The following is a 144,179-nucleotide window of genomic DNA, read 5'->3' as shown; positions in this document are numbered from 1 at the left end:
GTTATAAGCCTATATAAGGGCCTTAACCCACCCCTCTCTCATTCCATACGAATTCCCAAAACCCTAAGAGAGAGAAGAGAAAAAAGAGAAGGAAAGAGTGAGGAGGAGAGAGAGAGAGAGAGAGTGAGAGAACACTGTTGGGATTTGTTCCTACCACTCCATGTGTCGAATCATCCTACCCGTGTCGCTATACCGGTGATTTCAATTCCGTTCTTGGGTAAGGAATCCTAACCCTAATCTATGTTAGGTATCCAAATAGAGTAAATGGTGAAATAGCTAACCTATTTCATGTTATAGGTTACCGTTGTGCCATAGACAATGGCGTAGTGTTCGAATTAAGTTCGATACGAGTTTACCGATAGAAGGTGCGGACTATCAACGTTTAAGTTATGGTTTTCAAGGCTTTCAATGTCAGTTAATGATTTATGACTGACTTGATTGCTATCACATGTGCTTAGTCATGATGTTTTTTGTATATTACACATATATGTAAACTATGTTGATTTTAATGCATTCCATGTGTTTGTTGAAGTGTTTGAATGAATATGGAATTAGGATTTGTGCTTGCCATGATTATCGATTGAGAATATATGATTGTTGTACGTGTGATAAATCCTTTGTGAAAGGATTTGCTATAATACCTATTATAACTACTTTATTACATGTATGCTAATATTTGTAGTCTAAGTGTTTGATAAAATGCCAGAATGAGAAAATTCTTATTGAAATGTATTTAATTAGGGTGTTAAGATATGATTCTCAATTTCTTTATCTATAGTTATAATTTCCTTCATATAACCTATCTTACTACTACGTGCTTTATGGATGAAATGCTTATATATGACAACATGTATACTATGTGTTAGTTAAAATGCTCAAATGAGATTTATATTTGAATTGGTTGTCACATGCTGTTTGACTATCACATATGAATGTCTGTTGTGTTTAAATATAATTGGGACTACTGCGTAGTACAGGCAATCAGTAATGATTCCCACATTAGTGGTCGAGGTCGTTCTGCCACACAAAATACGTACGATGAATCCGAGTCATATGTTATTTGTCTACAGTGGTTAAGCTATGCAGAGTATTTACGCACTCCATATCGATTAATTTAACGTGCGCTCGTACCAGTCGAGCTTGTCAAGTAACCCAATTGGCCTAATATTGTTCACCATGTATGGACACTACTGCTTGAATCTAAGGTACCGCTTACCAGTGCAAAGCCCATTTAACCTTGGTACCATGATCCGCTAAGACTCATAAGCCAGGCATGGTGGTATGAGAAACCGTGGTCGAGCTGTCAACCTACGCTGGGGTGACAAGCCTCCCTGTAGTGTCCAGTGAGTAAACCAAACTCGTGGGCCGAATACGGTGGTATGGATCAGGTGTCGGCCTACGATCAGGTGACGAGCCTCTTGTAGATCTAGAGTTGCGTCACTGGGGCTACAGGGATATGGATTAGATGACATTACACTTTATCATTTTGTATATTTTGAAACTATATATGTAATTATTTAACCTAGCGACATGTTGATACTCTGGGGACTTACCACTTATATGCTTTAAATATCTATCACAGTCTTCCACTTGTATAATCTAATTGTCTCTGGAGTATGATATGCTGATTAAGTGTAATACCGTTCATGTTTACTGTGCTAATACAAAGAACATTTAATCATCATTATCTATGTTGCATAAGTGATGCGTTAGAACTCAGGAGCTGGGCTTCTGCTCGACCCCTGATTTTCAGGGCGTTACAAGTTAGTATCAGAGCATGATTTAGATTAAACTGGACCTGGGTTATGGACACACGATGCACACTGACGTACTTTGACTTAGGAGGGAGCGTTAAAATGTAGAAACAGTCGTAGGATTCCCAGTTTCACCAACAGGTAAAACTAGCCGTTGAAATCGGACCTGTGAGCATCTGTGATCATGTGAGATGGCCCCAGTTCTTTTCTAGACCGTCAATCGACGGGTTTAGATGATGATTTAACATATTCCATACTCAAATAACCCGAAAAATGTGAATGTGGCGAGACAGAACCTGAAATGACTCAAATAGACTCGGGACCAAAATGACACAAATCAGGGGGACCAAAGTGGACCCCGCACATTTTTGGCACCCTGGGGAGGATGTCATCGCCCCTAGGGTGATGCCATCACCCTAGGTCCAGTGGACCGCGATGGCATTGCCCTAACGGCAAGGCCTCGCGGTCCGGTTTGTCCGGGCCTATCGGGTCGGCCGATGTACATGCTAGTGAGGCCCACGAAATTGTGTGAGAACCCCTATATAACCCTCCATTTACTTCATTTCCTCCTCTTACACCCCTCTAAGCTTTCCAATCTCCCAAAAAATCCCATTTTTCCTCTGTCAAATCCTTCCTTCATTCTCATATCTTCGTCATTTTCTTCATTACATACCCACCTCCCACTATTCCTTTCAAACCCATCTCCTATCTCCTACATTTCCTTTCATTTGAGCATACAAACCCTCCTTTGTGTCTCAAAAATCTCAAAGTCCAACAACTCATCCTATCCCTCCATTTTATTTCACTCTCATAGCCCTTTTTGAGATTGTGGCGGTTATATTTTCACTTTCCACACTTCTTTCTCTCATGGGAAAGAAGAGAGCTTCCACGAATGAAGTCGGGCCTAGCCGCCCTACCCGCTCAAGGAAGCAGAAAGGCTTTGATTAGATTAGCTCACATGCGTTTCCTGTCATGATTCATGTAAAGTTATATCTCATGTATTGTGACAAATTTTGTTAAATGAAATACATGTAGCTCCTTTTACTATAAAATGCGTAGAATGCTTGAAAAATTGAGTGTTGTTATGCAAGATCTTACACATGTTGTACCCTATGTTGTGTATAGGGAATGCCTCCGAAAGTCACTCAGACTACAGCACGTCTTACACTTGGTGGATCGTTTGACGGGGCACCTCCCCTAATCAATAGTCACACGGACCCCAGTTTGGGCCCTGACAGTGACACTATGCCGGATTCTCAGCCAGCCACTGGCCCCACGAATGGGCCGTCACCTTTTGCACCACCGGTTCCCGAGCAAAATCGTGCGTCTACTTCGACGCCTCACGTACCTCAGGCGGCTCCTCCTCCTGATAGGTTGGAGCAGATGGTGCTCCTTATGCAGCAGCAGTAGCAGATATGGACCACCATCACAGGGACCCTTGCCCAGAATATGAGCACGGTTCCACCTGCACCACCTGTACACCCTGCTGGGAACATGGGTGCAAATGGCTTGTTTAAGTGATTTCAGCGCTTCCGACCTCCTACATTTACAAGTACTCACAGACCCGAGGAGGTGGAGTATTGGCTTGACCGCATCTCTAAGATGCTGAAGCCGCTACACTGCACTGAGGCAGAGCAGGTAGAGTTGGTCACCTACATGTTCGAGAAGGAGGCCAGTCTTTGGTGGGATAGCGTCCTACGGACAGTGTCTGCTGCCTACGTAAGGACATGGGAAGCCTTTGAGACTTGCTTCCATGAGAAGTACTTTCCCCTCACGTACCATAATGAGAAGGAGAGTGACTTCCTTTGCCTCCATCAGGGAGGAATGACCATGGCATAGTACGAAAATAGGTTCACAGAGCTAGCTAGATACGCTCCTTTGATCCTAACGAACGAGCCGATGAAGATGCGGCGATTTTCTGAGGGTTTACGACCCGAGATACGGGCTCACAAAATTCTTGATTGCCGAATCCAGCACCGATAGCCTCCGTAATGCCCCATTTTCGGATCCCGGCACTCACATGCCAGATTTCGATCCTGGGATCCTACAAGGAGGATTTTCAGTATGATTTTTTTTGTAATGAAGCATAACCACAAGTATAACCAAGTCACAAAACAACATCACCACATATCCACTATATCAAAAACTTCAAGTACAATGTAAAAAGGGAATATAGGGTGATCAAAAACTCCAAAAATGATTTGATGTGCGCTCCTGCCTCAGCGCTACTATGATCCAATGCCACCTGCACGCAACAGTCATGCATAAGCTTACAAAAGCTTAGGGGGTGGTATAAGTGTGTGCGCAAGGCAAGCGCCAAGTGTACAATATCAGAGTAATGCAGAAATATGCGGTAAGTCCATGAATGCTATCAGCTGTACGAAAGCTATGTGATGCAAGGCATGAATGCCATCGGCCATACCAAGGTCATGCGATGCGAGGCCTATATAGCCAAATGTCATATGCGAGATGCAAAGCAGCATGCCAGTACTCATCAAGTACACATATAAGTACAGTTCCTCTTTAGGATAACACCGGGGTCTAGTACACTTCACACAAACTGCCGCCTCCCTAACCGCACAGCTCAGCGAGTAAAAGAGACATCACTATCTGTCTGACCAGTAATCTGCCAATACCTACCCGGCTCATTGATAGCAGACTCATTTGCAAGCTGGTCAAACTCAGCCTAGCTTACTACCTCCTCACTCAGGTGGATAAGGCCACACCCCCTTCTAACCGACCATGACATAGTGGGAGACGTAGCCTACTGGTATTCGGCACTTGGGCGCTCGTGTATCCACTCGGTCTAGACGTTGGAGCACCTCCTGGTACCAAAAAGGTTCTGGGACTTTCACCCAAGGACATCCTAAGTGCCCACAGTGCTAGAACCAAGTATTTTCGGTATCTGATACGGCCATCCATGATGTGCCTGTGGAGCCATGACCCTGATATCGCTAGGGCGTACAATGATCAAGTCATACATATGCGAGATGCATGAGTCACACCGTTAAATCATGCAGCAATCCCTCACGTACCGCACGCTCATGTGGGGCACTCTGTCTCATAAGGAGTCCCATAAATGTCTCAGCCCAACGGCTTATGCTATGCTCAAACATTCCTCATATCAAGCATACATATGATGCGTATCGACATGAATCATGGAGCTATACCAAGCATGTTATAAAGTGATGAACTGTCCTTATAATAAAGATGGGCCTAGGTGGCCTACACAAAACAAGTACGGGCCTATCAATGGGCCCTAGAGAGAGTTATAATGCAGACATTTAACTAACATTATTCTTACAATGTGGACGTCAAACCATCATTGTTCCTAAGGCACAGCCCGTCATAAACATCATTATATATACCACGATGTAATCACACATTGCAATGGGCCTATATACATCTCTTTGGGCCTCGACCCATGGGCCTCAGATACATCCAATGGGCCGCATTAATGGGCCCTATGTACATTGCAATGGGCCATATCCCATGGGCCTTTGAATACATCATAATGGGCCCTTATATGGCAAATGGGCCACATCACATGGGCCATATGTATATCAAATGGGCCACACCAATTGGGCCCCATGCATAACAAATGGGCCATACCCAAGATAAGTGGTGATAATGATTTCCACCATTAAAATTCCCAAGGCCCACGATAACATTCATTTCCCATCCAATCTTATCATAAGGTCACAAAGGCCTGAAAGGCGTTTTAATGGTGGATGGTCAAACCCACTGATTTCTATAGTGTGGTCCGCCTAATCCTAGATCTGCCTTATTTTTAGTCTCAAGCCCTAAAATAAGCTTTCAAAATAGTTGGACAGATTGGATGCAACACATGCATCATGGTGGGTCCCACCGTCCACACCACTGAATGGTGGTGTGAATAAAACACATACATCATTGGGGGTCTCACCGTCCACACCACTGAACGGTGGTGTGAATAAAACACCTACATCATTGGTGGGTCCCACGTGGGGCCAACCATAATGTTTATATGCCATCCAATCCGTTGATAAGGTCACGTAAACCTAGATGAAGAGGGAAAACAAATTTCATGCTGATCCAAAACTTCTTGGACACCTAAAAGGGGTGCAATGGCAGACGTTTAATCCCATTATTTCCTGCCTTGTGGGCCACCTGAGCTTCAAATACAGCTGATTTTTGGAGGGGGCCCACCAAATGAACGGTGTGGATGATAAACACACATCATGGTGGGGCCCACGGCTAGGATGTGGGTCCTGCTGTCTGTCCGCCTACACGCCGCAGGCGCTGCCTGCACGCCCTCTGGCAGCAGCAGCGTCTGCTGCATTTTTTTTTTTGAAATCTTATTTTTTCACGGTTTTTCATGCGTGAGGCCCGCATCAGAAGAATCCACCCCACCCACTGGTTCCCATAGCTCAAGACAAGCTAAACAAGCACAATATTCAATATATTTTGGTGTGTGGAAACATCATGTGGATTTTAACTGTGAAAAACCACTGTTTTCTATGCTATGGCCCGCCAGAAAGTCGGATTGACCCCATTTTTCGGCTCAACGCATAAAATGGTCTGGGGAAAGGGATGGACGGTGTGGATTGAATTTATACATCAAGGTGGGGCCTACACAAGCGGTCCACCTAAATAGCTTTGAACCAAAGCCAATATTTGTATCTTCAATTAACGTCCAGCGTCCAGGGACGCTGGACGGTTTGGGCGTTCCAAGTATGAAAGGTGGGCCCTGCTCAAGTGGGCCACCAAATGATGGATGGTGTGGATATAACACATATATAAAGTGGGTCCTACCTACAAATGGCTTGGACCAAATACATGCTTCATGGTGGGGGGTCCATCGGGGTGGGCCACACAACTACATCATCACATAAAAAAGAAAAAGAGAGAGAGAGAGAGAGAGAGAGAAAGACACGTGTGATGGAGGGCTCCGCCACTATGAGCCCTCCCTTGCATTCAATCATACATCAAGTGGGTCATAATACATGTGGGCCCACCAAATCAAAGATCAACAGTGGAGATTCCTTCTCCACCCAAAATGGATGGTCTAGATGACCTCTTTTCATGTAAGAAAAAATAAACATCATGATGGAGTCCATGGAGAATGGCCCCATCATGGAATGATCATGGGAATCAAGGTGGGCCATCGGCCATATCTAGGGTCCAAAGTGAGATCCATACCATCAATCGGTAGGCCTCACTTGGCCCATCATCAAAACATGGAAATCTAGCCTATACAAGCACCCATTGGTCGATCTTCTTGGTCCATTGGAAAGTCGATCTCATTGTGTCTCACTTTGATGGTGGAAGATGAGAAATGAATGGCTAGGATGAAGATTTTTGGGAGAGGAAGTGGGCCACACAAAACACCTTTTCTCACACTTGGAAGAGCTTGGACGTGTATTTTTTTTTGTTGCTTGGAAATGTGTTTATGAAATGAGAGAGAGAGGGTTGTAAGGGAGAGAGGGTGATGGGTGATGGTGTGAGCTGAGTGATGGGTGAGGTGAGAGACTTGTTGACTTTTGGGTTTTGCTTGACTTGTGGAGAAAGAAAGCATGGGTTGCTCTTGTACATGACATGAGGTGATTGATTGATTGATTTGAGTGATTGATTGATGGGATATGATGTAGAGATTCTCTTGGGATTGCAAACGTGTGGCATTTTCTTCGAAATAAATGTCGGCCCACATCTCCCTACCAGGGTATCGGATCGGTATGTAAGACGCGGCATTGGAACGGTGGCGACGGTGCGGTCGCAATGGTATAAGTCACAGATTAAGCTGACTCAAATCTATGGGATACGACTTAGGGTCGCGCGTAAACATCGATTATAGGTCGCGGATTACCGGACTTCAACGGGAAGGAACACGGGAATCGACGGAACAGTACGGACTAGGATACGGGTCTTACAGTAGTACCCTATTCTCGGCTCCCAGCGCGCATATGCCAGATTTCGATCCTAGGATCCTACAAGGAGGATTTTTCAACATACATTTGTCTCAAAATAAGCATAACCACAAGTTTACCCAAATCTCAAAGGCAACATCATCATCACATATCCACTAATATAAACATTTGAATATAGTGCTGAAAGGAAAATGCATATATATCAAAAATCAAAGCTCCTGAAAACTGCTGCATGCTCTAAGCTCAACGCTGCTGCAACCTAATGCCACCTGCACACATTTATCGTGCATAAGCTTATAGAAAACTTAGAGGGTGGTGAAAGTATGTGCGATGCATGTGCCAAGTATCCAATACAATGTTATAATCATACGATATTAGAAATACAGGTAAGATCATGAATCATACGATATCAGAGTAAGCGGAATTATACTGGTAAGTCCATGAGTCATATAATATCAGAGTATGTAATGCAGATCATAATGAGCTAAATATCATATACTGCAGATGCATTGCAATATGCAAATCTTGACAAGTCTGTCTAAGCCATATAAGTGCAAAAACGTAGCAATCCAAAATGTCATATGCCGTGGATGACATGCAATATGCAATGTGAATGAAATGACCAAGCTAGAGTGAAGTCAGGATGATAGTACGTAGTATCGCAGGCTATGGGGTCCATCACAAGGAAATTCTATCCAAACCAGTCCCATACCTAAATTTGGATAGTCAAACACAATGTGGTAAACTCCTGATCTCAGGTTAGTCGCGCGCCCCAACCAAAATCTTAGCCATTGCAAAGGTACATGTAATAAATAGTTATGCACCACCAGCCCGCGTGGATAGTGAATGGATGAATGAATGAATATTCAACTCCTGCTCAGTAGCCTACCAGCACAGTAGCCTACCAACCACTAGTAGCTCGCCCAGTGTGGTAGCTCACCCAGGCCTCATCCCCGCCCACATCAGCGTCCGCCCACCTGCGCTCGCCCACATGTGCAACAGTGACGGGGTGTCATAATACATGTCAATCCTTATATCAAGTCCACATATCAGTACTGTTCCTCTCTGGAGAATCACCGGGGTCTGTTACACTCCACACTGACTGCCGCCTCCCTAGCCACACAGCCCAGCGAGTGGAAGAGACCACACTATCCGCCTGACCAGTAGTCTGCCAATACCTACCCAGCTTGTCGATAACGAACTCATTTCCGAGCTGGTCAAACTCAGCCTACCTTACAGCTCCCTCACTCAGGCGGATAAGGCTACACCCCCTCCCAACTGACCACGATACAGTGGGAGACGTGACCTACTGGTATTTGGCACTTGGGCACTCATGTTCCACTCGGTCTAGACGTTGGGGCGTCTCCTAGCCTTGGAGGTTTTAGGACTTTCACCCAAGGACATCTTAAGTGCCCACAGTGTTAGAACTAAGTATTTTCGGTGTCCCATCTAGCCATCCACGATATGTCTATGGAGGCCACGACCCTCATATCGCTAGGGCATACAATTATCATGTCACATATATGCGAGATGCATGAGTCATACCGTCCAGTCATGCAGTAATCATGCGCGTATCGCGCGCTCATGTGAGTAACTCTTATCAGTGATTCCCATGAATAGTCTGCCTAATAACATATGCTATGATCAATCACTACTCATATCAAGCATACATATGATGCGTATGGGCATGAATCATGGAGTTATACTAAACATGTTATAAGGTGTTGAACTATCCTCACAATGAAGATGGGCCTAGATGGCCTACACACAACAAGTATGTGCCTATCAATGGGCCCTAGGGAGAGTCATAATACAGACATTTAACCAACATTATTCTTACAATGTGGATGTCAAACCATCATTGCTCCTAAGGCATCGCCCGCCATAAACATCATTACATAAACCATGATGGAATCACACATTACAATGGACCATATATACATACCATTGGGCCTCGACCCACGGGCCTCAAATACATCAAATGGGCCGCATCACATGAGCCTCATATGTATCAAGGTGAGCCTCAACAACAGGCCTCATATATCACATCGGGCCTAATCAAATGGGCCGAATCAAATGGGCCAAGTTGAATGGGCCAAGTTAAATTCTGCTATTTTTAGAAATCAACGTAGAGTATTATAAAAATGAATCATATCAAAATATCAATTGGACCATACGACAACCAGCAATGGAGATAATAATTTTCACGGTTAAATAATTCACGGTGCCCACGATAAAGTTTATTTTCCAACCAATCTAATCATAAGGTCATAAAGACCTGGATTAAGAGGGGAAAACAAATATCATATTAGTCCAAACCCTGTAGTCTAAGGGTTCTTAATGGTGGACATTCAAACCCACTATTTTCTGTAATGTGGTCTACCTGATCCTAGATCTGTCTTATTTTTAGTCTCAAGCCTTAAGAAGAGCTTGGCAAATGGTTAGACGGTTTGGATGCAACACATGCATCATGGTGGGTCCCATAGGGATGGACAGCATAGATAAATGAAAGGAGTGAATACACTACATACATCAGTGGGTCCCACGTGGGGCCCACCATAATGTTTATTTTCCATCCAATATGTAAATAAGGTCACACAAACCTGGATAGAGAGGAAAAATAAATTTCATAATGATCCAACACTTCTGTGACAACCCAAAAGGGTTTCAATGACAGACGCTCAATTACACTGTTTTTGTTGTGTGGTCCACTTGATAGGCAGATCTACCTCATTTTATCTCAAGCCTTAAGGAAGCTCGCCAACTGGATGGACGGTTTGGATGTAACACAAACATTAAGGGAGGGATCCACTGGCCGTCCAGCGGATGGATGGCCCAACCCAAATGGCTGGACGACATTGATAAAACATATACATCAAGTGGGTGGGTCCCACCATCCAGTGGTGTGGACGGTGTGGATAAAACACATACACCATGGTGGGGCTAGCACTGGGACCCACGGTCCATGGCCGTTCATGCCACAGCAGCAGAGGACGTGCACGTCCTCTGGACGGTTAGCAGCAGTAGCTGAGGATGTGCCCGTCCTCTGGACGGTCAACAGCAGCAGCAAGCGCTGCTGCTCTCTCTCTCTCTCTCTTATTTGTTTTTTTGAAAACTGAATTTTCATGGTTTTTCGTACGTGGAGCCCGCATCGAGTGAATCCAGCCTAGCCATTGCACTCTATGGCTCAAGACAGTCCAAATGAGCCCAATATTCGATGTGTTTTAGTGCATAAAAACATCAGAGTGGGTCCTAACAACCTTTAACGGTCAATATCACTGCTTTCTATGGTATGACCCACTTGATTATCGGATTAACATCATTTTTCGACTCAACGCCTAAAATGAGCTGGGAAATGGAATGGACGGTGTGGATTAAACTTATACATCAAGGTGGGGCCTGTATGAGTGGCCCACCCAAATACCTTATATATATATATATATATATATATATATATATATATATATTATTTTATGTTGCTGGAAGTACACCTCATTGTCTATTCACACTCCACTAAAAACACATCTAGCGTCCAGGGACGCTAGACAGACGGTCTGAATATATATCAAGGTGGGTCCCACATGGTCGTGGCCCACTTGATTTGGGTAAATCTGATACTTGTGTTTTCCATCACCAATAGGTAGGGCCCACATGGTTTGGACGGTGTAGATCCAACACGTCCATCAAGTGGGTCCCATGAAGGTAGACAACATGGATACATTGCATACATCATGGGGCCAACAATCAAGGGAAAAGAGAGATAGAGAGAGAGAGAGATGTAATGATGGAGGGCTCTGCCACTATAAGTCCTCCCTTGCAATCAATCATACATCAAGTGAGTCCCAATACATGTGGGCCCACTAAATCCAAAAATCAACGGTGGATATTCCTTCTCCACCAAAGTGGAAGGTCTAGATGACCTCTATCCATGCAGGGAAAATAAACATCATGATGGGGTGCATGGAGAATGGCCCCATCATGGAATAATCATGAGAATCATGGTGGGTCATCGGCCACACCTAGGGTCCAAAGTGGGATCCATACCATCAATCGGTAGGCTCCACTTGGCCCATCATCAAAACATAAAAATCTAGGCTTATAAAACACCCACCGTTCGATCCTCTTGGACTTCTTCTCCCACCGATGTGTCCTAGAGCTCCATGAAATGCATTTTAACGGCCGAGATGAAGCTTGGATGGTGGAGATAGGAAGTAGGAAGGTGGGCCACACTAGCTCTCCTCTCTCTCATGAAAATGTTGGATGTTGGAGTTGCTTGGGGAGAATGGGAGAGATGAGATGGGTGAGTGAGTGATGGGTGAGTGAGTGATGGGTGATGGGTGAGTGATGTGTACTTGACATGTAAGGGATAGTAGCTTTGACTTTAAGGTTACTTTTGGGGATGGAACATGTACTTGACATGTGAGGTGATTGATTGGATTGATTTGACATGTTGTAGAGATTCTCTTAGGATTGTAAATGCATAGTATTTTCCTCAAACTGAACGCGAGCCCACATCTCCTAGCCTGAGTATCGCCTCGATGCACGAGACGCTGCTTCGGAACCGCGGCGACGGCACGATCGCACTAGTATAAGTCTCGGGTCGAGATGACTCTGGAATACGGGATATGACTTAGGGTCACGCACAACAACTGTCTACGTGTCGCAGGTCACCGAAATCAGACCAAGAGGACCACGAAAACCTACGAAATAGTACAACCTAGGATACGGGTCTTACATAGGCTATTCCGTACACACGTAACCATGGTTCCTAGGCCTCGACCAGAATTGCCGAGCGGACCGTTCCTCGGCAAGAGGTCGCGAGCAAATTCTCCTCCTCGGCTTATGGCTCCACCGACACAGCGGAGACGACTTGATATATGGTGCACCTACTGCAAGAGGTCGGGCCATGCTAATACCTACTATTTCACCAAGATGAGGGACAACGGCTTTATATCTCCTCAGAGGATCAACCGGCAGATGCCACCAGCTATCTCAGCTCCACCTCTACGTTTTATACTACCTGTACAGCCTTCTTACCAGCCGCCTACACCTCGATTTAGGCTGCCTCAGCGACCTATGGTACCGCAGTCAAACCGTTCTCAACAGACTCGTGTGCACTCACTCTCAGCTGAGGCATCCGAGACAATAGCTACAACACTGATGGCTTTCGAAGTCACGACACATATCCAAGGTATACCAGTCTTTTTATTGGTGGACACCGAGTCCACTATCTATATCATATCATGCGCGGCGGTCAAGCGACTAGTGTTGGAAACAACTCTTATGAAGGGAGTGAGAATCCTTACCGCCACAGGGACCTTTTTGGATGTTACCAAGATTTGTAAGGATTGTGTGATAGACTTAGGAAGCAGGACGGTACTTGTTGACCTGATTGTTGCCCCACTATACCATTACGATGTTATCCTCTGTATGGATTGGCTCACCGAGATGAAGGCAGAGATCGATTGTGATACCAGAGCGGTGACAGCCTATGCACCTGAGGGCACAGCCTTTACTTTTCCAGTTCAGGTCAGTTTGCCCTACTGCATGAGTTGTTACGCTTTCTTACTGGAGAATGTTGATGGTCCGGCACTTGGGAACACGCTAGTAGTTCAGGATTTTGCGGACGTGTTCAGGAAGATACCTGGATTACCTCCTTAGCGCGAAATTGATTTTACCATTGATCTAGTGCCTAGTGCGACACCTATATCTCTACCGACATATCGCATGCCTCCATGTGAGATGGAGGAACTGAGGAGATAGATCGATGATTTTTTGGATGCAGGCTTCATACGACCAAGTGTATCTCCTTAGGGAGCACCCGTGTTGTTTGTGAAGAAGAAGGATGGATCACTGCGATTCTATATTGACTATCGCAGGTTGAACCATGTCACAGTGAAGAACAAGTATCCTTTGCCCAGGATATATGACCTGTTCGATCAGTTGAAAGGGGCACAATATTTTTTGAAGATTGACTTGTAGTCAGGGTATCATCAGTTGTGTGCCAGGGATAAGGATGTGGAGAAGACAGTGTTTAGAACCAGCTTTGGGCACTACGAGTTCCTTGTAATGTCGTTTGGACTCACAAACACACCAGCCATGTTCATGGATCTGATGAACCGAGTGTTTCGGCTGTATTTGTACCGATTCGTCATCGTATTTATAGATGACATCCTGATATACTCTAAGAGTCGGAAAGATCACAAGGAGCACCTACGAGCAATCTTTGATACTCTTAGGAAGAACCAGTTGTTTGTGAGAAACGTGACTTCTGGAAGGAAGAAGTCAAGTTCTTGGGACACGTGGTGTCCAAGGAAGGCATAGCTGTGGACCTTGCTAAGGTGACCACAGTTCAGGACTGGGAGTAGCTCGGTTCAGTTACTGAAGTGAGGAGTTTTCTTGGCCTGGCAGGTTACTACCGTCGATTAATTAGGAATTTTTCCAAGATAGCCAGACCGTTGTCTCAACTGACTCGGAAGGATCTTAAGTTTGCCTGGAATGAGAAGGCAGAAGTAGCTTTTCAGGAACTGAAGGACAAGTTGACGTCCACCCCTATATTAGTATTGTCAGAGCAAGAGGTCAAGTATACGATATACACCAAAGCCTCTCGTGTTGGTTTGGGTTGTGTTCTGATGCAGAAGGACAGAGTGATCGCCTATGCATCGCGACAATTGAGGAAACACGAGGAAAACTACCCTACGCATGACCTGGAGTTAGCAGCTGTCATCTCTGCATTAAAGCTCTGGAGACATTACCTCTACGGAGAGGAGTTTGAGCTCTTTTGTGACCACAAGAGCCTCAAATACATATTCACACAGAGAGATTTGAATATGAGGTAGCGGCGATGGATGAAAACTTTAAAAGACTTTAAGTTTGAGGTCTCCTACCATCCGGGTAAGGCCAACCTTGTGGCGGACACGTTGAACCGCAAGAAGACTATAGCATTTGCGGCTCCACTGATGATAGAGGAATGGAACATGGTAGAGTTTGTGTGAGACTTTAAGCAGAAACTTACAGTAGAGGAGCCGTTCGAGAGCGTCGCACATATTCATGTACAACCACTTATCGATGACCAAATCATAGTGGCTCAGGAGGAACATGAATGGTTAGTAGAGTTAAGAAAGAGAGAGCAGGTGAGCGACAATGAAGACTCGGAATGAAGAGTTGGTACGGATGAGGGTTTACGTTATCGTGACCGCCTATGCGTCTCAAACCTTCATGACTTGAGAAGGGAAGTTCTCGAAGCTACTCATAATTCGAAGATTGCGATACATCCTGGTAGTATGAAGATGTATCAAGATATGAAGCGTTCGTACTGGTGGGACAACATGAAGGCCCACATAGCAGATTATGTGTCCCGTTGTCTCACGTGCCAGCAGGTCAAGGCAGAGCATCGCTAACCTCCTAGACTGCTTCAGCCCATGCCCGTGGCAGAATGGAAATGAGATTTCATTTCTATGGATTTCATCTCAGGGTTACTGAAGACGAGGAAGGGGCATGACTCCATTTGGGTGATTGTGGATCGATTAACGAAATCGGCTCATTTTCTCCCTATTAGAGTCTCAAACTCAGCAGACGATTTGGCTAGGTTGTACATCAAGGAGATAGTATGTCTGTAAGGAGTGCCTATGGAGATCGTGTCGGACCGAGACACACGATTCACATCTATCTTCTGGACTCGTATCCAAGAAGCAATGGGTGTGAAACTGAAGTTCAGTACTATGTTCCACCCACAAACGGATGGGCAGACGGAATGGGTAAATCAGGTGTTAGAAGATATGCTGCGAATTTGTATGCTTGATTTCAAGGACAGTTGGAATGACTGTCTTCCTTATGCTGAGTTCGCTTATAATAACAGTTTTCAGGCGAGCATTGGCATGACTCCTTATGAGGCAATGTATGGGCGTCCCTGTCAAGCACCGCATTGCTGAACAGAGGTTGGTGAGAAGAGTCTGATTGGCCCAGAGTTAGTACAGGTGACCTCAGAGAAGATCGACATTATCAGGCATCACTTCTGGCAGTGCAGAGCAGATAGAAGAGCTACGCCAATACGAGGTGGCGATCGCTAGAGTTTGAGGTTGGGGACCACCTATTTCTGAAGGTTTCTACAATAAAAGGAGTCCTTTGATTTGGCAAGAAGGGGAAACTCACGCCGAAATTCATTGGCCCATTCCAGATTCTAGATCGAGTGGGTGTGGTAGCGTATCGCCTTGCTTTGCCCACACCACTCACTGGCGTGCACAACGTATTTTATGTATCGCTGCTAAAGAAATATGTTCCTAATCCTTCCCACATTATCAAATGGAAGCAAGTACAGTTGAGTGAGGATGTTACTTATGTACTGCGACCCACGCGTATCTTAGACAGAGAGGAGCAGGTGCTACGCAGTAAAGCGATTCCACTTGTGAAGGTACTGTGGACACACCACATTGAGGAAGAGGTTACTTGGGAAACAGAAGCCGAGATCCTCAAGAACTACCCTCAGATTCTCGAGGAGTATGAAAAGGTACTAATTTCGAGGACGAAATTTTTCTTTAAGGGGGGTAGATTATAATGTCTCGGAAAAAATCTGTATAAAGACCTGAGTACCACCTCAAGCAGAAATCACTAAGGACCAAATCCTTTAGAAATTAGATGAAAAATTAATTAAGTACTAAACTGAATTAATCAGTAGATTTGCTTGAACTACTTTCTATATGAACTGCAAGACCCAAAACCAATAGAACCACTAACTCTACATTACCTAGAAACCTAGGATCAATCTCAAAATCCAGTTGCTCATGGGAGCACATTGAAACTCCGTATCAGACCTGGACCATACGTCAAAAGTCCGATTACTGTGAAACTATACGGTTATGATCACTTTACTGGGCTTAACAACCATCACGGGAATCAAGTCCTAATAGTATCCAGAAAAGCACAACTTGAGCCCGGAGCGAAGTGTATGAGAAACACAAATATCTTAGAAGATGAACTCAAACTTAAGTGATTTGGGCCATTCAATTGCAGGCTAAATTTAAGGTTTCAGACCGTCAGATTCTGACCCAACTATACCCTCGGATCAGGGAAATTTCCCTACACATGTCAGTGTACTTGTGGCCCTGATCGGAAGACGATGACTGTTGAACTGAAACTGGTCCTCCGCGATCGATCTACAAACCCAATCGGATCGAAAACTTAGCTCGACATAGATCCATTGTCAGGAAACTTTCACCGGATTATATACAGGAAATGGACCTCCAGATGAGCTCTGTTGGCCCGAAACAGCCACCCTTTGGCTATAACCTAAGTATACCATGGCCTTGGGGCCATTGACACTAGTTCTGGGCCTATATAAGGGCCTTAACCCACCCTTCTCTCATTCCACACGAATTTCCAAAACCCTAAGTGAGAGAAGAGAGAAAAGAGAAGGAAAGAGTGAGGAGAAGAGAGAGAGAGTGAGAGAACGTTGTTAGGATTCGTTCCTGCCACTCCACGTGCCGAATCATCCTACCTGTGTTGCTATACCGGTGATTTCGATTCCGTTCTTGGGTAAGGAATCCTAACGCTAATCTGTGTTAGGTATCCAAATAGAGAAAATGGTGAAATAGCTAACTTATTCCATACTATAGGTTATCATTGTGCCGTAGACAAAGGCGTAGTGTTCAAACTGAGTTTGATACGAGTTTACCGATGGAAGGTACAGATTATAAAAATTTAAGTTATAGTTTTCAAGGCTTTTAATGTCAGTTAATGATTTATGACTGACTTGATTGCTATCACATGTGCTTAGGTATGATGTTTTCCGTATATTACACATATATGTAAACTATGTTGATTTTAATACATTTCATGTGTTTGTTGAAGTATTTGAATGAATATGGAATTAGGATTTGCGCTTGCCATGATTATCGATCAAGAATATATGATTGTTGTACGTGTGGCAAATCCTTTGTGAAAGAATTTACTATAATACCTGTTATAACTACTTTATTACATGTATGTTGATATGTGTAGTTTAAGTGTTTGATAAAATGCCTAAATGAGAAAATGATTGTTGAAATGCATTTAATTAGGGTGTTGAGATATGATTCTCAATTTCCTTATCTATAGTTACAATTTCCTTCATATAACTTATCTTACTACTACGTGCTTTATAAATGAAATGCTTATGTATGACAACATGTGTACTATGTATTTGTTAAAATGCTCAAATGAGATTTATATTTGAATTGGTTGTCATATGCTGTTTGACTATCACATATGCCTGTTGTGTTTAAATATGATTGAGACTACTCCATAGTCCAGGCAAATGGTAATGATTCCTACATTAGTGGTCGAGGTCGTTTCGCCACACAAGACACGTTCGATGAATTCGAGTTATACGCTGTTTGTCGACAGTGGTTAGGCCATGTAGAGTGCTTACGCGCTCCATGTCGATTAATTCAACGTGCGCTCGCATCAATTGAGCTTGTCAAGTAACCCGATTGACCTGATGTATATTCAAGATGTATGTACGTTACTGCTTGAATCTAAGGTACCACTTACCAGTGCACAGTCTGTTTAACCTTGGTACCACGATCCGTTAAGACTCATGAGATAGGCATGGTGGTATGGGACACTGTGGTCGAGTTGTCGGCCTACGCTGGGGTGACGAGCCTCCCCGTAGTATCCAGTGAGCAAATCAAACTTGTGAGCCGAATATGGTAGTATGATACACTGTATTCGAGCTGTCGACCTACAATCAGGTGACGAGCCTCTCGTAGTGACCTCGAGTATACACTAGGACTATGTTAAGGTGATGAGCCTTTCCGTAGTGACTTCGAGTATAAACTAGGCCTGTGCTGAGGTGACGAGCCTCTCCGTAGCGACCTGAAACTGCCATCGTATGCAACTAACTAGGATTGACGACCCTAGATGGATCATTGTTTGGGTCAATGATATAAAGGGAGGTACCTTAGCTTCATAAACCTGCTGTATAAATAAGTCTAAGTAAGAACTTGGCTAATCATGTATATGCACTGCATTGCATGTGCCTTTGATGTTGGAGTTGAGCACAGCGGGAGTGTTGCATGCGCGACCATGAGATGATGTCGCAGAAGGAGTGTAGGCGAGGGCATACATCATTATTGCATTCCATCCTTGCATTAATAAGAGTACTTATGGCATGATTGTTGTACTGCTTTATCATTACTGCTTGATTGAATTAATAATATTTTAACATTTGCCTTATAGCTCCACTGAGTTGATCACTCACTCCCACTCTGGGACGGTGTTTTAAAACACCAGGCAGACTCTATTATAGTTTCAAATGACGGCGAGGCTTACGAGACGGAGCCTGCCTTCTATGACGACGAGGAGGAGTTCTCCTATCTGCAACTCTTTGGCAGGTCTATATAGATCTGGAGTTGCGTCACCGGAGCTATAGGGATATGGATTAGATGACAATACACTTTATCATTTTGTATATTTTAAAACTATATATGTAATTATTTAACCTGGTGACATGTTGGTACTCTGGGGACTTACCACTTATATGCTGTGTATATCTATCACAGTCTTCCGCTTGCATAATCTAATTGTCTCTGGAGTATGATATGTTGATTTAGTGTAATCCCGTTCATGTTTAATATGCTAATATAGACAACATTTAATCATTATTATCTATGTTGCATAAGTGATGCATTGGAACTCGAGAGCTGAGCTTCTGCTTGACTCCTGATTTTCAAGGCGTTACAACCATGCTAGCTAATATTAACTTGATCGTTAATGTTAATGATGATATTATTAACATTATTAACATTATGATCAACAATACATCATTAGCCATTATTGGATTTCTATTTTAAATTAGTAACATTATTTATATTATTATTACATCCATTAGTAATTGAATTTAAAAATCTAAACCTAGATAGTGTGTGAAATTTGGATCTAATTATAAAAGTCCGTAATTCATAGTATCTATTATCATGACTAGGTTCATTATGGATGGTTAGGGCTATTATCATTAGAAAACGTTATCCTTTTTCCGTATGGGATTAGTATAATTCTTGTTAAACATGATTATTAGTATTAATCCTTATTATATTATTGTTAGTAAAAGTTTTATTTTTATTACTTGTATTATTTAAGAGATTATTAGCCATTATAAGTATAATAGATAATGTCGGTATGATTAAATATGAACTTGTGAACCATCATTATTAATATGGATGGATTAATACTCCTGTCATGAATATTATTTGGCCTATGGTACATTAATAATATTATTAATAATAATCTAGGACTCAAATCTTAGGATCTAAGCATTTCACTAAACCCTAGGATGAAAACCCTAATTTTGCATTTAAAAACCCCAAAGATAAATAACTCAAGCCCTAGGCTATGACCATAAACCTAGGTAGTGCATGGAACTTGGGTCTAATTGTATAAGTTCATGATTTGTGGTAAGATTCGACTTTAAGGGCACACGTGCTTCCTAGCAACATTAGTGGCGATACGATCTATAAAGTAATGATTCTTCCCCTTGAGGTTTCCATCTTTCCCATTAGTATAAGTGATAGTTTTATTTTAACTTTCAATTGTTAATTGATATCTTGCCTTATGAGTACATGTGCTAATTGTTGAAATTGATATGCTAAATAACATGCTTAATAATTATTCTGCATATTTTCTCATACTTGTGGATTACTTATAGTTTGCTTATGTAACTTAAACTGGTACATCAGTGAAAAACCCCCACTTATAAATGTACACCCATACTTGGGATGTAGCCTGATTGACTGCGATTATAATGGGCCTTTGACTTAGTGGTTGTTGAATGGCGGTTTGAATTGGATATTGATGCGGGCCTACCATTCATGAGTTGTTGTGTTAAGTGGTTTTCAAGGATGGTCTTTATCGCATGGTTTTAATAATCACCCTATGTGGCTTAGTTTCATAATTCGCCCTATGTGGCTTAGTTTTGACATTTACCTATGTGGCTCGATGTACCATTTCTATACAACCATGTGATGGTAAGCCCCATATATTGTAATATGATTGACCACTAGTCGATGGAGTTCCATTAAATATCCTAAGGTGGTAGTCTCATGAGCCGGGGATGATGGTATGGGACATATGCCTGAGCTGTCGGCCTACGCTGATGACAAGCTCCCGTAGTGACCTTTGAGTTTATTTAAATTGACTGGTTATAATTGGAATAATAACGGGTTGGCTAATCATTCATACATGACACAGACCAACATCTATTGCTATCATATGTGATGTACGTATTTGCCTAACTGGATGTTTTTCCTAGGGCACAGACCATCTGGATGTTTTTCCCTGGTCGATGATTGCATGGGTAACGAGCCTAATATCCACACGGATGAGCATCCTCGGGGCGATGACTGTATTCATGCATCCATACATCTAATAAGACCTGCATCATGTATTGTTTTGTATGCTTTGCTTTATAACTATGCTTACCTAATGCGGCGGTGTGTAATCTTGAGGGGAATTCACACTGAGTTGGCCACTTATTCATCAATATAACCGTACAGGTAGTACATGTGGCTTAAGTGATTTTCAGGTTCAGACTGATAAGGAGCTGGGTACAAGTGCCAGGGATGCATGGCCGTATTGCTATATGGAGTTGCGCAGTCTTGCGACTTACATTTATATACTTCTGTTATTTCTCATGTATATATATCTTGTAATTGTAAATGTTGAGACATTGGCTTGTATAAGTCATTATGGGCAACCTCTTGTATATCCTAAATATAATTGAAATTTTCATTATGTATGATTTGTCCATTCTACGCCAATCTGCTTACTCTGATAGTTAAAAAAACTATATACTTGAATTTGACTATCATTTAAGGTTAACACTCGGGTTTTTGAAAAACGGGTCGTATACTCGGGTCCTGAAAAGTCGGGGCGTTACAAAATTATACACCCAAATATAACAGTTTTTGAGTGTTCCTCGATCCCATTGACAGGCTGTCAATGGGACTCGATGGAATCGAAGGACCACTCGATCTGATCGAAGAATCAGTCTAGCAACACAACAGATAAATTCTTGAATTTTCTCAATAGGATCGATGGACTGTTCGATCCTATCGAATGACATTTCATCTCATCGAAGGGCCTTTCGATTGGATTGATAGAGCTGTTAATTAACCATTTTATAGCCGTTACAAATTGATTTCTTATAAAGGGCATTCAATTCTTGGACAAAAGGAGGGGTTTTGGTGCAAATAGAGGCTAGGTGTTTTTTCACTTATACCATACATCTTATACCTCCATACAAAGAGTTTCATGCCAATCTTCTTATGATCATTCACTTTAATGAGCATTTTATGCTCATATTCGAAGATGTGGATCAACTCTCACCTTTCTATAGATTATACACTATACCTATAGTCAAATCCCTATTTAAACTCTCTATAAGATCATTATAAGTAAATCCCCAAGAATATTAATATTCTTATGAATTATAGGAGATTCACTCAACCTTCCTTACCTTAGTCACCTCATTGGCACTTCATATGTAAGGCAAACAACCGTAGGAGTCGAAGTACTAGCAAGCATCGACATCAACAATCGGGGGAGCAATTGAGGAACATATTTAAGTACGGAAAAGCTTTGAAGAAGAGACTCAAGCACGACGCATCAAATGAGCTCAATTTGACAAGTAAGTGTTAATTAGTGAGTCTATACTCTTTTTTCCATATGTAAGATTGATGGTAAGAGTTTATAACCTAAACTTGAATAGGTTATTGTGTAGGATCTAGGATCTTGTATAAGGTTGAATTTATCGGACATGAGTGCGTACGTGTTAGTCTCCGTAGAAGCCTCTGATGGGAATAAACATACGTCCTTGGATTAGGACTGAGGTTGTTGGTTAGCCAATAGAAAACCAACTAATATCTCTTTGGGAGCCTCCGACCAGAGTGTAAACTAGGTAAGTCATTGTGTAGGCCACCAATACAAGTGTATACGTAGTAAGTCCTTGCGTAGGTCGCCGACACGAATGAATATATGGTATATTCTCGTGTAGGGCTATAAAGGTTAGATATGAACATGATTTAAAGCATTCGATAGTTAATACTGGTGTACTCAAGGAGAGTACATCCGTCGAGAGTAGAGTAGAAAAACTGAACCACTATACATGCTTGTATTTGCGATTACAAATTGCGTACATTTGCATTCATGCTTACGTGCTTGATTAGTTGAATTATATGAATCTTGAATTGGATTGTATATTAGACATTTATCTTGTAATGCACACACAAGCTCACTATTGATTATAAACTAATTGCTTCAGTAGCATATGTATTGTAATTTATGTTATTGAACCTACTATTAGCTTGAAATCCTTAGTGTCATTTGCTTTACTTAGTTTCAATTGATAAATTGTTTAATTAAATAATTGAATCTAATTTGCATAATTTTTAATTGTTCCTAATTACCTCCCTGTAGGATATAGCCATTCATTCCATATCTTCTATAAGGGGGTGTTTGGCGCATGTGTTTAAATGGGATTACGTGGAGTGGGTTTTAAGATCCCATGGATGGTTGCAATGTCCTGTTTAGGACTCACATAAGGTATGAGTTGTAAAGCCTCTTCTTGGAATCAGCACCCGGGCAACAAAGGTTTCTGCAATCCTATTTTGGGTTTCGTGTGGCTAATGGTCGATGCCACATGGACCCCACCATGATGTATGTGTTTTATCCAAGCCGTCCATCCATTTTGAAATATAATTTTAGGGCTTGATCCCAAAAATGAGGTAAATATAAATATCAGGACCACACCATGGGAAAACATTAGTGATTGAATTACACCATTAAAAACCTCCTAAGGCCAATTACGCGGTCCACTTGAGATATGGATCAAACTCATTTTTGGGCTCATACCATAAAATGACATGAAAGAATGGGTGGACGGCATGGATGAAACACATATATCATGGTGGGGCCCGCAGAGCACCGATCAATAGTGGTAAGATGAGTAGCCAATCCGTTTCCCAAACATGAAGTGGGATAGCGTCGAAGCCATGAGATTATACAACAATATCTTAATCATTACATTTCGGTAATTCCATCCCACTTAAACCCATCTAATCCCATAATCCAGACACCCCCTTAAAGTTCTACGTAGTCATGACATTCCACCACATAATTTGAAAGGATAATTTTATACTAAATAGTGTAAAAATAATTCAAAGATAGATTTGGTTGATTTGATTGGATTGGTACGGGATGTTTTGCTTTATTAAATTTTTTTGTTATTTACATATTTCCTAGCAATACTTAATTATTTAAATACTTTTTTTTTGTTGGCCTTTTGAGCTTTGATGGCTCTTCTTGAACGCTTCATCATCGTTTTTCACACGACAACGTCCTGCTTTTGATCTTCTCATGTCATACTCCGTTTATCAACGATGTATAGCATTTATATTATCACCCATTGTAATTCCACAAGGCGATCGAAATATCCCCATGCTATATACTTCTCATGTAATAACATGTACTCATTTCTAAGCTGTTACACGAACGCTAAAAAAAAGGAAGGTACAACGGCATCCCATGTAAGCCAAGGCCTACCAAATAAACGGCATGGATCATCGGAAAAAAAACCAATTATAATGGCCAAAGGCCAACCAAATCAACGGTACGCTACGTGAATGACTCTTAACTGGAGATCACGGTAACGGTGCTACCACACGAGCACCTGAGGAAAGCCTCGTGGGTCGAAGAAAGATGGACGGAGAATATTCTTCCACTTTCTTCTTTTCAGAGATCTACCATTTGTTTTGGCACGTTGAAAGACGAGAAATTTGTGACTATACGACCCATTTATGGCCTACTTAGGAAACTACGCCCACCTCATTTTCCTTTGCGAGAATACGCCCCAGCTGTACGGAAGGCTTGCCAAAGGTCGAAAATACCCTTGCTTGTTCCTTCAAGCGGATATGTGGCGCTCGAAGACAAGCGTTGACACTCCTCGAACTCCGAGTTGTACGAACGGTTCAAAAGATATCAGAGTTACATGGGCCCCACAGTTACGTATTTATTATATCCACAACGTTCATCCATAGTTCGAGATCATTTCGGAGCATTATCAAAAAAAAAAAAATCCTATCCAAAGATCAACTTGACCACACCACAAAGAGCAAAGGGAAAATTGATTTTAACCGTTAAAAATTTTGTAGGGCCCACCATAACATTTATTTTCCATCCAATATATTCATAACGTCACGAAGACGAAGAGGAAAAACAAATTTTATAATGATCCAAAACTTCTGGGACCCCTAAAAGGGTTTCAATGGTAGACGTTCAATCTTCCACTGCCTTTTACAGTGTGGTCCACTTGATAGCTAAATCTATCTTATTTTTCTTCCCAAGAGTTAGTACGAGTTCGCCAAATAGATGGACGGTTTGGTTATAACACATACCTCATAAAAGGACCCACAAATGCGGTCAAATCACTTCAAACCATGATCATTCCCATGCACTTCACGGTCGCCCAAACAATTCCGTGTTGATTCACGGTCGTTTCGAGGCATTTCGCGGTCAATTCCCTTCACTCCACAGTCAGTTGCATGCATTTCGCAGTCAAATCGCTTCAAACCATGATCATTCCCATGCATTTCGCGGTCATCCCAAACAATTCCGTGTTGATTCACGGTCGTTTCGAGGCATTTCGCGGTCAATTCCCTTCACTTCACGATCATTTGCATGCATTTCGCGCTCAAATCGCTTCAAACCATGATCATTCCCATGCACTTCACGGTCATCCCAAACAATTCTGTGTTGATTCACGGTCGTTTCGAGGCATTTCGCGGTCAATTCCCTTCACTTCACGGTCAGTTGCATGGGAATGATCATGATTTGAAGCGAATTGACCGCGAAATACATGCAACTGACCGTGGAGTGAAGCGAATTGACCGCGAAATGCCTCGAAAAGACCGTGAATCAACACGAAATTGTTTGGGACGACCGTGAAATGCATGGGAATGATCATGGTTTGAAGCGATTTGAGCGCGAAATGCATTAAACTGACCGTAAAGTGAAGGGAATTGACCGCGAAATGCCTAGAAATGACCGTGAATCAACACGGAATTGTTTGGGACGACCGTGAAATGCATGGGAATTATCATGGTTTGAAGTGATTTGACCGTAAAATGCATGCAAAAGATCGTCAAGTGAAGGGAATTGACCGCGAAATGCCTCGAAACGACCGTGAATCAACACGGAATTGTTTGGGAAGACCGTGAAATGCATGGGAATGATCATGGTTTGAAGCGAATTGATCGTGAAATGCATGCAAATGACCGTGAAGTGAAGCGAATTGACTGCGAAATGCCTCGAAACGACCATGAATCAACACGGAATTGTTTGGGACGACCGTGAAGTGCAAGGGAATGATCATGGTTTGAAGCGATTTGACTGCGAAATGCATGCAATTGACCGTGCAGTGAAGGGAATTGACCGCGAAATGCCTCGAAACGACCGTGAATCAACACGGAATTGTTTGGGATGACCGCGAAGTGCATGGGAATGATCATGGTTTGAAGCGAATTGACCGCGAAATGCATGCAAATGACCGTGAAGTGAAGGGAATTGACCGCGAAATGCCTCGAAACGACCGTGAATCAACACGGAATTGTTTGGGATGACCGCGAAATGCATGGGAATGATCATGGTTTGAAGCGATTTGACCGCGAAATGCATGTAAATGACCGTGGAGTGAAGCGAATTGACCGCGAAATGCCTCGAAACGACCGTGAATCAACACGGAATTATTTGGGATGACAGTGAAATGCATGGGAATGATCATGGTTTAAAGCGATTTGACCGCGAAATGCATGCAAATGACCGTGGAGTGAAGGGAATTGACCGCGAAATGCCTCGAAACGACCGTGAATCAACACAGAATTGTTTGGAATGACCAGGAAATGCATGGGAATGATCATGGTTTGAAGCGAATTGACCGTGAAATGCATGCAATTGACCGTGGAGTGAAGCGAATTGACCGCGAAATGCCTCGAAACGACCGTGAATCAACACGAAATTGTTTGGAATGACCGCGAAATGCATGAGAATGATCATGGTTTGAAGCGAATTAGCCGCGAAATGTATGTAAATGACCGTGGAGTGAAACGAATTGACCACGAAATGCCTCGAAACGACCGTGAATCAACACGGAATTGTTTGGGATGGCCGCGAAATGCATGAGAATGATCATGGTTTGAAGCGAATTGACCGCGAAATGCATGTAAATGACCGTGGAGTGAAGCGAATTGACCGCGAAATGCCTCGAAACGACCGTGAATCAACATGAAATTATTTGGGATGACCGCGAAATGCATGAGAATGATCATGGTTTGAAGCGAATTGACTGCGAAATGCATGTAAATGACCGTGGAGTGAAGGGAATTGACCGCGAAATGCCTCGAAACGACCGTGAATCAACACGAAATTGTTTGGGATGACCGCGAAATGCATGGGAATGATCATGGTTTGAAGCGAATTGACCGCGAAATGCATGCAAATGACCTTGAAGTGAAGGGAATTGACCGCGAAATGCCTCGAAACGACCGTGAATCAATACGGAATTGTTTGGGATCACCGCGAAATGCATGGGAATGATCATGGTTTGAAGCGATTTGACCGCGAAATGCATGCAAATGACCGTGAAGTGAAGGGGGATTGACCGCGAAATGCCTCGAAACGACCGTGAATCAACACGGAATTGTTTGGGATGACCACGAAATGCATGGGAATGATCATGGTTTGAAGCGAATTGACCGCGAAATGCATGCAAATGACCGTGGAGTGAAGGGAATTGACCGCGAAATGCCTCGAAACGACCGTGAATCAACACGAAATTGTTTGGGTTGACCGCGAAATGCATAGGAATGATCATGGTTTAAAGCGATTTAACCGCGAAATGCATGCAAATGACCGTGGAGTGAAGGGAATTGACCGAGAAATGCCTCGAAACGACCGTGAATCAACACGGAATTGTTTGGAATGACTGTGAAATGCATGAGAATGATCATGGTTTGAAGCGAATTGACCGCAAAATGCATGTAAATGACCGTGGAGTGAAGCGAATTGACCGCGAAAAGCCTCAAAACGACCGTGAATCAACACGAAATTGTTTGGGATGACCGCGAAATGCATGGGAATGATCATGGTTTGAAGCGAATTGACCGCGAAATGCATGCAAATGACCTTGAAGTGAAGGGAATTGACCGCGAAATGCCTCGAAACGACCGTGAATCAACACGGAATTGTTTGGGATGACCACGAAATGCATGGGAATGATCATGGTTTGAAGCGATTTGACCGCGAAATGCATGCAAATGACCGTGAAGTGAAGGGTATTGACCACGAAATGCCTCGAAACGACCGTGAATCAACACGGAATTGTTTGGGATGACTGTGAAATGCATGGGAATGATCATGGTTTGAAGCGATTTGACCGCAAAATGCATGCAAATGACCATGCAACTTAAGAGACTAGAAGAAGCACACTATGAACACAACTTGGAAAACATGGAGTGTGTACCGACATGGGTGTGTACTAACAAGCTAACCTAAAAAAGTAAAACAAAAAAATATTTAAAAAAAATGAAAAAATTACACTTCGATATATCGAATAAAACATGATATATCGAAACTCTTCGATATAATCGAAACCTAATCGATTAATGGTAGAGTAAGTTGTCGATTATATCGAAATCTAGTCGATCTAATATTAGTAAGTCATCCTTACAACCGACCGATATATCGACTATTATTCGATTGATCAAAAATAATCACACATTATCCAGTGACAAAATACTTTTTAAATTGTATTATCGATATAATCGAGTAGATGTCGATATATCGAGGTATGGTATATCGACTAGATTTCGATATATCGAAAATTGTCAGAAAATGTCCAGCGTCGAATTGCTTTTTTAGTGCAATTATCGATTATATCTTCGATATTTCGAAATATCGAAGTAAGTATATATCGAGTAAATATCGATATATCGAAAATGTACCTCAATGGTCCAGCAATCAGAATCTTATTGACTGGGGAAGGGTTTCAAGTGGAGGAGATGGGCCACCATTCGCTAATCGAGAAGCTCGATTTAAAAGAAGAAGGGGGAGGAGATGGTGATGGAATCGAGGGTATGTTGTTGTATGGGTCAATTGAGAATGATTGTCCATCATCATCTGATAAAGAATCTCTATTGATCGAAGTGCACAAAGAAGGATATGATAATGGACTGGAGGATGTGATATTGCATCTGGTAAACAATTTCGTGTTGATTCACGGTCGTCTCGAGGCATTTTACGGTCAATTCCCTTCACTCCACGGTCAGTTGCATGCATTTCGCGGTCAATTCGCTTCAAACCATGATCATTCCCATGCATTTCACTGTCATCCCAAACAATTCCGTGTTGATTCACGGTCGTTTCGAAGCATTTCGAGGGTCAATTCGCTTCACTCCACGGTCAGTTGCATGCATTTCGCGGCTAATTCGCTTCAAACCATGATCATTCCCATGCATTTCACTGTCATCCCAAACAATTCCGTGTTGATTCACGGTCGTTTCGAGGCATTTCGCGGTCAATCCCCCTCACTTCACGGTCATTTGCATGCATTTCGCGGTCAAATCGCTTCAAACCATGATCATTCCCATGCATTTCACGGTCATCCCAAACAATTCCGTGTTGATTCACGGTCGTTTCGAGGCATTTCGCGGTCAATCCCCCTCACTTCACGGTCATTTGCATGCATTTCGCGGTCAAATCATTTCAAACCATGATCATTCTCATGCATTTCACGGTCATTCCAAACAATTCCGTGTTGATTCACGGTCGTTTCGAGGCATTTCGCGGTCAATTCCCTTCACTCCACGGTCATTTGCATGCATTTCGCGGTCAAATCGCTTCAAACCATGATCATTCCTATGCATTTCGCGGTCATCCCAAACAATTCCGTGTTGATTCACGGTCGTTTCGAGGCATTTCGCGATCAATTTCCTTCACTTCACGGTCATTTGCATGCATTTCGCGGTCAATTCGCTTCAAACCATGATCATTCCCATGCATTTCACAGTCATGCCAAACAATTTCGTGTTGATTCACGGTCGTTTCGAGGCATTTCGCGGTCAATTCCCTTCACTCCACGGTCATTTGCATGCATTTCGCGGTCAATTCGCTTCAAACCATGATCATTCCCATGCATTTCGCGGTCATCCCAAACAATTCCGTGTTGATTCACGGTCGTTTTGAGGCATTTCGCGGTCAATTCCCTTCACTTCACGGTCATTTGGATGCATTTCGCGGTCAATTCGCTTCAAACCATGATCATTCCCATGCACTTCACGGTCATCCCAAACAATTCCGTGTTGATTCACGGTCGTTTCGAGGCATTTCGCGGTCAATTCCCTTCACTTCACGGTCATTTGCATGCATTTCGCGGTCAATTCGCTTCAAACCATGATCATTCTCATGCACTTCGCGGTCATCCCAAACAATTCCGTGTTGATTCACGGTCGTTTCGAGGCAATTCGCGGTCAATTCCCTTCACTTCACGGTCATTTGGATGCATTTCGCGGTCAATTCGCTTCAAACCATGATCATTCCCATGCACTTCATGGTCATCCCAAACAATTCCGTGTTGATTCATGGTCGTTTCGAGGCATTTCGCGGTCAATTCCCTTCACTCCACAGTCAGTTGCATGCATTTCGCAGTCAAATCGCTTCAAACCATGATCATTCCCATGCATTTCGCGGTCATCCCAAACAATTCCGTGTTGATTCATGGTCGTTTCGAGGCATTTCGCGGTCAATTCCCTTCACTTCACGGTCATTTGCATGCATTTCGCGGTCAATTCGCTTCAAACCATGATCATTCCCATGCATTTCGCGGTCATCCCAAACAATTCCGTGTTGATTCACGGTCGTTTCGAGGCATTTCACGGTCAATTCCCTTCACTGCACGGTCAGTTGCATGCATTTTGCGGTCAAATCGCTTCAAACCATGATCATTCCCATGCACTTCACGGTCGTCCCAAACAATTCCGTGTTGATTCACGGTCGTTTCGAGGCATTTCGCGGTCAATTCCCTTCACTCCACGGTCAGTTGCATGCATTTCGCGGTCAATTCGCTTCAAACCATGATCATTCCCATGCATTTCACTGTCATCCCAAACAATTCCGTGTTGATTCACGGTCGTTTCGAGGCATTTCGCGGTCAATTCGCTTCACTCCACGGTCAGTTGCATGCATTTCGCGGCTAATTCGCTTCAAACCATGATCATTCCCATGCATTTCACTGTCATCCCAAACAATTCCGTGTTGATTCACGGTCGTTTCGAGGCGTTTCGCGGTCAATTCGCTTCACTTCACGGTCAGTTGCATGCATTTCGCGGTCAATTCACTTCAAACCATGATCATTCCCATGCACTTCACGGTCGTCCCAAACAATTCCGTGTTGATTCACGGTCGTTTCGAGGCATTTCGCGGTCAATTTGCTTCACTTCACGGTCATTTGCATGCATTTCGCGGTCAATTCGCTTCAAACCATGATCATTCTCATGCATTTCACGGTCATTCTAAACAATTCCGTGTTGATTCACGGTCGTTTCGAGGCATTTCGCAGTCAATTCCCTTCACTTCATGGTCAGTTGCATGCATTTCACAGTCAAATCGCTTCAAACCATGATCATTCCCATGCATTCCGGTCATCCAAACAATTCCGTGTTGATTCACGGTCGTCTCGAGGCATTTTCGGTCAATTCCCTTCACACGGTCAATTTCCATGCATTTCGGTCAATTCACTTCACCATCATTTCCCATGCATTTCACGGTCTCCCAAACAATTCGTGTTGATTCACGGTCGTTTGAGGCATTTCGCGGTCAATTCCCTTCACTTCACGGTCATTTGCATGCATTTCGGTCAATTCGCTTCAAACCATGATCATTCCCATGCATTTCACGGTCTCCCAAACAATTCGTGTTGATTTACGGTTGTTTCGAGGCATTTGCGGTCAATTCCCTTCACTTCCACGGTCATTTGCATGCATTTCCGGTCAATTCGCCAAACCATGATCATTCCCAATCATTCACGGTCTCCCAAACAATTCCGTGTTGATTCACGGTCGTTTGAGGCATTTGCGGTCAATTCCCTTTACTCCACTCATTTGCATGCATTTCGCGGTCAAATTCGCTTCAAACCATGATCATTCCCATGCATTTCCGGTCATCCCAAACAATTCCGTGTTGATTCAGGTCGTTCGAGGCATTTCCGGTCAATTCCCTTCACTTCACGGTCATTTTGCATGCATTTCCGGTCAATCGCTTCAAACCATGATCATTCCCATGCATTTCCGGTCATCCCAAACAATTTCGTGTTGATTCACGGTCGTTTGAGGCATTTCCGGTCAATTCCCTTCACTTCCACGGTCCATTTGCATGCATTTTGCGGTCAAATTTAAACCATGATCATTCCCATGCATTTCACGGTCATCCCAAACAATTTCCGTGTTGATTCACGGTCGTTTGAGGCATTTGCGGTCAATTCCCTTCACTCCACGGTCATTTGCATGCATTTCGGGTCAGATCCTTCAAACCATGATCATTCCCATGCATTTCACGGTCATCCCAAACAATTCCGTGTTGATTCACGGTCGTTTGAGGCATTTCGCGGTCAATTCCCTTCACTCACGGTCATTTGCATGCATTTTGCGGCCAAATCAAACCATGACATTCCCATGCATTTCACGGTCATCCCAAACAATTCCGTGTTGATTCACGGTCGTTTGAGGCATTTGCGGTCAATCCCCTCACTTCACGGTCATTTGCATGCATTTCGCGGTCAAATTTCAAACCATGACCATTCCCATGCATTTCACGGTCATCCCAAACAATTCCGTGTTGATTCACGGTCGTTTGAGGCATTTCGCGGTCAATTCCCCTTCACTTCACGGTCATTTGCATGCATTTCGCGGTCAAATCTTTCAAACCATGATCATTCTCATGCATTTCACGGTCATTCCCAAACAATTCCGTGTTGATTCACGGTCGTTTGAGGCATTTCGCGGTCAATTCCTTCACTTCCACGGTCATTTGCATGCATTTCGCAGTCAAATGGTTTCAAACCATGATCATTCCCATGCATTTCACGGTCGTCCCAAACAATTCCGTGTTGATTCACGGTCGTTTCGAGGCATTTCGCGGTCAATTCCCTTCACTTCATGGTCATTTGCATGCATTTCGCGGTCAATTCGCTTCAAACCATGATCATTCCCATGCATTTCACGGTCGTCCCAAACAATTCCGTGTTGATTCACGGTCGTTTTGAGGCATTTCGCGGTCAATTCCCTTCACTTCACGGTCATTTGCATGCATTTCGCGGTCAATTCGCTTGAACCATGATCATTCCCATGCATTTCCGGTCATCCCAAACAATTCCGTGTTGATTCACGGTCGTTTGAGGCATTTCGCGGTCAATTCCCTTCACTTCACGGTCATTTGGATGCATTTTGCGGTCAATTCGCTTCAAACCATGATCATTCCCATGCACTTCCGGTCATCCCAAACAATTCCGTGTTGATTACGGTCGTTTGAGGCATTTCGCGGTCAATTCCCTTCACTTCACGGTCATTTGCATGCATTTTCGCGGTCAATTCCAGTGAAACCATGATCATTCCCATGCATTTCAGGTCATCCCAAACAATTCCGTGTTGATTCACGGTCGTTTGAGGCATTTCGCGGTCAATTCCCTTCACTTCCACGGTCATTTGGATGCATTTCGCGGTCAATTCGCTTAAACCATGATCATTCCCATGCATTTCAGGTCATCCCAAACAATTCCGTGTTGATTCAGGTCGTTTGAGGCATTTCGCGGTCAATTCCCTTCACTTCCACGGTCATTTGCATGCATTTCGGGTCACTTCGAACCATGATCATTCCCATGCATTTCCGGTCATCCCAAACAATTCCGTGTTGATTCACGGTCGTTTGAGGCATTTCGCGGTCAATTCCCTTCACTTCACGGTCATTTGCATGCATTTTGGTCAATTCGCTTCAAACCATGATCATTCCCATGCATTTCCGGTCATCCCAAACAATTCCGTGTTGATTCACGGTCGTTTGAGGCATTTCCGGTCAATTCCCTTCACTCACGGTCATTTGCATGCATTTGCGGTCAAATCGCTTCAAACCATGATCATTCCCATGCATTCACGGTCTCCCAAACAATTCCGTGTTGATTCACGGTCGTTTGAGGCATTTCGCGGTCAATTCCCTTCCTCCACGGTCATTTGCATGCATTTCGCGGTCAATTTTAAACCATGATCATTCCCATGCATTTCACGTCATCCCAAACAATTCCGTGTTGATTCACGGTCGTTTGAGGCATTTCGCGGTCAATTCCCTTCACTTCACGGTCATTGCATGCATTTCGCGGCACTGCAAACCATGATCATTCCCATGCATTTCACGTCATCCCAAACAATTCCGTGTTGATTCACGGTCGTTTGAGGCTTTGCGGTCAATTCGCTTCACTTCACGGTCATTTGCATGCATTTGCGGTCAATTCCAAACCATGATCATTCCCATGCATTCCGTTCTCCCAAACAATTCCGTGTTGATTCACGGTCGTTTGAGGCATTTTACGGTCAATTCCCTTCACTGCACGGTCAGTTGCATGCATTTCGCGGTCAATTCGCTTCAAACCATGATCATTCCCATGCACTTCACGGTCGTCCCAAACAATTCCGTGTTGATTCACGGTCGTTTCGAGGCATTTCGCAGTCAATTCGCTTCACTTCACGGTCATTTGCATGCATTTCGTGATCAATTCGCTTCAAACCATGATCATTCCCATGCATTTCACGGTCTTCCCAAACAATTCCGTGTTGATTTACGGTTGTTTCGAGGCATTTCGCGGTCAATTCCCTTCACTTCACGGTCATTTGCATGCATTTCACGGTCAATTCGCTTCAAACCATGATCATTCCAATGCACTTCACGGTCGTCCCAAACAATTCCGTGTTGATTCACGGTCGTTTCGAGGCATTTTGCGGTCAATTCCCTTTACTCCACAATCAGTTGCATGCATTTCGCAGTCAAATCGCTTCAAACCATGATCATTCCCATGCATTTCGCGGTCATCCCAAACAATTCCGTGTTGATTCACGGTCGTTTCGAGGCATTTCGCGGTCAATTCCCTTCACTTCACGGTCATTTGCATGCATTTTGCGGTCAATTCGCTTCAAACCATGATCATTCCCATGCATTTCGCGGTCATCCCAAACAATTTCGTGTTGATTCACGATCGTTTCGAGGCATTTCACGGTCAATTCCCTTCACTTCATGGTCAGTTGCATGCATTTCGCAGTCAAATCGCTTCAAACCATGATCATTCCCATGCATTTCGCGGTCATCCCAAACAATTCCGTGTTGATTCACGGTCGTCTCGAGGCATTTTACGGTCAATTCCCTTCACTGCACGGTCAGTTGCATGCATTTCGCGGTCAATTCGCTTCAAACCATGATCATTCCCATGCACTTCACGGTCGTCCCAAACAATTCCGTGTTGATTCACGGTCGTTTCGAGGCATTTCGCCGTCAATTCGCTTCACTTCACGGTCATTTGCATGCATTTCGCGATTAATTCGCTTCAAACCATGATCATTCCCATGCATTTCAAGGTCGTCCCAAACAATTCCGTGTTGATTCACGGTTGTTTCGAGGCATTTCGCGGTCAATTCCCTTCACTTCACGGTCATTTGCATGCATTTCGCGGTCAATTCGCTTCAAACCATGATCATTCCCATGCACTTCACGGTCGTCCCAAACAATTCCGTGTTGATTCACGGTCGTTTCGAGGCATTTCGCGGTCAATTCCCTTCACTCCACAGTCAGTTGCATGCATTTCGTAGTCAAATCGCTTCAAACCATGATCATTCCCATGCATTTCGCGGTCATCTCAAACAATTCCGTGTTGATTCACGGTCGTTTCGAGGCATTTCGCGGTCAATTCCCTTCACTTCACGGTCATTTGCATGCATTTCGCGGTCAATTCGCTTCAAACCATGATCATTCCCATGCATTTCGCGGTCATCCCAAACAATTCCGTGTTGATTCACGGTCGTTTCGAGGCATTTCACGGTCAATTCCCTTCACTGCACGGTCAGTTGCATGCATTTTGAGGTCAAATCGCTTCAAACCATGATCATTCCCATGCACTTCACGGTCGTCCCAAACAATTCCGTGTTGATTCACGGTCATTTCGAGGCATTTCGCGGTCAATTCCCTTCACTCCATGGTCAGTTGCATGCATTTCGCGGTCAATTCGCTTCAAACCATGATCATTCCCATGCATTTCACTGTCATCCCAAACAATTCCGTGTTGATTCACGGTCATTTCGAGGCATTTCGCGGTCAATTCCCTTCACTTTACGGTCAGTTGCATGCATTTCGCGCTCAAATCGCTTTAAACCATGATCATTACCATGCATTTCACGGTCGTCCCAAACAATTTCGTGGTGATTCACGGTCCTTTCGAGGCATTTCGCGGTCAATTCCCTTCACTTCACGGCCATTTGCATGCATTTCACGCTCAAATCGCATCAATTCATGATCAGCCGATTGCATGCAACCGAGTAAGTGAAGGAATTGGCGAAATGCTCAAACGGCCGTGAATCCAATTGTTTGGGATGACTGAAGTGCATGGGAATGATCATGGTTTGAAGCGATTTGCGCGAAATGCATGCAAATGATCGTGAAGTGAAGGGAATTGAGGAAATGCCCAAACGGCGTGAATCAAATGAATTTGGGATGAGAATTGATTCCGTGAAGATTGGAGGAAATTGGACGGTGAAAGTGAAATGAAATGGATTTTCGACCATCGACCTGATGGAATCTTAGAAAATAACTAGGTTAGTTGGCTAAAGTATCTTCTCCTACCCCAAAATCATATAGGGTACATCAAGTAACTAATTTTGGTTTATAAGATATTCTTATTGAATGAATAGAGAAATAAATGAAAAAAAGAGAGAATTTTTTTTTATATGCTTATATATACATATTTATATAGATATGTATTAGAGAAAATTGTAGGTAGAATAAAGTTCTCCATGTAAAAAATAAAAACTAAAAAATAAAAAAATAAAAAAATTTGCATAGACTTTTACGGACTATAGTTATGGCTACAGTTATAATCTGTAGCTATATCTTCGATACATATCGAATACACTTCGATTAATCGAAAATTGCAGGATTTTTTATGCAAAGTTGCTGGACAGTTTTGGACCTTTTCCGATTAATCGAAATACATTCGATATATCGAAGTACATATCGAAAGACCTTCGATGTATAGTAGAGGACATATTGAAAAAGCATTGGCTGTGGTTATCGCTACGGTTATAATCCGTAGCCAAAGATACCAACTCTTTTTTTTCCCTGTTGTAATCCCCACCGCATTTGTGGGTCCTTTTATGAGGTATGTGTTATATCCAAACCGTCCATCTATTTGGCGAACTCGTACTAACTCTTGGGAAGAAAAATAAGATAGATTTAGCAATCAAGTGGACCACACTGTAAAAGGCAGTGGAAGATTGAACGTCTACCATTGAAACCCTTTTAGGGGTCCCAGAAGTTTTGGATCATTATAAAATTTGTTTTTCCTCTTCGTCTTCGTGACGTTATGAATATATTGGATGGAAAATAAATGTTATGGTGGGCCCTACAAAATTTTTAACGGTTAAAATCAATTTTCCCTTTGCTCTTTGTGGTGTGGTCAAGTTGATCTTTGGATAGGATTTTTTTTTTTTTGATAATGCTCCGAAATGATCTCGAACTATGGATGAACGTTGTGGATATAATAAATACGTAACTGTGCGGCCCATGTAACTCTGATATCTTTTGAACTGTTCGTACAACTCGGAGTTCGAGGAGTGTCAACGCTTGTCTTCGAGCGCCACGTTTCCGCTTGAAGGAACAAGCAGGGGTATTTTCGACCTTTGACCAGCCTTCCGTACAGCTGGGGCGTATTCTCGCAAAGGAAAATGAGGTGGGCGTAGTTTCCTAAATAGGCCATAAATGGGTCGTACAGTCGCAAATTTCTCTTGAAAGACTACCGCAACTTGCTGGATTCTGCTAACGTGCTCCTCATGCTCATTTGCTTTAAACGCCACCCCTCTTGCCCCACGTGGCATCTTCACTCGCCACAGGATTAAATACTCATGGAAGAGGATCGACAAGCAGAGGTCTGTCGATTCGCAGTGAGGCGTTGAGGACGCGGATTGCCTACTGACACTGTGAGAGTCCACTTGTCGATTCGCGGTGAGGCGGTTGAGGACGCGGATTGCCTACCGACACTGTGGGAGCAACCATGATGTATGCATTTTATCCATGCTGGCCATCCGTTTTTACACATCCTTTTAGGCCATTAACATAAAATGAGACGGATCCATACCTCACGTGTACCACACCACAGGAAACAGTGGTGATTAAACGCCTATGGTTAAAAACTTATTGGGGCCACAAAAGTTTTGAATGAAGCTGATACTTATGTTTTCCCTTCATCCATGTCTGTGTTAACTAACCAACAGGGTGGATGGAAAATAAACATTATAGTGGCCCTAAGAAGTTTTTAATGGTGAGCGTTTAATCACCACTATTTGCTTGTGTTGTGGTCCATTTGAGATTTAGGTCTATCTCACTTTTTAGGCTCATTCAACAGAATGATCTGAAATAAATAGATGGACGGCATGGAGTGGGCCACATAGCACTGTTCAATAGCCATCTCGCTGCGGCAGCGTCAGTATGCAATCCGCGTCCGGCGTTGAAGCGTGAACATGCGACACGTGTAACGCGATGTCCGTGCCAATTATCCGCCATTGCCTAAAATAATGGTGCTGCACAGCCCATTATTAGGTGGGCCAGACACCTTCCAAGAAGTGGACGGTAGGAAGAAGTCCATATTCAACGAATCTCAGGGGGGCCATCCGGTGAGTGGTCCAGATCTCGCAAACGCATGCCATGGTGGCAGTCTATCGCGAATCGCGTTTTCAATGCGTCGCGCGAATTGTACTAGCGGCTTCGGATGTGGCAATCAAACGGATGTGGGGCTACACGGAGGGGGAATGAGCCTGTGATATCCCACTGAGAGTGGTCGTCCAAAGAGCGCGCGCTCTCTCTCTCTCTGCATAGTAAGCTGCCACTCCCTCTCTCGCTAATGGCCGCTCCTCTCTCTCTCTCTCTCTCGACAAGCTCTTCATTCGCATCTTCATGTAGTGTAATTAGCAAAGATTTCTCAAGCAGGCGTGTTTGAAATTTCTAAAGAAGGGCGAGCTATTCAAATTAGGGCTAGACTATGGAGGTGGTTCCGCCATTTCGATATGGTTGTTACACGTCCACCCTGCAGATGGCATTGAGGTATGGCTTATCTGGACCGTCCGAATTGTGGGCCTAATAGTCCAATGGCAAAGCTGAAAATTACACGGTTTGTATGATTTTAGCCATCTGATTTCTTCTGTTGATTTCGGACTATGGACCATTTCTATCTTAATCATTTAGTTGATACCCACGAATTGGATGGTTAGGATTGTTGGATCGATGGGATTTTCAACTCATGCAATTGAGAAATAGTGCCATGGTTTGGACTGTGCGAGTTGTCTTGAATGTATGCCAGGTGTGCGGTGTATGCGACGGAAATTGCTGTAAGGCTCCCTCGGTAACCCCTGACATGGTCCAATGAAAAAGTGTCACATGCATGAGTCAGATGCGGGCCCTGCAGTGAACAAACAATCCCCTTCTTCGGTCGAGCAACTTCTATACCAAGAAGTACTTCTATGGAGTATGGACCAGTATCCTTGATGTGAAAACATCGTCATGGATGATATTTTATTTGATGGTGATTTCATCATTTCCTGAGAGGACGATAGCATCCATAGACTTATGAAGATAGTTGTTTCGGCACCATGATGTTTAATGAACATAGGATGATTAATGCTAGACCAAGTAAACTTGAAGTCGAGAAGTGCAGTGCTAAACTTATCAGACCAAACTCTTGGAGAGTGTTTCAACCCATAGATGTCTTTTTTAAGACAATAAACATGAATATTCTCCCCCTTAACTCGGGAAGAGGAGTCATATAGACCTATTACAGGAGAACACTAGGAAGAAATGCGTTCTTTACAATAAGATATGTTTTTTTTTTTCTTCAGATAGTCTATCCGATAAGTTTGATTGTATCTGATAAAGCAGGCTAATCTGCAAGATAGATATTGAGAAGGCTTACGACTATGTCAATTGGGAGTTTCTGAATTATATGTTGGATATATTGGGTTGAGGCCATAAGTGGAGGGAGTGGATCAAAGCCTGTACTCATTCAGCTTCCTTCTTTATTTTGGTCAATGGATTTCCATAAGGCTATTTTAAAGCTTCTAGAGGTCTTAGGCAGGGTGGACCTTTTTACCTTATCTGTCTGTAGTGGTCAGAGAGGCTCTTAGCATGATGCTTCGAAAAGGTGTGGAGAACAGGCCCTTTAGCAGTTTTAAAGGTATAGCTGATGTTGATCATATTAGCCACCTCCAGATGTGGACGTTACGTTACTTTTTTGTGAGGTGGAGGCAGATGCAATTGATAATCTTCAAAAGTTTGCTTTGAAGCAGTTTCTGACTTGAAGCTGAATGTGGTGAAATTTGAAGTGCTAAGTATTCATGTTGGGGGAGAGGATATCAGTTGCTTTGTGCGCATTTTTGGTTGCAAAATCGGCTCTTTCCCGTCGATGTACTTCAGGCTGCCCCTATGTATTGGGAAGCTGGCCAAGCATTTATGGGATAGAGTTATTGAGAGAATTGAGAGGAAGTTCATTTCTTGGAAGTGCCGCCATCTTTCCATGGGAGGGTGTCTGACTCTTATTAAGGCGGCTTTTTCCAATATGCCAGTGCATTTCATGTCTCTATTCAAATGCCCTAAATCAGTGTTGGATAGACTAGAAAAGTTGAGGAGAGATTTTCTTTGGAAAGGTGCTATTGATGGGAGGAAGTTTCATCTTTTTAGATGGGATGAGATTTGCAAGTCGATCAAGGAGGGTGGGGCCAGCCTAAAACTGTTGGGTCATATGAATTCATCTTTGCTTGGGAAGTGGGTTTGTCGATTTGATGTTGAGTTGGGCGCCCTTTGGAGGGAGCTAGTAACTTCCAAGTATGGCACTTAGACAGACGGTTAGTTTGTGAAAGGATCTTCCATCTATAGGGCTTCAACTATCTGGGAACTGGTGGTGGCAACTGAGCACTTGGTTCGTAGGGGGATATCCTTTGAAGTGGGTGATGTGCATTGTATCCGATTCTGGGTTGACATTTGGTGTGTCATTCATGTGCTCCGGAATATTTTCCCCTAAGATTGCTTGGCTTGTTCCTGACCAATTTATTTTGGTGGTGGACCGTGGATTGTTTCTCTATTGTAGGAGGATTAGTGGTGTGGGCTCCCCCTTATTGTAGGAATTTTTTAGAAGCTGAGATTGACGAGTTTGCCGGGCTATTTAATGTTCTACAGAATGTCAAGACTGATGTTCTAGCTGATGATTTGATAGTTTGGTTGAGGAATTGTTTCGGAAAGTTTTCGATTGGGTTGCTATTTAGCTTGATTTCATAGCCGTATCGCCATTTGGTCACCCTCACCCATTTCATTATTGGTTCTATGGAGCTCTTTCTCGGGTGGCGGTTTTTGTGTGGCTTGTGGGTTAGAAGAGAATCCTCACGATAGATAATCTTTAGAGAAGAGCCTTGATTCTTCCTAACATATGTTTGATGTGCATGGAAAATGAGAAAACAATTGATCATCTCTTCATACATTGCCCTTTTGTGGAAATAATTGATCATCTCTTCATCCGAAAAATCTCCAAATTGCTACGAATGTGTAAATCAGGTTATATACATGTTTGATTTCATGTTTGGAGATTAAGATTGCAACCGATTTGGGAAAAATTGGATAAATTTCCATTGGACCTCAATTTTCCGCATCTCAACCTATCTCACCCAAATACTGAAATCGAAGCTCCAAATTCATATATGTATTTTTTTCATGCAAGACATGAAGAATCATGAATTTCTTACCATTTGAGACTATTTACAATATATAAAAGCAAATCAAAACTAAAAAGACGCTTCTTTTAGAATCCAGCCCCACGAAGCTTCCATTCACGATTTTGGAGAAATTTTGAAGATTTTCTTCCAACAAACTAGAGTGAACTAGTTGAAATCACCTTACAATGTACTAGGAAGATTTTTTTTTTTTTTAATAATAAAAATCGATTTTCATGATTTTTTTAAAGGATTTTTCCAAACAAAACAGCATTGGTTTTCTTTTATCCCTTACGATATTGCACTCGATATTGATATATCACACGATGCATTAGGAATTTATAATGAGGGAGTGAATATATCGCATGATATTGAGATATCCATATTATATCGCGATATCGTGTGATATATTGCACAATACCATGAAAAATGGATATTAAAGCTTTGTTTCGTATTGCCCAGTTGGGATAACGGATGTATTGGAGATATCGCAAGATATTAAAAACATTGATCACATGATATATTAAGAATTTATAAAGGGGGAGTGTGCATATATTGCATGATATTGCAATATCCATGATAGATCGTGATATCGTGCAATATATTGTACGATACCAAGAAAATGGATATTAAAGCTGGGTTTTGTATCGCCCAACTGGGATAACAGATATATTGTGGGATATATTAGTGATATCGCAAGATATTGAAAACATTGGTTATAATTAATGATAAACAAACGGCATTTTCTTGAGATTGAATAAGCTAATCCTTCACCATATCTGCATTTCTGAAATATTGCTAGAATTAATTCCTTTATCTATTTAAATCCTCATTTCTTCTTTGCATCTTTTCTTGGAAAGCTTGAAAAAGTGATTTCATGATTTTCTACAAATGATTGAGGACCTTTCTTGTTTTCTATGCTTTTCTGTTGGTAGTAGGGAATCTTGACAATGGAGATGGAAATCGTCACAATGGAAAGCAAGTGTATTGCACGGTAAACTTCTTTTCACATACATCTGTATAACTTAACATACATCTGTGTGATGACATTCCATGATAGAAGTTCAACAGAATGCATAGATGACGTTAAGTTTGAATGTTTCTGCATATGAAATGAGTGTTTTGCTTTTCTCTCCTGCTCGTTAGATGAGCTGGAAGAGACAATGTAGTTTGTGCGAGTGATCCCCCCCCTAAAAAAAAAAAAAGAAGAAGAAAAGACTGTTTTGCTTTTGAAATGGTAAAGAAGTCCTCAAATGATTCTTTTGTACTTGTAAGTTAAATACACCTGCAACTATTGATTTTTTGTTTGGCACATGGGACCCATCTTGATTGATCCAGACCATCGATTGTGCTCTGTTCATTGATCCAAATCTTCCGAACAATCTGAATAAGTAATTATGGAAGATACGGCCCTGTACACTAATGTAAGACCCTTGGAATTTTGGCTGGGCACATGGGATCCATGTTTACTGATTGAAACCGGCAAAAGGATCGAAACAATTGATTTTGCGAACCAGTGCCCTGGGCTTTGATCCAGACTGTCACAGTGTTGGCTTTACCCTACTTTGACGATTGAAATCATTGATTATGCAAATACTGCCTTGGGCACCAATCCAAACTGTCCAAATGTTGACTGTGCCTAGTTCTACAATCCAAACCATTGCTTGTGCAAATAATGCACCAGGCATGGATCCAAACTGTCCAAATGTTGACTTTGCCCTGGGAGCATTGATCTGAATTGACTGAACAGATAATTCCCTGTGCACTGATCTAAGCCCCATCAACTGGACAAATAAAGTCCTGTGCACTGATCTTAACTGTCTAAAATTTTAAATTGTCCAAGAGCAATGAACTGAATCATTGACTAGGTCAAATTGTTTCTTTAAACTGATCTAAACCATCCAAATAAGACCTTTGCAATCTTAACTGTCAAAATTTTTTAACGGTCCAAGCGCAATGATCCGAACCATTGATTGGGTGAAATAGGTCCCTGGGCATTGATCTAAACTGTCCATCTGAGTCACACAACATGTATATTTGGATCCACACCCATTGGACAGAGAATGAGCCTTCATCTGAACTACAGAAAATACTCATTCAGGTTACAACCAGTCATCTATACAACAGTGAAGTACACAACAAAACATTCATCTAAAGGCCTGTTTGATTTTCCAAATCAGCTGTAAATACCTTGTAAATGAGTAATGATTATTTCCTTAAGTAATTACCCCATGGTTCCAATGCTTGATTTGATGGGCCTACTTTTTGAACACTAAAGCCAAGGAGCTGTGAAATATATGTGGGGCGCACCGTGATGTATGTGGCTTATCCCCACCATCCATACGTAATGGCAGCTGAATTTAGAGCATGAACCAAAAAATGAGGCAGATCCAAAGCACAAGTGGACCACACCACAAGAAAAAGGGAGTTGAACACCTACTGTTAAAAACTTCTTAGGGCCACTGTTTCCTTTGGTGTGAGCCACTTGAGTATTGGATTTGCCTCATTTTTTGGCTCATGCCTCAAAATGTTCTGGTAAAAAGGATGGACGGCGCGGATATGTCATATATATATATATATATATATATCACGGTGGGGCCCACAAATATAAACCAGTTCTTTTGAACCGGTTTTCGAAGCAGAAATACCATCGCATTTTCAAACAGGGTGAAAATGTAATAATTGCTCATTTACCAGGTATTTACCAAGGATTTAGAAAATTAAACAGGCCCTAAGCAACATGGAACCAAAAAAGAAGAAAATACCGAACATAAATAATACTTGAGATTGTTAGTCATCAGCCATGTGCTCTGAATGCCATCCTTATTGCAATCCCTCAAAACCATCCATCTACCTATCCATAGACATTAGAGTGCTGGACTCAACTTTGTCACTTGTTTGAATAGGTACCTGCAGTTGTGCCCTCCCAACCAATTCTTTAGAAGTGGATGCCTTTGAAGTAAATATAGTAGGAGCATCCAAATCCCCAGTTGTATCTTCACCGAACTAGATAAATTATGCTCTATTCTTCTGTGAATTTAAATGTTGGAGAAAAATGAATTCTATATTATCATATTGAAATGAGTGAAATTTCATATGAAACTTTCTTCTTTAATGGAACATTTGTAAAAGTACCATCCAAAGTTATTGGGGGTCTTTGACATGAGGACACATTGCCCCGCTTCACATGAGCAAAATATTCTAGTGCATACCATGAACACAAACGATGAAGTAAACCCATGGAATCCAATGTTAATTAACCATAGCTCAACATACACAACATACGCACATCCCATGAAGTATAACATTCATAACATTCATTCACCTGAAACATCCATAACATTCCTAACATTCAAATTTCCCATTGAACATACTACAGTTACACAAGTCTTGTCATTCTTCTTGAAAGACTGTTCAAATACTTGGACTACAGAGCAAGGTATTCCGTAATGGTAATGGTGGCCATAATGGCCAACATCATTACCTTTATGATACGGGTTGTAACAGTTACGGTCCCTGTAACGACCGTCACGATCAATTTTTTTATTAAAAGAAAAACTGAAAAACCTGTATCTTCCCCATAACGTTGAAAAAATAAATCCGAAAAACCTTGTATCTGCCTTGTAACAGACCATTATGGGGGCTGTTATGGCTTTATAGAGGGTATAATGGTATGTTAATGGCGATTACAAGTCATTTTTTTTTGCATAACAGCTGTTACGGGCGTTACGACCCCGTAAGGTGTAACGGTTACCATGCTATAGAGTGATGTAGAAGTGCGTCGCAGAAAGCATATACATCACTAAACACTTGCAAATGTATAAAAATTGTAGCTAGGGCCTTATTGACGTCATCACCCTCTTCGCCCGACCCAGCATCCTCCACATTACTAAGTTCATCACTTTAACTCTCGTTCTCACTATTTGATGAACATTGCAACGACTCAAGTTCACTATTTGACAATCTATTCCCATTCCCCTCATCTTTGTCAAACTTGTAATTTGTAATCAACATCTTCATAGATCACTTGGACCCTTGTGATCCAGTACTTCTCCAAGACAATCTGCAAGATCTATATCGAGAATCTCGTGTTTAATAACAAGGGTCTAATCACTTGGATAATTAGACATCCCTTATGGCGGACTAACAAATCATATATGATGTGTGTTCAAAATCTAAGCCAATTCTTAGAATTTTTACCTCTTGCATATATTATTCTACTGGATCCATCTGCAATGGATTCTCCGCCATAATGAATCTTACTGTCAATATGTCAGCAGATCTATCATCATATCTTGCCGTTTATCTTCATTCACCTAAACATTAAAGATGCACAGCCATCAAAGTTGCAGTTCGATGGGTCACTGCCATATTCTTCTTAGAAAATGATGGATACTAGATCGGAAAATCTCCCATGATATGGAGAAGAATACTTGTTCATTCAAAGCAGACAGAAATGATTTGTTATGAAGCTATTTACTAAGAACATCAGAAGTCCTAGGAAGCCACTAGACAAAGTACAAGTGTGATTGGGAACCAAAAGGAGGCCTCAACAAATGAATCTGTGGATGGATCTACTGATGGATCAATAATTATTGACCAAAAAATTGCTTGATGGATCAATTGCTAGGTTAGGAGAATCAATGTAAGGGGTCTCCCCAACCGATTAGGAGAAGAGCTGATGGATTGATCAATGACTGGATTGATGATAGAATTGATTGATGGCTTAGCAGTCCAATCAATGATATGAATGTCTTGTGATCTGCCTAATGATTTGAACTGATGCTTCAAGGTCTAATGCTGAGATGGAGACTATGGCAACAGCTATGATCTACAATAAGATGGCAAAACCGACTGTTTGACAACCAACCCAATCCACCGGTTGGGTGTTTGACATAAACTTGTTTGACAGCTCTAACTCGTTTGACGACCAACCCAATCCACCTGGCATAAAGGCTATCTGAGCTGATAAGCATGTTTGACAGTTCCAACTTGTTGTTTTCCTTCCTTCCAACCAGGAGGGCTGATGCAATTCAGTAGTGGCCACAATCATGATATCCAATCAGTGCTGGGCCAAGAAATTTTCCGATGTATTAGTGGGCCCCACATAGTGAACCCCACATCATGGCCTCATTGAACTATGATTCCATATGGCACAGACTATTGGACTATTTTAGTAGTTTGTTTTTATAGAAAAAAGAAAATAATTCAGCAAGTCTTTAGGTTCCCTTCTTTAGTCACTTATTTTCCTGGCCATATTTTTGGTACTAAACAATGTCCAGATGACATGAAATTGGTCCATTTGAAAGCCTATTGAGTTAGCTTTCAAAATTAGCCCAAGATCTTGAGATTTTGACATAAATTTAGTGAGTTGAGACTGAATGACAGAAGGATTCTTTGGTTGTGACCAATGTTTTAAATATTGACGATATCGGCTGATATATCCCACGATATTTCTTGTATCCCATCTGTGTGATACGAAACACACAAGTAGTGGGATATATCCGACATGTTCAATCCATTGAGCATTTTTTATTTTCGATTTTTTTTTTTCTTCTGTAAATCATATTAAATCAATGTCAAATTGTTACAAATCCATGTTTTTTCATGTTTTGCATGAAAAATCATGGAATGGGAGCTTCGATTTTGAGATTTGGAGGGGAAGGAATGAGTTAATTGAAAAAATTTAAAAATTTCTCAATTTTTGGCAAACTGGTTGCAATATGTGTCCAAACATAAAATCAAACATGTATGTAACCTGATTTAGTGATTCTTCTTTTGCTTTTAAATGTATTGCTTTTGTTTCCACACGTCTTCTTACATTTATAAATTATATGAATAAACTTTGAATATGCTTGCATCAATTCAGTTAGACAATGCATGGATTAGGACCCCATACAAAGAAAACCTATTATGTGCACTTGTTTTTTGTAAGTGTGTATTGATGTCTTTTTTAACAATCACTAAAATTTCATTGAAAAATTTGACTAATTTCAAATGTTTCCCCATGTTTCCAACAACAACGATACATGACGCGATACAGCTGATATATCCCATGCGATAACTGATATGTATCTATATCCCAAGAGCGTGATACATAACGCGATACTGATATTTTGAACTCTGGTTGTGACTGGATTAGGTTATTTTAGTGATTAATAGGTGGTAAGATGAGAAACAATGGATGGCTAGGATACTTTAACTTTTCTTTTGTTTTGGGAAAAGCATTCATAACATGTAAAGGCTTTTTATGAAGGACTGGTGAGTAGTGGACGGGAAGAAAAAAAAATTCTTCTACTTCTTTTTATTCTTCTTCTCTTCTAATCCATGTTGGATTAACTTGTGGTTGTGATGCTCCTATTGGTAGTGCGTTTCAACCTGAAGTTTCCAGTTCGACGTGGTTTGAAACCCAAAACTTCATATTAAGGTTGCTTTGATTTAACCATACTAGATCATGGTTTGCAAGGTTTGCCCCCATGATACATGTCTCAGATGTCCTACAGTCGTGCCAGGTTGGCATGTGTGTCCTCTTGGAGAGGTACATGTGGATGGGTAGTACAGGTGTATGGCTAGCAAACCTTGAGAATTAGGTTCCATTATTCTTAGGAACTTTCCCTTTTCAATGTGCAATCTGAAGTGGGGAACTAATTGATGGTGTCTTGTGTTAGATGAGGCTTTATAAAGCTTACAAAAGATGAAAATTTGGAGATCTCTTAAATATTACACAGAAATATATGAATAAAAAGAAGAGGAAGAGGAGCTGCATGCCACTTTTGATAAGAGGGCAAGAAGGACACCCTTTTGTGGCCTCTGTATTCTCTACGCTACTCTCTTGCTTTGTTTTATCTTCTTATTTTCAGGTCTTCTTGTGAGATCTTTAATTGAATTGTAATCCTTGCATGTTTTTGACATGGATCCATTCCACATTATACGTGAACTGGTGTCCAGGGTTTACAAGTTACCTTTAGACATGGATCCATTCCACATTATACGTGAATTGGTGTCCAGGGGTTACAAGTTACCTTTAGAAATTTCTAAAGGTGATTGATGAAGTATTTTATTATCATTCGTAACCATACCATCTTTTATCTTCTAACAAGAAAAAAAAAAAGAACATCTTTTGTAGTGGGCTGAAACACAATCATATAAGCAACTTGGTTTAAATTCAAGTTGACAGTCTTGATAGTTTGTTGAACCTCCTGAGTTTAACATGTTCTAACTACATATGATTTGCTCCTATATTGTATGCATGTTTGAGCTGTATTTTCTAAGAGTGGTTGCTTTTTCTTTTCTTCTTTTTAAAAACTATCTATTAACTCTCGGAAGGTATGGCCTATGATCTAACTGAAGGTATGTCCCTCGGTAGAGTGGAATGCAACACAGGATTCCTGTAGCCAACCCCTTAATTGGGATAAGGCTTAGATGATTATTAACTTTCAGACATACTGTGACTACTAAAACTATTGGAGTGAAAAGAAAATAAGTCTAATAATATATAATGTGAATGTATAAATTTTTTTCCTTTTTGTTCCTACTTAATTTACTATTTTTTGAGGAGTTTCAGATATTATGGACGGTAATTTTATTATTATATTTATATATTAGTTATGCATATTAGAATATCGTGGTCCACATGTCAATGCAGATGGCTTTTAGTTAGCAAACATAAAAATCAATTATTTAAATGCATAAAAATGTCCAAAATTATAAGATGTGAATAATTAAATATAAAAGATTATTATTTTTTTAATTGTTATTTTTATATACGAGGAATGTGTAAGAGTGTTGCACCTGCAAATATGGACACGTGTTGACATGACACAATTTCAAAGGTATTTTCCTTTTTTGTAGGTCATAACTTGTCACAACTTGTCAGCCTATACTTCTTATATAGCTGCTGTATTTGAGTTTCTCAATGTTTTTATGAATTGGGTCTCCATGCTAGCTACATCTTCTAGATATTTGATAGCTTGCATATTCTTCTTGATAGGCATTGCTTTGACAAACCTGGATCATGGGTTTCTTGCCATTCAAGAAAGCACCAGTGGGAACATCTACATAAATATCCATGCAATGTGCCTTGTGCTAAGTTACAGATGGGGCCTCAGAGGTTATCTTCTCTAAGGCGTGCCCCACATAATTTTGTACTTGCTAGTGTGAAATATCCCATACGCCAATTGGTTTGGAGACATCCATCTTGCAGAACTTTTGCCATGTCTGTTGATCTAGAGAAGGGCACTTCCTTAGTACCACAAGGAGATGGCTCAATCGATAATGACGAATCTCTTGTAGAAGATTTATCTCAAAAGCTTCTCTCTGAACCACCAGGCTCTAATGTGGTAAACTTTGAAAAATTAAGCTATTATTTTAGAGACCCTCTTATTCTTTATTCTTTTCTGGTATGTGTGGGTTAGCCTAAAATTGCCACTTTCTATGGTAGCATTTAAAGCATTATTTTATATATGGTTCCAAGACTTTGCTATTATTTGCCAACCTGATTTTAGGATGTAATTGGTACAGATTGGTTTGAAATTAGAACTTGCTAATTCATATTATTAGAGTTTCTTTTGTGATTCCCATTTCATATATTTTCTTAATTGGTATTTTGACAATCACCTTTGATAGCTGATGCTCTCCTGAAATTTCATTATTAATCAGCAATTTGTTGCAAAATATCATGAAATTTTATGATATTTGGTGCAACAAAGTGCAACCTTAATTGAAGGTCTAGAACTAGCATGTAGCTTACGCCTCACACTTTAGAGGGGTGAACTCTATGCTACATGCTATTTGAAAACACTGATTTTTATTGTAAAACCCTAAAAATGAAAAAAATAAATGGTTTACTGTAGGACTAGTTAAATACTATGCACACACATCACCATAATAATATACTCTGCACATCCACACCTACACATGCGTGCGCACACACAACCTCCTACATGATCAATAGGACGCCGACTCCCCTAACTTGGAAATAGTTGTCCTCTAAAACTCCTAGCATTTATTCTTCTTCTATTTAGTGTTCATCCAAAAAACTTTCGGATGTGTGTTTTTCCTTCAAATGTTAGGACCAAGAGATATCTTGAGACCGCAATACGTGAAATGCATCTTCTTAGGGTATGCTAACTCTAAAAAGGGATATAGGTGCTACTTCCCTGTGACCGAAAAGAGGTATATTTCCAAGGATGTTACCCTCTTCGAGAATATCTCTTATCACAGGTGGCTACGATCTATCCCTTGTTGTGATGATGCTTTTCCTCTTCTGATCATTGATGATTCTACGAGTCCTCTCCTAGCCCAGCTTACATCTGTGGAGAAGCCACTAAAGGCGTACACTCGGAGGAAAACAGTGACCAGCCTTTACAGATGCTCAATGACCTCTACTCGTCCTCGAATTTGGTCCTTTATCTTCTTCCAAATTACTGATTTTTCTCATGCATTTCACACCCAATCAGTAACTTCGCGTCTTGCTGATCCATTTCGCTCTCTTTTAAAGCATTCATTTCTGCCATATTCTCTGTTTCTTTTCATTCTAGAGTTGCAGTTGCCTTGGTTGATCTTTGTTGGAAAGCAGTATAATGGTGGAAATGGCAACCTTTGAAAAGCAAGGACCATGAGATCAGGTAGAGTTGCCAGTTGAGAAGCATGTTGTTGGATGCAAATGGATGTACACCTTGGAGCATAATCTGGACAGCTTAGTTGCAAGGTTCAAAGCACATCTTGTGGTGAAGGGGCCCACTCAACAATTTATTGTTGACTATCACTAAATCTTCTCTTGTCGGTTGTCACCAAATTAAATTGTGAGTGCTTCTCCCTGTTGCTGCATTTCGTAACTGGATGTTAGACATGAAGAATATTTTTCTACATGCGATCTTCACAAAGAAGTGTATGTCTCCCAGAGTATGGTTTGAGAAGTTTAGTAGAGCAATTTGGTTTCCATATGAGCCCTTGTGATCATTTTGTGCTCATAGAGTGCATTGGTACCAATGTTCGCGATATTGATACTATCGGTCAATATATCGGTATCTCTGGCCAATGACACGAAACCCACACGACACCAGTCGGAAGTTTTTTTAAAAAAAGCAAAAATATTTGTATCGCGCGATATATCGTAGGATATCACAGGATGTTCTTTGATATCATTGATATTATCATACTATCATGCAATCGAAAAAAGATTTTTTTAAAAAAGAGGAAAAACTGGAGAGATTTTAGTACTAGTATACAATGTTTTAAATAACAACGATTTCAGCCAATATATCCCAGGACATATCTTGTATCCCACCTGTGCGATACGAAACGCACAAGTAGTGCGAAATATCCCACATTTTTGATCTGGTGAGCATTTTCAATTTCTGATCCCCTTTTTTGTTGAAATTATATTAAATCAGTGTCAAATGGTTATAAATCCATTGGTGCTTCATGTTTTGCATGAAAAATCATGGAGTTGGATCTTTGATTTCGATATCCATTGGTTCCTCGTGTTCTTCATGTTCTCCATGTTTTTTTTTTGCTGAAATTTTCCTTCAACCAGCTGTCAATTGAGACTAATTTCAAAGTATTTAGAAGTTTTTGATGAAATGATCATCACATACACTCTAATTTTGAAATTTGAGTGTGGGTGGTACAATTTGGAAAAAAAATGGAGATAATTCGAAATGTCCCCAATTTCTCCCAAGCACTTTGCACTCCAAACATGAAATCAAGCATGCATGAGGGCTGATCTATTGATTTGTTAAGTCCTTGTCAATTTTCTGAAAATAAAATCATTTTTCATTAAAATTAAGAAGACAAATTATTAAAATAATTTTTTTCAAAATTCCCCTTCAAATAGCTATCAATTGAGACTAATTTTGAAGTATTTAGGAGTGTTTGATGAAATGATCACAAATGCACTCTAAATGTTATGCATTCAATTTGAATATAGTTGCATTAGTTCATTCAGACAGTGCATAACTTAGGACCCTATACAAAGGAAACCTATCATGTGCACTTATTTTTTGAGATTTTATAATTTAAAGTGTGTATTAAGGTCTTTTTTAACAATCCATGAAGTTTCATTGAAAAATTCAACCATTTTCCCAATGTTCCCCCATGTTTCTCAAAAAGTGCGATAAATTACCCTATACAAACGATATATTCCGTGTGATAACTGATACATATTTGTATCCCAAGGATGTGATACGTAACACGATATTGATATTTCGACCACTGCCTGTATATGAAGATTGTGTAATCGGAAATACATCAACGGAGATTTCGGCAAGAAATCTGTAAAAAATTTCAAAATTTGGGTTTGATTGAAGAGGATTTGGGGATTTTAGGGTTCCGGAAGGTCCAGGACCCTCCCTTTTGAAAATGGCTTCTGCCCGAAGTTTGTTGAAATCGGATTGCGTACTGAGTTACTCGGTATGCTCTTATCGTACCGAGAAAACTCCGTGGGGCCATCGTAAATGTATGTGTTTTATCCACGCTGTCCAACCATTTTTCCAGCTCATATAAGGGGTTGAGCCCAAAATTGAAGCATATCCAAAGCTCAAGTGGACCATACCCTAAGAAACAATGAGAATAATGATTTCCATCGTTGAAACCTTGCTAGGCCCCACAATGATGTTTATTTGTCATCCAACCTGTTCATAAGATCACAAAAACATGGATGAAGTTAAAACATAAATATAAGCTTGATCCAAAACTTTTGTGGCCCTTAAGAATTTTTCAATGGTATACGTTCAATTCACACTGTTTTCCGTGGTGTGGTCCATCTGAGATTTGGATATGCTTCAATTTTGGGCTCAAGCCCTAAAATTATTTGGTAAAAATAGATGGAAGGAGTGGGTAAAATATATAAATCACGGTGGACCCCATAGAGTTTACTTAGATGTGTGGTTACGTGTCGTGCGAAGATGAGCGCTGACACTCCTCGATCTTCGAGTTGTACGAATGGTTCAAAGAAGATCAAAGTTACATGGGCCACACAATGATGTATTTATTATATCCACCCCGTTCATCTATTTGGTGAGATCATTTTAGATCATGAGCCCAAAAAATGAGTCATATCCAAAGCTCAAGTGGACCATACCACAAATAGCAGTAGAGACAATGATTCTCATCATTAAAACGTTTGTAGGGCCCACCATAATGTTTATTTCCCATCCAATCTGTTCATAAGGTCACACATACCTGGATGAAGAGGAAAAGGAAATATCATATTGATCCAAAACTTCTGTGACCCCAAAATGGTTTCAATGGTAGACGTTCAATCCCCTACTATGTTTTGCAGTGTAGTCCACTTGATAATTGGATCTGCCTTATTTTTCGGCTCAAGCCTTACAACTAGCTCGCCAAATGGATGGACGGTTTGGATACAACACATACCTCATGATGGGACCCACATAACTTGGTGATGTCAACACACCAACCATATTGGTGGTGTGTGGTACACCAGCCAATCAGCTTCCATCCGCATGAGGAGGGATTAAGTGAGACTCGAACGTGGATTTCCTACAAAAGCCTTTAGCAGGAAACCTAGGTGGGGCCCATCGTCATGTTTGTGAGAAATCCACTCCGTCCATTCGTTTTGTGAGCTCATTTTATGACTTCAGACAAAACGTGAGCATGATCCAAGACTCAAGTGGGCCGCACTAAAGGAAAAGGTGGGTAGGGAAATTCTACTGTTGAAACCTCCCTGGGTCGACAGTGATGTTTACATGCCATACATACCGTTCATAATATCATTCTTGCTGGGATGAACTGAAAACACAAATATTAGCCTGATTCAAAACTTCTATGGCCCCATGAATATTTCAACTGTGGATGTTCAATCCTCAAGTTTTCAGCCCACTTAAGTATTGGATCTGGCTCATTTTTGGCCTGATGTCCTAAAATGAGCTCATTTTTACGTATGGACAGAGTCGATTTCTTACAAACATCACAGTGCGCCCCACCTAGGTTCCCAGTGTAGGAACTTCATGCCAAAGGATTTTGCGTGAAATCCGCTTTTGTAAGACTCGAATCCACGGAGGTGGGTGGGACCTTGACTATGGGGCTCAGGGTGATGTATGTGTCTCAAATCCACATCGTCCAACAGTTTTGAAAGTTCATTTTAGGATATGATCCCAAAAATGAAGCAGATCCAAATCTTACGTGGGCCATACTAGTGTTCGAAATATCAGTATCGCGCAATGTATCGCACCCTTGGGATACAGATACGTTTCGGTTATCGCACGGGATATATCGTTTGTATCGCTTAATTTATCGCACTTTTTGAGAAACATGGGGAAACATTGGGAAAATGGTTGAATTTTTCAATGAAACTTCAGGGATTGTTAAAAAAGACCTTAATACACACTTTTAAATCATAGAATCTCAAGAAAGAAGTGCACATAATAGGTTTCCTTTGTATAGGGTCATAAACTATGCATTGTCCAATTGAACCAAGACCACTATATTTAAATATGATGTAAAACATTTATAAATGTATTAAGACATGCATGAAAATACAACCAATTGATAAGGTCATACATATTTGGATGAATGACAAACAAATATCACCTTGATGTAAAACTTTTGTGGCCCACAAAAGGTTTTCAATGGTCATTAATTACTCTTTTATGTAGCGCGGTCGACCTGACTCTTTTATCTTATCCATTTCTGGGACCATGGTCTAAAATAAGTTGAAAAAGCATATAAACGGCGTGGATATACAATTCATACATCAAGGTGGCCCCTACAGTAAGGGGTCCCATTCACATTGCTGGTTCGAAGGTCTCACTCAAGTTGGGCTTCACTGGTACCTAGCAAGAGATAGATGGACCTATTAGGGATTGTATGGGGCCCACTATATTATATATGTTTTATCTACGTCGTCCATACATTTTGACGGGTCATTTTAGGGCATGATCCTAAAAAAGAGGTAGATTTAAGGCTCAAGTGGACCACACCACATTAAATAGTGGTGATTGAGTCATTTGCTGCCAATCTGTTCGAAACGTTGTAGGGCCCATCTTGATGTTTATTTGGCTATCCAACCTGTTCATAAGGTCATATTGACCTAAATGAAGGTAAAAAATAAATATCGGCTTGATCCAAAACTTGTCCCTACCAAAAAGTTATCAATTGTAAGTGTTCAATCTCCACTGCTTCCTGTGGTGCGGTCCACTTGAGCCTTAAAAAGGTCCCATTTTTTTTATGATTGATGCCTTAAAATGATCTTCTAGATTGAATGGACAGATTGGATAAAACATATACATCAAGTGGACCTCATAGCCCCGCAGGGGAGTTCGTCTCTAGCTAACGCCGCGAGGAAGGGGAAGCTGAGTGGCGGGTGTACCACACACCATCGACCTGGTTGGTGTGTTAACGTCACCAAGTTCTGTGGGTCCCATCATGAGGTATGTGTTATATCCAAACCATCTGTCCATTAGGCGAGCTTGTCATAAGGCTTGAGCCTACAAATAAGACAGATCGAAAGATCAAGTGGACCATATTGTAAAAAGCAGTGGGGGATTGAGATTGAACGTCTACCATTGATTCCCTTTTAGGGGTCACAACAGGTTTGGATCAATATGATATTTGTTTTTCCTCTTCATCCAGGTTTGTGTGACCTTATTAACAGATTGGATGGAAAATAAACGTCATGGTGGGCCCTACAAATGTTTTAACGGTGAGAATAATTGTCCCCACTTCTATTTGTGGTGTGGTCCACTTGAGCTTTGGGTATGACTCGTTTTTGGGCTGATGCTCTAAAATGATCTCAGAAAATAGATGAATGGTGTGGATATAATAAATACATCATTTTGGTGGCCATTTTACATTGATCTCCTTTGGAACGTTCGTACAACTCGGAGTTGAGGAGCGTGTGCTGGAAAGACACATACCACACCAGTTGAGTAGCCATTGGCTACTAAAGTGATGTCACCAAGTTCCGTGGGCCCACCATAATGTAAGTGTTATATCCACACCATCCATCATTTTGGAGAGATCATTTTAGGGCATTAGCCAAAGACTGAAGTAGATCCAAAGCTTGAGTGGACCCACCACAGAAAACAATGGGGATTGAATGCCCACCATTAAAAACTTCTTGGGGGCCACAGAAGTTTCCGATCAAGCTGATATTTATGTTTTCTCTTTTTTCATGTTCGTGTTAACTTATTAACAGGTTGGATCACAAAAAAAAATAATCTCATGATGGCCCTAGGAAGGTTTCAATGGTGGACATCACTGTCTCTACTGTTTTATGTGGTGGGGTCCACTCGAGATTTGGGATTGCCTCGTTCTTTGTCTCATTCCCTAAAATGATCTCTCCAAAATGATGGATGGTGTGGATACAACACATACATCATGGTGGGGCCCACAAAACTTCCTGACGTCACTTTAGTTGTGCCACTCTACTTGTCAGTAGCTAATTCGCAGCCATTTTCGAAACAGAAAGGGTTTTGGAAGGATTGGAACCCTAAAATCTCTCAAAAATCCCCAAATTCCCTCATTCAAACCCAAATCTATAGGATTTTTTGATAGATTTCTCGCCGAAACCTTGTGCATAATTTGAATCTTACTTCTATTTGAAGCAAAAAGGTAAGATATCGAGATTGTTGAATTCAAAGCTCTTCTTCTTCCTTTTTTTTTTCCAATTTTTTTTTTTTTTTTTTGGTAATTATGCAAGCTAAAAGGAATAAATCTACAGATAATATCTGTGATATCGCAAAAAATGGTGCGATATCGTGCGATATATCGCACGATTCATAGAAATCTTTTTTTTTTTTTTTGAAAATTTTTGAAGGATTTCCGGTGGATATCGTGTCGTTGGCTAGCGATAACGATAATATCGGCCAATAGTATCGATATTGCAAACACTGGGCCATCCTACAAGAAACAGTAGTGATTGAATCCCCACAATCATAAACTTTATGGAGGCCACCATAATGTTTCTTTGCTGTCGAACCTGTTGATAAGGTCGCAAAGATCTGGATGAATAGACCACATGAATATCAGATTGATTTAAAACTTTTGTGGCCCATGAGAAGTTTTTAGTGATTGATTACCACTATTTCCTATATTATGGTCCATTTGAGACTTGGATCTGCTTCATTTTTTTAATCATTCCCTAAAATGAGCTTTCAATATGTATGGACAATGTGGGTCATATGAGATTTGGATCTGCTTCATTTTTTTATCTCATGCCATAAAATAGTCTGAAAAAAATGTATGGATGACCTAGATAGGACACATACATCATGGTGGGGCCCACATAGCAGTGTCAGTAGCCACCTCGCTATCAGTAGGCAATCTGCGCTAGGGTCGTGGCCACATCATGATGGGTCCACTTGAACTTTGGATCGACCTCATTCTTTAGTTCCTATGCGCACAAGATTGTTGATTCGTGGAGCAGTACTATTTTCAGCCCTGTCGAGATGGAGACGATGATTACGAGCCACCGTGCAACTCTATGTGGGTATTGGCCACAACCAGTCCACATCATTGATAATAATATATATTTCTCAATTTTTACTTCTTCTTTTACTTTTCAATGAATTGGTTGTGTTTTCATGCATGTCTTTGATACATTTATAAATGTCATTTATTCAATTTAAATATAGTTGCATTAGTTCAGTTAAACATCGCATAACGTAGGACCCTGTATAAAGGAAACTTTTTATTTGCACATTTTTTTGAGATGTTATGATTTAAAAGTGTGTATTAAGGTATGTTTTAACAATCCCTGAAGTTTCATTAAAAAATTCAATCATTTTCCCAATATTTCCCCATGTTTCCCAAAAAGTACAATAAATTATGCGATATAAACGATATATCCCATGCGATAACCGATATGTATTTGTATCCCAAGAGTGTAATACATAGCGCAATACTGATACTTCGAACATTGATTGGTACATAGCCATCCTCATCATTCATGTTGATGATATTATTATCAGTGGTGATAGTGATGTGGTATTAGCAATTGTTAAATCATTCTTGGCCAGACCGGTACCTTTGATATTAAGGACATGGGTTTGTTATTATATTTTCTTGTGATTGAAGTGGTTCGATAAAAAAGGGTCCGTCATTTCTCAGAAAAAATTTCTCTGATCTCCTTACAGAAATGGGGATGTTGGGCACCTGTCCATCAGAGAATCCTATAGAGGTAAATCATCTCCTCCATGATACAGAGTCAAAGGCTTTTAGTGATTCAGGAATGTATTACATTTAGTGGCAAAGCTCATTTAGTTAATAATGACTTGTAAAGACATCGCCTATGTTGTGAGTGTCACCAGTCAAGTCATGCAATCCCCTTGTTCTCATCATCTCGAGTCTGTCTAACATATTCTTTGCTATTTGAAGACTGCTCCACTCCATACAAGGGATTACTATATTCCGATCATGGTCACCTTAATTTGAGTGGGTATTGTGATGCAGATTGGGCATGCTCCTCTAAAGTCTAATGATAGGTAAGCCCATAAGTTGTTACTGTACATTTGTTTGGAGTAATCTTGTCACATAGAAAAGTAAAAAAGCAAACTGTTTTGGCTCACTCTTCTGCTGAGGCAGAACATCTTTCGATGGCCCATGCGATATATGAGATTATCTGGCTTTGCTCTCTTTTTCAGGAAATGGATTTTGTGATCCCCACCTTTTGTCCTTTATATTGTGACACTCAAGCTACCATCCATATTCCCTCTTACCTAGTATTAGACCAGAGGACCAAACACATTAAAGTTGACTATCATTTTCATGAGAGGAAAGATCTTATCAGAGGAGCTGTGCATCTGTTTGTTCATTCCAATGCTCAGTGAGTGGATATTCTCACCAAAGCTAATAGTCCCTTGCACCTTTAGGAGATTGTTGGCAAGCTGTGCATTTGTAATATCTATGCTCCAACTTGAGGGGGATTGTAAGAGATTGTGTGCATGTGTGTGTGGATGTGAGCGTATGTGTGGGATATAGGGCTATTATTGTTGGGGTGCTGTATAATTATATGTGCTACTATTGGGCACCGTGTTATTTTGTTATTAGGGCCTTGTTAATAATATGCATAAGGTGATAGAGAAGGAAACTTTTTACATCCTTTCTCTCCCACACCTCTCTCTTCTCCTCTCTCCTTCCACCCTTCACTCTACCATGTAATCTAACACCTAGCATTTTAATCACTAATTAGATTAATAAGATATCCAAATTGAATTATACTAATATGAACGTAGTCAACATATCAAACTTTGGAATTTGCCGTAGCCCTTGACTAATGAATGTGAAGAGATGGGTTAGCTGGTTCGAGTTTGGCTCTTCCAGTTTATGAGAGATGTATGGATTTGCTAATTAGGGTTTGATTTGCACTTCATTTAGGATGGTTAGGTTTAAATATGAGAGAAGAGGTGGACCTGTTAGGGTTCAACTTCAAGGGATTAGAAGGCAATGATAAAGAAAGTGAGATAGGTACATAAAATTAAGAGGACTGATTTGGGATTTTTGATAGAAAATGAGTGCATGATTTGTGATATTAGTGATACAATGGCCTTTGAAAATGCATCAAATGTAAGGGGAAAGGGGACAAACTAAATTTAGTAATTCAGGATTGGCATTTTATGTTCAATATCTGTACCTCAGCATGAAGGAAAGTAAGAAAGACTAAGTACAATAATCATGTGAAATTGCACGTGGTGTAGGCTACCACGGCTACACGAGGAAGCTTGGTGGAGTTATAGAATGAAGGCTATCGGAATGAGTGATTAGGACCAAATAAAAGTTATGCCTTTAACACACAATTGCTTACTTAAACTAATATGCCAATAAAACTAAGCAATGCAATTAACTCCAAGGTTTTTAATCCAATAGAGGGTCCAATCACATAGACTACAATAGATATGCCATTTAAGCAGTTAGTCTATAAATGATAGTGTACATGTGTGCGTGGGATGTGCTAACTATTAACTCCCAGCATTCATTTAATCATGCATACATATAATTTATCAAATCAAATCCACAAGCATAATTAAACAAGTGCTCAAAAGACAATCCCAAACACAGGCATGCATAGTGGTTCGGTTTCCTACTCCACTCTCGACGGATGTACTCAACCTATGAGCGTACCGGATTTCACTATTGGAGGTTTTAAATCAGGTTCACCTCTAACCTTTACAAGCGTACACTCTTGTCAGAGGCCTACACAAGGACTTACCCACGTACTCACCCGTGTCGGTGGTCTACGCAAGGACTTACCATGTACACACCCATGTTGGTGGCTTACACAGACTTACCCACGTACACACCTGTGTTAGTGGCCTACATAAGGACTTGTACACGTAGTCACCTGTGTCGGTGGCGATTTGGTCCTACACAAGAACCTATGTGAGTTTGGGTTAAAAACTATACACTCAATTCTACACGAGGAAGGAGTGTGTGAACTCTTACAATTTGACAACTTATTGGATTGGGCTCCTTTTGTAGCACTTTCTTGGGTAGCTTGATTGTTGCTCTCCCATGCTTCATTCCGCTCCCATTGTGCTCCTCCAATCATTGATGCCGATGCTTCAGCTCCAAGATCAAACACCCTGCATGCGATGCTCCTTTGAGATGACCAAGATGATAAGAGGTTGGGTGAATCTCCTACAATTGATGGAAAGTTGAAATGCTTGGGAAGTCACGTAGAAGGGTCTTATAAAGAGTTTAGAAAGGGATTTGACTATAGGTGTAATGTCCAATCTTTAGAAAGGTGAGAATTCATCCACATCTTCGAATATGAGCATGAAATGCTCATTAGAGTGAAGGATCACATGAAGATTGGCATGGAACTCTTTGGATGGAGGTATAGGATGTGTGGTATGAGTGTGAAAACACATGGCCTCTATTTGTACTGAAAACCCTTATCAAATGCCATAGGTTCAAATGCCTTATATAAAGGAACCAAGTTCCAGCGGTAAAAAAACGGGTAGAAAATGGCTGGTTTGATCAATCGAGCGATGCCTTCGATCGATCGAACTCCCCTTCGATGGGATCGAAGGCTGGTTCGATGGCATTGAAAAATTCCAGAAAATTATCAATTTGTTGTTGGACATTTCTGGGCACCTTTGATTGATTGAGACCAATTGAGGATCGCTCGATGGGATCGAACACTACATGAAAACTGCTGCTTTGGGCATATGATTTCACAGCAGCTTCGCACATCTTGTAGCCTTACTTATCATGTTCCAATTAAGCTTCTAAGGCTAAGGGATGATCAACAAGGTTTACCTACAGGGTTAGGATCATCTAGAGGTTCAAGGGTTAGGGTCACCAAGGCACCTCATTTATCTGTTCTTTGCTCCTTGATGCTCCACGTCCACTTATATCTTCGGTCTTCAGCTTCCAAGGGCTCAATCGATTACATGACACATGGACTTACGTGATTGACAAACAAGGTGTACAAATCAGTGCACTAACATCATGAACAATTGAAATTGAATCCTTTATATAGAGAGGGGCGGATGTAGCGAAGTGGATCAAGGCAATGGATTGTGAATCCACCATATGCGGGTTCAATTCCTGTTATTCATCTTTCAGTCCTTTGATTCTCTTTTTTCCCCTTTTGTAAAGACTAAAAAACCTATTCGATTTTCAATATCCCTATTTACGGCGATGAAGAATCAAACTATCACTATTTTGTAAATGGATAAGTAAATAAAGAGTGGCTTCCATGATTTCTATGGTTACTTATTAAAGAGTGAGGCCCTCATTATACACCAGAGCCCCTTCCCTCATTTAATCAGTGTTACTGGTTGCTTTGGTAACTTGTAGGAAATTTACTCATGACCAGTGTTTTAAATATCGGTATCGCGTTACGTATTGCACCCCTAGGATACAAATGCGTATCAGTTATCGCATGGGATATATCATTTGTATTGGGTAATTTATCACACTTTTTGGGAAACATTAAGAAAATGGTTGAATTTTTCAATAAAACTTTAGGGATTGTTAAAAAAGACCTTAATACATACTTTTACACCATAACATTTGAAAAAAGAAGTGCACATAACATGTTTCTTTTGTATAATGTCCTAAGCTATGAGCTATTTGACCGAACTAATGCAACTATATTCAAATTGAATGCATAACATTTATAGTGTATGTGATGATCATTTCATCAAACACTCCTAAATACTTCGAAATTGGTGTAAATTGATAGCTGGTTGAAGGGAAATTTCAAAAATATATATTTTGATAACTTTTTTTTTTTAAAAAAATTAAAAATGATTTTTATGTTTTAAAAATTGACAAGGATTTAATAAATCAGTATATCAGCCCTCATACATGATTTCATGTTTGGGATGCAACATTGCAAGCAATTTGGGAGAAATTGGGAAAATTTTGAATTTTTTCCAAATTGGACCACCTACACTAACATTTCAAAATAAGAGTGTATGTGATGACCATTTCATCAAATACTTTTAAATACTTCGAAATTAGCCTTGATTGATAGCTGGTTGAAAGAAAATTTCGAAAAAAAAAATGGAGAACGTGAAGAACTAATGGATATTGAAATCAAAGCTCCAACTCCCTGATTTTTCATGCAAAACACGAAGAACCAATGGATTTGTAACCACTTGAAACTGATTTAACATAATTTCAAGACAAAGAAGGAATTGGAAATTGAAAATGCTCACCGGATCGAACATATGGGATATATCGGCACTACCTATGCGTTTCGTATCACACAGGTGGGATGTAAGATATATTGTTGGATATATCGGCTGATATCGTCGATATTTAAAACATTGCTCGTGACGATGATGCAGTTGTATATGTAAACCCTTGCGTGAAAACTGAAAATAGGTAGAATTCATCCATAAAAAAGATATAAAAAACGAATAAGTTGAAAACAATATCTTTAAATAAGGATGCTAAAAAATGGAACGACAAACAACCAATAAAATAGAAATAAAATGTTTGCATCAACCAATATCAACATCAATAGATATCTCTCTTTATGGATAGGTCAATCAAAACAATTTGTGAACGAAGTGAGAAAAAAAAAGATGGTAAGATTGATGTAATAACAAATAAATTTTTTGGTTAAACTCCACTAGAGTGCCTCATACTTCTAATAGGCCATGAACTAGACTAGAATCATTCTCAATGAAACCATTAGAAGATTTCCATTCTTTTTATCGGGCCTGGTTGGAGACCAAAGATCTCGAGTGACAGACTCAGTAGAGCAACTGAAAAGATACATAAGTATTGTTAATTCATTCTTGCTTGTTTCAAGTTCGAAGTACCATTTGTACCAAGGTGTTCTGTATCCGTTATGATACGCCCGTAAAGGTTGATACATATAAGTAACGGCCATGACTGTTACGCGATACAGGGGTGAAATGGGGAAGTTGGTTTTTTGAGACCGTATCAGGCGTTATGGTGGCCGTAAAGGCCATTACGGGGCATAACAACGGTTACTCCCATAACGGTAAAAAAGTGGTCAATTTGTTTCTCTTTAAATCCAAAATTTCCTCTTTTTTCCTCTCTCTCTCTCTCTCTCTCTCTCTCTCTCTCTCTCTCTCTTTTCATTTTTTACTTTTCTCATTCCAAAAACTCTCCTAGATAATTTTTACAACAGATTTCGACCACTCTTAATATAGCTTTTAAGATTAAAACTGTAGATTGGAGTGATTTGAGCGAATAGAAGCTCCGTGGCCTTTTTTTCAAAAAAAAATAAAAAATGAAAAAGTAGTATTTATGCCCCCCACCTTTTTTCTTATTTTTTCTTATTTCTAGTTCTAATGCTTGATTGCGATGTGTAAACAATAGAGACATAATCATACTAAAAAAATTCACTAGACAGCCCGGTACAACACTCTTACCAAAGAGTGGACCATTACACTACCATAAACATGTTCAAAAAATAAAATAAAAATGAATACATATTTGGAATATTTACATTATTCTTGATTTTCTGGATATTTTTTCAGAATTTTTCAGGCAAAAGAAAATTTTCAACCATTATGGGGGTCATAATGGTCTTTACGCCCTCGTATTGGCTGTTATGGCCGGTACCCGTATCGGTAATGATGGTGACTGTTACACCACCATTACTGGTGATCGTTACGCCACCATTACCGATATAGGATACCTTGATTTGTACAAATAAGAATCCCCATATGTGGTTTTTTTTTTCATATAATATAGATCTTTGGGGCAATTACTTAGAAGTATATTTTGTGCAACAACCCTCCTATTTGATAGAAATGGACCCCATGAGATCAATGCTTTAATGGTTTTCGCTTCAACTACAGCGAAGGAGGCCCTTGAAGAACTAACAAAAGGCCGTTGAATGCCTCCAGTTCACCTTTGTTCAACATGTTGTGAATATAGTCCCTTCTGCCCCACATAATGGGATCTTCCAAAAAAAAAAAGAAGAAAAAAAAAAGGAAAAGAAAAGCTCCTAGTCCTATACAACTTGTAGAGTGTGGGTCATCCATATACCCCTCAGCCCAAAGAGGTTGCCTTCTTATCTACAGAAAAGGAAAAACAGTCATTCTTCAATTAATGAAGGTGGTGCTCCTACATGTTCCTTCATTCAGGCTCATCAATGCCACATGGGGTGGAAGCTTGTGTTAGGACCTATGGTGAACCGTTTAAAGCTAGAGGGATAATTCTTTTGTGTATGCTTCTATTGGGTTTATGCTGATCAGTTTGCAAGGGAGGAAACAGCTGGATATTCAACAAAAGGAAGACTCGAGTGGTGGAAAATATAGAAGAGTGGCCCTATCAAATGGGTTGTTATCAAATCCAATTTTCATAGCATTCCCGCTTTCACATTTACTATAAATCCTTTGGTTGTAAATATGAGGCCAATAAAGAAATTATTATTGATGGGTGGCATTGTCCACCTTTTAGGTAGTGGAAGTTCAATTTTGATGGTTCTCCTCTAGGTAATTCATGGCCTTGTGGGATAAACAATAATTTGAGAAATTGGCGAGTGTGGGATTCACTAGTCTTTTCCCAAACCTGCTGGAAGGGATAATTACTAGAAGTGGAAAGGTTGGCTCTTAAGGAAGGTAGAATTTCTCCAAATCTTCTCTAGGTTGGTGATTGTTGAGGGAGTTTCTATTAACATCTTTGCTTTGGTGCTCAAATTTTAGTTGGAGTCATTGAGTGCATCTTACATATACAAGCTCCGGGACATTCCTTGAGGTTCGATATTTCATTTACCCATGTCGTAGGGGCAAATAGCTTGGAGTTGGTGGGCTAATGTTAAAATCTTCCAGATTTTGTGTGGGTCCCACTTTGGATCTGACCATGAGATCCCCCTAAGCTCCCATAGATTGGGAGATCCTACATCTTGGTTGTTCTTCAGTTGAATGTGAACTGTTGTTGTTTCTCTTACTAACAGTATTTGCAGGCCACTAAGTAGAACATTAACATTATCCGTATTTGAGATTTTCTCGTTTGATAGTTCCCTATCCACTGAACGGACGAGTTATCTAGATCATGGGAAGCTTGGGTCCCACTTGCTAAGCTGAAAACTTGCACTTGCTAAGCTGAAAACTTGAGAATACTTGGCATATCCTGAGGTTGAGTATACTGTGCAAGCATGATGTTCATGGTTCAAAGCCAGCTTACATATGCTTCATTGAGCCATTTCTAATATGTGTCCACTATGGACAGTCCATCCATAAAAAAAATTACGTGATAAAAAAATTCTCAGCCTTCATCCATTGCCAGAAGAAAATAGATACTCAAGAGAAAATGCAGCAATAGTGTGTATTCAAGTAAAAATTGCCAAAGGTTTTTATTTATTTTTTTATTTTTATTTTTTTATTTTTACATTTTGTTTCCTTATGTTAATGGATTTGAAAAGAATGCCAAAGGTTTAATGAATCAGATCTCACAATCTAAAAAGTTTGGTGTTTGGGGTATCCATAGCAGACTCATTGTATCAACTATTTCATATATATATGTGTGTGTGTGTGGGAAATGGTACTATAAGGTCGACCTCATGGGAACTTCCCATGAGGTCAAGCTGTGTGGGCCCCACCGTGATGTGCGTCAAACATCAACACCGTGCATTTGATGGTTCCCATTTAGGTTATGAGATATCCCAAAAATCAGCCGTATACGGAAATCAGGTGGGCCTTACCATCTAAAACCATATGAAGACATGCCTAAAACATATAAAAGCACTTGGAAGGGCCCACCTGAGTTTTGGATGCGGCTGAAACTTGGTCTGACCCCTCATCCAAGTGGGACACACACAATGGATTGGTTGGATTTGTGAACCACATCTCGGTGGTGGGCCCAATAAATGATTATGAATGTTTTAATGGGAGGGTAACCCCTCCCAACTGTTGTATGTGGTGTGGCCCACCCAAGTCATGGATTGACTTGATTTTTAAGTCCATGGCCCACCATGGAATGGTGCATGGATTGACTTGATTTTTAAGCCCGTGGCTCACCATGGAATGGTGCATCTGACTGATAGGGTGGATGTTTGACACACATCACGGTTGGGCCCACAGCTCGACCTCATGGGAAGTTCCCATGAGGTTGACCTCATTGTACCATTTCCGTATATATGCACACACACACACACACACATATGAGAAATGCTCACACACAACTAGTTGGACTGTCCAACTAGTTGCCTCATTTAAGGAGAAATTAATGTCAATAAATGTCCTCGATGAAAGTTATTTCAAGGAGGAAAAGGAATTGTTGGCTTAGGTGGGCCCGCTATGGCATTAAGTCGAAATCCACCCAACCGTCAGTTGCATCACCCCATGATAAACCCATGGCCTGAAAATCAGCCCCATCCATGGTTATAGTGGACCACACGATTGGAAATAGTATACATAAAAAGATCACCCTCCAAATTGTTTCCCTTGGTGTGGCCCAGTTGAATAGTGTATGGGCCTGCTTTTTGGGTCTTGGGCCAATGTTTTGGTGTGGCATCTAATGGTTCGAGTGGATTTCACATGACCATTGCGGTGGGCCATGTAAAAATCAAGGGTGGACGTCTCCCCGAATTGTTTTCATTAGTACGGCCCACTTGTCTGCCCATCAACATGATTGTTTTTGGCTTTGAGCCCAACATAAGATTACACATCTAATGGTTACAGTGGATCTCACGTATAAATCATGGTGGGCCACTTAAAAAATGAAGGGCGGGCCACAACACTGTGAATGTTAATTCTTGTAAAAGTGTCACCTTCCCGAGAATAATGGAGTGGATCAGGTTTTACTTGGGTAGCATCGTATTAGAACTCTCCCCAACTTTGAGCCCCACCTAAAAATGAAGGAGATCCAAATCACAAGTGGACCACACCATAGGAAACAATGGACATTGAACACTCACCATTAAAAGCTTCCTAGGGCCCACAATAATTTTTACTTGCCATCCAACCTGTCGACAAGGTCACAAGCACTTGGATAAAGGGAAAACAAAAATATAAGCTAGATCCAACTTTTGTGGCCCCAAGAAGTATTTAATGGTCAATCACCACTGCTTCCTGTGTTGTGGTCCACATGAGATTTGGATCTATGTCCTTTTCGGTACATAACCTAAATTGGTCGAGAAAACTAATGGACGACGTGGATAAAAAACACATGCATCAAGGTGGCCGCATGGTTAGGAAAAGACCCCACTAGAGTGTTACCCAAGTTACACCGAAGCCCGACTGGGATTATGTGGATTGCGTAGCATAGAACCTTATGGGTATCGTGTTGATGTGGCAAAGTTCTGTGGGCCCCACCATGATCTATATATTATATCTACACCGTCCATCCATTTTTTCAGATCAATTTTGGGGCATAATCCAAAAAAATGGGCAGCTCCAAAGATCAAGTGGACCACACCATATATGGCATTGGAGACAGTGACGCCCATGGTTGAAACCTTCCTAGGTTATTAAAGAAAAGTGGCCTTCCAGATCATTCCTTTACTCATTAAAATTGTCTTTCAGGAGCTTAGATTAGGTCACTTGATCATAATTCTATCTTTCAAAATGAATGAGTTGGTGTTCAAAATGTGTTTTTGACATGAAACACCCCCATTGGACGAGGGCTACTGCCTGCTCTGATTCACCTCCAGGATACTCATATGCATGCGTATGCGAGGAAAGCGAAGCGAAGTGTAGAGATTTGAAGCGTTTTAGAGTTGTGGTTCAAATGTGAGGCTTCATCGATTGAGAACACCCGTAAAAAGAATGACAAATTCCTAAATTGAATTGCTAGGCAAAAGAGGAATGAGTTAGGAACACATTGTGAACACTAAGTCATTCATTTTGAGAGATAGAATTATGATCAAGTAACCTAATCTAAACTCCTTAAAGACAATTTTAATGAGGAAAGGAACGATATGAAAGGCCACTTTTCTTTAAGAAAACCTTGATTTCAGATACCCCAATGATGGATGGTATTACAGAGAAGCTTCATTTGAAGATTCTATGTAGTCAAATTCTCTTCTGTTTTTGACATTAAACGCCCCCGTAGGATGAGGACTATTGCTTGCTCTGATTCACCTCTGGGATACTTGTGAGGAATTGAGTAAGGGGGGACATGTCAAAATCCCCCAACTCGCAATTCTGAATTTGATGAGGAATTGAGTATAGGCTGACCTCTCCACAATTTTGAAAAAAAATTATTGCCAAAAAATGCACTCATGGTCTTTATTTTCCATTCAACTTGTTCATAAGGTCATACAAACAGGAATGAAGGGAAAACACAAATATCAGCTTGATCCAAAACTTCTGTTGCACCCAAAAGATTTTCAATGGTAGGCGTTCAATACCTAATGTTTTCTATGGTGTGGTCCATTTGGGCTTTAGATCTGCCTCATTTTTGGGCTTGTGCCCTAAAATGATATGGAAAAGTGGATAGGCAGTGTGGATATAACACATACATCATGGCGGGGCTCACAACACTTAGCCACGTTAACACGGGACTCCCCTACATCCTAAGACTTTTGGGGCACGAAACAGGCTCAACAATAAGTCCCCAAAATTTCTGGGATTCTGGACACAGTGAGAAGGAAGCTGCCCTTTATTTTTCACGAGGTCCACTGTAATGTGCATGTGAGATCCGCTTTGACCATTAGATGTGGAACCCTATGCTAGGCCCTAGTGGCAAACAATTAGGTTGATCCATTATTCAAGTGGGCCATACCAATGGAAACCGTTGGAAGAGAGACATCCACGGTTGATTTTTACAGGGCCCACCGTGATGAACATGTAAAATCCACTCTAACCATTAAATTCCACACAAAAAGCTATACCTGAGGCCCAAAACATAGGTCTATACGTGATTCAAGTGGGCCACACCATGGGAATTAGTTTGAAGGGTGTGCTTTCTATGTACACTGTGTCTAGTGTTCGAAGTATCGGTATCGCTACAAGTTTCATTGGCCAGGGATACGGAAACAATATCGATATCACCGATAATATTGCTGATAACCAGAAATGTGGGAAAATATAGGAAAAACGGTGGAATTTTTTGTGGAACTTCAGGAGATGATAAAATACACATATTTGCATGTTTAGGAATAAAAAAATTGCAAAAAGAATGCATACATAATAAGTTTACATTTAATAGGGGCCTAAAAGTATGTGTCGTCATAAGAAATCAATCTAACCATCTAACCATCCATCCAACCTTCCATCTAAACATCCATTGATATTGCAGAATATCGATAACACACAATATTTTGCCAATAAATCATCAACAACTGGAAAGGAAATGAAAGATTGTGGTCTCGATATCGCTCATGTTGCGATAATGATAATATCGAGATATTATCAATATTATGAATGATAAATTGAACACTTCATACAACCATGTGCCCATAAAAAAAATTGAAATGATTTTTTTAATAAACAAATTTTTGGTGATATCGATGCGTTGGTGATATTATTGAAATTTCGTTGATAGACTTGTGATACAAGCGTAACCTAGAATTTCCACAGTCGAAAATATTGGCGATATTGATACATTGGCAATACACGCGATACTTGGAATTTGCACAGTTGAAAATATTTGTGATTAGATTGGCTATATCGATACGTTGGCAATACTTAGCGATGCATTGTTGATACCTGAAATTTTTTTTACTACCAGTATTATTGGTATTGCTACCAGTGTTAGCGGTATAGTTGAACTAGAGATAGAGATAATATTGGAGATATTTCGATAATATTGGGTATAATTTAAACAATGACTGTGTCCAATCTTGTAGTCTACCTGAACCATGGACGGGGCTGATTTTTGGACCCCAGGACTAAAATGTGGTTCCACACTTGATGGTTGGGGTGGATTAAACATCAACACCACAGTGGGGCCTACTCAAGTGGAAAACTCCTTTTTCCTTTGAAATAACTGTTATTTAGGCAACATTTAATAGCATTAAGTCGCCTTGAAATTAGGCAGCTAGTTGGACATCCAACTAGTTGGCGTGTGGGGCCTACTGTGGTGTTTGTTATGACATGTTGCCCATTTAGCATGGTTGTTCCACCATGAAAATGGGATGCTCCAAAAATCGGGTCAATCCAACTATTAGGTGGGGCACATCATAGAAAACTATGGACAGCCGCCCAAAAAAACTATATATTCATGTGGGATGTATCTAATGATCAGATCGACCTGATTTTTAGGGCATCCCATTTTCATGGTGGGACAACCATGCTAGACTGGCAAGATGTCATACAAACAACATGGTGGGCCCCACATGCCAAGTAGTTGGACGTCCAACTACTTGTGTGTGAGCATCTCTCTCTCTCTCTCTCTCTCTCTCTCTCTCTCTCTCTCTCTATATATATATATATATATATATATATATATAATGTACATATATGTATTGGTGAGAATGAGAATTTTTAAACCATGCAGATGTTAGAAGATTTGTAGTGTCTTCATCAAGATGTAAACATATAGGTTTTGTGCTATACGCTATATTACGGAGCATCACAGACCAATGCAAGCTTTGATGATAACTATCATAAGTTGCAGTGTCTTTACTCGAATTCTTGTTTCACTTGCTTGCATTCAATCAATTTTTTGTAGTAAATTGCAATTTGCAAATTTGTATTTTGCCAAATGCTCAGTGGTTCTTGACATATTATTTTTATTTCATTGTCAGTTAAAATCATTGCTGGCTGATTCTGAAAGAACAAAGCTTATCAGGAAACTTAGTGAAGCCAATCAATACAATCGATTCCTGAAACGACAGGTGTGCAAACTATTTTTTTATTGTTATATTTTATGCTATTTTTATCCATTGGAGTATGTAAGGAGTTCCATACTGTGTACCAGTATTAAATGTATTACACTAGTGCTTCTCTTGTATTCATTATAAATAAGAGCGCTAACTGGAAAGGGGGTTGTAAAAACGTCCATCTTTCTTTTCTTGAGTTCAACTTGGAATCAGAGACCCGCACGGGGTTTGGGTGAATGGCAAGCGTCGTGGGTGTGCTCCCCACAGACGGGAGCTTGATTCCCTTCCTCGGGATTACCTGATGCACGTAGTTTGCGGGTTATTGTGTGCATCAGTAGGGAATAGTCTCACCTTAAAATGGGGCGGGAACACCCTGACATCATTAAAAAAACTTGGAATCAGAGCTTTGGTTGGAAAAAAAAAACTTACCCCAGGTGCACTTCTTTCTCCCTATTTTATTTTCCCTCTTCCCTTATATTCATGGCTCTTAATATCAGTATCAGTGGGCATATCGGCCTACTGAAAACTGATACGATATGGAGTTGTGTGCTTGTATCAGCCCCATATTGCCCTGTATCGATTCCTATCGATTATTATTATTATTATTATTTTTTGTAAAGCTAAAAGACTACATGAATATATTAGGAAAAAAGGGAAAAAAAGTGTTATCCAAGAATCTATTATTTTTTGTGTTTTGAACATATATTCAATGGTGTATCGGACCATTCTTTGGTAAGAATGTTGTTTGTCGAGCTGAGTTGTTGTAAGCTGTAATGTTGAGTCTATTGGTTGTGAATTGTTGATATATGTCACATATTTTATGCTACTAATATGATTATCTATCAGCTATTGCGCTATCATTTTTATTAATTTTTGAGTTAAAATCTATAGAATAAATAATATACACAATTTAACAATTAAGCATAGATTATTAGCAAGGTATGCCGTAATGGCAATGATGGGCGCAATGTTTTAAGCATCGACAATATCGGCCGATATATCCCACGATATATCTTGTATCCCACCTGTGCGATACAAAACGCACTAGTGGGATATATCCCGCATGTTCAATCCAGTGAGTATTTTCGATTTATGATCCTTTTTTTTTTTCCTTCTGTAAATCATGTTAAATTAGTGTCAAATTGTCACAAATTCATGATTTTTCATGCAAAACATGAAAAATCATGGATTGAGTGCTTCGATTTTGAGATTTGGAGGAGATGGGTTGTCGCACTCTGTTTCTTGAAACCTGAGTATACTACTCGTTTTCTGAAAACCCAAGTGTTAACCTTTAAAGGTAGCTAAATTTCATGTATATATATATATATATATTTGTTTCCTTTTCTTTTCTTTTTCAAAGAGAGCAGTTTAGCGGGAGAGAAACAAATCAAGCATAAAGGAAAGTCCAAATACCAAATATACATGTCCAAAATATTCGAGTGGCTGCCCAAAGGCTTATACAAACCAATGTCCTAAGTCTTTACAAATGCATGAAAATGCAAATTAAACATAAATGAAATCTATAATCTAGAGCTGTAAGATAATTTAGCTCATCATACTCCACATGAGCACCAACATGTGCATCAACTACGTCTCCTGCACATTGAATATGATTTGATAGCATCAATGGATATCCCAGTGAGGTGTAACCCCCAAGATTTATCAAAACACCATGATGATTAAGCATAGTTATCAGGAACAATATAAAATAAATATTTTACAATGACCATCATAATAATAGGACAGAGTTCATCAGATGCGCAAATCGTTAAATAAATTTCATAATGGTATTCTTGTTTAAATGTATGAATGCATGTACATGCTCACATACCTGGGGATGCTTATCCAGCTGGCAAAAAGGTCACCCAAAGAGGATTAGCCACCTGGAAAAGTACACAAAGGTACGCCCTAAGGAGAACTAGCCACCCGGAAAAGACCATGCAATGAGGACACCCAAGGTGAACTAGTGATGGGGACATCATGCGCACATGCACGCCCCCCCTACGCATGTATGCGAGGAGGAGGCCCCCACCATCGATTTGGATCAATGACGACGTCCAGGGAGGGCCTCTTAGTTAGATGACTGTGTTTTGGTTCGTTGGAGTGGATCCGATAGTCATGTGAATCCCACCATGGGTTCTCATGATCGTGACCCACTATTCTAATTAATCTAGTACTTTGGGTTTTGCTTATTATTGTTATTAGGAATATCATGGACTGTTTAGATTCCTTTGATTAGCTGTTATGTTTTATTACTCCATCTCCAAGTAATAGGTTGCGCACATGGTGTTACTTTTGGGGTATAGGGTTTTATTATAAATAGGCACCCCTTGTAGCTTTTTCTTATTGAAGATTAATAAAATTTCTGCGTTTTTTTTTTTTTCCTGCTTCTCTGAGTTTCTGAGTTGTGGCATACAAGTGGGTGTGAAACCCTCCCTTCTTCGAAGGGCTGACTACCGTGGTGCGAAGCCACACCTATCTCAAATCGCCCCCACCCTCTACCATCCATATTTCTCCCCCTACAATCATCTACGCTTCAAATCCATTCTCTATTGTAGGCGTTTTTCTCTCTACAGTAGATTTCCAGAATCTGGCCTTGCAGGTGTGTTGAAACTTCGGCGGAGCACCACGCATAAACTGTGCATCGGATCGAGTTGAAATTCGGGGGTTTTGGAGTCCATCCCTAGCCGACCAGACTCATGGAGTCACCTTCCAGGTTCGTGGCCCCCACGCACGTGCGGACAGGCCCTTGTGCACGTGCGTCAGGTCTGGCCCGCTGTCCACACACTTAGGTTCAGTTTTTCCCCTCTTTCATTCCTCTCTTACTTTCTTTCTCTAACCCTAACCCTAGATTACATTAATTCCAATTGATTTGCCCCTTTTTCCTAACCCTAGGGTTCAATGAAGTGAAACTTGTGAATCCCTTGGATTGGGGGACATATTTTTGTGCATGTGTGGATGAATTTACTTCCCTTTGAGTATTGTTTGGTCTATAAATTTTATTGATCCAGCTCTAACATGTGTAGGCCTGGACCCGCATAGATTTCCCTTCATTGAATGTTTGAACTTTTGTGTGGGATATGGAATTTTGTGTAATTGTTTCTGAACTAGTGTGATCTAAGGCCTGAAATCGTACACATCATATTTGAATTTCATGTCCTGCATCAACTAGTATCCCGGAAAAGTACTCAAAGGTACGCCCTAAGGAGGACTAGGCACCCGGAAAATTCCATGCAACAAGGACAACCCATAGTGGCTTGAATGCACGCGATAATAACTTATGATCACCCGGTAAAATACTCTATGGTACAGCCCATTGTCCCCTAAGAAACCGTGTCTTACATCAACCACCCGGTAAAGTCCGTATGCCATGAAATGCATGATTAACCTAACCATTATTATTCCAATTTCGAACAACTATTTTTAGAAAGCTCAAAGGTCACTTGGGGGGGGGGGGTTGCAAATCATAGTTTAACAAGTCGAACTTACCATCACAAGGTTGTATGCAAATAATCCATTGAATCCACATAGGGCAATTATTCCAAAGTTGCAAGGGGCAAATATTCAATTCAAGGATGCAGTAGAAATTGATTTTTTCCAAAAGCCACATAGGCACAAATGATTCACAAGATGGTAAGTCAACAACGTAATTTTATTTAATCCATTACATAGATGTCCACTAGTTCGAGGATCTCCTAAAACACCATCAAATAATCGCAAGTGGTAAAACATACCACAAACAATATCAATAACACTTATCCATATAATATGTTTCATTTAAACTAGAGTAGAGATATTTGCGATCCATAGCATGTTCAAAAACTTGAATATAAATCCAATGATTAATCATTTATGAAGAATTCACTCAAGTATAAACTAGCATTCATCATCATTTTTACTGAATATTAAATTAAGCAATTAATGAGATAAATGAACTAAGATAATTATCATGATGTACAAAAGCTTGAAGGGTAATCCTCACCTTAAATCGAGGCCCTCCTTGAGTAATTAAGAGAAGGAAGATTTGGGAAGACTAAATTTCTTCCAATAAGTGAGTATTTTAATTAAAAAGACTAATATTGCCTTCTCTGATTAGGATTGTAAATCGAGCTGAGTCGAGTCGAGTGGGCCAAGCTTGGCTTGGCTCTTCCGTGCTCTCCTCGAGTTCGGCCTCGAGCTTACCATTGGAGCTTGGCTTGTTTGCCAAACCTTTCAAGTTGAGCTTGAGGCGAGCTAGTGGATCGAGTCGAGCTTGCTCCCAACCTGACCCAACCCGCACTTGATTCAACCTAGTAACCCAACCCAATCGACACCCGACTTAACCTAGCCACCCGACCCAAATGACCCAACCCACACTCGACCCAACTCTCAAATCAAATATTCAATTATATATATATATATATATTAGATAGAGGTATAGAGGTACCTTGTTGTTGGTGTTGAGAGAGAAATAGAGCTTGAGCAAGTGGCCGAGTGCAGGCCGTACGGCTGAGACGAGTCAAGCAGACGCCAAGTCGAGCTCGGGGGAGTGGCCAAGTGGAGAGAGAGAGATGGGAGGGGACTATGGAGCTCGGGCATAAGAGAGGGAGAGAGAGGAGCTCGGGTGCGGCGGGTTGGGTAAGGAAAGGAAAGGGTAAGAAAGGGACGGACGGGACAGGTAGGGTTTAAGTTTTAACTTCTTTTTAATTTTTAAATATTATATATATATATATATATATATATATATATATATATATATATATATATATATATATATATATATATATTCGATCGAGCTGAGCTCGAGCTTGAGCTTCGAGTCGAGTCGAGTCAAGATCCACTATGATCGAACTCGGCTCGTTTTCCAAACGAGCTGAGTCATATGAAGCTTGGCTAACCTCGAGTCATCATTTGAGCGGAGTCAAGCCGAGCTGAGCGAGCTTTTTAAGCTAGCTTGGCTCGTGTACAATCCTGTCTCTGATACCCAAATAGGGAAAATAGGGGTTGACTCACCTCAAATCTAAAATATTTCCAAACCAATCTAATTGTCTTAAGTCCCATACACTTGAATTGAGAAGGTTAACACAAAATATACCATTTTTCAAATCCAAGTGTTAAGTTAAGATTTCGACTAAAATAAACTAGAAAGGAACTTCAAATGTACATGGGTTGACTCACCTCTATCTGAATCAACTTGACTTGGGCTGAAATTCTCCCAAAACTACTTACGTTTGTTGCAGTGATTGTCCAAGACGATTCTAACCCCGGCTTGGTAAATGAGAACTCCATTAGGTCAGAACAAACTCAGACTAGGCTTGGTGAGTTCCAACCAAGTTGACTCGGCATGATCCACCTCCTTATCCCTACTCTCTTTTACTTTCTTCTTTTCTCTTCTTCCTTCTATTTTCCCATTGCAATGTCCAGCCCCACACTTGGACTTAAGACTCTAGTAATGAACCCAACTCAACTCCATCAGAACTCAACGAGTCGACTTAACATCATCTCTCTCCCTCGTTTCTTTCTCTTTCTTCTTCTTCAAATTTTCTCTCTCTAACAATCATGCAATGCCTGGACTTGACCAGGTGTGTTTAGACATGGCCCAAACTCACCAGACTTGGATGGGGACTCGGTAGTTGACTCGCAATAGCGACTCAGTCCTGACTCGGATCGCGTCCCTGCCACCGCACCCTCTCTCGTTTCTTCTTCGCATTCTCTGTTTTCTCTTCTTCCTTCATCTTTTCCAGACCTAAGACACCTCCAACAACAGATCTGGATAGATCAACAACTCGACTCAATCGAATTGAGTCAGGCTCGGTTGATGATGTGAATGGTGTGTGAAGGACAATTTTGGCAGCGATTTCTCTCTCTTTTTGTCTCCTTTATTTGCTTTCTCTTTCTTCTACTTCCTTTCCCTCTCTTCTCTATTCGGACTAGCAACTCCAACCCGCGTCTATGACCCAGTGAGTCGAGGCAGTCGGCTCGACAATAACCGATTAGGAATCTGGAATCCATCTCTCCCTTCATCTTCTTCTTTCTTTTTTCCTTTCTTTCTTTCTTCCTATTGGAAACATCCAGCAACGTATGCCTGAGCTGGCCTGACTCAGTTCCAGTTAAGTTGAGTCGACCTAGTATGGCACGGCCGCACGGGTACTTGCATCACAGACCCGACTCGATCTCAGCGAGTCAAATTGACTCAGCATCAATCCGATCTTGGGCTTCCTCACACTCTCTCTTGATCTCTTCCTCTCCTCAATCTCCCTTCTCGGACTCATCTTCCTCTCTTGAAAAGAGTTGGAGCGCACAGACTCAGGCTCGAACTCACAGCAACTCGGACCAAGTTGACTCGACTCAATGTGGTACCTCAAATGACACTCTTACTTCTCTTTCCGGTTTTCCTTTTCTGGAAAGGGTTGCCCTAAAAGGCAGCCTTTTAAGGGCTCTATTAATCTCATTCTATGATTAGTTACAATTAGGTTGAAATGATTACCAGGCAACACACCCATCTCGGTTCAGATTTTTTTTTTTGTTTTTTTTGTTTTTTTGAAGAAAGGTGGGATCAGACCACCTAGGATTCATTGATCAAAAAGATGATTACATCGTATGGGAGGGCACCACAAAATGATCGGGCCTCGCCAAAATGAACCTCATTCGGGCGGCCACCAAATACAAAGGCTGGCCCACCTATCATATCTATATAGAAAAAGACTCCTATACTTTCCTAAGAGAGCTCAAACCAGATTTATCCAAAAGGTAGCGGCCCTTAACTAGCCTGGGGAGATCTGAAACTTCCCTGAAGAGCTGGATGGCTTGAGACAGACTTCCCTGCTTTGCTAATCCATTGGCTGGGCCGTTAGCTTCTCTAGCAATATGAGAGATTCGAAAATTGCCCTTGAGATTGAGTCTCCGAATTCTGGATAGCCAGTATTTCCATGTCCAAGAGCTAGTGGAATTGGCGATGATGCAGTCCACCACCCATTTAGAATCTGATTCAATGATCACATTGTTTAAACCAAGCTTTATACAGTGCTCCATGCCGTCGTGAACGGCCCTAAGTTCAGCTTTGTGTTAGAAGCATTCCCATACCTGTTGCTAAAAGCGAAAATCATAAGGCCAAGGTTATCTCTGCATATGCCACCTCCCCCCGCAGGCCCAAGGTTAGACAGGGCTGACCCATCCACGTTTAGCTTGTACCACCCCAATTTGGGTCTGATCCACTTGACGATTGTAAATTTTGGGGAAAGGCGAGTAGGATGGGATTGAAGAATATTGACGAGATTAGAATGGTCAGCCGACAACATATTTGAACAGTTTTGGGGGTTAGAGAACAACGTGATCAGCCTCCATTTGGCTTTTCTGAGCACAGCTTGAGTTGAAATGGGGCGACCCTCAAATCTAGCCTCATTTCTAGCTCTCCAAATCTCGGTTCAGATTTAAGCTTAAACTAGCTTGCATGGTTAGAATCCTACATTACAGATGGCTATTTGATGTTTTGGGCCACCGGATGAATGGATCATATCAGAAGATGGGGCCCACTAGAAGATGATGGGTTCCTCGGTTGATTAAGGAAGATGACGGTCTTGATCATGGAAAAATTTGATTTAGTGGTTTATCCTTCAATCCCTGAATCATGGATGGGTTGGATTTATTTACTGATGCTTGTGGGACCCACCATTTGGAGAAACATCGCCAATACATGATGGTGAATGAGATACTCGGGTGCGGCGTCTCTCTTATTGTGATGGAAGCCGTAACTCATGTGAAGAGGAATGGATGGCTAGGATTTTCCTGCACCAAGGGCTAAGATTGAGGGAGGATCCCACATGCTGTTAGCCAACCTGGCAGCAACGAAAAGTTTCTTTTTTCAGAAATGCGCCACGAGCACACCTGTTTGTACGGAAGTTCATGTGCACGCATGTGCATCCCATCATGCGGCGTGGGTTAGGTTTTGGTTAGATCCGCCTGCCCAACATGATGGACGGTTTGGATCATCCAAATGGGCGATGATGATGGTCCACCGATTAAAACAACGGATGGTTGTCTGTCGCTGGCGGCAAAACCCGGTTTGACCTAGATCCGATTTTGGTGCTCTGCAGGAGTACCACCCCCGATGCACACCCAAAGTGATTGTGGGCCCCACAATGAGGCTCTGTGAAATACTATCCGTCAATATTTTTCTACTTGCCTTGACAGGACATCAATCCAAAGATGAGGTAAATCCATTGGTGAGGTGGGCCAAACCAACTGAATTGCGGTCTTTAGGTGTCGATTATGTCAATCCGATGGCCAGATCGTTTCGAATTTGAACGTCAATGGTAAAAGGGTTCTAGGGCCCACTTAGATGGAAGTCAATGGTTTGATTAATGATCAAATGAACTAATATGCATTTATGATAATGAATATTATCATAATATTTTTAATAACATTATTATTAAATTTACTATTATTATATTTTTAATCACTAAATGATTATGTTTGATAGTTCTTCCTTTATAAGATGTTTTATGGGCTTTTATATATAAATTGTTTATTTTATTCTTCCTTAAATTATTTCTGTGGGTCAAATTAATATTTGGGTTTGAAAATTTGTTGTTTTGATTATTGAAATTAAGTGGCGCGTTGCCCTATGGGAAATTGAAGACCCAATGAGCGGTTTGATTTGTCTATTAAAATGATTAAAATCCTAAAAATAGATTTGCCTGATGATGTAATGGTTTCTCGTCAGAGTTAACGGTTGAAATGGGCGGATTATTACTTATCCCATGATAGTGATATCTTCATACAATATGCTAATTTAGATTATAATGGTAACACTTGAGTATGAAAATGTACAGGGTGTTGTTACATGGGCCGAGTTGCGAAAATTTTTTAAAAAAATAATTCCCAATTTCTCGCAAATCGGTTGTAATTTGTGTCCAAACATAAAAAATCAAACATGGATATAACCTAATTTAGTGATTCTTCTTTTGCTTTTAAATGTATTGCTTGTGTTTCCACACGTCTTCTTACATTTATAAATTATATGAATAGACTTTGAATATACTTGCATCAATTCAGTTAGACAACGCATATATTAGGACCTCGTACAAAGAAAACCTATTATGTGCACTTGTTTTTTGTAATGTTTTTTTTTTTTTTAAATAAAATTTATAAGAGTGTATTGATGTCTTTTTTTTTTTTTTTTTAACAATCACTGAAGTTTTATTGAAAAATTCGACTAATTTCCCAATGTTTCCCCATGTTTCCAACAATAGCGATACATTATGTGATACAACCGATATATCCTATGTGATAAGCGACACGTATCCATATCCGAAGGGTGAGATACATAACACAATACCGATATTTTGAACATTGGGTGTGGATAACAGTCCCCACCATTGCTGTTATGAGTAATGGCGTCGTTACGCTCCCTGTAACGATTTTTTTTTTTTTTTTGTTGAAAAAAATGGAAAAAATCCCATAAATTTAGAGGATCTTTTATAGTTTTGTACATGTTTATGATAGCATAACTGTTCACTCTTTGCCTCAGCTTGTCTGTTGATTTTATGAACCTAATACGCTTGGATTGGCTACAAAAGTCTATATTTCATTTCGTAATTATATTTTATCAATGATTTAATATAAATAAGATAATATGATCATCAATGATGGATGTAATAAAGATATCTAAATAATTATTTAAATTTATTTATCCATGGGCAATGCGTTATAAATACAAAAATGTTAGTATTACAAAATTACAGCTTATAGTTACAGACACCATTTGCGTCCTTCACACCATCGACACTAATCCAATACTCTAGTCATCACTAGAAAGAAAATCTTGCTAGGTTGGTTCATTGACCTCCATGTCATCATCATCCGATTGAGGCAGTGGAACGGTTGCCACACATCTACTATAATAATCAAATCCGGAGGGGAAGACCATATTAATGAATCCTGAGAATGACTGACCACGATCCTCATTGCCACTAGGCATCTCCTATGTGGAACCAGGGTAAGAATAAGTGCTAGATGATGACCCCTAGCTACCATCATAGTCATACCCCTACCTTTACCCCGAGTATTACTCAGACTGAGAGTAAGATTGGGACGATGTGTAGCTTGAGTTCGGATCCGGGTATCTGTGCCCCCCATACTGACCATAAAATGGATTGTATGCTCGAACGTGACTAATCCAACATGAATATGCCTCAATAGGTTCCATATATATCATCATATCCATATGCATAAGTCATTTGATGTCTTGGTGGTCCATCTCTTGCAGTGCGATTGGTGCCAGCCTCTCCATGATGCTCCCTCTCCCCTCTTGGCTGGTTGTATACTAGGGGTGTGCATCGAGTCGAACCGAGTTGAGCTGGCCTCAGCTCGAACTCGGCTCGGCTCGGTCCTCGAGCCTGACTGGCCAGCTCGGCTCAGTTTGGTCAGCAGATCGGGCCAGTTCGAGCCAAGTTCTCCATTGCAACATTTTCACAAACACCTAGATTGCACCTTCAAAATCTCACTGTATTTGAGATAACAACAATGGTTTTACAAGTATTTTATCAAACACCTTCTAAGCACCTTCTAAGCAACATAAAAATCAAGAAAAAAGGGTGTTGGTTTCATATACATACCTTCCTTGCCACCAGCCACACTTCTTTAAGTCATTTCATCAAACACTTGGTGAGCAACATCAATATCTAAGTAACCAAGTCACCGAACTGGTTCGATCCGAGTTCGATTCGAGCTGGGTTTGATCCGAGTCGAGTCGAGTCGGGGCTAGCTCGAACTCATTTTCGAGCTCAAAAAATCAGCCCGACTCGGCTCGAACTCAGCTTCGAACCGAGTCGAATCGAGCCTTTTCGAGTCGAGTCGAGCGAGCTAACTGAGCTAGCTCAGTTTGTGTACACCTCTAATCATGACTCAATGCACTCATTAGTCCGATTGCCTCTTGTATGTCGATGCTTATCAACCTCATGAGTTGTAGATGGCTATACGGTGTGCTGAGCAACACCAGAAGCAGGATCGGAAGGTGTTATCATCATCATCATCATCATTACCACCACTGTCATCTGTCTCGGTTTCTTTACTGCTACTTTCTTGAGTCAAATTTTCGGCAAATGGAATCCTCTCTGGATCCAAGACAGCTGAATGACTCTTTTGTTGCATCGTATGTATTTTGGATCTTATACCTCTACTTCTTCACTGTCATCTTCTACCTTGGTCTCCCTTTGTTCCGACCAAGGTAGAAATAGGTCCTCATTATAAATTTGGTCCAAGCTTATTGGACATAAGTCGCCTTCATCAACTAAATTTTCTACACACTTTGCATATTGCAGCTTCATGTTGTAATGCATATGGACGAGCCAATCCCATGTCTTGGCGTGCAATCTATTCCTATTTATCAAATTAATTAGTGTAAAACAACTCCAGTTCCTCTCACAGATAGAGGAAGAAGTTGTCTAGCGTAATGCTTTGATCGCACTTGGCTTCAGTCTTTACACTCTCTGTAAAATCCATTCTAAATTACTAATAATACAATTTGTATAACAACAACAACAACAAGAGCAACAACAACAGCAGCAGCAACAATTTATTAAAGACCAATTAGCGAAAACTTTATAATGTATCCAACTCCCTTATCTATTTATCTAAGTGAGGCTCTAATCTTTTTATCACGTTCTTCAGACTGATATGAACCTCATCATCCTCGACATATGATTGAGAATATATGTTTTTTTTTTTTTTTGGATTTAAATAGTATCCTACATTTCAACAATGAACTTAGTAATATTCAACTTAGTTAACAATCAGAGACATGAAGTGCATAGTAACAAAGAGTTTACTTGCTGCATGAAGAAGATGGTGAAGCTGATTCATCCAACACTTGTCGATCATCTTCTAGCAATCTAAATAGTCTTTACAATCTCAATGAATAGCAAGCTTTGCCTTATCCATAGAATTGTAGAGGAGCCCATAGTGGATATCTTGTCAGATTCGACAAGACAAAGGGCTCTCATCAATGGGTTTCAACACCTTGAGGATATTTGCAACACTTTTCCAATATTTGTTGTCCCTGATAGTCTTTACAACATCAATCATTGTCCCCGATGTCCTCTTTCCATATTTTTTATTGAGCTAATCCCGCGAAGCAAATCTCTTGCTGAACTCTCCCTGATGCTTGTATAAACTCTCAAGGGCTATAAAGTTTGGTGCAAATCTAGTTGGCATAGGTCTAAGGGGCTCCCTCCCCTTCGTGAACTTCCTCATTATGGTGACTAGTTGGTTGTGGTTGTAGATGAAAGTCGTCACCTTGCTTCCATTTTCAACCAATTTTGCAACATTCTTCTTCTTTCCAGTATCTTCTAAGATGAGGTTGATGTAGTTCGTGGCATATGGTGGCCAAAACAAGTGTGGTCTCTTCTTCATCAACTTTTTTCTTAATGCCTTGTACATTGCTTCATTATCGGTCATAATCTACAATACATTTTCCTTTCCAATATCATCCACCATCTTATCATAAGGTTGAATATGTAATCTATGTTCATTGCTACCTTCGATGCATCAATCAATTTATGGAATACTATTCCTAAATGGTAGTACACCATGAAATTGATTTGGTTGGGCCAATCCATCCATCGCAAATAATAGTGCATCCTCTAATATGCCATATTAGTCGCCATGTACATGATATTCTGCATTCGTCGACTCCCCCCTAATGTCACTAGCTGTGGGTGCCTTCACTCCTTTTTCTATCGCTGCTGATGCATCAATCCGCACTTTCCAGTAGGGGGAGTTGGCAACATTTGGATCTATGTTGCCGTCTATGAATAGCTAAGCTGCTGCCCTACTAAGTTTCTCAACTGCACTTCTGGTCTACATTTATTTGATATTCTTTTGTTTTGTCTTCTCCTTTCTAAACAAAATTGGATTACCTGAAGGTGTATGAGGCTCTACTACATTATCCACATCATCTTCCTAATGGGAATGCATGAAGTTTCTTTTCGGCTAAAGGCATGCTGTAAACTACCAAACATACTCTCACTTCCACTATTACCATTAGCAAATCCCCCATTCCCTAGCACACACGTACTCTCCCAGCCCTACTCCTGCTCCCATTGGCCCCTCCTACATCACGTACAGAGCCCCTTACCCTAAATTTCCACCAATGCTCTTCATCTTCACGAGCAATGCACATGCTCTCTTTGCCAACATGACCTTACCGATCTTAATCATTACAAACTCAATATTATTGGTCATCTTAACACCCATATAATTTGGACCAAACACCTCTTGTCGGCCTGCATTAAAAGTATCCTGTCTTCTCTTTTGCATTGTAGTTTTTTTTATTTTTGCTTTGACTCTTGCAAATTCTGTTGCATCATAATTATTATTTCTTTTGGCATGCTGTTGCACCCAACGACCTGGCCCTTTTAATGCTAAATGTTGCTTTACTTGAGTGATTCCTCCAGTTATTAATCGACCACAGTAGTCATATTCTCCCTCTCACTTTAAAAATTACAATACGACACTAGATCCCAATCCCCAAACTATACAAAAGTATAAGTTACACTTTACAAATTATAATACAAATCCAAATACCAATCCGCAAGTTACTCTACAAAAGTAGAACTCACGTGTTACAATTTGCAAATCACAATACAACCCCAAAATTCAAATTCCAATCCCCAAAACTACTTTAATATCTAAAATCAAAATAAATCAAGCTCTCTTGTCCCGCCAAATAATAAGCAAATCAAATCAATAAAAAGGATTTTGTTCGTTCTAATTTCTATAAATTGTCACTATTCATTCCATAATATATTGGAAAATTATGAAATTCGAAATAAAAAGCAAAGTCTCATTCTTCCAACTAATCTATTGTATGTGATTGTAGATGCAACCATTTTACATTTATATATCAATCATAAAGCATCCAATTAGAAAAAAAAAAACCTACTTTTTCTTTTTTTTTTTGAAAATTTCAATATTCATTAAAAATTTCACCTGAAAATAAAAAAATAGAAAAAGCATTCTTTCAGCTGATCTACTGCATGTGATTGTAGATGCAACCACTGTACATGTGCTCCAACCATAAAGCATCGAATTAAAAAAAAAAAAAAAAACCTTTTCTATTATTATTATTATTTATGCATTTTTACAACCGATGTATAGCATGTGATTGTAGATGGAACCATTGTACATGTATTCCAAACATAAAGCATTGAATTTGAACAAAAAAGCCCTATACTTTTTCTAAGTCTATGGAAAATTTCAATATTCATTAAAAAATTCATTCGAAACTAAAAATAAAAAAATTGAAAAATAAATTCTTCCAACTGATCTATTGCATGTGATTGTAGATGCAACCATTGTACATGTATTCCAACCATAAAGCATCAAATTCGGGGAAAAAAAACCTACTTTCTCAAAAAAAAAAAAAAAAGTATATATATATATATTTTTTTCAGAAAATAATGAAAACAAAACACCAAATTGACAAAAAATCTAGCAAGTTAATGTTGATTTGGTGTTTTCATCTTCGACTTCATCAATTCCAACAACAAATCACAAATTTTTTTTTTTAAAAAAAAAAATCGTACTTACCTCTTTTTTCAATTTTTTCCCAAAATGGCCCACTCGAACCGAACCACTTTTATTTGAAGTTTTTATTCACAAGGAATGCACACAAACAATTGGATTTGCCTTGGGAACAATTTAGGAAATAAAAAAAGAACAAGAAATGTGGATTTTGGAAGCAAACCAATAAATTCAAAATACAAGAAAAGGCCATTTTTTGGATTGTTATGGGGGGAGTGATAGTTACACCCTGTAACAGTCATTACATCCTGTTAATGGTCCATTAGGACATCGTTTTTATAGGAGTACCGCTTACAACCCCATATCATGTAACATGCACCACTGTTACCATTACGTAACAACCATTACATAACCGCCTTTGAATACCTTGATTTTTAGATTCAAATTAGGAGATAAGAGTAAGACTATAAGAGTACTACCAACTACCAAGACAGTACCATCTACGGTTTTACTATTTCCTAGGTTCAGAAACGAAAAATCATAATAGTGAAACACAAAATATACACTATTATATTCTTCAATAAAATAAAATAAAATAAAATATACACTATTATGTGTTGAAGACCAAGTCCATGTGTTTTACCTTGTCAATACCAAAAGGATGGTCATGATGCCTTAGCAGCGTTATTCTTATTGGTGTTGTTGTATTGTTCATATCCATATTGACAGTATTGAGGACAGTCACATAACTACATATGTCAGCACAAGATGGTGGCTGTGGTGGTGGTTGCTGTGAATAATTCCTGTATTGACCATATGGGTATGGCACCGCCAAATTTGGCTATGGAGATTGTAGAATTTGATAGGTAGACGTAAGTGTAGACTGCACGGCGTCCTCGTCTTCATCATCATCAGCATTAGCATTTTTCCTCTGACCACTACCACTCAACCACCATCATATTCTCCTTGAGTATGCACTTTGAATTATCTCCATGGCTGGTCTTGTAGCTAGTTTCTTACCTTGGTCTTGACTCAAGTGGGGTGGGCCAAGTGTGGTGTCATGTGGATAAGGATACATACTAGCCACCAGTGTTTGCAATATTGGTATCAATCGTGGTTTTGAATATTGATCAAAACAGGCATTGGCGGCCTGTATTGGACGATATTAGCCTGTATCGATTAATTTTTTTAAGCCAAAGAAATTAGGAGAATGAGACCATTCTTTGGTTTATATTTGGACATGCATATAATGGTGTATCAAACCATTCTTTGGTAAGAATGTTTTCTGTTGGTTTCCCCCCATGTTTGCAGTCCCTTGTGATACCGCTATTTATACTGCAAACACTGTTACCCATTACTATCTCACTTTCACTGGAATCACCAAATCCACATTCATCACCGCTAGCATTACCACCATGATGATGATCATCTCCTCCTTTCAGTGCCACGATTGATAGATTCAGTTACACTGCTACTACATCAACATCATCTTCAATAATTGGCTCTGAATGGCTTGGAGGATGAGTTGTTTCTGCTACAAAATCCTAGCTCCTCACTGTCAATTGCCTCTTTGTTATTCTCTTTTTGCTCTAGCCATGAGAAAAGAGGGTTGTCTTTAGCAGAAGTATACTTCAAATTAATGGACAATATTGTGTTTGGTTATCACTTTGCCCTCTTGATTTCTTCTCTCTCTCTCTCTCTCTCTCTCTCTCTCACACACACACACACACACACACACACACACACACACACATTTTAACCACAACCTTATGTTGTAGTGAATAAATACATTTCTCTCCACATTGATCCGCTTTAACCTTTTTCGTTGCTTCGTATGGATGCGGGAGAATGTACTTCAAATTCTCTTGCAATTGGCATGGGATGCCGTTTAGCTCAAAATATTTATGGTAATACACTCCTTAGAGTAGGTGCACTTTGTACTTCAGATTCTCTCATGACTAGCAAATGATGCTGTCTAGCTCAAAATTTTTATGGTGATGCTCCTTAGAGTAGGTGCACTTTCTCCATAATTGACCCACCATTGAGTTATATGGATAACAAAGCAACTTGTTTCAAGTATACAACATAGATTCTAGCAATGCAATGGAGTTGGACCTTGAATGAATCGGTCTTTCTGTGGAGGTAAATCTTTATCTACTAGGCAAGAGGATGACAAGTTACTATTATCCTTTTTGCAGCGATGAATCTTGTATGTGTTCCTAAGAAAAGGAATTTGTCCATTTTTCGTGGTCTCAAAAGGGCATGTAAACACATAAGAACTCTTGAATGGAAATTAAAAAGGGACGTAGCTTAAATTTCTTCGGAAATGGGTAAGATCTTTTGCACATGAAGAGGGGCTGATCTATATCATCTTGAATTGGTTATGCTTCCTCTCTCTTTTTTAACAAGACCAAGTTGGTTCTTCTCCTACTAGTATGGAATAAAACATGTTGAACAAAATCTTCTTCCATGCTCAATTTAGATTGGGAAAATTTTTCGGATTTTATGAAACATGTGCCATGGGTTGAATTCGTAGTCAATCCTATTTCTAATAAGAATAGTCAATATTCGAGTTGTCAGTATCGCTACAAGTTTCGTTGGTCGGAGATAAAGAAACAATATCCTTATCGTCGATAATGGGAAATGCGAGGGAAATATGGGGAAAACGGTGGAATTTTTCAGTGAAACTTCAAGATATGCCTAACTATGCATATTTAGGAATAAAAAAAAAATTGCAAAAAGAATGCTTGCATAATAAGTTTTCATTTAATGAGGCCCAAAAAGCATGTGCTGCCATAAGAAATCACTCCAATAGTAACCAAAATGAGTTTATATAATACAAATATAGCTACCATATAATAACAAAGACATGTAAAAGTAAATAAACTTCAAAAACTCACATTTCTGGTCTTCCCTCATCCCCAAATGGAGTGATGAGGTGGCTCGTAATTGTCACCCATCACATTAATGGTTTAAACCGTTAATTCATATAGCTTCCCATCAAGGAGATTTTTGTGCAAGCAAATTCGGTCAGGTCTAGGTAAGACCGAGTTTGGTTAGGCTATGATCGTGTGGCTCACATTGATGTATGTGTTCTATATCCACATCGTCCATACATTTTTCTAGCTCATTTTAGGGTACGGGCTCAAAAATGAAGCGGATCCAAATCTCAAGTGGACCCAGTGTTCGAGTTGTCGGTATCGTTACAAGTTTTGCTAGGTGGAGATAAAGAAACAATATCGTTATCACTGATAATCGAAAATACAAGGAAAACAGAGGGAAATATAAGGAAAACAGTGGAATTTTTCAGTGAAACTTTAGGAAATGTCTAAATATACATATTTGCATATTTAGGAATAAAACATTTGTAAAAAGAATACATACATAATAAGTTTTCATTTAATGGGGCCTAAAAGCATGCATTGCAGTAAGAAATCACTCCAATAGTAACCAAAATGAGTTTATATATCTATGCCATCCATTCTTTTTGCCAACTCATTTTAGGGCATGGGCCAAAAAATGAAACAAATTCAAATGTCAAGCGGACCACACCACAAGAAACAGTGGTTAGCTTGGTGCACATTTTTTTGGACACTGAAAATGAAAAAATAAAAATAAAAATCCAACCATCCTATTTTCATAAACAAGCATCCATGAAATGGGATTGTTTGATCAATTTGCATTGGGATAGTGACGTGGCTAGAGAGGGCTGCTCATTCTAGTCAACCACTTTTTAATAAACAAATGTCACATGTACAAGTTTTGAGTGCCTATGCATCAAGATTCAATTGCGACCAGAGTATAATAAACCTCCTCAAATCTTTAGTTTCTTTCAATAAGGGTAAATAGGCCTTTTTACCATCAGAAGCTAGGTGGGGCCCACAATGATGTTTGTGGGAATTCCACTCTGTCTATCTGTTTATCCATATCATGTTAGGGCATGAGCCCAAAAATCAGGCAAATCCAAGACTCAAGTGGACCAAATGACAGGAAAAAGTGGGTAGGAAAATGCCTACCGTTGAAACAACCATTGGGTCTATTGTGATATTTATATCCCATGAACATCATTCATAGGGTCATTCCTATTGGAGTGAACTGAAAACACAAAAATATTAGCCCCATTTAAAAGGACCTAAATTTTGTGGCCCCAAGAATGTTTCAACAGTGGCATTTAATATTCATTGTTTCATGTTTTGCGGCCCACTTGAGCTTTGGATCTGCCTGATTTTTGGGCCCATTCGTTAATATGGCCTGGAAAAATGGTTGGACGGAGTGGATTTCTCACCAACATCATAGTGTGCCCCACCGATAGGATGACAGGGGTACTTGTAAAATCGATCTGCAAAGAGCGCGACTTGGTTGCAACTCGAAACTAGTGATGTGGGAGGGACCCTGACCGTAGGGCCCACCTCGATGTATGCATAGTATATCCACACCGTCCATTTGTTTTGCCAGCTTATTTTTGGGGATGGTCCAAAAAAATTAAGCCAATACAAATTTCATTTGGACGTGGACCATTCCACACGTAACAATGGTTACTGACCATTAAAAACCTTTTGTGGGCCACAAAAGGTTTTGGATCAAGATGATATTTGTATTTTTCCTTTTGTCCAAGTCTTAATGAACTTATCAACAAGTTGGATGGTTAATAAACATTACAGTGGACCCTAGGAAGTTTTTAATGGTGGGCATTCAATGACCACCGTTTCTTGTGATGTGGTCTACCTGGAATTTGTATTTGCTTAATTTTTGGGACCATGCACTAAAATCAGCTGAAAAACAGATGGGTGGCATTGATGTCTAATGCATACATCAAGGTGGGCCCTACGGACTCCCACCAACATCTCTGTTTTGGGTGTAAAGGGACCGGATTAGGTGCGGCCCTGGCTGGACCCAAGACAGTGCAACACTTACAGTGGGGCCCACCTTGATTTATTTATTGTACATCCACACCATTCATTCGTTTTTACAAATCATGTAAGGGCATGAGCCCAAAATCGACGCAGATTCAAATCTCAGGTGGACCATACTGTAGGAATTAGGAAACAATGGTGATTGACCATTAAAACCTTCTCATGGGTCACCAAAGTTTTGGATCAATCTGATATTTATTTTTTTCCTTTCAACCAGGGTTACGTGACACTATCAAGAGGTTTGATGACAAATAAACATTAAAGAAACATTCGAGTGAGCCCTAGGACATTTTTAACGGTGGAGGTTAAAGCACCACTGTTTCTTAGATTATGGTCCGCCTGAGATTTCTATCAACTACATTTTTGGGCACATAGCCTAGAATGATATGGAAAAATGTATGGACGACATGGATATACAATACAAACATCAAGGTTGGCTCCACCATGAGGGCCACACCGTCTTCTGTGAACCTGGGGCCGCACCTAATCCACTCCACTAAGTGAGCACGATTGAGAGAGCTTTCGTTTTTATGAAAGTCTCTCATCTTCTCCCTCTTGTCTTCACCGAAAAACCCACAATGGCAACAGTGATTTGAGATCACATATTCCCATAAAAAAATCCCAAAAACCTCTCCGAAAATTATCTTCCTTTTCAAGTTCCAACCCAAATTCCTAAAATCTCTCTGAAATCTGGTTTCCTTTCAAATATATTCTCTTCGAAGGGATTTTTTTTCTTTCTTACCTCTGAAAAATCCATGCTATCAATCGCAATTGGCCAGACAAATCCAGCCGAAATCTACTCCCTCTAGGAGAAATGTTGCCGAAATCGTTGAAAATTTTGAGGATAAATAGATTTTACGTCAAGGTGTTCCATATCCGTTACGATACGCTTGTAAAGGCTGATACGTATACGTAACGGTCATGATTGTTACGCGATTGGGGGTGAAAAGGGGCAGTTAGTTTTCGAGACCGTATCAGCTATTACAGTGGCCATAAAGGCCGTTACATGGCATAATGACCGTTACTCCCATAATGGTCGAAAAACAATCACTTTGTTTTTCTATTTAAATTTAATTTTCTCCTTTTTTTTTTTTTTTTTCCACTTTTCTCATTACAAAAACTCTCATATATGATTTTACAACAGATTTCGACTACTCTTACTATAACTTTTAAGATTAAAATTGTGGATTGAAGTGATTTGAGCGAATAGAATCTCCGAGGGCCTTTTTTCTCAAAACATTGAAAAAACAGTATTTATGCCTTTTTTTGATTTCTAGTTCTAATGCTTAATTGTGATGTGTAAACATTAGAGACATAATCATATTAAACAATGCACTAGACAACTCGATACAACACTCTCACCAAAGAGTGGGTCGCTACACTATCATAAACATGTTCAAAACAAAAAATGAATACATATTTGAAATATTTACATTATTCTTGATTTTCTAGATATTTTTTCAGAATTTTTCAGGCAAAAGAAAATTTTCAACCGTTACGGGGGTTGTAACGGTCGTTACGCCCTCGTATCGATAATGGTGGTGACTATTACGGCCACTGTTACTGATACGGAATACCTTGTTTTACCTCGAATGTGGACAATATCGCCGATATTTCATTGACAATAGGAAGAGAGACAATTTTTTTTGGGTTTCAGTATCGCCGATTTAACGACACCAATATTATCAATTTCTCGCCAACAACAAAAACACTGGGTGAACCATACGATAGGAAACAATGGTGATTGACCATTAAAAACTTCTAGTGGGCCACATAAGTTTTGGATCAAGCTGATACACACACACACACACACACACACACACACACACACCTTCATCCAGGCCTGTGTGACCTTATCAACGGGTTGGGGACTATAGGAAGTTTTTAATGGTGGGCAATCAATGACCACTATTTCCTATCATGTGGTCCACCCAAAATGTATCTGCTTCATTTTTTTGGATCATCCCCTAAAATAAGCTGGAAAAACAGATGTATGATTTGGATATACAATTCAACGGTCACGGACCCACACACATTACTGGTTTCGGTCGGAGCTGAATTGCCTACTAATGCTGTCTGTAACAATGGCTACCAGAAGGTGCTCTGTGGGCCCCACCGTGATGTATATGTTTTATCCACACCCTACATCCATTTTTCTAGATCATTTTAGGGCATGATCTAAAAAATGAGGTAGATCCAAATCTCATGTGGCCCACACCACAGTAAAACAATGGTGATTGAACACTCACCATTAAAAGTTTTGGATGAAGCTGATACTTGTGTTTTCCCTTCATTCAAGTCTTTGTGACCTAATCAACAGGTTGGATGGCAAATAAACATTACAGTGGGCCCTAGGTAGTTTTTAATGGTGGGCATTCAATCACCACTATTTCCTTGTGGTGTGGTTCACATGAGATTTGGATGTCTCATTTTTGGGTTCATGCCCCAAAATTATTTGGGAGTGTAAAACACATACAACATGGTGGGGCCCACAGAGCATCGTCCAGTAGTCACCTCATTAATGGCAGCATCAGTAGGCAATTTGTGTCCAGACTTCGTTACAACCCCAATTCCAGTGATGTGGGTGGGGACCTTGACCATGGGCCCACCTTGATATATGTGTTGCAATGTTTTAAATATCGATGATATCGGATGATATATCCCACGATATCTCTTGTATCCCACCTGTGTGATATGAAATGCACAGGTAGTGCTGATATATCCCACATGTTTGATTCAGTGAGCATTTTCAATTTCCGGTCCATTTTTTAAAGAAATTATGTTAAATCAGTGTCAAATGGTTACAAATCCATTGGTTCTTCATGTTTTGCATGGAAAATCATGGAGTGAGCTTTGATTTCGATATCCTTTGGTTCTTCATGTTCTCCATGTTTTTATTTATTTATTTAAATTTTCCTTCAACCAGCTGCCAGTTGGGACTAATTTTGAAGTATTTGATGAAATAATCATCACATACACTCTAACTTCGAAATTTGAGCGTAGGTGGTCCTATTTGAGAAAATTTCAAAATTTCCCTAATTTCTCCTAAATTGCTTGTATTGTTGCACTCTAAACATGAAATCAAGCAGACATGAGGGTGATCTACTAATTTGTCAAGTCCTTGTCAATTTTTAGAAAATAAAAATAATTTTTAATTAAAAATTAATAAAAATTTATTAAAATATTATTTTTCTCAAAATTTCCCTCAACCACCTGTCAACTGAGACTAATTTTGAAGTATTTAGGAGTGTTTGATGAAATGATCATCACATAAACTGTAGATGTTATGCATTCAATTTGAATATAGTTGCATTAGTTTGGTCAGACAACGCATAACTTAGGACCCTATACAAAGGAAATCTATTATGTGCATTTCTTTTTTGAGATGTTATAATTTAAAGTGTGTATTAAGGTCTCTTTTATCAATCCTTGAAGTTTCATTGAAAAATTCAACTATTTTCCTAATGTTTCCCAAAAAGTGTGATAAATTACCCAATACAAACGATATATCCCGTGCGATAACTGATTTGTATTTGTATCTCAAGAATTCAATATGTAATATGATACCCATTTTTTGAGCATTGATGTGTTGTATATGTATGCCGTCCATCCTTTTTGCCAACTCATTTTAGGGCATGGGCCCAAAAATGAAGTAGATCCAAATCTCGATTGGACCATGCCGCAAGAGACAGTGGTTAATGACCACACCAATATAAACAATGAACCACACCTTAGAAGCTTGGTGGGGCCCATTGTGATGTTTGTGAGAAATCCACTCTGTCCATCCATTTATCTAAATCATGTTAGGGCATGAGCCTAAAAATCAGGCGGATCCAAAACTCAAGTGGACCACATGATGAAAATATGTGGGTATGAAATTGCTTACCATTGAAACCTCCCTTGGTTCACCGTGATGTTTATATCCCATCCATACCGTTCATAGGGTCATTCCTACTAAGATGAACTGAAAACATAAAAAATTACTAGCCTAATCCAAAGGGACCAAAACTGATGGAGGACAACTAACCACTTGGTCTAAAAGCTTGAATTGATAGAATATGGCGAATCAATCCCTTTATCTTATAGCCCAGGCCCCACATCCCATGGGTTAGGTCCTCGGCCGAACCCCCCTCGTGGGCCCCATATCACATGGGTTCCGCCTCCCACAAGCCACTTGCCTTACAAGGGTGGGGCCCGCCTCACTCGAGATACCCACCTCACATGGGCCACCCATCGTGAGTGTGCCCCTGCATCCCACGGGCCACTCCACTCGAGCCTAGTTTCAAAATGCCCCTGCATTACTCACCCCCGGTGAGGAGTCGAACACGAGATCTCTTGCTTTGATAACACTTTGATGCAGGACAACTAGCCACTTGCTCTAAAAGCTTGAACTGATAGCGCATGGCGAATCAATCCCTTTATCTCATAGCCTAGGCCCCACATCTTATGGGTTAGGTCCTTGGTTGAACCCCCCCTGTGGGCCCCACATCACATGGGTTCCACCTCACACGAGCTGCCCACCCCAAATGTGCCCCTGCATCCCATAGGCCACCCCACTCGAGCTCGGTGTGAAAATGCCCCTGCATTAAAAACTTTCGTGGCCCCAAGAATGTTTCAACGGTGGACATTTAATCCCCACTGTTTCTTGTGGTACGACCCACTAGATTTGCCTGATTTTTGGGATCCTGCCCTAACATGCTCTGGAAAAATGGATGGATGGAGTGGATTTCTCTCACAAACATCACGGTGGGGCCACTGATAGGATGTATGTAAAGTTGGTCCTTGTCCGTAAGGAGCACGACTTAGTTGCAACACGGAACCAACGATATGGGTGGGACCCTGACCGTAAGGCCCACCTTGATGTATGCATAGTATATGCATGCCGTCCATCTATTTTGCCACCTTATTTTAGGGGATGGTCCCAAAAATGAAGTAGATACAAATTTCAGGTGGACGTGGATGACTCCACACAAAATAATAGTTATTGACCATTAAAAGCCTTTTGTGGGGCCACAAAATTTTTGGATCAAGTTGATATTTGTTTTTTTTTTCCTTTCATCCAAGTCTGCATGAACTTATCAACAACTTAGATGATAAATAAACATCACGGTGGACCCTAGGAAGTTTTTAGTAGTGGGAGTTCAATGACCACTGTTTCTTGTGGTGTGGTCCACTTGAATTTTGTATCTGTTTCATTTTTAGGACCATGCGCTAAAATAAGCTGTAAACACATATGGACGGTGTGGATTTGCAATGCATACATCGAGGTGGGCTCTATGGACTCCCACCCACATCGTTGGTTCTTAGGTTGTAACTCGTAAGGGGAGCAGATTAGGTGCGGCCCTGGCCCAACCCAAGATGGTGTGACACTTACAGTGGGGCCCTCCTTCCATTTTTACAAATCATTTTAGGACGTGAGCCCAAAACTGAAGCAGACTCAAATCTTAGGTGGACCATACCGTAGGAAATAGTGGTGATTGACCATCAAATCTCAGGTGGACCCTACATTTTTGGATCAACTTGATATTTGTTATTTTCCCTTCATCCAGGTTTATGTGATCTTATCAACAGGTTGGATGACAAATAATCTCAGTAAGTGTTCGAAATATCGGTATCGCGTTACATATTGCACCCTTGGGATAAGGATACGTATCGGTTATCGCATGTGATATATCGGTCGTATCGCGTAATGTATCGTTGTTGTTGGAAACGTTGGGAAATTGGTCAAAATTTTCAATGAAACTTCAGTGATTGTTAAAAAAGACATCAATGCACATATACAAATCAAAACATTACAAAAAACAAGTGCATATAATACATTTTCTTTGTATAGGGTCCTAATCTATGCGTTGTCTAATTGAATTGATGCAAGTATATTCAAAGTCTATTCATATAATTTATAAATGCAAGAAGATGTTTGGAAACACAAGCAATGCATTCAAAAGGAAAAGAAGAATCACTAGATCAGGTTACATACATGTTTGATTTTATGTTTGGACACAAAGATTGCAACTGATTTGCGAGAAATTGAGAAATTTTGGTTTTCTTCAATTTTTCGGAACTCGGCTAATCTCCTCCAAATCTCAAAATTGAAGCTCCCAATGCATGTTTTTTTCATGCAAAACATGAAAAGTCATGGATTTGTAACAATTTGACACTGATTTAACATGATTTATTGAAAAAAAAAAGAGGATCGAAAATCGAAAATGCTCATTGGATCAAACATGTGGGATATATCTCACTACTTGTGTGTTTCGTATCGCACAGGTGGGATACAAGATATATTGTGGGATATATCGGCCGATACGTCGATACTTAAAACACTGCATGCATGCATGTATATTCTATATTGGATTACGTGTAGTCCAGGAATATTTTTTATTACAAGAAAAGCCTTCTAACTGAATTTAGTTGCTAATATTGTACTTTACAGTTGCAATTCAAGGAGGATGCTTTGATCAACTTCAAAAGTGAACTTGCTATGTTGGAACTTGAACTTCAGGTCTCTCTACCTTTTTGATTATTTGCATGCCCTTATGTTACACGACTGAATTGATTTTCCTAAAATTGAATAGATCGAATGTGGGGTTTGTTGTCTCACTTATTATTTTCAATAATTGTCCTTTTTGTTTCATGAATACACGTTTAAGTTATTTATTCCCATGTGCAATTTTGTGAACTTGGATCGTATAAGAATTGGCTCCATCCTGTTCCTAGTGATTCCATATGCTTTGTTATGCTTATGCCGTGTTTTCGATAGTGCTCGTAGCGTAGCGTAGCTAAAACGCTATATAGCGTAGCTCCCTGGTAGCGTAAGCTACGGGGCACATAGCGTAAGCTACAAACATGTCTCTCTCTCTCTCTCTCTCTCTCTCTCTCTCTCTCTCTCTCTTTATGCTAGTTCAATACCTATTTTAAAATGGTGGTGACTCATCCCCATTATACATGGCACTACATTAGATCAATCTGGACCATCTAAATTGTGGTCCATATCATGGATAGAGCACTTAGATCAATCTAAACCATCCAAATTGCGGTCCATATTGTGAATTTGTGATGTTTCAATAAAAAAAGAGGTCACACTTACAGATGTCTGAAGGCAAAGATATAGAGAGGTTTTGCATGGAGATATGTGGTTGATGACCTAGATTCTCAATAAAAAACTCATATGAATTATGCATTTTAAAAAATTTATCATAATTTTCTATTATTTTAATTAAAAAATATTAAGTATCATGTAGTTGACGCTATACACTATGTAGCTTACGCTACTTGATATGGAGGGCCAAACGCTATGCTATAAGCTACGCGCTATTTAAAACACTGTGCTTATGTTTAAGCCTCTGTGGATATATTTGTTGACAAACTGGTATGAACTACAACATCGAAATTTCCCAAAGCCTTGTATCCATGAATAATCGCAAACTCGTGTCTTGATGCTCAGTAGCTCTTAATAAAATTTTAAGATTGTTACTTATTCTTGATTTGAATAGTTAGATGAGAAGAAGTTTCTCCTTTTAGATAAGCCGAAAGCATGACCTTGTTCTCCATGCCCAAGTGTTATAACCATCTAAAACTGAAACAAGCTTTCTCTGTCTTTCAACTTCATTATTGAACTGGGGATATGCTTCTAATAATCTCATTTGCCGATGGAAAAACAATTCATTTTCCGATCAATCACTTTTCCATTCAGAAAGGAATTTTTCACATCCATTTTGTAGATGGTCCATTGTTGAACTGAAGTGATGGCTACGAGTGTCTAATCTGTAGTCATTTTGGCCGAGAGAGAGAGAGAGAGAGAGAGAGAGAGAGAGAGAGAGAGAGAGAGAGAGAGAGAGAGAGAGAGAGATCCTTCAAAGGCAATTCCTTATTCCCATCGATAGCCCTAAACAATTAATTTATTTCATATCGGTCGAAAGCAATGTTGTCATATTCGTTATCATATTTTGAATTGTAATCGGAGATAAATTGTAAAGTATAGTGAATCATATCATAAATTTTGACTTTTTCCAAATTTCTTAAAAATAATGTAAAAAATCTAAAATTGTAAATAGATCAAAAAAAAAACATAAATCAACCATTTTCTCATGAATATCCTCCAAAATACATTACTAATCATGATATACGGTGTAACTATAAGTATATATGTGTGTGTCATTGTGTCATAATCAGGTTCAAAACATCAATCCTTTGCCCATGTACATGTATTCATCTGTATAATTTGAAAAGGAAGAAACCTTTTTCCATTTAAACGTGTTCATTTTTATAATTCAGAAAGAACAAAATGGCTAGAAAATATTTGGTTCGACCCTCAACATTTATGAATCATTGTCTTGGTTCCCACCCTCGCCAGTTGTGGTGGCGCCATCATCCTTATCATCACTAATATTATTATCAGTGCTGGCATCATTTTCTTCTTCTTCTTCTTCTTCTTCTTCTTCTTCAGAATTGTATGTTGAAACGAATTCTTCCTCATCTTCTCTCTCATCTCCCCCTTTTGCTTTTCCCTTAACTTTACTTTAATTGAGAAATTTCTAGGATCTAACAAGTATTTTATACATCGGTTTAGCATAAATAAATCACGCTATTCAGTACAAGTATGCAACATGCAATAAATCCAAATCATACTATGTCACCCATCTCTTCTTGAGCTAGATCTTAAACTGCATCACCTTTTGTCGCCTCAACAAAACATTCAATCATATCCATCTAAGTGTTATTTCTAGGAAAGGTAGTATTCTCCTTTTTGGTTATCTTCTCATCGTTGGATTCTATATCTAATGAGCAAATTGGATTGAGCCCTTGATTTTTCTCTCATCACATGATGCACTTCAACTTAAATATTGTATTTTACAACTGCAAGGGCACTCGATCTCTTTTGGTCGACTCTATTTATTTTTCTTTTCTTTTTTATGTATTTACAAGAAAAAATATTTTCATAATTAACTAAGGCATGAACAATGTGATTCATGAGATGAGTAAAACAATTTTCACCTATTCAAAAGTGCTCCAGTTGTGCTCATAACTAGTACCACTACATGTTAGACTCAAAATATGAATTGCTAGCTTTTGCGCATTTATACAAGTCTCTCACCATAAACCTACATATCATATAATTTGGAGAGCTAAATATTAAACTAAATAATTCAAAAATAAAGTAGACACTAAAGTAGCAATGAACCGTTAACAAACAAAATAATTTATAAGTTAACTAGTTGCTTTATCCTTCTTGTTAACTTTGAGGTATCTCTTCCAAATAAGCGAAAAGCCCTTTTAAACTTGTCCATTTGCTCATCAATGATGACCCCTTTCCCTGAATCTAGGATCATTCTTTCAGTACAATCATATAAGCTCTCTCTCTCTCTCTCTCTATTTAGTTTTTATTTTTTATTTTTTATTTTTTTTAATTCCTAAATTTGCATGATAGTTCTCTTAATATTGAAATTTGGATTTAGAAAGTAGGACGACGTATGTAAGGGCTTATGGAGCTGAAGATTTCATTGTTTGTCGGTTGTCCTAAATCACCGAATAGCGTTTTTTTTTTTTTTTTTTTTTAATATATAAAAAAACTTGTTAGAGGATAGGGCCGAAAGACCAACTTTATATGTAAAGTACGCCTCTTTTTCAAAAGAAGAGGAAATGTGGTGGTGTCAGCAGTCTAGAGCTTTGTGTTTAAAGGAAAGGGGATAAGAATACACGATTCTTTCATAGTATGGCTAGTGCTTAGGTTTGGGTTAACAAAATCATTAGTTTGGTGGTGGATGGTGTTAGAACCTCGGATAAGGATCAAATTGGTGATTCCATTGTCCGGTTTACAGAAATTTGTTGCCTTGCGATCAATGAAGGAGGTCGATGCTGAATAATCTCCATTTTCCCCGCCGATTTGTGGAGGATGTATACTCTCTTCAGAAGCCTTTCTCGAAAGAAGAGGTTAAATTTTCCCTTGACTCAATGTGTGGATTGGTGGTAAGGCATTCGGACTTGATGGCTTCCTAATGATGTTCTTTAAGAAGTTTTGGTTGACAATAGCAGTGATATTATGGACTTTATTTCAGAATTCTTTGCTAGAAATTGCCTTTCTAAGGACCATGGAGCCACCTTCATAGCCCTTATCCCCAAAATTGAAGGCCAGAATCGTTGAAAGATTTTAGACCTATGCTCTTTCTTAGTAGGTCGACAGATTCTAGATACCGCCCTCATAGCCTACAAATGTATCAACTCTAGGCATAGATAGGGAAAGAGTCGTTTAGTTTGCAAAATGATCACGTGGACTGGAAATGCTTAGATTATACGCTTGATAGACTTGGATGTTGCCCCAAGTGGAGAGGTTGGATAGAATCATGTATTCAGTCTTTGACTTTTTCCATTTTGATTAACGGGTCGCCTTTAGGCTTCTCGTGGCATTAGACAGGGTGACCCTTTATCCTTGTATTCGGGGAGGTGTTTAGTATGATGCTCCATAGTTAAGGAAAATGGTTTAATTCGCAAGTTCGAGGTTGCGGAGGCGAGGGTGCAAGTTAGTCATCTTCAATATGTGGATGATATGATTCTCTTTTGCGATGTAGATACCACGTTAGTTGATAACCTCTGGAAAATTGTAGTTTGCTTTGAAGAGGTCTCGGGCCTAATGTTAACATTTCTAAAGTGAAATGTTGGGGATTCATATGAATCAAGAAGATTTTTATAGCCGACATTTTTAAAAAAATAAATGCAAAAAGAGGATCTTTCCTTTCCACTTATCTTGGGTTGCCTCTTTGTATAGGAAAACCGGCGAAGCACTTATGGGACAAGGTCATCGAAAGAATGGAAAGGAAGTTATCAAGTTAGAAGCATTGGTATCTCTTTGGGAGGCTAGTTGACTCTTATCAAAGCGGCCATTTCCAACATGTTGATTTATTTTCTTTCCCTTTTCAAATGCCTGAAGTTGGCATTGGATAGACTCAATAAGCTTAGAGGAGACTTATTGTGGAAAGGGGCCGAGGAAAAGAAATGTTCAATTTTGCTTAAATGGGAAAAGTGTGGAAGCCAATTAATGAGGGAGGTGTTGGTCTGAAAAGCTTGGGTCTCATGATCAATGCCCGCTCTTCTTGGAAAATGGCATTTGTTGTTCGACTTTGAAGCAAGCAAATCATGGAGGGAACTTCTTGTTTTCAAATACAGGACTTAGATGGGTGATTGGAGCATAAAGCCTTCTTCTCTTTTGGAAGGCAATTGTGTCCACCGAGCAGTTGTTCCGTAAAGGAATCTCATTTTCTCTTGGAAAGGGGAATTGTATTCAATTTTGGATTGATACTTGGTTCGGAGTAGACCATTACAGTATCTTTTTCCGAGACTGGCTATTCTTGCCTTGGACCGCCTTATTTCTATGGATAGTACTCTTTAGTCAGCAGGAATGTTGTTTGGTCTCCTCTTTGTCGGTGGAATCCATTGGATGAGGAATTTAAGGAGTTCCTTAATTTGCTTGACTATCTGAAACTCCTAATTCCTTCGCCTCAAGAAGTAAACTCGATGGTTTGGAGAGTCCATAGCTCTAGCTTTTTTTTTTTTTTTTCCGGTGCGGTCATTCTATAGTTTGATCTCTAAGCTGTCTTCGACCCACTCTTTTCCTTTCTATCAGTGGTCTTATGGAGCCCCTCCGAGGATAGCACCTTTTGTTTGGCTTGTGGGAAGGAAAAGGGTGCTAAGTATTGACAATTTGCAAAGGAGATCTCTTATCCTCCCAAACATTTGTCTGATGTGCATGGGGGGTGTGGAATCGATCGGCCATCTCTTCATCCATTGCCCTTTTGCCCAAAAGGTTTGGGAGTACTTCATCAGTATCTATCATTTCTCTTGTGTGATGCCAAAGTCAGTTGATCATCTCTTGTGGGCTTGGCATTGAGGTATAGTGGGTAAATCTTGAAAAGCAATCTGGATTCTTGTCGAGATGGGAATCTTTTGGTATATTTGGAGGGCTCAAAATAGTCGCTGTTTTCAAAACACGGACCTTTTTGTTGTGGAGAACATTTGTTTGGTTAAAATCACCATTTTAAAATGGGCTACTTATGTAAAATCAGCTTTGTTCGCTGATTTTTCTTCTTTTTTTTTTCTTTTTTTTTTTTTTTACCTAGTTTTCTTTTTTATTCTTTCCCATCTTTTGGCAGTTTCTTAATAAATTTCCAGTTATCTATCAAAAATTTAAAAAAAGGCTAAAAATTTTAAAAGAAATTGAAAATTTCACAGATTTTTTCAGTGAATTACAGTCTATTGAATTGTATGATTCATGATTTGAATTGTACAATTCAGATGCAAATTCCAATTCATATATGAATAGAACAATCCAGTCTCAGATGCCATTTTGGTGTACATGCAATATGATCTGAATCGTATGATTTAGATAACACTGGTCCTGATTACCGCAACTTTTTTTTTCGTAATGATGTAAAAAATTTATTTTTTCCCAATAATTAGAGCAGTCTCATATGTGATTTTGGTGTACACGCAATACGATCTGAATCGTATGATTTAGATAACACTGGTCCTGATTACTGCAACCTTTTTTTTTTCCCCCGTAGTGATGTAAAAAATTGATTTTTTTCCCAATAATTAGAGTGTTATCAAGGCAAGGACCATCTACCAAGTATTATATTCATCAAGGGCTTGAAGCAGTATATTCATAGCTGTTCCCCAACGATAATGTAGGATGGCCAGCTCATAAGATGGACTTACTAGTTGTGGATTGAAAAGGAGCCAAAAACCATATAAGTTAGCTGGAGTTTAACCTCTAGATGATGCAATTCAAGCGGTGATAAGGATGACATTGGAGATTGGATGGCATGATGTGGGCTTGTTAGCTTCTTTAATGTATCCAGGCCACCCATCCATCATGTATAAAAGAGTAAGTCCAAGAGGCTGCTATGTTACTGAATTTCATCAGATCAGCAAGAGTCAATGCTGAAACAGATGCCATGGTCAGCCTATTATGTTCAGCCCTAGGGTCATTATGCTCGAGTAATATTCTTAAACACTTTAATCTCCTTCACGGTGTGGAGAAAGTCTATGCTCAAGGCTTGCAAAACTCTCTGCAAGTAATCTCAAATTTTTCTTATAAACGTTCTGCAAGTAATCTCACATTTCCGTTATTATTATTATTAGTTTCTATGGCAAAGAATTAGAGCTATATGAGTATCAACATGATTAACAATCCAAGTAATAAAACGGGCATTGTTTATTTTACATTAAGCAATACAACATTAGAACTATCAAGACATTTATAAAGCTCCTTTCCACCAAAATTTGTGAAGTGGAATTCCTATAAGAGTTGTTGTTCCTGTTGAATGTGATTGGAGTATACTCTGATTTGTCCAGGAGCATGAAATTCAGTTTTAGGAACATGGACAATGTGATCTATCCCACGATTTTATTTTATTTTTTTCCGAATTCAGGCCTTAGCCTCATCAGAAATTGTAGAACTCCACTATATTTTGCAACTTTCATCACATCAACAAGTGATGATGCTGGAACGAATGCCATGGTCATCATAATATGTTTCAGGTCCTAGAATCATTACTCTTGACTAATATTCTTAAACACTTTTATGCTTTAAGAACTACGAAAGTCGTGCTCAATCAATTTATATTTGGATTCATTTACCTTTTTTTTTTAGGAAGTAATATTTTATATTATGAGAAGAAAATTTACAGGCAATTACATTTTGGGCAGGCCCATTGCTGCAAAAAAAAGTGGGAACGACGCCTTCCTATTGTAACCTCTCTCTCTCTACATAGGAAGGACTACATTTTAAGACTCCTGAACTGATCCAATCCCTGCGCGGTCTAGGACAAGCTCACCTCTAGAAAGGAGGGTGAGATCAGAGACTTCTGTGAAGAGCTTGTCTAACTGGGTGGAGCTACCCATTCGGGCCAGGCCGTCCACCACTTTGTTTACTTCTATCGGAATATGCTCAATCGAGATGATGACAAAACTCTGAATTTGATCGAACCTTTTCTTGCAATAATAGATATTCCATGGGATTTGCGTGCATGAGGATAATAGGGACACCAACTCTGAGGAGTCACTTTCCATTTCCACCCTTCTGAGCTCACGGTCCAAGCAAAGGTTTAGCCCGTCCACTACTGCTTTGGCTTCTGCCCAGAAATTTGTCTCAACCCCATAACCTTTGGAGAAGGCGAAAATGAGAGCACCTCTCTTGCCTCTACAAACTCCTCCGCTTCCCGATGGGCCCGGGTTGCCCTGGGAGGATCCATCAACATTTAGTTTAACCCATCTTGCTTTCGGCCTTTTCCATTTGGCTATGGAGAAGGTCGAATTTTTCCTGATGGCAGGAGATATCCCTAACTCTCTGATCGCCCCCTGGCTAGACTGATCTCTGCTTGGCGGGAGCTGGAATGTGCTGGCGATAAGGGAGAACCATCTTCTGGTTTTGGAAATAGTGTGGTCCTGCCTGATTTGGGCCTCCTTGAAGCGGCTGTTGATTCTGGCTAGCCAAATCTCCCAGAAGATGCGGGCTGGGGCTAGCCCTCGGAAGATGCCCAAGCTAGATTTGTCGCTGGACATAGCCCACCACTGGGCAGCCCTCCCCACAGCTGTCTGCCCTTCCAAGAAGGAAATTGAGAAGATGGAAGAGAAATAGAACCACAGGGACGTCTCCAGTTCTCCTTCCGCAAATAGATGGTCCATGGACTCCTCCTTTTGATTGTTGAGTCGCCCCTTTTTTCTTAACGCTAACATCGACCGAGACTGCTTTGTTGAGGATTTTCCAAGCAAACACTACTATCTTGGGAGGCAACATAGCGTGCCAAACCACTTGGCCCAAGAACGTCTGGGGCCCGACTGGCGAATCAGCCTCCAAGCTGATTTGGTCGTGAATACTCCTGATGATTCTCTGGTCCAAGCGTAGGTGTCTTCTCCAATGTGGGTAGAAATTCCCATTGATCGAATGTGCTGGATGAATGAGGACGGGAGGAACAGGGCTGCTGGAGATCTCGGTTGGATTCCATTGGGGCCGAGAACATCCTTCACCTGCAGCTGGCGCATTGCAGTTGCGATGACCCCCAAGGTTCTTCCTAGAAGAGGGCCCTGACCTGACCAGTTGGATGACCAGAAGTTGCAGCGGCCCTCCCCCAATAGCAGATGGCTGTTTGGATTCATTTACCTGTTTATATAACTTTTTGTTGCAAGTAGCTTTTGGAAAAGTAACCTTCTGCCCATAGACGAAGCACGCCAATTTTCCTTTCTTTCACTTCGGCTTCCTCCCACCCCTCCTCGATTTAGAAGCTTTAGGTTGAGGACCCTCAATTCTTCTTTTGTTCGTCCCATCTAGGCTGCTGCTTCAATTTTGTGGTAAAATGTCAATAATGGGAAGGTATTTGGACAATAGTGGTCTAGGTATGTACTTGGATCATCGTCAAAATAAACAAAAGGAGACTATTTGTGGGTGTTACCATTAAATATTTTCCTAGTCTGACTAGGCTCCAACCATTTTGCAAGTGTGCAGATCACGTGTCAATGTGAACCACAGACTGGTAGGTAAACTTTCATGTGTGGGTTCCACAAGGCATTATAGGCCCTTACAGGATATAATATATAATTTAATTGCATTAAGCAACACACTATAACAAAGGGGAAGGGAAAATTACTTAAAAACCCTTAAAAATAAGCAGTTCCAACAAACCTTAGAATCAATGAAAAACGATGGAGGGACACTGGTTTTGGACCAGGTTAGGGGACAGAACTGCCTGAATGCCAAACTGAACTGGTTCAGACCAGAGTGGAACCAGGTCGCATTCGCAGTTCAGCTGGTCAAACCAGTCTGATGAAGCATGCCACATGCATTTTGTGGGCTTTGACACCAGTCCCACGAGGAGAGGCTCCCTATCTCTTGTAAAAGTCCATGAAAAGGAATTCAGGAAGGGGAAATGGGGAGTTACCTCTTCCTAAAGGTTGGTTAGCTCTTTGGAGTGTCACATGTGTTCTATTGTGGTACTACTTCTTGGGCTTATGATGCGTAGTGCAGACGAATATCAATATGCATAAGACTGCAACACAATGAAATGAAATCAACACAGAAACAGAGCCAAAAGGATGGAAAAGTCAGGCAATCCATAAACCAACCTCAGGGGGAAAGAGAAAATGATCTGACTGTTAAGGCATAAAAAATCATTAGTGTCATGTTGTGCGGCTGCACAACAAGGTAGTGTTGTGTGGCTGTGCAAAGAAATCAGTGACTACGCAAAAACAGAAAGACAACTTAGGCTTAGTTCATTAATTCAGTCATGTTGTGCAGCTGCACAACAAAGGAAAGTTGCGCGACTGCGCAACAGTTTTAATTCAAAGATGTTGTCTATCCGTGTAACAATATTGAGTTGTGCAAAAACTGGGTTTCACACGTGTGGATGGTTATAAATACCCCCTCAGCCCTTTCATTTGGAGACTTCAGAGAAACTAGAGCTTCCTCAGAGATTCTTTCTGAACAACCGAAAGGTACCAAGGAAGACCCGCACAACAAGTCCTTCCCGAGAAGTCGTGCACCGATCATTGTCAGTTGTATCTTGGGAAAGAAGAAGGAGAAGGCTAAAGCGGTGAGGAGTTGTGTGGCTGTGCAACTTAGCAGTGTTGTGTGACCATGCAACCGCCCCCCAGTTTTACTGGTTCAAGTGTTGGCTATGTTTCCAGCCCGGGACAAATCAATCGCGGTTTTGAAGCATGAAGATTGGGTTCTAAACCTGCACAACACTTCCATCACTTCGGTGGACTACAAACAGGGGCCGAAATACTACCAAAATTGCTTTCTAGCTTTCATTTAATAATGCATATTTGAATATATCTTGTTTTATTTAGAATTAAGGGACTTCCCAAAAGGATGTAATTAAAGGAATGTAATAGAACTCAGATAAATGAAATTTTCAATGATGAACGTTCTTCCTTCCGGAATTTCTTTGTAATTTTTTAGAGTACGTATATCCCAATCCCTCAAATGAAATTTTGACATAACAAAATGGCGAATCTGTTGGGGATCAAACCCATAACCTCTGGTTTGGGATTTGGAATATTTGTACAAGATACTAACATGGAAATAATTGGAAGATGTTCATTGTCGAAAAAGGTGTCACGAAGGCACCAAAATGGCGATCCTCGACAAGAACTTTCTTCCCTTCATCTCTAAAAACAAGATATCAATTGAATTAACTGAATAACTAATAATCGGCATGTTTATTGGAAGGTTCTACATTCACATGCAATCGTCTTGGCCTTTCCTCTCGCTAATGTGTCTCTGTACTTCATGCTCAATGGGTTCGCTGTGGCCTATGTAAATGAGGTCAAAACATCACCAAAGAAAGTGTTGAAGAGGGCTGATCTAGCCTGTACTCAAAGTAAACAATTGCAAGCAATAGTCGGAGTGATTTCTGCTTCACTCATCGGCCATCGCAAAGAAAATCACTGAAGAATGGATAGTGGTGATAGATAGAATGAGAAAGTGTCAATCTCCTCCTACAAAGAGTCTACTTCCATTGAGAGTGATAAGCGGACCAATTACGTGGAATGTCGCTAAGCGCTATCCCGTCGTAGCTCCACCTCCACTCTTCCCTTTCTCTTGCTGACTTTTGATGCAGCTAGTGCGGATGTACTTCCCCCCGCAGTCGGCATCGTAGGAAAATCCTGTGGCAGGAAGAGGGGTCGATTCCTTTTTGAAAATAGCCAGGCTAAACGAGCCTTCACCTTTAGTATCACCAGCAATGAACTTGGTGCAAGCCTTTGTATTGAAAGCATTGCATTCTGAGTCCGTTAGTTCCTCAGAACAACAATATGCTAGTTTTGAGCCGAGCAATGGTTCGTTTTCCCTAACATCATCAGTGACGGTGTTTTCATCTTCTCCTTCAACATCGGACCAACTGAGGAGCAAAGAAGTGGCAATCTTCATGACAGGCACTGGTCAGAATAATCCGCTTTCAACGGATGAATGTTTAGCTAAAATGGCATGCACACATGCCCTCTTAATGGAAGAATGTAGGAACATTTCTCAAAGTGTTAACGACATTAACCCGCAACATGACTCAGGCTACTGTTCCTCTAATGATGGCTGCTCTGAATGATAACGGACAAGCGGAAGGGTCACAACCATAAAGGGTTGGGTCTCACAGGTCTATGCCTCCTGCTGCTCAAACTGTAACACGTGAAGAAATTCGACGAGTGGTCGTTGAGGTTGTTCGTATGGAAAAGGAACGGGATCAAAAGGAAAGGTTCCAATATCAAACCCCATATTCTCGTGAAATAGAGGAGATACCATTGCCCGCTAATTTCAAATATCTGGATTTTCAAAAGTTTAATGGAGATGGCTCGCTAGATAAGCATCTGATGCACTTTATAACAACTATGGGGAATTTTTCGACAACTCCTCAGCAATGTTGTCATATCGCATATGTGATCGTGTGCGATCACATATGCCTATGCACATGCGATCGAACAATTGTATATGCGGTTGCATATAAATTATTATTATTATTTTTTTTGAAAAATAAAAATAAAACATAAAAATAAGGGGAAAATAAGAAAAAAATAAGAAACTAGGGGGAATTTTCTTAAGTTAATAGATAAATAATTTTATATGTTTAAAATACATACGAGTGATTGTATGATCACTCAATTGAAGGAGCTATTTTTTTATTATTGATTGTAGAAAATGGAAATATAATTTACAAGTCAATAAGTCATACACTAAGTCATATACTATATGCTACTATATACATTGATCTATTTGTCACTGTGGCATTTGATCACTACCACCATCGTCATCATCATCCGAGTCATCTCCTTCTTCCACATACATTTCTTCTTCTTCTGTTTTCTCATTATCTGTATGTACTAATACTTCATCAACATCCAACAGTATATCTTCAACCTGATTATCATCTCCTCCTTCTATCTCCTCAATCTCTTCCACAGGTTGACTGCTACCACTCACCCCCTATCATTTGCCTTTGAGTGGAAGTAGAAGTACCTTCTCCAGGTGTTAATCCGTATGAGGCATCTTCAACTTGCGCCCATGTCAAGTCCTCCCTAGTAACATTGGGTCTTCGAACTCCATGAGCCACTTGTTATCTGCGTCTAGCTCATCTAAGCAAATAAGGTTAAAGAAACCAGGCTTTTCTTTCCTAGTTTGAAATCGTTCTCGCAATTTCTTATTGTATTGGATGAAGACCAAGCCGTTGAACTTCTTTTGCTTAAGGTGATTATTTTCTTGGTGTGAATTTACTTGAAAGAAAGTGGTGCATTTGGCGTTAGCTATTTAGCTAATTAGCTTACACTTATAAGTTGAAGTTACAATTATCAAACTGTAAGTTTGTAACATACCAACATATTAACATTTTAATTCTAAACTTACCGCCTCGAACGTGCTCCAATTGCGCTTGCAACCGCTGGTAGAACACGTGAATCCAAGAATTCTCGTGGCCAAATTCTTTAGAGCTTAATCCTTCCTTTCAGGTCCACTTCATAGGCCGCCCACTAGTCAGCTGAGAAAAACATTTTTAGTAGGTTGGAGTTTGTATATTAGATTGTAAAAAAAGCTATTTGTGAGAGAACTGAGATATTCATACTAATTGGGCAATTTCATTTTCCGATGGCTGATGACAATATATCTTGAGAATATGCCCTCACTCTTTGTATAAAAGTCCAGTAGAGCTGAGATCTTATCATATTCTTCTCTATCTGGAATCATTCTTTCCAGCACATCAATAAATCTAACCATATGTATAGTAAGTGCTTCTGCTGGATCAGGAGAAACGACTAAACAGGCTTTGTTAAGAATGTAAGCAGCCGAATGCAATGGAGATGACATTTAGTTGCCTCATCTTGTATCTATAATATCTATAATGAGCTTGTAATCACGCTCTTTATAGTTAAAATGTTCCATGATCTTATTTCTCGCCCTCTCCATCGCATCATATATGTAATCCATTGGAGGCTTCTCATCCCTGTCTACCAATCACAACACAGTGACTAAGGGCTCGGATGCTTTTAACGCCTTTACCACTTGTCCAAAAACTTTGCGAAAGAATTGTTTGTTGAACCTGTTTTCCTTCAGCTTTCTTTGACCAAGGCCCATTTGTAAAATCGGCCGACACTATAAAGCTTATAAGTTCTAATTTTTTTTTGCATGTAATCTTTATAGTGTTAAGAAAGCTGTAGCAAAATGGGTGACTGCTGGACGTAGCAAGTTATCCCCAATGTGGTTTCTCATTCGACTGAGAAGAATTGCACGTTTATAAATAAAGACCGTAATTCTTCTAGCCCTTGCAATTACATTTAAAAATAAACTACTTATATCAACATTAGATCAACATAATGGGCTGCACCGGGGGGTCCAAAATAAACGACGCCTCTTCTCCATAAGAAGACCGACGGCTACGTATGAGACTGCATTGTCTGTAATTACCTGGATAACGTATTCCTCACCTATTTCCTCAACTACACTATCTAAGAAGTTAAACAAGTAATCTCTTGTATGTGAATGTCTCGATGCATCTACGGACTTCAAGAACATTTACCTAGCTGGACAATTTACCAGAAAGTTAATGAGAGACCGACAGATCTATCAGTCTATCCATCGTACATGAGTGAACACCCATACGTTTTTCACTATTCCTTGTATTCGGCTATAAAGGATCTTGTATAATCAACTTCGGCTTTTAGGCACGTCTCCCTCATTTCATGATATGAAGGGGGTTTAAGCCCAGATCCAAATTAACTTATAGACTCAACCATAACTTTGAAGCTTCTCGTTTTAAATGCATTGAAAGCAATGCCGGTTTGGTAAAACTACTTAGCAATATAGTGAATAGTGGCTTTCCTATCTTTTTGTAAAACTACGTTTATATCTCCGTATACGTCTTGTGCCATATATTCCTCGTGACGTAGGGCACTATCGCATCTCTTTCTCGATTGTTTATCCATATACTCCATGATCTCCCTTCGGATTTGTTGAGTAATTTTGTTGTATATGTGCAAGGCGTTGGTTGTGCCGCACAATACCACTGGAACCCACATACCTACATAACTCACATAGTATTTGAGTCTTATATGTAGCACTACGATAGTGCGTATACTTTCAACTTGGGTTTCAAATAGGAATATTGGGAAGAAGCCATGGGGTGTGTGTGTGTGTGTGCGCGCGCGCGCGCGTGCTTATTGATTCTTCTTGTTATAACTTGTAAGTTGTAAACTAATAAAAACTAAAAACTAAAGTAAAGAGTCAAGACTAAAGAGATGGGAGAGGGAGAGAGAGAGAGAGAGAGTGAGAAATAGAGGTTAAAGAGGGAGAGAGAAAGAGATAGAATAAAGATGGATAGAGAGAGAGTTACACTTACACTAGTAGTAGTAGAAAGGGAGAGAGAAGAAAAGGAGAAAGAGAGGGAGTTAGAGTTACACAATTACAAAAACCTAAATTACACAATTTAAAATTCGGAAATATATTCTTGTCTTGAGTCTTGAATGTTGTATACTTATAGTTGTAGTCTTGTACTCATGTTGCTCTTGTAGAATGTAAATTCTTGCCTTCTTTGAACTCTTACTTGATTCTTGAAAGTTGAATCTTATGAATCTTCTTGTAAGTTGTAACTTGTAAGTTGTGAGTTGTAAGTTGTAACAAACTAAAAATAAAAAAATGTTTTGAATCTCTTGATTCTTAAATGTAACGAAAGAGAGATAGAAATGAGAATGTAGAGAATGATTTAAGAGATATAGAAATGAGAATAGAGATTAATGAATAATGACTAAAGTAATGAGTGACTAAAGAGAGAGAAATGAGAATGATGATCGATGAATGAATGTAGATAGTAGAATAGAAATGATGAGAATGTAGAGATCAAAGAGATATAGAAATGAAATGAGAATAGAAATTAATGAATAATGAGTGACTAAAGAGATAGTAAAAATGAGAATGATGAATGAATGTAAATGTAGTTACTACTTGTTAGTTATGTAGATTGTAAATTGTAGAATTGAGAATCTAGGAAAATATAAAAATGAAATGAGAATGAATGTAGAGAGAGAGAGTGTATGATTATGAATGAATATTATGTAACTAGAGAATGAATATAATAAATAAGAGTGTAAAAAATGAAATGAATGAGAAGTATGAGATGTAGAAAATGAAATGATATATAAAAATTAAAAAGAGATATATGTAGAAAATGAAATGTGAGACTTGACTCAGAATTCAATGTTGATGTATTCTTGCTTCTACTTTCTTGAATCTTGATTGAAACTTAAAAGATGGAGCTTAGGCTCGGAGGCTTCAAATTTGAGAGTTGAAAGATAGAGAATGTAATTATGTAAGAAAGAATGAGAGATTTGAGACTTTGAAAGTGTATGAGAGTAGATAGAAAGAGAGTTTGAGTGCATGTGGAATGCAAATGGGGTAGAATGAATGCCTTTTTATAGGGAAAAAGGCTAGATTTTGAAAATAATAATAATCAAATGGTTAGAAAACGGTCAGATTTCTGACCGTTGGGCTAGTATGTGATTGCATGTTGTCGTACATTATAATATGCGGTAGCATATGTGCAGGGATCGCATATGCCACAGTTATATATGCAATTTTTCCTAGATTGTGCGCATATGGAAATGTGCAGTCGCACATTACAACATTATCCTCAGTAATGCTTGCGATTTTTCAAGTTGTCTTTGACAGAGAAAGCCTTCAAGTGGTATTTAGCTTTGGCTCCAATCTCTATTCGCACTTGGGATTAGAAGCAAGATGCCTTTATGACCAACTTTTTCTCTTTTGGCAGAGAAATTAACTTGACCGAATTGGCTCCTGTTTGCCAAAGAGGGCGAACCAGTCGAGAAATTTATTGACCGATGGAAAACCATGGGGGCATCGTGTTGGCAACTCCTAGGAGAAGGGGAACAAGTTAATCTATGTTTGGGTTGTATGGAGCTGGAGGTGGCATTCGGCCTAACAAGAGCTAATATATGATCCTTTCGAGATCTTGCTACAAAGGCCCATGCCCTTGGAATCATGGCTAGGAAAAGGCCAGCTTTCCGATTAGAACCACCATGCTAAAGCTCAGGCAAGACATCCACAAACATCGCTGACAAAGGAAAGAGAAGAGGAGACTCTTAGAATAGACCTAGGCAGATGAGAAAGCAGAAACAATATGCGGATAGGGTAATAGATGAGAGACCAGGACGATATGAAAATCACAAGGGATATGCTCCAACGGAGCCTACTGGGTTGTGAATCAAAATGGACAAGGAATGGAAATTCCTATCAATGGCCGTTTTATAAGGAGGTACTACCCTTGAAAGAGAAACAGTGAAGTTTTGATTCCGAAAATTCTGATGCAGGACAATTAACCACTTGCTCTAAAAGCTCGAACCATTAGAGCATAGCGAATTAATCCCTTTATCTCATAGCCCAGGCCCCACATCTCATGGGTTAGGACCTCGGCCGAACCCCTCTCGTGGACCCCAAATCACATGGGCCGCCCACCCCGAGTGTGTCCCCGCATCCCACGGGCTACCCCACTCGAGCTCGGTGTGAAATGCGCATTAATCACCCTTGGTAAGGAGTCTCGAACACAAGATCTCCCCTGTGGGCCCCAAATCGCATGGGTCACCCACCCCGAGTGTGCCCCTGCATTCAACTGGCGACCCCACTCGAGCCTAGTGTGAAAATGCTCTTGCATTAATCACCCTCTCAAACACGAGACCTCCTGCTCTGATACCAATTTGATGCAGGACAATTAACCACTTGCTCTAAAAGCTTGAACTCTTAGAGCATGGCGAATTAATCCCTTTATCTCATAGCCCAGGCCCCACATCTCATGGGTTAGGACCTCAGCCGAACCCCCCTTGTGGGCCCCAAATCACATGGGCCGCCCACCCCGAGTGTGTCCCCGCATCCCACGGGCTACCCCACTCGAGCCCAGTGTGAAATGCGCATTAATCACCCCTGGTAAGGAGTCTCAAACACGAGATCTCCCCCGTGGGCCTCAAATCGCATGGGTCACCCACCCCGAGTGTGCCCATGCATCCAACAGGCGACCCCACTCGAGCCTAGTGTGAAAATGCCCCCGCATTAAATTCCTCATGAAATATCTAACCCAATCAAAAGGTGGCAAAGGGTACACTCTGAGAAAGAGTGAAAATGCCGTACAACGACAAAAGGAATGCCATGTAATGACAAGAACACTCTCCAATGAAGCAAGAGTGAAGAATGTTATGTAAATGATAAGTCAATGAATTATTTGATCTCCAATTCTCCAATTCTACGAACGATAATTGCCGATCTTCCAAGATGATAATCATTGACAATCTTCCAAGACGATAATCGCTGATAATCCTCCCGGATGATAATCGCTGATAATTGCTGATTCTCCGGGTTGATAATCGTCGATCGTCCAGAAGAATGATCGGTCTCCAATTCTCTAATTCTAAGATGATAATCACCAATCTTCCAAGATGATAATCACTGATAATCGTCCAGGATGATAGTCGCTGATCATAGCCGATTCTCCAAGACGTTAATCGCTGATCCTCCAGAACAACGACGGGTCAATAATTTGAAATTATCGCCGATTACTGCCAACTTTAAGGCAACATTACGTGTTCAACTTTTTCGAGTTCTTCAACAGACTTGATTCACAACATGTATATTGATTTGTTACATTGAAAGTCTTGTCCTCTAGAAGGTTAAGAATTATCACTGATTTTCTTTAAGGATTAGAACGTGGCCTATCTTCTTATTCATCAACTTGTTTTACGCTACAATCAGAAACTTTTCCTTGCGCAAGTGAACTAAAACATTATCATTCACTTGAAACACCTTCTGGCACTAATGTTTGTTAGCCTCTTCCTTGTTCTTGACATTAGACTCTTGAGTTGGCACCAAGGTATCCCGTATCGGTATCGGTTGGCGTAACGGTGTCCTCCAAAACCGATACGGATACGAGGGCGTAACGGTGATACGGGGGCGTAATGGCCCGTAACGGCGCAATTTTTTTTTTTTTGCCAAAAAAATATGAAAAAATATGGATTAAATCCAGAATATTCTAAGCATTCCAAATATGCATTCATTTATAAATTGAAACATGTTTATGGTGGTGTAACGGTCCACTCTTTGGTGAGAAGTTGTATCGGACTGTCTGATGAATTTATGAACCAGATAACCTGAATTTGACTACAAAATTCATATATTTAATTTTCTAACTATCTACTATCAATGATAGATATATTAGAATGAATGTAAAATGAAAATATCTTACATCAGGTGTTTGCAATTATTTTTGAGGAATTTCTCGAACATACTTGTGGTCCTGTGCAGTGTGGTGCACCGTGCACGTGACTGTGATAGTATAATTTCTGTCTATGACCTGTCATCCTAATATTAAAAAATAAAAAATAAAAAATTAGTAGTGTCTGATATACTCCCTGCAACTTGATTAAGGATTACTTGATTGGTTGTCGGGGGAGCTATTTTAAATACAAGTTCGGCAGTGTCAAGTGTGTACTCGTTCTTGCAATAATACTGTTGTGAGCTGTCTGCTGCAACAAATACTTACCTTAACACAAATATATACTCACAAGTCACAATCACAAGTCACCACCAAAATGAAAATCTGCTTTTTTGTGGTTGCTCGACCTCCACATCATCGTCATCGTCACCATCAGGCTGAGGCTGTCCAATAGGTGTAGGTGCTACATATCCATAATATCCAGTGCCAGAAGGAAATACTAGATCAACGAAACTAGAGGATGACTGATCCTGACTAGGCAACGACTCTGACCTGGAGTAAGGATATCCACCAGTGCCCGTCGAATAGCCATACTGGTGCCCATACTCAGGCTGTTGAGAATCTTGAGATTGAGAGTGCGTCTGCTGTGATGAGTAACTTGGATTTGGATCTGGATATCTATAATCATATGGATATTGATCGAGAGGGCTACTCCAACATGAATCTGATGGAATAGGCTCAGTATAACCATCATAATTCAATTCACCATAAGAATATCCATCATAATAACCAAGACCATGAGCCTGCTGATGTTCCGAACCTCTCGGACCCGGTGCACCACTAGATGTACCCACCTCCTGCTGGCTGTATCGTGACTTGGTACACTCATAAGTCTTTCCTCGTGTACCACCTCGTCGTTGTTCATCGACATCGTGATCTGTAGACGGCTGTATAGGGCGCTGAGCAACACCAGAAGTGCCAGCACCAGGGGCAGGGGGGTCATCGTCTTCATCCGACACGGTCACGCTACCACTGCTCGTACTCTTTTGTTGATCTTGAGCCGTATCTGTACGTGGCATAAACGCTGCCCCTCTTACTGGGTCCAACATATCTGCACGACTCTCTTGTTGCGCTCTGCGTATTTCTGGGTCATCAATTTCCAATTCTTCACTATCCTCTTCAATTTGTTTTTCCCTTGTTTCCAACCAAGGTAGAAGTGGGTCATCCTCATCATAAATATTATCCAAGTTTATTGGACAGTAGTCTCCGTCATCAGCAGCTGTAATGCTCCTATGATGTCATCGCATTCTTAGTTTTATATTGTAGTGCATGAAGACAAGTCTATCTAATGTTCTAGTCTGCAATCTATTCCTATTCTTTGAATGAATGAGCGCAAAACAACTCCAATTCCTTTCGCAGCTAGAGGAAGATGTTGTCTGGCTCAAAACTTTTACTGCAATTTTTTGGAGAGCCTTCGTACTCTCTCCGAAATTAATCCACCATTCGGCCGGTTGCAATCTAGATACTGCATGCTGTGCAAGAGTATCTCCAAAGCTACCAAGGCGATTTCCAAATGTATCTAATTCATTTAATGCCTTTATTTGCATATCTAAGTCAGGCTCTAATCTCTTTATCACATTTTTTAGCCCGACACGAACTTCATCATCCGCAACAAATGATTGGGCATATCTATACCTACGGATTTAGGTAGTAACCTGCTGCATGAAGATCGTGATGGAGTTGGTTTGTCCATCTCTTGTCGATCATCTTCCAATAAGTCTGCCAACTTCTACAATCACGTTGAATTGCAAGCTTTACCTTATCCATGGCATCATATAGGAAGCCCATGGTAGGTGCTTCATCGGATTCAACAAGACGGAGTACCCTCATTAGTGGCTCCATCACCTTTAGGATTGCCTTGACCTTCTTCCAATATTTGTTGTCCCGTATGGTGTTCACAACTTCGACCGGTATTCCTGATGTCTTCTTCCCATGTTTTGTGTTGAGCCATTCTCGGGAAGCGAACATCTCACTCAACTCTTCTCTATGCTGGAATAAACTCTCTAATGCTATAAAGTTTGTTGCGAATCTAGTCGCCGCAGGCCTCAACAACTCTCGTCCTTTTGTAAACTTTCTCATTATTGCAACTACTTGATTATGGTTGTAAATAAACGTCGTCACTTCCCTTGCCCTTTCGACCATTTCCTTAACATTCTTCTTCTTCCCAATATTTTCCAATATAAGATCAATACAATGGGCAGCACATGGTGACCAAAAAAGATGTTTTCTCTTATCCATCAACATATGTCCTGCAAGCTTATATGTTGCTTCATTATCTGTCACAATCTGCACTATATTCTCCTCTCCAATCTCGTCCACAACTTTATCCATTAGTTCATTAATATAAGTAGAATTTTTTGTTGCCTCTGAGGCATCAATTGACTTGTGGTATATAGTTCCTAAGTGGCAGTATACCATGAAGTTGATCATGCTGCGTCTGGTTGGCCTGTCCATCCATCACTCATGATTGTGCTTCCTCTGGCTTGCCATACTGGTTTATAGGTAGCCACGTATGCTTTCACATCCGTATACTCTGCATCTGTCCATTTCCCCTAATCTCCTTAGCCGTGGGAGCTTTTATTCCTTCACCTGCTGCTGCATCAATTACCACCTGCCAATATGGAGAATTGGCTGCGTTAGGAGGTATGTTGGCATGTATAAATAACTTTGCTGCTGCTCTACCTAATTTCTCAACGGAAGTTCTACTCCACATTTGTTTTATCTTCTTTTGTTTAGTTGATTCTTTCCTAAATAGGATTGGATCAATAGAGGGTCTCCTAGGCTCATTTACTTCTTCATCCAAACGTATAGGGGCATCATGTGAAGATGTCTGTCGTCGGCTCCCAAACATACGTCGTAACTCACCAAACCTCCCCCCCCCCCCCCCCCCCCCCCCGATTTGGCATTCCCTGGTTGGCACAACACGTACTCATGCTCTCCTTGTCTCTTATAGATCAGTTCCTCTGCTTGTGCCTGCAAGATCTTGCATTCTTTTTAATAATGTGGGCAATTAGGCAGACTTGCTCCTGGGACAAGATCAATGTGGTTTTGTATATGTCGCATAGGAGGTAACTCCTTAGGAAGTTCATCGGGCACAATTGCATTGAACTCCTGCAACACTAATTTCAAATTCTCTGGGATGTTCATGGACTTCACATCGTTATCCTTTTCAACTAATGCATCTACATCTCCCGTCTCCTCAGATTGTTTGACGAAATCCTTCTTGCTTACGAGAGACTACCCCTCCACTTTAATAGTCTTGGGTTGGTTTTCTGTTTCCGTAGGGACGAGGATGATCTTTTTACCGTCTTTAATAAATATAAATATGTTATCATGGTCTCTATGCATAGCATCAACATCATATTGCCATGGTTGACCAAGTAACATGTGACAAGCCTCCATGTCAACCACGTCACACGTTACTTCGTCCTTATAATATTTACCAATAGAAAATGATATACAATATCGTTCGGTTACCTTTGTTTTGTTGATCTCCTTGATCCATCCAATTGTATACAGAGATGGGTGCTTTTCTATTTTTATTTGCAACTTTTCCACCATTGTTTTCAATACGAGATTCTCGCCGCTCCTGACATTGATGATCACATTACAGACTTTTTGGTTGACAGTGCACCTTGTTCGAAAGATCTTTTGTTGCTATAAATATATCTCTACCTTTGGCATATACAATGGCTCCCTCACGATCAAAGTGGTGGCCTGCAATTCACCTTCAGAAGCGCTCTACGGAAATCGGGTTGTGTCGTACAGTGATCATAGGTGGCTAAGCATCACCTTGGGCTCGGGGCGGAATCAGTGTATCCGCAATACAGTCGAGGGTTGTTTTCAACCCTTGCATGGTTAACTGACTCTCTCGGTGGAAAGCTTCCATTCGTTCCAATGGATAACGAATCCCTGAATCACCGTCCATAGGATTTTAGTCCATTCTGTCGTTAGTTGCCGTCGGCCCGAGAGGAGTCCTCACTCTGATACCACTGACGCAGGAGAGGACGTGATGATGTCGATCACTATCTTCCTCAATCAATAACTACCTTCTCGAATCCACGAGATGATAGAGGAATTGTTGTATAAGGAAGAAAGCTGGGATTTGTAGTTATACCTGTTGATAATGGCATTAGTGGTGGAGGAGCGGATGCAATGGAAGACCTTGTAGCACCGGGGTCAATAGTAAGCTTTGGAATAGTTGCTAGAGGAACAGCGTTGAAAGATGGTTCCCCAACAGCTGTACTCGAGTCCATTGTCGTTGGTGTTGTTGTTGTATCGGGTTCAGGAACAATAGTTGGGGCAATAATAGGAGGAACAATGGAAGAAGTGATTGCTACGCCCTTGGGTGGGATGTGTTTGGCATTAGCTTCGGTTGTCGTGGCGGGGGTGGATGTGATTGCTACAGTTTGGTCTACCTCGATGCTTATAAGAGTAGGCATGTTAGGAAAAATCAGCGCTTCCGCCACAACTAGTACTGGTGCAGACACCTCCGCCACAACGGGTAACGGGAGGAATAGTAATTGGAGGGATTGCCAGTTTATCCCTAGGCAAAGGAGAGTAGTTGGTCTTGTATGATATGATGAGGTTCACCTCTGGAGAATAGGTGAATGCGTCATATTCCATTAGCTCCTTTTTCGCTTCCACTAGAGCATTCGAATCGTTAGCTGGAGGGGCTTCTGTAGAAGGATTTTCTTCAATAGTTCCAGATCACTAGTATTATCATTATCATCATCAATGTTTACATCTTCATCCTCCTCTTTGTCAGTTTCTTTAGGACCGTTGTTGCTCTCCTCCTTAGAGTCATCACTACCAGTGGTCTCTTCATCTTCATCTTCAGTATTGGTATTATCTTCTTGAGTGAGTTCTTCCACCATAATATGTTTGCCTTTGCTAAAGGAGCTTGTTCCACCAGTAAATACTCTCTGTTATGCAAGTGCTGGAGAGGCATTATGCCTAGTTGGCCTGGTCAGAGGAGAGACAACTAGCATTTGCGATTGGGTGGGAGATGAAGAGACGCTTTGTCTGGTCTTGCCTAGCTGTGGGAGGTCTTGGCCTAGTTTTTGCTTGTACGAGTGGGGCTTCTCTGGTCGGCGTGTACATAACAACTATAGATGTTTGCAAATGTGCTTCACCACCCTTTATTTGTACCTTAGGGACCGCCTCTATAGCTAGATGCTCTTCTAACCTTCTTTTAGCAGGCCGCTCTTCAGATCTTCTCTCATTCAGAGGATTACCATATGCTATCCAGCATTCCATAGTGTTGACATGTTTAAATTCACGGATAGGTTCCTTTGTAGATATCTTAAGACACATTTGACCTTGAGCAGGGGCATGATGTTTCTCTATCATATAGCCAATGCCTTGATCGGGCTTGTAGTTCTTAAGCATGGGAAGAGGTATCCAAATAGAATGATTTACTGAATGGTTGTGACACTGGATAATTTTAATGCACCCACCAGTGCTTCCAGTTGTACGAGGCTTGAACAGAATGATTGAAGCCTGGCAAAACAAAACGAGCTCCTGTGTACATCATCAACAACTGCTTCCATATAAGGACTCGGTTGTATGGGCCGACTCCATAGCTTCTCATTATCTGGGTAACCGCATCACAGGTTTCCGGTATCGTCTAGTCGAAGCCGAATAGACATGCGAATCTGCTCGGATAATAGGGCTCGCATTAGAATTCGTTGCCTTCTCTTAAGGGAAAATTGCACGATATGATAGAAATAAAGAATTGTCGCTCAGTCTACGACAAAGAATCATCACCCGTCATGTCTCTATCTTCAACACAATTGGTGATTGGGAACTGATATAACAAGATAGATTCGATGATTTCAATCTTATCCATGATCTAGCTGTACGTCTTCTTTATCATCTTCTTTGTCTAATAGTGCCATAGAGGGAGGTGGTCTGGGTTGATGTAGGCCTTATCTGACACCTCATTAGTCCAAGAAAAATATACCCCGAGCCACCCTGCAAAATAATGTCAAGGGGTGTACGCTGATGATGCTCTAACAGTAGGATGCTTACAATGCGTTACCGCATCTTCAGAAGCCCGGTATAAAGAGTGAAGTATTGGGGCAACTGGTGAGTATTTCTTCCTTTCTGCCATCGCTATGACCGCCACGAACAAAGTAGGCCTGATAGCATCAACCCACATGGAGCTCAGAAGCACTACCGAACCTAGCCAATATACCAAAAAAGCGACTAATTTGCATGGTTTGGAAAAACCATAAGAGTGGTTAATTTTCTTTCTGATGTCGTTGAGATCTTTATTATTGCGCTACCGGCAAAGCTGAAAAGGGGGAGGTCAACTATGTAAGGACCCCTGAAGAAAAGTGAAAGCCATCCAATACAAGTTTAGGACCTATTGGAGGCAGCGGGTGAAATGCACAAGCCATGTGGAGTTGGTTATTTTCGTAACATTGGGGATTTTGGCTATCTCCTTAAAAAGTTCTATAGTGATTTCTGTAATTTGAGGTTTGCGACCAGTTGAGGAAAAATGTGCAAACTCTTCATTCGTTGGGACGAACTCGTTATAAAAACGACCAATGATGGGGAGGCTTGTCATTTTGAAGAGATCCCAAAGAGTAATGTTGACTTCACCAATCAGGCGGTGGAAAGAATTGGTGATGGGACACTAATAACTTAAGAATCCTTTGAAGACGGTTACATCATGGCAAAAATAATTGGATGTAACTTCGATGGCATCTAGAATGCCTATCTTGATCAGGGTCTCAAAATGCCTCTTGATGATCGTCTCTGCCCAAGCATTGTGGTATATGCATGGCCCAACAAAGTTGGGGGTATGGAACTTTCGGTGCCCCAGAGAGTAGGGGTGTCATAAGTATGGTACCGCTACTTCAAGGTTTCGAAGTAATGTGTCAGGAAGAGGTGGTGAGGGTTGTAGCTTGGCACCATAAACCTCATTGAAGAAATCTTCCTGGTTCGTTGTCTGGAACCCTTTTCAACCAACGACCCCTCCAAAATGTTGGGTTCCTTAATGACCCAGTGGGCTGTGAAAAGAATCTTGTTGCGGGTCTGTTGGCTCGCTTTGAAGGATAGATAGGTGAAGACAGAGAGTTATGGGAATCGTAATTATCTCGTCCCTAAACAGACCTTTGTACTTGATCATACTTTGGGATGCTTTGACGCTATTCTAAGAATTATGCAGGCATTACTTGTTGAATTCTTTGATCTTATCCTGCAATTGTTGATCTTTACTCTTCTTCTACTTCTTCTGCGAGAGAGTCAGAGGTGGGCTATCTTTCCTGGCTGGCGGTTTGGTGCTATTAGTGTGAATATTAGAAGCGATCTTCAACCACTCTTCCCAATCAGACTTGAGACCCTTCCTGGGTGGTCTTTCTACATTGATAATGATGGCTTTATGAATTGGAATCGGCAAATGATCAACCTGTTGCGAAAATCTATCTCCTGCAGTGCCAACATTTTGAATAAAGTCGGGTTGCTAACTGTAGTCTTGGCCCTTTTAGCAGGGCATTCTGGTGGAGAAGGTGACTGGGAGCGTCGAGAAGTTCCGGGTGAAGGTTGTGTCTGGCTCCTTGTTTGGTGTAGAGTTGAAGATCCCGAAGTAGCTCCAGGGGTCCTCTTGGTTTTGGCCATTTTGGTCTGCAATAGGAAGGGAGAGAGAGTTAAGAAGTTGAAAACTTTTAGAAGAGGGAAAATAATCTTCAGAGAAGAGTAAGAAGGGGGGATTACTTAGAAGAAATAAGGGAGAAATGCTAAGGAAGGCGGATTACGTGAGTTCACCGAGGAATTGCGCAAGAATAGAGGACTTGCGCGAAATGAAGGAGTTGCGCAGGTTTACGAAGTTAGTTGTGCGGAGTTTTGAAACCTTTTTTTTTTTTTGCCGAAGCGGAGGGAAGTTGCGCGGTTGCCCAACTGTATTAGTGAAAGACGGAATAACGGGAAATCTAGCGAGTGAATGCAAATTGAATGGAAAAGGGCATTTATATAGGCGCTGGACCCGACTGCGCAACTGTGTTAGCTGCTCAACTATGTTAGCCAGGTAATAGTAAAGGTCGCGCAATTGACACTTGCATGGCATTTTGCACTTCTGATCAAAGTGATTGTTGGGAAATCGATCCATATCCAATTCCGTCTTCTAAGAAATCAAAGGGGATCGTGGGGGCATCTATTAAGGCATAAAAAATCACCAGGGTCATGTTGTGTGGCCGCACAACAAAGCAGTGTTGCATGGCCATGCAAAGAAATCGGTGACTGCATAGAAATACCCCCTTAACCCTTTCATTTGGTGACTTCGGAGAATCTAGAGCTTCCTCAAAGATTTTGTCTGAACAACCGAAAGGTACCAAGGAGGACCCACACAACAAGTCTTTCCCAAGAAGTCATGCACTGACCATTGTTAGTTGTATATCGGGAAGGAAGAAGGAGAAGGCTAAAGCCTTGAGGAGTTGCGTGGCCGCGCAACTTGTTAGTGTTGTGAGACCACGCAACTGCAAACATGGGTCGAAATGTTGCCAAAATTGCTTTCTGGCTTTCATTTAGTGATGTATATTTGAATTTATCTTGTTTTAGAATCAATGGAATGTCCCAGAGAATGTAATTAAAGGAATATAATAGAACTTAGATAAATGAAAATTTCAATGATGAATGTTCTTCCTTCCGGAATTTCTTTGTTATTTATTAGAGTACATATATCCCAGTCCCTCAGATGAAATTTTGACATAACACTGACGCCTCAAATATGATGGTATGGATGGTTCCAAGGAGGTTGGTCTCGAGAATGGACCATTTGGCAAGAGGCCTCTTGCCACGAAGTTAGATGGGGCACGCCTGCAATGGATTGCAGGAGTGGCTGGACATGGGTCCACAACCAACGCAAATGACATGAATTTGTAAATGGACCCAAGAAAGGTCAGTCACTATCAGCTCATTATTGTGAGAGAAGATTCTATTCAATGACACCCCAAGATACGATGTTCAATCTGACCGACTACTGTTTGCAGTATCGGTATCGATGCATCTATCTCATCCTTGGGAATCATTTTGGTATCACATGGAAATATCACATGGATTAGGCAATATATCATTATCTGAAGGAAACATTGGAAAAATGATGGCATTTTTTCTAGAAACTTCAGGAGAGGTTAAGGGCCCTGTTTGGATACCACCAAATAAGTTACAGCAGTAGATAAGCAACTTATTTGACATAAGTAAGTTTGGTTTAAGATCAATTATAAGTAACTTTTTTACTTAAAGGTACTTAATCACTTCAGCTTAATAAGTAGAAACCAAGATAAGCTACTTGAGGTATATGTAGCTTAAGTAACTTACGATCCAAACCCCCCCTAAAAGAGATGATTGCACACAACTCAAAGATTCACAAAGAAACAAGCATGCATGATAAGTTTCTTTGTATGGGATCCTAAACTAGGCAATAAGTATACAAATATAAAAAAAATGAGTTCATATAATTCAAAGTCATACAATACAAGCATGCCAAAAACAATACATCAACTATTTAATATTCAAATTAATTTTTATTTAATTCACTGTTATTTGTTATACTAAATCACTAGTGGATCAACTGCCCTCATAAATCTGTATACAATTTAATAATTAAATTTCTATTAAGTGCATTGAAAAAAAATAATTTAAGAATATTTTTTTAATATTTTATTAAAAATATAATTATTTTCATGAAAAATCATAAGCATGTGGCTGATATACATAATCAGCCACTTTAAATTGATCAACATTTAAAATAATAAATGATTTTGTTGCTATATATATATATATATATATAGTCTAATTTAAGAAACCATTGCCAATCTGTAAATTGACCTACAAGCTAGAATCCAGTGATTTTTTGCGATATATCATTGATATTGCAATTATCAACAATATATTGCACAATATCAGGGAGTCCACAAGTCCCTGGGTATTCTGTATTGCAAGATGCGATACCTACTATTGATATTGCAATCAATGTGACCAACATAATACGGATAGCTCTTAAGTAGGTGTGATTTGTTCTCACTGTCTTTCTATCCTTATGTTCAATTATGACTTCATTTTGAAGGAAGACAATAAAAGTCTATATCAATAAGTTTTTTTAATACTTATTTCTTTCTTTCCATTTTTTAACTTCTATTTACTTTTTTTTTTTTTTTGTTAGCAGACTTTGGTTGGATTGGCAGAAGAATTAGCTAAGTCTGGCACCCAGCAGGGTTTAAGAAAGATCAATGGGAAATACATTCCATCTTATCTTCTTTCTAGACTAGAAGGTATCTGGTCCAGTACTTTGTGTAGATTAGGAATTTAATATGATTTTCCTCCCGATGTGATACTAAGGTGTGTATCTTACCTGCATGTGAACTGTTTTGTAGTTTTGGGATGTCTTCTCTCCTTTCCTAGCTGCTAATTCTTTATCTATCGTGCAGCTGTCCATGAAAAAATAAAGGAAGAGATAAAGGGTGTTGAGGCTATAAAATTGAAAGATATTGAGTTGTTCTGGTATGGAATGGCTGAGGTATGAATCCTCAGCATGCTTTGATTTTTATTTCAAGCATACTAACTAAAGTTCTAAGGTTTGAAGCACTCAATTAAAATACACATGGCTAACATGTACAAGATCTGTACTACTCATTTTTTAGATCCTCTAGTGTTTTTTTTTTAATTAACACGCACACCCTCACACCCCACACACACCACAATGGGTACTCGAACTCATGACCTTACTGTTGAAACTCTTGTGAGTCAACCACTAAGCCATGAGTAGGGACCTAGATCCTCTAGTGGGTTGGGCATACACCAAAAATCTCATCAGTTTTGTGAGAATGGGTTGTTAGAAAATAATAAGAACGGCCAACCAATGGTCAACATTCAATAGACAAAAGCCCTCCAATCAACAATTGGGATCATTAGACTGGTGTTACCTTGGCACATGGCCTATCCAGGTGGGGCCCAACCGATGAGCAGTCTGGATCTTGTACACATGCAACATGTCCTGAGATTGAGTAATGGATAAATCATTTGGGTATTATCATTTAGCACTTTACCCTTTCTTTCTTATTTCATTGCCCAATATTTATGCAACTGTGTCATGGTTCTATGCAGCTGCCTCCTTAGGGTACATGTGGCAAACATTTGTGATGATTGGGACTGTTGATTTTGGTTGGCCACCATGTGGATAGGCTATATCGGAAACCAAGGTGATCATCTGGATTGTGGTAGTTCAATCAGTGGCATGCAAAAGTTATGGATAGAACAATGGTCCATATTCTATGAGAACAAACTCACAAATAGGTGGTCACTAGGGGGCTGTTTGGATACCATCAAATAAGTTACTTTTTCTACTTACAGCAGCAGATAAGTAACTTATTTGACATAAGTTTGGTTTATGATCAATTATAAGTAGCTTTTTTATTTAAAGTTAATCACTTCAGTTTAATAAGTAGAAATCAAGATAAGCTCCTTAAGGCATAAGTAGCTTATCTCAAGTAACTTACGATCCAAACGCCCCCTAGCTGTCCAATCACTGTGAGATTTGGCCTTTACGCAATACTCAGTGTCCACCAGATGGAAGTCCCAATTACTATGTTTGCCATGTGTACTATTATGAGGAGAGAAATATGCAGAACTACATGCCAGCTGCATAATGTCATTTCTCTGTGCAAGGATTGACAGGAGAAAATGTAACACTGCAAACCAATCACTGGAAAAAAAGAAATAATTTAGGCATTCAACTCCGCTTTTCTAGTTGTTGCTAGTGGAATGAAATCATTCTTGGTTGGATCTGAAATACTTAAGAATTTATCACTTGGACATGATCATCAGACAGTGCAAGTAATGGGTTCCTTTGATGGGTGGAGTGAAGGAGAACATATGTCATCAGAATATTCAGGCGATTTCTCCAAATTCTCAACAACCCTAAAGCTTAGGCCTGGACAGTATGAGATCAAGTTCTTGGTGGATGGCGAGTGGCGGCTGTCACCAGAACTCCCCGTTACTGGTGGGGGTATGATGCAGAACAATTTGTTAATTGTGGAATAGCTATCAGAACGAGGTCTGTTGCTATGTTTGTTGCATTGAAATTTTTCTCCAAATTATCTTTGCATTTGAGTAGCAAGTGTTTGTATCATATCATCCGAAGAACAAACCATACTTTCATTTCTTGTTACTGATGGAAAAACGTTAAGATTGAAAATTTTTGAAAATGGTAAACAAGACCAGAGATTCTTCTCGTTGATTGGCTAAATGGTTTTCCATTAGTGCTAAGATTTTTTATGCTTTCGCCTTTTTTTTTTTTTGCATATATTCTAATAATAAATTGATATGAAGGGGTTGGTACAAGGGGATTGGTACAAAATCCGAAAGGAATACAACAACAAGAATGCCTAATGCCAGTCTAGGGACGCCCACGCTCCATTTACCATAATCCCTTCTCCATGATGATGCTGACATGCCTTATGTTTCACATTTATGGGGTGGCAATGGGCTGGGTGGCCCCTTTGGTTTTGGTGTCTTGGCCTGGTACAGGTTGGGCTAGGCATGTAATAAAGGGCCATGGATCTAGCTGTGGCCTGCATTTGAAGCCTGCTTAATAAATAGGTTAGGGCGCACATAGCCACATGGTTTTGCAAAATTTTCTATTTAAGGTCTGACCGTGCACAATGGAGATGTGAGAGAGGAAAAGAAAGACTTGATACCCTGTGGAAAAGATGGTAGTATATCTCACACCCCGGGCTAGGGACGCCCACACTGTTTAGTAGCAGTAATCCCTTCTCCATGATGATGCTGACAATCCCTTATGTTCACATTTAAGGGGTGACAACGGGCAGGGTGGCCCCTCTGGTTTCGGGGCCTTTTGCCTGATACAAGTTGGGCTAGGCATGTAATAGAGGGCCATAGATCCGGCTGTGGCCTGCATTTGAAGCCTGATTAATAAAAAGGTTATGGCCACACATAACCACATAGTTTTGCAAAAATGTCTATTTAAGGCCTGACCACGCACAACGGAGATGTGAGAGAGTAAAAGAAAGACCCGAAACACTCTGGAAAAGATGGTCATATATCTCAAATCCTTTCTGTACTCTGCCGAATTTGGACTGTTGAAGAGGTTCGAATTATTTGGGAACTAAGTTTGGATGGCTTGGATGTGTGGCTGGGATAGGCGATTGGGTAAGGAAACACCCCCAACCACACCCCTCCCCCCCGGACAAAACCAATGGAAATCATATTCTTGCCTATTGCTTTTAAAGTAGTTTCACGCATTTTGAGGCTCTTATAAGGGCATCTTTTGCTGATCAGTGGTTTTTTTTTTTGGCAAAATTACTGCTAGTGTTTTTTTTTTTTTTTTCAGCACACGACTTTGGAAAAATGCATACATCTCTCTTTATATAGGTCTTTTTTTAGTGATTTTGGGTTCATTAGAAAGATAATTTTATAAGCTTTTCAATGGGATTGAAATTACCTCGTTTGTGGGTTGGGGCCAAAGTTCTTGATGGGTGTTACCTGCATTTCTTACAGAGTCACCTCCAGTAAATTGACCAAATCTCTTTCAATACTCATTAGATCTGAGTGATATTGAGTTCATTGGAAAGATAATTTGATGAGCTTTCTAATAAATTATAAATCACCTTAATCAGATATTGTTTGGCCAGTCAAGCTACATGGAGAAGACTTAAGTTGTATGGAGAGTGGATCCGGAGACACCTTGGATCAGGTCGAGGGAGTCTCTGGTGGAGTTTTGGGGAATTCGGATTCCTAGGATTCAGGGTTTTGAGTTCTATGGTTCCCTGGTGTTAGGGCTTTAACTTTTAGATGAATTTGGGCTATAAGGTTCCTAGGATTCAAGTTTTTGAGATTCCACGTTGCAAGCCTTCAATCGTGGTCCGGTTTTGATGTGGTTGGTTACAGGACCCTCTTTAACAGAAGTTGCAGGCAACCAAATACCAAAGCCAATGGATTCCCCACCATTCTGGCCGGGCATACGAGTGTTGTGGTCTATTTTAATCGAAGTGTCATTATAAAAAATTCTAGTTAAAGAGAAATTTCTGGTATCTCCCAAGGGAGAGGAAAATATTGTGATTTGTTCTGTGCTTTCTAGGGTATTACGGTCCTCAAAATTACAGCATTTTCACATCATGATCGGTTTTTTTGCATTAGATTTGTCTGCTAGTCTGGATTTTAGTGGGTTAGTGCACCTATGCTCCGCGGCCTTATGGGGATCCGCCTGACACACTTGGATCGAGAAAAGTGATTCCTGATGCTACACGATACCCTTAGGATCGTCTGTAAGTCTGATAATTGAAATGAATAATTGTCCTACACTCTCTGAATGAAACATTTACTTCACTACCATGCGTTGGGCTTAACAGGTGTCCCTAAATGGAGACTCATGTTGTTCTTTTTCCACTTGACTTTTCTACGTTGACACTTTGGTAATAAGACTTTTATACTGCTTGAGGGATGGTTGCCTTGATTAGATTTCGGTTCAACTTCTCTTTCAATGAGATTGTTGGACTGACACAAAGTTCAGGCTAATCACTTTTGTGTTACTTATGAATCTAGTTGATGTAGAGTAGGTCGCAGACACTTTCATGGAAAAGATGGACTAGAGAAGGCTTGATCGAAGGCAGAAATGATCCGGACCGTCAGAACCTTAAATCAGTCATATCTCGCAAACCGAGATGAGTTTTTCGAAATATTATACATGATTTAGGGGTAGGAGAACCTACATAAGCCAACCAATCTCGCTACACTGGGTTGCCCACGTCGAATTTGTGAGATTTCATTAGATTCGATGGTCAAAAGTCCTGTTTAGTTTCATTTTCATTATGAATAATAAATTTTAGCTCGAGTATAACTTTTAATCCTTTGAGTTGTAGAAGTCGTGCCCAACATGAAAAGGGCTTAGAAAAGTTAGGATAATAACGTGGTTAGGCCAAATTGGAAACTTACTATTTTTGGTCGAAAACCATGAACTCTAATATGAATAAATGTCATCTATAAATAGTAAGTCATGTTTTTAGGGTGTTTGAGTTGGAGTCCTAAGTCTAAAAACCGGTCCTAAGTTTGAGTTTCTTATTTAAAAAGTTGTTATTTTGTTTTTTATTTTATTTTATTTTATCATTAATCAAGTTATTTTTAATTTAGTAGAAATTATTTCTACTTTCATCCCTCGTGGATTCAAGGAACACTGTGAGGAGTCTAGAGAGATCCGTGGATTCAGTGTAGATATCCCTTGAGGAAGACAGTGATTGACCTCATCACGTCCCTCCCTACGTTAAGTGGTATTAAAGTGAGGATTCCCCTTGGGCCATTGGCAACTAACGACAGAAGGAACCAAAATCCCGTGGACGATGATCTAGGGATTGGTTATCAATCAGAAAGAATGAAAACTTTCCACTGGGAGAGTCAGTTGATTGTGCAAGGGCTGCATGCAACCCCTGACCGTATTGCAAATGCGCTAATTCCGCCTCAAGCCTAAGGTGATTCTCAGTTTACAACATAACCCCAATTTTCATAAAGCACTTTTGAAGGTAAATCGTAGGGCTATCCCAGATAAGTCGAGCTCCAGCAACGAGGACGTTGGTCGCATCGTTGCCCAATAGCCGGTCCATGGAGATAATTGATTAAATCGTACTGAAAGAGACTATTAAGGTAAGGCTAAACTTTCAGTTTTAATGGTTTATTGCATATAAAAGACTTCCTCTATTGGTTAGCCAAAGTAGAGCAGTATTTTGATTACATGGATGTGCTTGAAGAAAAAAAGTAAAGTTGATTGCGTTCAAATTGAAATCCGGTGTTTTTACATGGTAAGAGCAATTACAACTCTCATGTATCTGACAGAACAAGGCGTCCATCCGATCATGGCTGCAGATGAGACACCTTCTTCGATCATGATTCTTCCCTAATGATTATGGGCATGTGTTGTTTTAATAATAACAAAATTGTTTGCAAGGGAATTAGACTATCATAAATTATACCGAGGAATTCAAGCGGTTGACAATATGGAATGATTCGTTAGAGACCACATTGTAAACGGTAGCACGATTCATAGGTGGCTTACGACTGACAATTCAAGACCTAATTTAGATGCACTGATTGAGATTGTGGATGAAGCGGTTCTGTTGGCAGGTAGGGTGGAAAGGCAGCTTGTAAGTCCCTACTCAGCCTTATCCTTCGACTCCCATGACAGGTCTCACGTAGGATTCATCGTTGGACAAAGGAAAGGAACTAGTAGGAGAGCATTCTCAACCTCATACAACCGCAAACCGTGACACAAGGATCAGTCCATCTAGGCCTCAACATGCAGCGCCCACAAAAGCGGGTTCGAGTAGAATTCTAAATCCTTATGGTCAACAAAGGCTAAACAATTATTACCGTTGCGGCCAACTGGGCTACTTATAAAACACTTGCCCTCAATGCCCCACAACCCACTTGGCTATTAACGAAGGGGTCACTGAAGGTGAGGCAACGGAAGAAAGCCCTGGATTTGATGAGGATGAATAAGCTATTGAATAAGGAACTGATGATGAAGAATGGTTGGCCGAGGATCATAGAGAATCCTTGGTCGTGAGGCAGTTATTGTACACTCCAAGGAAAGAGGTGCACCCGCATCAACACAATATATTCCATACACAATACATCGTCAACGGCAAGGTCTGTGATGTAATCATAAACAATGGTAGTAGCGAGAACATTGTCTCAAAGGTGATGGTGGACAAATTACGATTACCTATGACAAAACATCATTCCCCTGATTTGATTGCTTGGATAAAAAAGGTGAATGAGACCAAAGTAATTGAACAATGCACTGTCTCATTTTCAATTGGTAGGAATTATAAAGATTAAGTACTTTGTGAAGTATTTGACATGTAAGTATGTCATATGTCGCTTGGTCGACCATGGTAATCGGACCGTAATATGACCCACCAAGGACGAGACAATGTTTACATATTCGTCAAGGACGATCGAAATACGATCCTTCCCCCTATGACACTAGAGAACCATTCCGAAGCTTTTAAAGTGGAGACGAGCTCCCTCTTAACCATTCATGATTTCAGGAAGGAATCCAAGGAAACCGGCGAGGTGTACGCCATGGTGGTAAAGGGCGATGAATCAGCCCCTAGACATTCCTCCAAGTTTAAGGCCGTTGCTGAACAAATTCAAAGAAATCTGGCCCGAAGAGTTACTAGATGGATTGCCCCCCATGTGGGACATACAACATCATATAAACCTTGTCCCTAGAGATAGCTTGGCCAACTGCCCTCATTATCAAATAAGTCCGAATGAATGTGAGATACCTCGGGGGTAGGTGGAAGAATTGATCTGAAAGGGTCTTTTAAAAGAAAGCATGAGCCCATCCATCATGTTAGTTTTATTAACGCGGAGAAAGATGGGAGATGGCTCATGTGTTTTGATAGCTAGGTAATTAACAAGATTACCATTAAATATCGGTTCCCGATACCATAGTTAGATGACATGCTTGATATACTAGAAGGTGCCAAGGTGTTCCCTAAACTATATCTGAGGAGTGAATATCATCAGATTTGTATCTGGCCTGGTGATGAATGGAAAACGACAAGGGTTGTATGAGTGGTTGGTCATGCCTTTCGGTCTATTGAACGCACTGAGCACTTTTATGTGTCTGATGAATCAAGTGCTGAAGCCATTTATTAGTTGGTTTGTGGTAGTATATTTTGATGATATTCTGATATATAGCCAGGGTGAGACGAAGCATATGGAACATCTCAGGCAGGTGCTACGGTCCTAGCAGTTAACAAGTTATACATCAACTTGAAGAAGTGAAGTTTTTTTACGGACAACTTGTTAGGATTTATTGTGACTTCCATGGGCATCCGTATGGACAATGAAAATGTGCGAGCCATCAGGGAATGATCGAATGGCTGATTTTGACAAACATTCATGAAGTTAGGAGTTTTCACAGGTTAACATTCCATCATCGATTCATGCGGTATTTCAGCACTATAGTCGTACCCCTTACAGAGTGCATTAAAAAAGGTCTGTTTCAGTGGAGGAGTCTTATCACATGAAGGTTAATAATGAAGTTAATAAGAGCTTTGCTGAAATCAAGCATTAATTGTCCACAACACCAGTTTTAGTTCTTCCTAGTTTCGACAAGCTGTTTGAGGTTGAGTGTGACGCTTCATATGTCAGAATTGGAGGATCTTATCACATGAAGGTAGGTTGGTGGCTTTTTATAGCAAGAAGCTTAGCAAAACCCGAAAGAAATGGTTGATTAATGGGCTTGAGCTATATGCAGGTGTTCAAGTGCTATGACATTTGCGGAATTATCTAATTCAGAGAGTTTATTTTCTACACTAACCATCAAGTCTTAAAGTTTATTAATAGTCAGGCTAACATGAACCATGTGCATGCTAGATGGGTCACATTTTTACAAGAATTCATGTTGTTCTGAAGCACAAGTTAGGATAGCAGAACAAGGTGATTGATGCACTTAGCCGTCGTGCATTACTATTGATTACGATGAGTAATGAGGTGGTCAGCTTTGATTGTCTCAAGGAGCTGTATGCCGAGGATGAAGACTTCAAAGATACATGGATGAGGTGGAAAGAGGGTCATCCTAGTGACCTACATATGCAAGATTGTTTCCTCTTCAAAGGGTATCAACTATGCATCCCCCAAAGTTATTTGAGGGAACAGATTATCTAAGAGCTACATGGAGGTGGCCTTGGTGGACACCTTCGGTGAGACAAAACACGGGCTCTTGTTGAGGAACAGTATTACTGGCCGTAATTGGTACATGATGTGGGTAAAGCTAGTGTTGTCAAATCACATATGCGATTGTATGAGATTAGCATATGCGATCACACAATCGCATATGCCATAACATATATTTTTTTTTATAAAATAATAAAAAAATTAAAAAAAGTAAAAAAATAAAAAATTGAAAAAATTCTTAAAAAATAGGAAAAACTTGCCTAATTAGCACACATGATTGGATTGGGTTATTTTACTTATTTCATTACAGCTTGGGTGTTTCATTAAGTTATATATTTAATTACTTATATTATATTATATAATTTTTAAGAAAACAATCAAGCTACATTAAAAGAGAACTAATTATTATAAACTTCGAACAAAGAAATTTTACTGATAAATGGATAACTTGAAACAACTTACAATTTATAACTTACAATTTAATTTACAAAAAGTAAGCACAACTTATAAAATACAAAAATAAACATACTTGAAATAATTGTAGTGAGATTAGAGTAAGAGATTTAGAGCTTTGGAGTAAAGAATAGTGAAAATGGAGGGGATATGAGTGCCTATCTATAGGCAGAAGTTCTCCAAATTGAAAAAATTAAAAAATTGCTTCCGCTCTAGCTATTGGGAAATATGCGATCGCATACTCGCATATGTGATCGCATATTGGTCGCATATAAAAGTATGTTATGACATACTTGCTAGGATCACATATGTCATCATGGCATATGCGATTCGATCCAATGTATGTGCATATGCGATCGCATATGTGCATATGTGATCACATTTGACAACAATGGGTAAAGCAATGCAGCACTGTTATGTTTGTCAGACCTCCAAGGGATAGTCTCAGAATATGAGTCTCTATACCTCATTACCTATGCATGTTTGCCCTTGGAAGGACTTATCTATGGACTTCATGCTTGATCTCCCACGAACACAGAGTGGCATGGATTCAGTGTTCGATGTGTTATATCGTTTCTCAAATATAGCACATTTTATCCCATGTAAGAAGACCATCGATGCAACACACGTGGAGAATCTATTATTCAAAGAGGTTGTGCGGCTACAAGGGGATCCCAAGACCATTACTTCTAATCATGACAAGAAGTTCATTAGCCACTTCTGGCGGACTCTATGGAATCAGTTCGGTACACAATTTTCAGTTCAGCGGTGCCTACCACCCACAGAGCAATGGGCAGATTAAAGTTGTGAATTACATGTTGGGAAACCTCTTTCAGTGTATTTCAAGTGACAAACTGAAGTAGTGAGATTTAGCCTTGTCTCAAGTGGAGTTTGCATTCAACAATATGGTGAACCGCAAGACAGGGAAGTCCCTGTTCCAGATTGTTTATGGTCAAGTGGCCCACCACATGCTTGACTTGGTCCCTTTGCCCAAGCTCCCGGGCATAAGCATTACAGCATAATATATGGCGGACTGAATCTGGGCATACAAGCGGATGTGCAAGCCAAGTTGCAAGCTTCGAACGACAAGTAGAAGGAGCAAGCCTACAAGCATCAACAATAAAAGGTGTTCAAGGTGGGTGACCATGTTATGGTGCATCTACAAAATGAGATATTTCCAACCGAGACCTACAACAAGTTGAAGAACAAGAAGATTTGATTGATACCGATCATCCAAAAGATCAATGACAACTCTTACGTTGTTGATTTTCTAGATGACATGGAGATCTCGCGTACTTTCAATGTTGCGGACCTGATCGAGTATTATGAACTAAAGTTGGACGAGAACTTGAAGTTGACTTCTTTCGAAGTGGAGGGAACTGATGTAGAGTAGGTTGCAGACACTTTCATGGCAAAGATGGACTAGAGAAGGCTCAATCAGAGGCAAAATTGATCCAAAGCATCATAACCTTAAAATAGTCATTCCTCGTAAACTGGGATGAGTTTTTTAACATATTATATATGATTTTGGGGTATGAGAACCTACTTACACCAACTAACCCCGCTACGCCGGGTTGCCCATGCCGAATTTGTGAGATTCCATCAGATTAACAGTTAAAAGTCTTATTTAGTTTGGATCCTTACTCCTGCTCCGGTGGTAGACTCTTAGGAGTTCCAACACCCGGTCAAGGGTTCGAGTATCCATAGGTGGTGAAATCCCACTAAGGTGTGAGTGTGAGGGGTGTGTGTGCATGTGTAAAAAAAAAGTCTTGTTTAGTTTCAATTTTACTATAAAGTTTTAGTTTGAGTATAACTTTTGATCCTTTTGATTCGTAGAAGTCATGCCCATAGTGAAAAGGGCTTCGAAAAGTTAGGAGAATAACGTGGTTAGGCTAAATTGGACACTTACTATTTTTGGCTGAAAAGTGTGAAGTCTAGTCGGAATAGAGGTCATCTATAAATAGTAAGTTTACTATTTATGGTAAGTCATGTTTTTTAAGGTGTTTTAGTCGGAGACCAAGTATAAAACTCCATCCTAGGTTTGAGTTCCTTATTTAAAGAGTTGTAATTTCTTTTTTTTTTTTAATTAAATCATCAATCAAGTTATTTCGAATTTATTAGAAATTATTTTTACTTTCATCCCTGGTGGATTTGAGGAAGCTCTGTGAGGAGTCCAGAGAGCTCCATACATTCGGAGTAGATATCCCCTGAGGAAGATGATGATTGACCTCATCACGTCCCTATCGACATCACTAGTGATATAAAAAAGATCAGGAAAACAAATTTAAGTTTATTGTTACGTTGGTTTCCACAAAAATGATGGAAGACTTCTTAGTGACTTCTGAGTGCCTTGAATGTCATACGCTATTTTTGAAAGTTTTTTAATATTTGGTTTTTGTGCTTTTTTGAAAGCCCCACCTGGGGAACAATGTTCCATATGAATTTTATTGCAAAATGCTTTGGAAATTTTCTCTAAGCTCTTTGCTTTGAAAAGATCCATCTGATTTAGCTAGGAGGTATGGTTGGGGTGATTTTTTTATTTAGCCACTTTTTTCTGAATTTTGGATAGATCTGACTTGTCCATTCATTTCATGCTTGAAAATAAAATGATTGAAGTTTATTTTTATTAGGATTTTTTTTTTAAAATAATGTAATTCGTTATCTTACATCCAACAGTTGTAATCGAGATCGGTTTTTATTAGGATTTTTTTTGTCAAAATGATCTGGTCCGTTTTCTCTTTATCTAACCTTTGCAATTAAGTTCAGTTTTTATTGAAATATTTTTTATTTTTTGAAAGGATCCATTCTTTTGTTTTGCATTTAAATAATCATGATCAACATCATGATTGGTCTTTATTTGGATAATTACTGTGCATAAATTGATTGGTGGGCCATATGCCTGCCTAAGTAATGTGTTTGATTTGATTGGGTCGTGAGGGCCAGTGGGCCGCATGTGGGGATCTTGTTTCTTCTCAATCGCACTTCTGTAGCTCCTACTTGGGCTATATTAGTGTGGGGTTTGCTGTAGGCAATCTTGATCACTATGGGTGCTTGTATTTTTTTTTTTTTAAAATAAATCCCTGAATGACTCCATCATGTGATCTTTATATTGTTGCCCATTCTCAATGTGGGGCCCATTTGTGGTGATCGAAGCCCCAATGATTGATTTGCTTCATCAAACTTGCAACCCGCCTGCTCATGCACACACGGGAATTCATTCCATTGCAAATAGACTCCCAGTCTTAATAATCGAGTTGGCTCCTTATGTGGCACACTTTTTGGAGTTTTTTTTTTGAAATTAATTTTTTTTTTAAAAATTATTATTATTATTATTATCGATTTCGCTTGTGATCATCTTTGACGTGGGGTCCACTTATGGTGACTTATGAAAAGACTCCATTGAAACTGAAGGTGGCTCACTAGTTCATGCATGGGAATTCATTCTTTTGCAAACGGATCCCTGTGGCTCTTAAACGGGCCAAATCTTGTGGCCAACTGCGATCAGTCCTAATTATAGCTTATCTCTTCATCACCTTTGATCCAGTCTTTCATGCGGAGTGGTCTAATGAGGCCAATGGGGGCTCTGTTGTAAAACAAATGTCTTAAATCTTGTTTCACCACGCTGCTCGACTAGTCAAGGGACTGGCTCGACTAGTCAAAGGTCCCTTTGACTGGTTGAAGCCTGCTCGACTTGAAGTCAAGTAGCAATGTTTCTAAAAATTCCGAGGTCTTCGACCAGTCAAGGGACAGGCTCGACCAGTCGAAGGTGCCCTTCAACCAGTCGAAGCCTAGTCTCGACCAGTCGAGGGTTACGTAGATGGTGCGCAATTATGCGTGGACTGTGTAAATTTGAGATGGTTTTAGAAAGGTGCGTAAGTGAAGTTTCTTAAACTATAAATAGGGGTTCCTAGGACTTTTTAAAGTAATGCTAAGGTTTCCTAAAGGCATTCTAAGGGTTCCTAAAAGGGTTCTAGGGTTTCAAAGGGTGTAGTAAGAGTGAGATTCAAGGTTGTTCGAATCGGGTAAGTCCATTCTCTTTGTAATTTATGCTTTCATAGTGGAATTCTGTCGTTTTGTGCTGTGGTTTTTCCCGAAAGGGTTTTCCACGTTAAATCTTTATGTTCTCGTGTTTTCTTGGTGTCTTTAGATTGCTATCTTAGATATAGATGTGTGATTCTGTAGTGCAAATCCCAACAAGTGGTATCAAAGCAATCGTTGGGGCACAGATCTGAATCTACATGATTAGCAATAATGGTAAGCACTAGGTATGATATTGAGAAGTACTCAGGAAAAAATAACTTTGAGTTATAGAAGATCAAAATGATTAGTTCCTTAATCAAGCAAGGCGAAGATGGTGCTCTTGAGGAGTGAAAGACTACTATGGCTGATGATGATTGGAATACTCTTGATAAGAAGGCTTTATCTTCGATCCGTTTATGTCTCACGAATGAGATTCTCTATAATGTCATGAGGGATAAAACTGTGGCTAAGTTATGGGCAAAGTTATAAGATGTCTATGCGAAAAAATCCTTTGAAAATCGCCTACACTTGAAGCGGTAGTGGTATAACTTTAAGATGACAGAGGGTGGAGATCTGGAGGCTCACATTAGCAACTTTAATAAATTGGTTTGTAAATTGTTGGATATGGAGGAAGTGATGAAAGATGAGGAACAAGCATGTATGTTGTTAAATTCTCTTCCGGCATTGTATGAGTCATTCAAGGACACAATGTGAACCACGAATAAAACTCTGAGTGTCAACACCGTTATATCAGCCCTTCAAGGGAAGGCCATGAGAAATATTAACGTCGATATGGGGATATCTTCTGATGCACTGCTTACAAGGGGTAGGAATTCTGAACAAGGTACAAGTTCTTTAGGTTCTAGACCAAATCCAAGGGCAAGGGCAAAGGAAAGGTAAAGTGCTAGAATTGTGGGAGCGAAGGACATGTGAAGAAGGATTGTACAAATCTTAAATCTAAGAGAGAAGAATCTGAGGCTTCATATAGGGAGGTCAATGCTGCCACGTCAGATGGATCGAGTGGATGTGATGGTGATGTTTTGTCTGTGTCTACGATCAGACACCCATATGATGATCGTAAGGGCAAGTGGATTCTAAACACAGGGGCATCCTTTCACAAGGCTCCTCATCGGAGTTGGTTCACTAGCTACAGGGAGTGTGATGGTGACAGGTATTTATGGGCAATGACAGTGCCTGTAATGTTTTGGCTGTTGGTACGACACGTGTCAAGATGTTTGATGGGACAGAGTGTACCCTGATTGGGGTGAGGCACATTCCTGACATGAAGAAGAGCCTGATTTCTCTCGGTGCACTCGAGGCTATAGGGTGCAGGTTCACAAGTATTGATGGTGTCCTTAAAGTATCTAAGGAGGTACGGGTAATCATGAAAGCACAACGACTCGATAATGTTTGCAGGTTGATCGAGAGCACTTCAAAAGGGGGAGCTGCAGTGGCTGTAGCGGATTCCACCTTTGCACATGTGTGGTATGCTAGGCATGGCCACATGAGTGGCTAGGGCAGGAAGGATGTGGCACACGGACAGTGATACGGAGCAGCCACCTATGAGAAGAATCACACAACATAATCGTAGGATATCGGTGAGGTACATGGACGACTCCAATATCGTAGGGGATTCATCTTCTATTCAGATGGTTCTGGGTGAGCCTCGTGCTGAGAAGTGAAAGGTGACTATGGGCGATATGATGGACTCATTGTACCAGAACGATACACGGGAGCTGGTAGAGCTTCTAGTGGGTTGGGATAGCGGTTGGATGCAAGTGGATCTTTGGGAAGATACAACATAGACACAAAGGAAGGTTAGTAGTGAAGGGTTATGCTCAGAGAGAAGGGATTGACTTCTCAGAGATATTTACGCCGATGGTATAGTAGGTGTCTATTAGATCCGTGATTAGCGCTGGTTGGCTAATGTGATCTCGAGTTGGAAGGATGGATGTGGAGTTTGCACTTTTGTAAGAAAAATTGAAAGAGCAGATCTACATGAAGCAACCAAAGTGGTTCAAAGTTAAAGGGGATGAGAAAAAAGTTTGCAAGAGGTCATGATATGACCTGTTGCCTAGGCAGTGGTTTGATTCTAAAAAGGACGACCTAAAAGTCCTAGAGGGGGGGGGGGGGGGGAATAGGACCATGCCAAATAAAAAATTAAATGCGGAAGTAAGAAAGAACTTAAACAAGATAGCACTTATCAATCCCAAATAGCAGAAATAAATAGCAACCTCAAATGCACAAGTATTGAGAGGTTGATATAGATGTTGTTCTAAGGACAACCTTATACCAAAAATCAATGGCTTATGGTAGAATAACCTGATTACTAGAACGGTCTATGTATCAAAATCCTAAACTGATATAGAGGAATAAAGAATAAAATAGAAATAAATATCTACTGCTATTACAACATTCACCACATGTGCAGAAAGTAAATTACAATCATTCACCACAAATGCATAAAAATAAACATTCACCACAACTCTGGCAATTATAGTGATTCGCTTGTGTGTACACCAACTGTTAGAAAATAGCCACACAACTACTCCACTCCCAATATCCTCACCCACGGGATATTGCCTTTCATTATGAAAAAGGTTTTCCAATGTTCACCCAAAACCTTCACAATTGTGTTTTTAAAAGGGCAACCACAATTAAAAACCCCACTCACTGAGATTTTCTGGCTATCTCAGTCAAAACTAAAAATGAAAGATTTTCTTGCAATCTTATAAACCAAATACAGAAAATGGAAATGTACTTATCTTAAAATTCTCCTTTTGATGAAGCCCGATAGAACTAATTCGATGTAGATGTTCAATGTCCAATCTCACATATGAAAGGGTTCTTAGGTCTAAATGATATTTAGATTAAATCAACCTGGGCTAGCTTGATTTGATTTTGATCTCAAAAAGGGTAAAATCAATATTCCCTTTTCAAAAGAAATAAAATTGAATAGAGATTACAAAATCAAACGCAAAAAAGCTATTAAAATAATCTTAAATACTAACCAATTAGCTTCTAAAATGTGGGGACAAGTTTCTCAGAGTTGTGACTTGAATACCTTTGAATGAATTGAAAAACTTTGAAAATTATCCTCAATTTATAGGCAAAAATACTGTTCACTCGACTGGCCTAGTGGTTAGCTCGACTGGTCAAAGGACCAACAACATTTTCAAATTTCTGGCGTGATAAGATAAGATCACTACTCGACAGGTCAAGTGGGACCCATAAATGTTATTGGACTTTGAGTCGAGCCTGCTCGACTGGTCGAGCACTGTTTCCTCGACTGGTTGAGTAGTCTCCAGGGTTAGTCAAGGGTCTAACAGAAAATCCTAAAAATTCACAACAAACCTTAGACTGGTCGAGCCAGTGTCTGGACTAGTCAAACCATCACTAGGACTAGTCGAAAAATGACATATTAAATTATCGCATGACTTATGATATTGTATGACCTATCCTAAGGTCAGTCTAGGGTCAAACAAACCTTACTAGTGAGATTGATTCATCACATACCATTCTCTTGAAATAGTTGAAGCTTAAAGACTTGATATCATACTTGAACTTCTTGTTCTTGAATCTCTTGATCTTGTACTTAAACCTCTTGTTTTTGAAGGTGAACTTCTTGATGTTGTATTTGAACTTCTTGATCTTGTACTTGAATGTAGACAAGATTGGCAAGGATGACATGAAGTTGATCTTACAATAACCGCTAAATAAGATACAGATTCCAAGAGGTTTTAGCATAACAAAATTTAACAAACTTAGGAGCTAGATAAGATAGCATTTACAAGTCAGAAGGCTGATAATCAGGATCAGCTATAGAGTTAGAGTCAATCTCATCAAATATGTCAACCATATTAACATCATCTAGAGGCAAAGTATCCTTCTCTTCAGTTGCTTCAGCTGCTCCCCCAGCACCTACATCAACTTGGCCTGGAGCCAATCTTAAATTCATCTTATTTATGTTCAAGTTGTTGAATGGTAGATGGTTAATTGGAGCTTCTCCAATAGGCATCGCCATAAGACAATGTGTGGTTAGAACAATCATAAGATAAGCAAAAGGTATATCGCTATGACTTGGGTGGAGACGGAACTAAATAATGATGTAACAGATAAGGGATGGAAGACAAATGGAAACACCAGTAACAATCGAATGAAGAATACGAGCCATGAATATAGTAAGCTCAGTTTTGTTAACAGATCTAGGGTAGACATTTAAAATGAAATTCGATGGAGAAACCTGTATCTGGGTAACATAAACTTTGAAGTGAGCGCATTCCCAGAACTCCATTCCACATTCATGTTGCATAAGACTCTAGTGAGCATTCTCTTCTTAGATTCAGATGGTTTTACTACAAGTGTATGAATGGGAATACCGTTATCATTAACTGA

General features: G+C 40.2%; 1 protein-coding gene across 4 annotated transcripts; it reads left to right on the top strand.

Annotated features, from left to right (window-relative positions):
* The first annotated feature begins 38,956 nt into the window (after positions 1-38,956).
* LOC131251277 (protein PTST, chloroplastic) lies at positions 38,957-128,845 on the top strand. 4 transcript variants are annotated; one of them, XM_058251901.1, is made up of 8 exons: positions 38,957-39,082; positions 42,672-42,727; positions 49,724-50,072; positions 71,825-71,914; positions 97,748-97,816; positions 126,781-126,886; positions 127,043-127,131; positions 128,439-128,845. In XM_058251901.1, the coding sequence occupies exons 2-8, from the start codon at positions 42,684-42,686 to the stop codon at positions 128,652-128,654; spliced, it is 963 nt and encodes a 320-aa protein (XP_058107884.1). In that variant the 5' UTR covers positions 38,957-39,082; positions 42,672-42,683; the 3' UTR covers positions 128,655-128,845. The 4 variants fall into 4 exon arrangements, with proteins under 4 accessions (XP_058107884.1, XP_058107883.1, XP_058107882.1 ...); XM_058251900.1 differs by lacking the exon at positions 128,439-128,845 and adding an exon at positions 127,719-128,413 and having other exon boundaries at positions 38,991-39,082; positions 42,669-42,727; positions 127,043-127,115; XM_058251899.1 differs by lacking the exon at positions 71,825-71,914 and having other exon boundaries at positions 39,009-39,082; positions 42,669-42,727.
* The last annotated feature ends 15,334 nt before the right edge of the window (positions 128,846-144,179 follow it).

The sequence above is a fragment of the Magnolia sinica genome, chromosome 7, assembly GCF_029962835.1.
Source record: "Magnolia sinica isolate HGM2019 chromosome 7, MsV1, whole genome shotgun sequence".
NCBI lineage: Eukaryota > Viridiplantae > Streptophyta > Magnoliopsida > Magnoliales > Magnoliaceae > Magnolia > Magnolia sinica.
The sequence above is the reverse complement of the archived record's forward strand: the minus strand, read 5'-3'. Positions and strand labels throughout refer to the sequence as shown.

Bases quoted from the DNA above. Each gene is read 5' to 3' on its own strand.
- LOC131251277 (XM_058251901.1), top strand. From the start codon at position 42,684: ATGGAGATGGAAATCGTCACAATGGAAAGCAAGTGTATTGCACG. The intron at 71,915-97,747 runs GTGTGCAAACTA...TGTACTTTACAG, and splicing joins ATCGATTCCTGAAACGACAG to TTGCAATTCAAGGAGGATGC. The intron at 127,132-128,438 runs GTATGAATCCTC...CATGATCATCAG, and splicing joins TCTGGTATGGAATGGCTGAG to ACAGTGCAAGTAATGGGTTC.